Source organism: Vanellus vanellus (genome assembly GCF_965231255.1).
Source record: "Vanellus vanellus genome assembly, chromosome: 11".
Classification (NCBI taxonomy): domain Eukaryota; kingdom Metazoa; phylum Chordata; class Aves; order Charadriiformes; family Charadriidae; genus Vanellus; species Vanellus vanellus.
In genome coordinates, this window is record NC_138916.1 from 13225643 (window position 1) to 13332973 (window position 107331).

Consider the following 107331-nt stretch of genomic DNA (forward strand, 5'->3'; position numbering starts at 1 on the left):
ATACACAGATTAATCACTATTGTAATCTTACATAAGATTACAACAGCCATTAATATGTTCTTTTGCAGACAGTGTTATGGGTACTAGCTAAGGTGCACATTTGTCTTGTACCAACAGCAACAAAAGGTGTACAAAAACATCCAAAGAGTTGTGAAAAACATGGCTCTGACAGCTAATGACAATTGCAGAAATTTAACGATTGGAACCGAGACTGGAGAATGCAGTTAGGCTGCTTAGCACTTCTTGAACAACCTGCAGTGCAATAATGTTATTAGAAAAAAAAACCCAAAACCCAACATAAATTAATTCACTCTCTTCCTTCAACTTCTTGTTCACTTTTCCTGAGGAGGTAGAAATGACACCAGAGCCAGATCTACCAGGGACTAACTGGGCTATAGTAACTATTAGCAATTTCTGCTGCAGTTGTATGACAACACAGCTCCTCTGCATTTCCCCACAGACAATTCTCATCTTCCAGGTTAAGAACTATGAGAACTCAGAAAAGGGGTAGAATCCCTTAGGGATTATATAAATCTTCATTATGTGCCTAGAGCACAGATGCTAAGGCACTGTTGATGCATGAGTAAGAACTAATGTATGCCAAAACACACAAAGTTTGTTAGAGGTAGACTGACACTTGTTCGATCTAAAAACACATTGCTAGCCCTCACTATTCAAACTAACAGACTTTCACTAGTTGGATTAGTCCTACTATAATTAGTCCTTCCCAACAAAAAGCTAAAACAAGGGGACTAGCTGGATAGGACAAGATTTACTGCAGTATTCCCCTTTTCTTCTTAAAAAAAGTCCAAATATGCTTCCCCAACAGACATAGCTGGGATGGGAAGGTTACATCGATTCCAACAGACAAAGCCAAGATGACTTTTTTTTTTTTTTTAGCGATACTAAGTTTATGCACAGTTCTTTTTTCCCCTCCTTTAGAAGAGAGTAGTTGTTCCAGCAAAGGTAGCAGGAAATGGCAGAGAAGGAAACACGCTGAAATAGCTGTCACTGTCCCCATGGGAAGGAGAAACTTGCAAGACTGGCTATCCAAATTAAAGTCTCTGGATCTGTAGATAAGGGTCCCAATCATGGTGCAGTATTATTAAGTTAAATTTCACATCACCAGATCTTACTGGAATTTTCAAAGTAAAAACGATGTTATACATCACAGCACTACAAGGAAACAAAATATGAACAATGTTCTTTAGTAAATGTTATCTAAAGATTTTATGAAGGAAAATCTTTGCCTTTGCTTAAAAACTAAGTTCAATTTATATTCATATTTTATATTATTTTAAGTATGTGGATAAATTAAAAACACCTATTGGTAAAAATATGCATCAATGAAGGGGAAATGCTCACCCAAGATTCACCATCACACTACTCATGCAACACATTAACTTTTACTGTGTAAACACTAGGGGGGGGGGAAAAAATCACTTGCTTTGACAACTGCAGAGCAAAATAATTTTCTGAGGGGCATAACTATTCTTCAGGTGAAACTTAATTTTATCGTATTTAATTATACTGTTACCAATTTAAATCCTACCCTAGAACACTGAGTTCACCATGCTGTCTTGCACATATGTGATGGACGTGTCACTTATTAGGCTTTTTCAGTATTTTTGGGGTGGTGTTAATTGCTCTACATTCATATTGTTCCTTCTACTATAACAATGACTATGTGTGGCATGGCTTTGTACACCATTACACCATACCCTCAGCTTTAAAATGGAACACTTGCAGTTATGGAAGAAGCGACCCTACAATTTCTTCTACATTTCTGAGACCTGCAAGAGAAGTTTTCTATCAGCTCCAAACAAACTGCTACAGGGAGAAAAGTTGATGTGGTCAACACTGCAGCTCTGTATTTCAAATGGATCTGATGATCCCAAAATCTTAGGACATGAAAGGCATGTGCCTGCTATGTGGTAGGACCTCAGGACCTGAATAGCAGCTCTGAAGGGACTACAATACAATCAGACATTTGGGACAGAACAGATTCCATTATTACTGAGGTCACTGTACTTGGTCCCCACTCTGTACACACAGCGTCTTTTTATATACACTGAATTCGGTCAAAAAGACCAAAGATTAGGCAGAGAGATAACAAGTATGGTCCGCATTTCTATTTGCAGGGTACTGCCAGGCAAACGCGTATTCTTGAAATAGCAAAATAAAAACTGAGCATATTCCTGAGAAGTGCCAAATACCCACCAACTTCAACTAGAGAGGACTGATAACAGTTTGGTATCTTGCAAGATAAAAAGTCAGTTAGCAAGACTGCTAAATGTCAGCTTTTAAACTCTTTAGTATTTACGTTTAACAATTTCGGGGGGGGGGGGGGGGGAAATCAACAGCAAACATACCAAGGTTTAGACTTAAAATCTCCATATTGTCCTTCATAAGTGAGGTGAGGATGAAGTAACACCTACTTTCTTTTAAAAATAATAAAAGTAAAAATCAAGTATAATGAAAGCACGTCAAGAAACAAACTGTACAATTTCTGAACTGCACTGTTTATTTTGCTGCTTGAAACCTAAGTGACAGTATGCCACTATAATTATGGGGTTTCTTCTAAACCTTTACTACACTGCAGGTACAGAAATATACGGACACATTTTTGGAGAATTGACATTTTGCAAAATGCAGCAAACATTTCAATTTATACATGAGAAAAGGAAGTGTTCAAAAGGGTATGCATTTCAAGTTATTGCAGGTTATTTCTGTGAGAATTTCTGCAGGTAAAACATGTTTAAATTTAACCAACAGTAACGTGTCAGTGTATTTAAAATCATGACAAAAATCTTCTCTCTGGTCATTAATTGCCCTTTGACAAATTAGTAGGATGTTGTATGTTTAGGGCAAGATGTCAATACAGCATAAATCCCATAGTATTTTGGTTTTCTTCTGGAGATTAAAGCTGTTTTTTTTCTTGGGATAAATGCAGCAGCAAAACACAAACCAGCTGATCAAAAAAGCACTTCTGCCATAACTCCAATAATTTCAGGGCACACCAACCGACAGTAGTTTTGCCATTCCCAGTTCTTTTAAGGTTTACATCACTGCACTGTTGCCTTAAGTACGTTTGTAAAAGCTTGTTTTCTGTTAGGCCAGCTTGCTGACTACAGCCTGGTTGAGAGAATTTAGTTGGTTGGTCCATTTATCTAACGCAGTATACCGTGCACCACCTCTCTTCTGATGGTCCAGTTCTAGGAGCTGGTTGACTTGATCAATTCGGCCATGTATAGTGCTAGAAGTAAATAAATAAATAACTATAAATTGCTAATCCACATGGAAATAGGAGCTAACGATAAATCAGAGGTAAAATAAGAGGTTGCCTTACACAAGACACACAAAGTCCATTTCAGAATTCAGCACTTTTATAATATATTATCCTAGGTACTACTGCCTATTTAGTTGTCATCATGATTGGAAATCAAATGAAGTAATTCATTGGGCAATGCATATATTATCTCCCTAGCTATGACCCACATATAAAGTCTGAAGCAACATAAGGTAAACAGTTCCTGAAAGGCAAGGAATCATGAAATATGGAGATTTATGTAAAAGAAATTAAAATATAAACCCATGCATGGATTATATTTTCCTAGGAGATACAAGTTACCCTCCCAAAAAATTTTACGAATTGTAGTTAAGTTTTTCCAGTCAAGGAAAGCAGACTCCTAATTTGTCAACTTGAAAATGTACTCGAAAATATACATGGGTATAAGCAGCAATTACTAAGAATAATAATTTTCATAATTTCTTAATAATTCAAGTAATTTATTACATAATTAAAAATTAAAGTAAAAACATGCCACTCAATCTCTCTGTAATTTTCTTGGTTCACGTCTTACAAATATACTTTACTGCTCATAAGCTAAGCAAATCCAAAGTCAGCATCATTACCTTTCAGTTCTAGAATCAACCAGTATTGTCACAATACACAAAAATATTGTTTTGTTGCTTCTTCTACACTTTGATCATTTTAAAGTAAAGATCAGTAATCAAGAATAAAGTACATACTTATCCAATATGCACTGCACAAGCAAGCTTTCCACATCAGCTACATCTATGTTTAACTCCTAAAAGAAACAGAAAAGTCATTATGCTGCTACTGTTTTGCAACATTAAACCCTTCCAATCTTTATCTTCATATACAGAATTTGGTTTCACCTCTGTTTCTTACCGTACTCAAAATCATTTAGAGGGCAAATTGCATCTTCTGGCTCAAGCAAGTTCTACAAATGTTAAAGCTAGCTTAAAAAAAAAAAGCGTACAGAGTTCTGAAGAGAATTTAAGCATAAAAATAGGTATCTCTAATACTTCATCATATGTTTTGAAACGCTGTGAATTTTTGAAAGAAAAATCACAGACTTGCAGGAGATGGAAACAGTCATCTATTGTCACTGGGTTTTGATTTTGTTCTTTCCAGGTTAGGGAATGAAATCAGTGATTCTGGTTCTCTAGTCATTTTGTTCAATTACCACAGTTCCGTAACTCTTTACAACGCAGACATTTGAAGGTATCTTTTGAACACATGGAATTAAAATTTCAATTTTTATCTTCAAAAAAATTTACGTTTCTAATTACATTTTGAATTATACAAATTTCACTTTTTCTTTTTCTCTTCAGAAAAGTGCTTTTCTACATCAAGTAGAATACGCTAATTGAATATTTTAGAAGTATATCGTAGTATATATTATAAAAAGCATTTGGACGACACTTTGAAATTTACATTTTTGCACTGTAAAGCTGCCAGTAGTGCATCAGTACTGCTTTATGGTTTAGATTATATTTTAGATGTTCTATTTCTGGAAGCACTGTATTTATTTTACAGCTTTTATTCACAATTAATCATTAACTTAAGCAAATGCAAGGCTCCACTGACACTTACCTTAGAAATAAAAGGAATATGTATTCTTGTGTAAGGCTTAATTAATTTTATAAGCACTTGTGTTCTGATGTTTCGCAAAAGCTCTGTAAGAGAAGAAAAAATAAATACTGTAAAAACAACAGTACTGCAATAAAGATGCAATACAGCTCCATCTAGAAAGATATCCTAAATACCATTATCTTTTAAGGTAGTAATTCAGTGAGGTGGGGACGCACAGGAAAATAAAAGAATCCTCCTTTTCCAGGAACCCAAGCAATATGTAAGTCTGAAGATGGACAGATAGAGTTAAAAACTTTTTAGACATGAAGCACAACGTATTCCCTGATAAAAATTTAAATTATTCAAAATAACTGGATAAATCATACAGATTATTGCATGTTATGTCTGCCCCTCTAATTTATGGCTAGAATGCTTGCCTTGTACAAAAGTGAGAAGAGGTATTTTTAAGGCTCTGAAACTTAAGTCTGCGTGCATTTAACTTCATGGGAAATATTCACATTTTAAGTTAAAAGATCGGGCCTAATGATGTAATTATGATGAGGAACTGAAGAAGTATTAAACAGAGTCTGCATGAAATGACTGATTTTTATTAGATAAGAAGGTGCAACCATTGTTTTAGAAATTTTTACATTGCTAAAGAAAATTTTGATAAAATGAACGCATAAATTACAATTGTAAATTAACAGAAAAAGCGCTAGATCCATTTTTACTTAACTAGTTACTCAAGGACTGTTTATATAATGAAAAATAATACTGAAGACCAGGTTATGTATCTCAATAAAACTAAAGGAGAGTAAAACAATCGGGCAAGGTATGTAAACATTATAACGACAGACACGTTCTGTATTCCTACTGAGTGAAAAAGACGAGAAGGTCTTTTTTGAACCTGCATATCACCAGCAGACTATTATCATCTAGGGGGTGAAACTCAGATTCTCATCACTCCTTTGATTCAACTGTCCTCCTTCTCTTGCTTTCCAGTTCTGTCATACTTTCTTCCTTAAGCATCCATCTCTCTAATCTTAGAGTCTCCTTACAAGACTTTGAAGCTTACCAGTAGTCGACATGCAACAGCAGTAGAGGGGTTATATTTAGTTTCCCCTGCTGTTTGCCATGTTCTCTTTTACAAACAAGAAGCGTAAGAAAACCAGGTCTCTGGATTTAACTCTTTTCTGTCATGTAACTATCCACCTAAATGACCTTGCAATGCCACAGTAAGCCCTATTCTTGATGAAAACAGTAGTTACCTGAAAAACTGGACACTATATTCAAGCAAAGAGAGACTTTTAAATTCTCAGATACATGACAAATGTAGGGGGTAACTTTATTTTATCATGTTAATGGAATGGATAGGCATGTGTTAGTGTGTTCCCCTGTTTTATTAAGTATAGGTATGATAAACCTCAACATTGTTTTCAACATGCATTAGGTACATTATGTATCTTATTATATACTTTATTACTACACATTTATTAATGCAACCTTCATTACATTGTCTATATATTTTGTCGTTAATTTGAAGCAGAAAATTAACCTTATAAACTAGCAAACATCTAACTGCTGAGACTGACACAAACAACCTTTACAAGTAAGGGTTGCCATTATTTAATCTTTCCAATGGAAAAAATATTCAGTGCCTAACACCACTGCAGATATTGTCTTAGACTATCCACTCTTGCTAGAACTTTCTTCATCATACCTGCAATTCTTCACAGTCATTTTACATGCCTGGATGCATGTTGGCCTTGACCAATTTCTAAAGAACTTGGAAACAGTAAGGGAATCGTCCAAGAGTAATTACAAAAGAACTCTCATTCTGCCAAAAAGAAAAATAAGCCATGTGGGGGAAAAAAAGCAGTGAAAAAGAAAAACGGATTAAGATAGCCTGCAAAAATACCTTCAATGTGCTCCCTTATGAAGGGATCATCCATGATGTTGCTATGATTTGTTTTCAGAATCTTCTCAAATTCAGTGATGTCGTTATTCTGATAGGCACTTCAGAAAAAAAACAAGAGACTAAATTATTATTTTTTAGAAAACAGGCTTGTAAGACTTTGTTCTACAACTTCTAAAAAAACCCCTGTATTCAGTGTTGGTCACAAATAATTATATTCAGAACCTTTATAAGGAAAAATTATTTCAAGATGAGATGCAGCAGAAATGGCCTTTCTCCTATTTCAATTTTAGTAGCATTTACAGAAGTTTAGTATGAGTATTTAGTTATTCCACAAGTGCACTCTAGTTTCAAAACCTTTGTAATTTAAGAAGTTATTCTTTAAAAAAGCCTAGACCTTCAAAATAGCCAATTTTGAAAAGTATCATTACCTCAATTTTGGCTCCATGGAGCCATATTTTATGGAACAAATAAGAGCTAAAAAGAGTGTAGAAGGCTGTTACTGTTACTAGAATGTCCATCTTAAGCTGAATTCTAAAAATACTGGAAGATGGAAGAAATCCTGACTTCCAGGATTAATCATCAATAATTCTGGCATAATATTACTTTTTATATTTTTATTTATAGCTTATTTTTAGTATATATATTGTTTAACTACTCAATCTTGTTTATATATTGTTTAACTAGTCAATCTTGTGATGTGAGAAAGGATTACAGGAAGAAGGTGAATTTAGACACTTATTGTTCAGTAGTGGCACCACAGCATCATTTAAAGGTAAGTGCTGTAACCATTGAAACAAGACCTTTTACTTGAAATATAATGGTTTTACAATTCAAATATATCATCTTTTCTTACAGGAACAGTCAGCTGTAACAGGGACTCTCTACCAACCAAACTTACACAGTAATTTAGTTATATTAAGCTACAGGTTATCAATATTTAACCTGAAAAACATAGTGTTCAATACATGCTTTCAATTTCTGTTTAATACTAACCAAACATTTTTAAAATATCATCTATTTTTCTGTCATAGTCTCTGTACTCAAATTGTTTTAAAATGGTCAAAAAAAGCCATCCTTTATTATCAGTAAAATGGGCAAGAAAAAGGCCAGTTAAGTTTCAGGTGGAACTTGAGATGTTTATAAATGGAGTTATACGAGTAGAATGGACACATGAAACCAGTAAATTTTACTTCATAATTGAAAGGAATTTCAGTTAAGTATATTTTATTGTTTATTCCAGAAGTCTCTTTTTTACTGTATGTAAAACATTCGAGTTCCCAATGTAGAGTACAGGAAGAACGAAAAACATAATTGTAATCTTTGGTATTGAATGTATCTTCTGCATATTTCTTATCTACACTGCTTTAATTGCATTATTAATTTTAAAGAAGCACTTATACTCAAATGTCAAGATATAAAGATACAAATTAGAAAAATGAATAAAGTCAGATTCAGTAAGGCCATCTGGAGTTCCTTCTGCCTCGAATTCACATGAAACTGTGACAGTGAAGTAGAAATGTCTGAAGTAGAATTATTGGAAATAGTCCCTTAATAAACTGCCAAATCATTTATTCATCATTATGTCAATAATGGTTGAACATCCTCACTTTCAGAAACAATGTGTATGCATAGAATGGTGCAGCACCATAGCAGTATCAGGTTTGTTCCAACTTGAGATCAACTCTGTATTTCCAAACGTGAGCAGGCATTCCTTCCTATGTAATGAAAAGGTGGGACATTTTCCTACACGTTGTTCATTTTTTTTACTTGATAAAGCAAAGGCAGGAGAAAGTGGATGGCACAGGTTCGCTTCACAGCACAGTATATAAAAACTGCCTCACTTCAATTTATTTTGCCTGATGATTTTAATACCTAAAAGTTCTCACACCACAGTTGCCTCCAAGAAGTAATGGAGCATTCTTTTGATTTTCACATATTTGAAGGACAGGGGAGATCACTTGAGAGTTCAGTTTGGTAGTCCTAAATTATGAAATTCCTTTAGTAATCATGAGATATCCATGCATCCAATTATTCTATTGGCTTTGGTATTTGGTGTCAATCATCTCAGTTTCTCAAATATAATCAGCCAAACCCTAAAGTCCAGTTGCAATACAAGGTAGGACAACTTTATTTAAGGGAAGAAATGAGGTTTTTGCCACTCCATAAGAAATTCACCACAGTAGAAGACAACAGCATGCTTCTATACCTGTACCTGGTATAGTATGAGTACTTTGGTATGTCATAGTCAATAGAATTTTCTTCAGAATAACAGTCTACAAATATTTGCCCAATATTTATGAAATAACTGTGTTAGCTGTGCAGAGAAAAGCCACCTCTAAAAATATTTCACTTCTGGTTTATACACTCTATCTTTTTAATTTTTGTTCTCTTCTCCAGAAAAATTAAAATCTTACCTTACTAAATTTGTCATTGCTAGAATCTCTGGATCATTTTTGTATGGTTTAGCCTACACAGAACAGAGAACACAATATGCATGTTTAGATTTTAAATATTATTTTCCATTTGCATCTTTGGACAATTTCCCTATCAATTCAGAAAAGACGGGGAGGTGGGGGAGGAAAAAGAAAAAAAAAAATATACCTCCTGAGAGTCAAACGGATTTATTCCAGATTTCATAAGCATGTTTGCTAAGACCAAGTATTTTAAGCAAGTGGTTCTTCTGGGGCTCCCTGATTCATCATAATTCTTAAACGCTTCAAAAAAATCAGTATGTGCCTTTTCAAACTCTCCTTCTCTTAAGTGCATTTTGCCTCCACATTCTGAAAAGAAAACACAGATGAAGAGAAAAGGAACACTGAGTGCTTGTTGCTGACTACAATTATTGTACTCAGAAGTTCCACGCTATTTCTAAATAGATTATTGAAATATTTTCAGGAGTCTTTTCATTCTCTGAAATTGCTAGGGAAAAAAGAGCATTAGGCCCTTCACATACAGCATTGTCATTTGAAGAAACCCATTCCAAAGAAGAAAAAACAAAACCCAACCCACACCACAAACCTAAAAGAACACTAATCCTCACAGCCAATAATTATTTAACCTTATGTTAAATTACTGTAAAAACTATTATGGAATTTAGCTCCATTTCAAAGGCAACGAACTTCCTATATTTATGGAATTTTCCCAATCTGTTGAGCAAAACCACATAGAAAAATTGAGAAATACTCTATATCCCCTTTTGTTTCTGAAGTACCCACTGATGCCTGATTGACTGTGCAAGTGCCTACACCAGCGGAAGAGGGAATGCCCAGCAGTATTCTGGAGAAAGTATTTTTTCCAAGAGACGTGGCATGTTTCCACTATAATTCATCGTTAAAGATAACAAATAGTATTTTTTAAAGCTCTTCAGTTCCTGATGAATTTTAGTGAGGTGAGATATCAAGCACAAATTTACAAAAGGGGATTGCAGAAATACCAGTCCCTGCCGCTGGCAGTCCCGTCAAGGCTTTATTTTTATACTTTGCAAATGCCTTTGCATTTATCCTTTGTTGTCTGCCATGCTGTCAAACAGCTAAAGTCTTCCTCTTGTTATTGTATTGCTTCTCTCCTACAGTACATGTAGCCAACTGAATTGCCATTCTGACCAGTGCAGCTGGTGCTTAGGCACCAGAACAGCAGAGCTGAAGTCCTACAGGAGGCAAACATTAAATGATGAGACTGTAGCCACTGCATTTGTAGTCCTCTCTTCACATATGGTTTGTCTGCCTCTGAATCTGCAGGATCAGGACAAGAGGAAATGGGTTCAAGTTATGTCAGGGCAGGTTTAGATTGGATATTAGGAAGCATTTTTTCACTGAAAGGGTTATTAAACATTGGAATAAGCTGCCCAGAGAGGTGGTGGATTCACCATCCATGGAGGTGTTTAAGAAAAGGGTAGATGAGGTGCTTAGGGACATGGTTTAGGAGTGGTGGTGTTTTTATCAGGGTAGGTTAATGGTTGGACTTGATGATCTTAAAGGTCCCTTCCAACCTCACTGATTCTATGATTCTATGATTCTATCCTTTGTCTTTATAGTTGGAACTCAAAAAAACCCATTAGTTACCAGATTTTCTTAGAACTAATCTATGCAACAGAACTTAAATGAAAAATTCAAGATTAACTTGCCTCTGATAACTCCCATGATCAGTGGATGAGGAATGGCTGACTTGATGTGCAATGACTGTTCATATAGTGCTTTAAGTTTTTTGTTATTCTTCTGTGCTGTATACATTTGAATTTCCAAAGCATAGATTTCCAACAGTTGAGTACCTTTTTTTAGATCATCTTCCCCATCATCAGTCTAGGATAGATTAAGTAATAAATACTGTGAAATTTCAAGAGAACAGCAATTTCAGTTTTATACTAGTAAAAAAAAAGATTACCAAATATTCTCAGTAATTTCCTGTCAGAAATAAGGATATTCCTAACACTTAAAATTTTGATATAACTATTAACACAAAACATAATACTCAAAGAACTTACCACAGGCAAATTTTTGAAGCCCTTTTTAAATATAGTCAGTATTTTTAATTACATGTTTTCTTTATAACAGCTTTCAGAACTTTGCCCTTTATTCTTTTCCTCTTTCTTTAAACCACACTCTCAGTATATAAATGCAATGACTGACACACATACATATATACAGACAATACACACAACTCTTCTGCTGCCTATAACAAGCATTTCCCAGATATCTGCAACCCGTTTTCCATGCTGGAGGAAGAAAAGGGGACACAAACAAGCACAGCCGGCTGCATGGCTAATTTGGTTTCCTCCCCCTTCCAAATGGGAAAGTAGCAACTGTACTTTCAGTTTTGAGTAAAGCTCACTTGGAATCTTCACTATATTTTAAAATAAATGTCTATGTGTTAGAGATTATTTGTATGTGCTTCTCATCCTTGCACCTGAGCAAGTGCGAATAATTTTTTTTAAATCATCTTTAAGCAAGGAATAAAACACTTTTTAAAAACTTATTTTTTGTTTATGTTATCGAACAGATAGCAAATTAAAGCAGGCACAGTATTTCTTCCCTCTGTACTAAAGCTCAGCAACATGCCTCAAAGGCCAACAACAGATGTAAAAAAAAAAAAAAAAAAAAAAATCAATGTTGTTTACTAAGCTACAGTGATTTAGAACATAAAGGTACCTGGCATGACTGATGCAGCTGACGCAAAATCTTTTGTAACTTTCCATATTCTTCTCGTTCTAAATATAATTTGCCAAGCTGTAACGAAAAAAAAAAGTTGAAGTACTACGGTCTATTAAGATTTCACAATTATAATTTATAAGAGTTAGCTGAAGTTGTCACAAACAAAAGCAAAAACCAGTAAGTTATGTATTTTACCTTTGTGTTTGTCTTAAACCACAATCTATCATTCTTAGCATCTTTCAGAGCTTCAAGTGTTGTTTCATAGAATTCCTGAAGCAAATCCATCTGACATAAAAAATCAGAATTCTATAATTGTAAACAGCAAATTTGTACCTGTTAATAAAGTCAATCTGAACAAACTAAAAGTGCATGCTTGAACTTCAAAATAAGAAAGCTATCTGCATCTTATTGAATGTCTGCTTTTAAATTGTAAAGAGCTTCTAACGTACCAAAAGTACACTTGCTTTTCTTATATGAAATAGATATAATGAAAAAGTATTCACATTCTAAGGTTTGCAACCATCTATCATGCTAGTGAAAAATGAAATCCACCTTATACAAGCCCATCTTACATAACCAAGTAATAAAACTCTTCTGTTGTGTAACAAAAGACAGTAACAGGCAACATTGCTCCTACTTAAAAGGAGAAAAACAAAAATAATTTACATATCAAAAAGAAAATACGATTTACAAAAAGAGAGAAACGGTCAGAGGAAAAGACGCTTTCTCCTTTCTATGCTATCAATGCTGTGTGGAAGAAAGCACTTGAGCACATCAAACTGTTTCTTTGCATAAAACCCCAAAATACAACATCCAAAATGGAAATCAAAGTGCTGAGTAAGGCCTTTAACAAAGGTTCTACAGAGAATGCATTAGTATTGTTTATGGCCATTGTTCTTTTGGGGATAACAGATCTGTGGCTATACATCAAGATAAGAGTTCCAGATTGTCCCTCCAGGTCTGGCTCCAGCTGCATTTAGACCAAACACACTGACCTCTGCCAACAAGGTATAGTCTAAGACAATCCTTTAGACCTTAAGAGTAAACCATTATTCAACTATTAAACTTTCATTTCCTATGCGTGGCAGGATAGGTAGGATTGTGATAATGACAGAGGAGTCATCGCTATAGACCAGTAATCCTCCATATGCGGGCGCTACTTCCAGGTAGTCAATTAGGGGACCTTTCTGATCTCTGTAAAGCTTTACAACAACACAAAAGAAAAGGAGCTGGTCTGTGTATCTATGAACATCTACCTAGCTTGCACAGTACACTCAAAGACAGGCAGTATTTAACACCAACACTTCATTGCAAAGTTTTTCAAAGCTTCCTCTCTCCCCACAAAATAAAAAGTATTATTTAATTACAAATTATATTTGAGAAGACACTTATAGTGTGTAGCTACTATGCTAAAAAAAAGTATATACTTTACTTATTAGCATAGACATTCCAGGTAAACATTGCCAAAAAAAGACAAATTTATGAAAAGTTATGTGTTGATAGAATCCATTAAATGTGGGAAATCTATTTTAACAATATGACAACAAATTACTACTGCAAATGTTCCTATTAAGATCAAAAAACCCAAACCCAATGGACTACCATACACAAAAAAAGTCCACAGTTAAAAACGCAAAAAGGAAAACCATGAAGATGAAAGAACTGATGATCTAACCTGCTTGGAAGTAGAGATATAATCAAGAATAGAATTGATGGATTTTTCAGAATAATTCCTTGTAACTGCACTCCGTATGTAGGTCAATAGCTGTTTATATCTGTTCATCATTTCAGGAAAGTTAGTCTAAAAGAAAAACAAAATTATGTTATAATTTTTGTTTTAATTATTAAAACCTGAGTTACGTCTTGCAGATGCACATACAGAAAAGAAAGCATAACAGAAAGACTATGCAGTAGTGGTTGCTTTTAGAACTTTTACATCACCACTTTAGTCATAAGCAGCAGAATCAGGAATAGCTTCAGCAAGACTGCATGGAATAGACATTTAAAATACTTAGTGAAGAAAACAGAGCTGGCTATACAACTATTTGGAATGGTTCCATATGCAGCATATAAATTTTTCACTGGTTTGTTCTGGTGAAGTACGTATATATAGAAACATTACCAGTTTCAGTGGTATGACACCTAAGGATAGCAAGGACTGAGCCTCAAACTCTCAGTGAGTATCAGCTGACTACAGCAGCTATTTTGCATTCATTTTGCCTTTGACTTGCAACCACCACATAACTTCCCTGCAATGTCTGTAGTAGCCATTAAAGGCTGTAAAAGACAAGTTCTGGCAGATTTAGGTGTCATAGCCATAAATTAGAATAATAACTTAAAATCTCTGGATCAAATACATATTTATGCCATTACTCTGAAGTGATAGCTGTAATTCCTACCAATTTAAAGTTTATTTTAATCATCTGTTTCAGAGCTTTGAATCCCCATTCTCCTTTTTCACCTTCGAGCTCCAAAACCTGAAATAGAAAAAATTTTTAAACAATATTTACAAGAGTTTTATTCAAACTTAAATGGATTTGCCTCTTTTTTAAAACATACATATCCCATACATGGCTTTTCCCCCCACTTTGTTCCTTACGCAGTAATGGTTCACTCTGCCCTGTTCTTCAATTTTACTCTTCCCTAATATTATTGAGAAAGTCAGTGAGGGGTATGTATCTTATTAGTTTTCACAGCTTTGCTGATGTAGGGAGGGTGAATTGTTATTTACAGATTTTTGTTGGTGGTGCTATCTAACACCAAACAATAAACTTTAATGCCACTCCATAAATACATATACACAAAAAAGTTCTAGCACCCCCTGCAAAACTGACTCAACCCACCCCTTGACTAAATTAGTCAAAAATTTACACTTCTGAATTACTACAGTTTCTTCACATATGAGAAAGGCTTCTATGCTTTAATGTAACATAGTTAAGGGAATGTTTTGTAAGTAAAAATTTTAGAAAGTTTCTTTCAAGTCATGTATATAACACTGTTACACACTATAACTATGCCACGAGATGCAAAATCTATTTTTTCTTTTAAAAGTTACATCTAACATATTGCTTTCTGGTGGCAGTGTACAAACATTAAAAATTTAAAACTGAAGGAAAGAAACTCTATGTGACTTACATTACGTAAGACACTGGGGAAAATGCCATTTCATTTTAAAGAACAAATGGATCTGGCTTCTATAGTTGACACATGAAAACACACTCAGGACTGTTTAATTAACTTACTAAATCCTGAAGATTAAAACCCCAGTTCTGCGATAAAATAGGACTACTCTATGTTCTATTTATGCTCCCTAAGAATGATCCTGAAAGGCAGTCAGACAGGAGTCTAAATCACCCAATGATAAACTTAGCACATTAGTAAGTTAAAATATAAGCATTACTCTTAAAATTCCTGAAAATAACTCAAATGGTAAGCAAATATTTTAAAATGTGAATTAATATAAAAACAAGAGATAAAATACAAAGACAGAAAACCTTCTGAAAACTGCTTAATGCCGCTTTGGGATCATCTTCCTTCAAAGCTTTAGAATTGTAGTATTGATTTTCCAGATCCACATTTGGTTCAGAATTGCTGTCCTCAGAATATTCCTACATTTTAAGGAAAAAAGAAAAACCAAATACAAATCAGAGAAAAAAAGAAAGGTTCAGAACATCTAATATTCTGATGAAAATAGATAAAATATAGTAAGACATATAGCTCAAACTGACACAGAATACTTGTATACTAACAGAAAAATCTTCAGTTTTAGAGCATGTAACAGTAATCTCCCATTACTAGGCCAACCTCACCATCCACCAACACTTGCCTGTCAACAGATTTCTTTGTGGACTAATGAACTCATAGCTCTACCAACTTCGCCTTTATGACAAGTACAGACTGTATTATTAAAATTCTGCCAATTTTGGTGTTTAAGGACAGATGCCTAATAGCATATGTCATTTCTGTATGGGGAAGAGAACATACTGGCCACTAGTCTTCTAAAAGGCACTCTATTATATGACCTTTGCCATCCACAGAAAAGACTCTGTCTGAGTTGCCACACAAGTAATGATTCAGCAATAGAGGACATAAAATGCTTCCATGAATCTCTCTCTAATCTGCCTTTTTATGCCATAAAGATTCATACTTGTCTGAGGAAATTGAAAGAATAATGACGATAACACCAGCTGCTTCTGTGCTGAGAAGCAGGAGATGATTGAGAAAATGCTAAAGATACTGCCACAGAGGGTGGGGTGGGGCATAGGCATAATAATTTAATCAAATGTTACCTATCATGTACATTAGCACCAAGCAAATTAAAGAATTTACTTCAATTATTACTTCCATTTAAAAAAAAGTACTCTGATGCTTTTTATGATGGAAATAACCTAAGTATTTTATCTTCTTTTGATGAAGGACAATGTTGCACGTCTGAATTAAAAAAAAAAAACAACCAACAATAGTCAAATAATAATTTCATTTGATGTTTACACAAGTCAAAGATATTTCACACCTCTGCATTTTCAAGCCAACTTCTCTCAACAGAGTGCTGAGCTATTGGGAGATGAACTGGGAGAGAACAGAATCTGTTTAAAACTCAACGTTAATCTCATCAGAGTAACCCTCCCTTGCAACAATATAAATAATGCACACATGCCCTTCTTTAAGTTGGCGTTTCTTCTTTTACTGCACTTCTTCATCAGGCACATTTATTCTTTTGTCCGTTCATATATTGCTAATATTAGTGGGCTCCTTCAAAACCATGGGAAGGAATGAAAAAAAACACGAGGCAAAAGAGAAGTTTTAAATTAGCTCTCTCTTCCCTACAGCGCAAGCAAATCTTTCAAAGTTTGAGTTTTCTGAAGTTCTAATGGAAAAATTAATTATGGAAGCTCACAGTTGGCCCATTTTATTAAACACGGTCCTTGAGACATTTATCCTTCAACCTGCTAATGTTTCTAGTCGTTACATGTAGCCAAGTTGCTCACATTGGTATTTATTTATACTCACACCAAATATTAGTATTTAGTGAGAACCAATGGACTTAAAAGCCTAGTGAATTCCACAAACCTGTTTTCTGAATTTCCAGAGAACTATAAAACTTAATACTCAAAACTGCAAAGAAAACAGGAAGGAAGTGTCTCATTTCACTGGGCAGACTTTCAGTTTGGTTAGCTTGTTTTTGTAAATTCTTTACCCTATTGATCCAACATCAATCGAGCAGCTACAAGACCACGCACATAATGTCAACAGCTGTGACCTTACGAAGATGCCAGCTGCCAAAGCTTAAATAACATAGCATTTAAGATATGTGTAATCAGCTGATGTCCTGTTTATCCTAAACTTGAACAATAAGGAATATCTTTGGCAGAAGCATCTATTTGTAAAGATAAAAAGAGAGCAAACTAAATTAATTCCTTTTAGGAAGCAATGTGCTCTGTGCCTAGAGCCAGAAACATCTGAATTTCCATCTTAGCTCTGGCAGTGATTCTGGATGTGGACTCATGCAGGAAGCATTTTTTCAGATCATTTTTCTCAATGCTACCTAAATATCCCATAAAGCTATTTTCATGACAATAATAAAGAATAAGTGTTAAGTCTAGAGATCATTTTTTTCTAATGGAATCACTTTGAAATGCATCAAAGGTAGTGTTTTATGTTCTCACAGCTATATTTTTTTTAGATTCAGATTAGATATTAAGAAGAAATTTTTCACTATGAGGGTGGTGAGACACTGGCAGAGGTTGCCCAGAGAAGCTGTGGATGCCCCATCCCTGGAGGTGTTCAAGGCCAGGCTGGATGGGGCTTTGAGCAACCTGGTTTAGTTGAAGATGTCCCTTCCATTTAGAATGCTGATATGGACTTAAAAGCTCTAAGGGAGACAGGGCTTTCCTACTTCCAGAAAATTTAAAGTAAGCACCTTACATTACAAGACACATTTAGACTTAATGGCTGTGAAGAAAGCTTTAAAACCATGAACTAAGCATGAGACAATGCCGTGAATCTCTAGACAATCAAAAGAAAAAAAAAAAAAATCAGCCATGTAGATACTGCATCTTAATTTAAGCATCGATGCTAATTATGCCAGTGCTGATCAATTCAGAAGGACAAGCACTCTATCTTCTTTTGATGCAGAGATGGCTTAGTGCAGTATGGTATGAATGTGGGAACATTCAGCTTTTGCCAAAAGCAAAAGGAAAGAAAGTGGAAAGGAAAAGTGTCAAGCTGTCTTCCTCGAAGTTCAAGCTAAGAAAAAGATGCATTTCCTACCAAGTACTGAAAACAGAAAAGTTCTTTTAACAATAAATTCAGATACCAAATGCCTAACCTTTCCTCACCCTCATTTTTAACATATTTCCTTCCTGCCTGAACAATTTCCCCAACTCAACTGTTTTAGGTAGAAGGTTTGTTGCATCAAACAACCCAGTACCAATACAAAAGTGCACAAAACTTAGGCAGAATATCAGGTTTACAAAAAGGATTTCTACATTACTCAAAATCTCTACTATACCATCTTGACCTAATATTCTGCATGGTGAAGAACACCCTTAACTGTAACTTCAAGATATAAAAGCACCTGTGTGCTATACTTTAGCTCCAGCTGACATAAAAAAAGAAGTAACAGGCGTAAGAATTTTTTTCAAGATCTTGGTGATATTTTTTAAATGAAGATCAACGCTATCAGTACAAACAAAAACAACAGAAGCCTGAGTATTCAGAACTGATCTTTGAAACCCATTTATTTCTCCCTTCCTGAGAGGCTCAAATCAATTCAGTGGGGTTTTTTTATTATTACTCATGAAATTAGAAAGCCCTGATGCATCTTTAAAAAAAATTGTAGTTAAAAAAAAGTTAAGACATTATTTAAGCATTGCTCACTTGAAAATCTGCATGTTCTCAATGTAGTCAGTTATAAACAATCCAATCTCATCACGTCACTTTTGGGAGGAAGAAAATTTACCACACTATCTCAACTGTTATGAAGAGAAAACCTCAGATGGAGCTTATTCTGCCTGGGACATAGTTCTTTCAAATAATTTCAATAAGTTAAATTAGTACCAAGGAACCAATTTAATTTACAAGTCTTTATTACATTACGTATTAAGTTTTCACAAAATTCATTTTGTCTAGTAAACAGCTTTAAAACATTAAGCCTCAACTTCTAAAATGAACACACGCAGTCAAGCTTTAATCATCCTTTCTAGGACATGGATCCATTTGCAGCTTCTCCAGCAGCAAAGGCAGGTTAAGAGCATCCAGCGCTCCTCAACTACCCCTGTTCATTTCTGGTCCTAGCATCCCCTTCCTCCTTCATTGCAGCAATTCACCATTTTATGCTCTATGAGTCCTTGATGCTGGCTGGTCCTGCTTGGGTTGAGTGAACAGGCCAATGCTTATACAGAGGCAGTGCTGAGGCTGGTGAGCTATAGCAGAGGAGCAGGTGACCAGGGAGGGCAAGAAAACCAGCTGTAGTTTCAGAACACTGCAGTCAATGTGGTCTTGAGAGATTATACAAAATTCTTGAAGCATGGCACCTCTCCTCACAGACAGAATAAGGTACATGAACTTGGAGAGTGTAACACTGTATCAGTGACATTTACAGGTAGGTTTGTGGTATCCTAGAAGATTAAAGTGGCACATTAGAGAAGGCTCTGGGGAGATCTTATTGTGGCCTTCCAGTACCTTCCAGGGCAACTAAGATGATTAAGGGAGTGGAGCATCTCCCTTATGAGGAAAGACTGAGGGAGCTGGGTCTCTTTAGTTTGGAGAAGAGGAGACTGAGGGGTGATCTTATTAGCGTTTATAAATATATAAAGGGGGAATGTCATGAGAATGGAGCCAGGCTCTTCTCAGTACCAACCAATGATAGGACAAGGGGTAATGGATTCAAGCTGGAACACAAGAGGTTCCACTTAAATTTGAGAAGAAACTTCTTCTCAGTGAGGGTGACAGAGCACTGGAACAGGCTGCCCAGGGAGGTTGTGGAGTCTCCTTCTCTGGAGACATTCAAAACTTGCCTGGACGCCTTCCTGTGCAACCTCATCTAGGTGTTCCTGCTCCGACAGGGGGATTGGACTAGATGATCTTTTGAGGTCCCTTCCAATCCCTAGTATACTGTGATACCTAAAGGGGGCCTACAGGAGAGCTGGGGAAGGACTTTTTACTAGGGCACGTAGTGATAGGACGAGAAGGAATGGCTTTAAACTGGAAGAGGGCAGGTTTAGATTAAACATTAGGAAGAAATTTTTCACTTTGAGGGTTGTAAGGCACTGGAACAGGTTGCCCAGAGAGGTTGTTGAGGCCCCATCCCTGGAGCTGTTCCAAGGCCAGGTTCGACATGGCCTTTGGCAACCTGGTCTAGTGGGAAGTGTCCTTGTCTATGGCAGGAGGGCTGGAACTCGATCTTCAAGGTCCTTTCCAACTCTAAACCATTCTATGATTCTATGATTAACCTGGGAAAGTTAAACACATACAAAAACAAATATATAAATATTTTGTGTAAACTACCGTTGTTTAGCTACTAATTTTCTTGTCTCCTCTCTTTCCTAAAGCACTTCCCTAACCTCTACATAGGAAGTGGAGTGATAATCTCAACTTCTGCTTCTCTGTATATCATAGACTGGCTGTACAGGAACCAAACTCCTATTTGCAAACCTTTTTCAAATAAAAGGGAAAGTAGCTATACAGAGGATAACTTTCCAGACAAATGACACAATACAAACAGTTCTATTTCTGTAGAAATTTATCCTTCAAGGACATTGTTAACAATACTTATTACTGTCAATTTTCAATTGCTGGTAATTTTACCAAATTTCAACCATTGGGGTGACTGAAACCATTCTTGTTTTATGAAGTGCAATTGTTTCTGAGAATAAGTCTGGTACAAATTTGATTTTACTTAGCTAACTTTGTTTCGTAACCATGGCATTTAGGAGGTCTGCTAACACTAGGATTTGGAGCAAAGACCTGGTATTTTGCAAGAGCACTAATGATGTGGGTTTGGGGGAAGGGGGGCACAGCTCGTTTGTTGTGTTTTTTTTTTTTTTTCTAAAAAAAACAACAGAAATGCCCAAATGAGGCCAACTGAAGAAAAAAAAAGAAGAAAATAACTCCCCAATATATTAATATATTAGCTTGCCAGCTAAATTTATTGTACATTTAATCTACAATAAACATGCACTATTTTCACATAGCTTATATGCAGTGGCTGCAAAAGTGACCAACTGAACACCATCCCAGCACTAAGTACAACTTTCTTTGCATTTGCTCTTAGAATCATAGAAGTGTTTAGGTTGGAAAAGACTTTTAAGATCATTAAGTCCAACAGTTACCCCAGCACTGCCAAGTCCACCACTAAACCATGTCCTTGAGCACCACACCTATAGTCTTTTAAATACCTCCAGGGATGGCCACTCAACCACTTCCCTAAGCAGCCTGTTCCAATGCTTGATAACCCTTTTGTGAATAAATTTTTTCTAATAGCCAATCTAAACCTCCCCTGGCAACTTAAGGCTGTTTCCTCTTCTCCTATCTTGTTACTTGAAAGAAGAGACCCACCTCCCTACAACCTCCTTTCAAGACCACTGGCCCCCAGGCATCAGGACAAAAAGCAAGTAACAGTTTCTGTGTGCATTTGAAACTGGTATCCAGGGCACATGAATAAAAAGAAAGCAATCAGACTGGAATGCAAAAGAGTAAGTAGGAAAAGAACAGAGACAAACCGTGGGACCGAAAAAAAAAAAAAAAAAAAAAAAGTGTGATTTGTGCAAGAAGTCTGTAACCACTCAACCATACATTGGGAGTCCTGGTTTTCTTTTCCACGTTCCAGGTCTCTCTGCTCTTCTGCTCCTACTCACTAACTCTGCAAGTCATCTAGTGCTTGCTGGCTCACACCGGGGTGACACCAGGAATAAGAAGTCTGTGAAGCCAGCAATTTGCAACAGGGTCAGTACAGTTCCATGGAAAGACAGTGCTCTGCTTTTGCTTTATTTTTTTTTAGTAGAAGCTGGAAGATGCACAGAAAGCAAAAAATGGTATTATGACATGTAAAGAGTATCGAAAAGAAGCGCCTTTTCTTTCTACCTTAATCACACAACTCTCCTATAGTTATAGACATCCTTTTTCCAGAAGTCCAGTTTTTAGCATAACTTAGATCTAATTTACTTCTGTTTAACATCACCTTGCATATCAGATCCTGGGGAGCTCTGTTCTGAACAGAGTGCTAAATAACTCTCTCTCAAAAAAAAAACAACCCAAAACCCACAAACCCCAAGAACTTATTGACACTTGTCCACGTTCAGATGGAAAGAATTTACTGACTAATTATTCTCATGCTTTTTGCCTCAATACTTCCTTTTGAGACATTATGGTAATGAGTGAAATAAGCCCTAAATATATTAATTATGTGTTTAAAGATAAGTCTGAAGAGAATGAATAAAATAAAATATCAGGACACACAACGAATCCATACAAAATATAAAACAGTAATTAATTGAGGGAACAGTACATCCATGTCCTCTGAAGCTCACTTTTTTTTTTTTTTAAAATCACATACTAATGTAATTAAACACAACAAAGAAACAGAAGAGGGTAAAGTGCATCTGCTTGATTTGGTACTTCCTTAGTTCTAAATGCTTATTTTTGCAGCATCATCACTTTTTTGTTTGCAAAACATGTATGTATTTTTTTAAAATGAATACTGAAACATAAAAGAGTTGGGAAGAGGTGACAATATCTGCATGAAATTTCAACTGTATCTATTAAAAATGCATCAATATAAGGTAGGAAAATTTCCCTGTCTACTGATGAGATTGCTTATCAAGTTTGGTTACCTAGAGAAATTCCTTCTGAAATGGAGTATATTTCTTCTTGTTGGAAAGATAGAGCAAACCAATTCACATTTACTAAGCTGCCTTTCTGACAGCTTGAAATAAAAAGTAAGACTACCTATTTCCTAATGTCAATACAGCCTGAAAAGGGAAACCCTCAATAATCTGAAGGTACGCTCCCCATATTTGAGCCATGCCAATCCTAGTGAACCTGTAGCCATCTCATGGGGGTGCAAACTGCTGGCTGTTCATTGGAATTGTATACAACTCTTCTACTGAAGGCACTGAAACAATACAACTCCGTAACACAATAAGACAAGTTGCTCAGCAAACAGATTTGTCCATCCTTTCCCCAGATTAATTTTGAAGTTGAAATTCAGAACACATTAAGATGTGTCATTATGAACACTGCAGACAAATTTCTTATTTATTTAAAACAAAACAAAAAAAATCAAGTAGATGTATTGCAACAACTGTCAATGTTTGTCAGTTCCTTATTTATTTAAAACAAAACAAAAAAAAAATCAAGTAGATGTATTGCAACAACTGTCAATGTTTGTCATTGTGCCTGGAAGAATCAATTGCTGAAGAAAGGCTGAGCCTAGTCTCAAAGTCAATTCTAAACACAGCTTTTTGTCTGAGACTGAAAACAAAAATGGAATTTACAATGGTCCTTCCCTCTTTCTCCTTATCCACCCTCAAGCTGAAACTAGTAAAAAGAAACCTGGACTGAAATCATAAGGCATCTAACAGCACCAAACTAGAAATTAAAATTGAGTTGTTTTCATAAAGACCAGTAAACATTATTCTGTTCATTGAAGCATAAAGTGGAATAATCCATGTTATAATCAAGGCTGTCACTGTACATTACGAGCAAATTGTGAATCTAGGTCCATTCACCCACAAATATAAATGAAATTTTCTCCTGATGTCAAGACTCCCAACATATAACTTCTATAGCAGCAGCTGAAGTAATTTAAATGCAAAACATTGACTTTTAACCCAATGAAAAACTAAGCAGAAACAGTCAACTATGATCTGTAAAGTGGGCAGTCTTCAGTTGTTTCACAGTGTGGTAATTACTTTAATTATACAAAAATCCAAATTTGGGCCTTCAGAATATCTGTTCGCATTTCAGTTCAAGTGTGAAACATTTGCATACTTAAGGAAGTGTAACTGGTTCTACATAACCAGCAGGTCAAGAGCACATTTAAAGTGGAACAGCCATAATCACTTCTAATAAAAGCTGACAAAATGAAAACTTTTTTGGGAGTCTTCTTTTAACTACTATTTTTATGCTAGTAGCTACCCTCGGAGATCTGAATCTAGTTCCACAACACTGTATTTTGACAAAATAGCTATTTCTTCTTTCATTAACTGTTTATGTAATTTTTGCCTCTCCTCCTATTCCTTAAAAAAAATATTGACCAACACTCATATGTGCTCTTTTATTTTTAATTATGTACTTATCTGAGTATTTTGTCTTGTACCCATTTTTTTATTTCAAACCCTTCTGCAGCAGCCTTTACACTGAACTTGAGGACCACACATCTCCTTATAGTCTTCTCTTAATTTAACTAGATTTATATCAACATGAAAGGAAGAAATCAGGCCCTGTCTTCAGGGCCCTTAACTATTTTCCAAAATAATTTTGTGGAACATTGCAATTACAGTTTCAAGCACATTTGAAAACAACATCTAATCATGGTTTGTTAGTTCAAGAATGCTGAAACTAGAATGGCTGGAATACCTTGATTCTTAAATTCTGGGTTTGTTTTTTTTTTTTTTTTCATCAGTTATAAAACCAAATTAAATTTAACAAACTGTTTCATTTAAAGATGTAGCTTAAGTATTATTTGAGGCTTTACATGTGAGTTATATACTGAAAAGAAAAAAATAACATGCTCCTAATTATTACCAGCAGTATTTTTAAATTTTGGAAAGGTCTGGGCTAGTGGTAATTAACGATGATGGAAAATGTTCCAGGAAAAGTAACTACAGTCAGGGGCTGAAATTTGCTACAAGCAAGAAGTTTCAGGAAGGTTTTTCCAAGGAGAAAGAAAGTACTTCAGAAAAAAATAACACAGGAAAACCAAAAAGCATTAGACCAGCAATTATTCTTGGTGAAAACTGACATAACACATTGTGAGCTTAGAGCTGCACTCTTACTCAAATTTATATGTAGACAGCCACATTTAAAGATAGAAAAATGTAATTCCAATGGTTTCTTTATATGTCCGCTTCTCATGTTATGGATATTCAACATGAGTTCTGCTGTGTTTAGTATTGCTTTGACTGTATCACATGGAAACATAAACACAGTATTTTAAATCAGGACATGGATTTCAGTGTTAATGGAAATGAATGGAAACCGATTTTGGAACAAACTGGATTAACAAAATATTTGTAATATTCTCAGTGTATTTCCTTCAGAAAGCTTGTTTGTGAATTCCTTCATGGACTTGAATGGAAGACTAACAGTTTCTGGAATACTGATACAAGCAGCTCATAAGGTTAAGATGACAATGCATGTCAAACAAGAACTCTTACGTGAATTTAAAAAACTCAAAACAAAACCCAGATGGTTTTATTCTATATCCAATGTACTCTAGCCATTCTGAGCAGCTCATAACAAAAACTGCCCAGAAACTATTTCAGATAAAGTCAGAAAAGTCTTTTAAGTGAATTCCTAAGTAGCAACGATTATCAAATGATTTGTTAGAAAGCAAGTCTTCCAGAAGCAAGTGTTGGTGTTTTTTCAGTTAAATTGCAGTACTGTAAATAAAGGTTTACCTGAAATGAATGAAATACCGACTCTCAAGCCTCAACCATACACAGCTTTTTTTTTTTTTTTTTAAAGTGTCTCTGTTCTAAAAACCTATGCAAAGTTCAGAAAAGCAAAAGCACAATCAAACAAACCTCAGGCTCAAACATATGATAACGGCAAAAGAATTACAACTAATCACACAGCACAGAAAAGGTATTTTGTTTCAAATATGACAGCTATTTAGTTTACTAACCTCCCCCAAGATGGTTTCATTAAAAAAATATGGTTTTAATAATTTAAAGATTTGTTACATAAAAACAATCCAATATTACCAATTTCCCCTGATAAATTGGTCTGTTGCTAACTGCAAGCAGCATTTTTCTAATTGTAAAAGCTTAGAACAAGATGCGATGATAAAATGTAACTGGGTATAACACGAAAAATCCCAAACCCTGCAATTTAAAAAAAGCAAACACCACCAAAAAAACAAAAGCAAACACCACCACCACCCCAAAACCAACCAACCAACCAACCAAAAACAAAAGGAAAAAGGGCAAGAAGCTCGCTAAGACCAGAAAGGCAAAAAGTTAAAAATGGGTACACCCATGGCGGTTTCCTTCAGAAACCGGCTGTGTGGCCATTTCTCCTCACTCCCCTTTCTCTTCCCCCCACTTTTTCCTCAGTTTGACGCTCACGCAAGCCCACGAGTGACACCCACACCCCTCGGACCTCTGGCAGCCAGGGGCGGGGAGGAGGACAGCCAACTTTACGGCTTTCCCTTCGCGCCCGACGCTCCGGCCAGAGGCAAGAGGAGGGACAGAGGCATGGCGCCGGGGCCCTCCCCTCACCCTGACCCCTATGGAAGACAAACGGGGCCGCCGGCTGGCTGGGCCCGAGGGGGGCGGCCCGGGGCCTAGCTAACTTCCCGGGGCCGAAGTTGGCCTGTTTTTCCCGCGGAGAGGTGGCAGAGCGCCCGGCGGGGCCTGCTCCGACAGCAGCACCCGCCCCTCGCAGCCGCTGCCACCACCCCTCCTCCCCGGGAGGGAAACTCATCCTGTCAGTGCTCCCTCACGGGGCAGCACCCAGCGGGACTGCGGCGAGCGGGCGGACGCGCCGCACCGGCCGAGGCGGCGCCACTCCCGCCAGGCCCCCTGACCGCACCGCACCGCGCCGTGCCGCTAAACCCCCTTGCGCCTCCCCGCGCCCTACCAGATCGTAGTCCTCTTCATCATCGCACATAAAATCATCCTCCATGTCAGACATCTTGGCCGGAGGACGGGCGGGGGGAGGGGAAGGGGGCTGGCAAGGGGAGGAGGCAGCGGGGACGGCCCTTTCTCCCACAACCCCACGCGGCGCTGCCCAATGTGGCTCCGCTCCGCCCGGAACCCGCTGCTGCCCGCTCCCCTCCCGCCCCCGGCCCGTAGCACACGGAGCTCAATCCGCGCTGCACCACCGCCGGTTTCCTCTCCCTGCTAGCAACCGGTTCCTAGCAACGGCGACCCGCCTCCCTCCCGCCCGCCCGCCGCTGCGGTACCGCCTCGCCCCCTCACGCCGGAGGGGCCTCCCCGGCGAGGCGCCGGGCCAGGCCTCTGCCGCCCGCCCGCCCGGTTCGGAGCTCGCCGCGGTGGCGCCGGGGCCGGTGACCGCGTATCCGGGCGTGAGCGCGGTGGGCCCGGCGCCCGCTCTTGGGCTGTAAGTGCTGTGGCTGTGCGTCCCTGGATGGGAAGTTCAAACGGCCCCGGCCGCTCGCTGAGGCTGGCGGCGGTGCCCCGGCCTTCCCCCGGTGCGTTTGCCTCACGCCGTGCTGCTGCAGCGTTTACATGGGCTGCCTTTACCGCCAGCCAGTAATAACGTGGCAGCAGAGTTAAAAGGCTTACACAGTAAGAAACCCTGACTTTCTAAATATTTTTATCCACTAATACCTGCTGCTGCCTTCAACTTGAGCGAGGCAAAACTGCCGGGCAGACAAGCTTTGCCTTGCCACAGTCTCCACGGGGCCTGTGGTTCTTACAGCCTCTGAGAATTCACACTATTCCTGTTGTCTGTGTTGTTCCGGTTCCTGACAGTTTTTTTTTTCTTCTATGACTACTTCTAAGTCTTTTCAAAAAAGGGTTTCTATTCTGCCAACCTACTAATCAGGAGAAAAAAGTTTTACCTCAGAAAGATGTTAATCCACAATGAAATTACCACGTTACTAGGCTTTTCTCAGTCCAAGCACTTAAAAGCACGAGCTGCGTATTAGGGGCCTTAAGAGATACACGAAAACGGACAATAACAACGAGTGAGGGAACTTGTAAACACTGAAAACTGAGTTGAAAAACTCAGTTCCTCAAAGGAATTGCAGCCATTGATCTTGGGGGGTAAACAGGAGCTGTGAGACTGCGTGTCTGAGGGAAGCTGGCAGAACCACACACCAGAAAAGGGGGAAAAAAAAAAAAAGCCGTAGGGGATCGCACTGCCAATTTATTGTGCATTTTGCCGGAGAACGGGCACTGGCCCAATGCACAACGCCGGGGGTGACTCCAACCCCACAGGGCCGGGGGCAGTTTTTGAAGTTTCTCTGTTGCCAGCTAAATTCTGTCAGGAATGAAGGGGGAAAAAAAAAACAAGGCCGTTTCCCTCACGCGCCGCAGCGGCTTTCTTGTCACGCCGGGAGCGTGGCGGGCGAGGAGCCGAGGGCAGAGCGGCTCCACAGCCCGCCAGCTGGGGGGCCGCGCGCCGCCGCCTCAGCGCTGCCCCATCGGCGGGCTCAGGCCCGGGCCCGGGCCCGGGGCGGGGAGGAGGCCTGGCTGCCAGCCCCGCCGCCCGGAAGGAACAGACGGTGGCTGCCTGTCTCGTGACCGCGGTTCAGCCGGAGCCATCGCCACATCGCGCCGCTGCCCGCCTCAGCCAGGGGCTGGCGAGGGAAGCCGCTATGGCGGCAGACGCCCCCGGCACCCTGCCGGTACAACTGGTGGAGCAGCCCAGGTGGGTGGGTCGCTCCCCTCGGCTCCGTCCCCGCAGCGGGAAGCCATGTAGGGAGCCCGCCGCCGTTTATGCAGGGGCGGGCGGTCTGCAGGCGGGGACGGGAGGTGGGAGGACAGGTAGGACGGTCTGTCGCCGTGACCCCGGTGCCAGGGGTTGAGGGGGTTTTGGCTTGCGATACTTCGTCTCCACACAAATAGAGTGACGCTGGGATGCTGTGCGGCCCTGCAAACACCCATGCTCCCACATGGGTCTAGGCCTACTTCCATTTGCCCGCCGGTAAGCGGGCCTGGGCTGGCAGAGCGGCCCGGCGGCCGCCTCCTGGTCACCGGCCCCTCCTGCTCCTCCACCGAACCCCGCTCCCTGCGGCCCGGGCGCCCCCGCTGCCTCTCGCACAGTGCTGCTGTGGCCTGAGGGGGAATAGTCCATTCATCTTTCCTCCTAAAGTTTTTTCTTTTTCCAAAATTCTGGGGATACTGCTTATCCTCTCGTCCTTCTGGCTATAAAAGAAAAGCCCATGGGGCTCCCCGGAACAGCGCAGGCCTGGCCCTGCGTTGCTATGCCCATGGCACGTGCCAACACGTGCTATTTCCCCACGGGGCTGCACTCGGTGTGTGGAAGTAGAACGCACAAACAGTTCAAACGAACCTTTTTACCTGTGTTACCACTAGAGAAGGATAGCTTTTTAAAACTTTTGTTACTTGCGTAAGGCTGCGCTGTGCTTCAGTCTAAGTCATGCGGAAAGGACAAGTCCCCAGCATTTCCAGACTGGGATGTGTGAAGTTGTGAGGGATGCCTTTGCTTAACACTTATGACAATCATCTTTGATGTAGGTGCTTAAAATGCAGCATGCATGCTGCAACATCAAGGCCAAAGCCTGTAAATAGCCTTTCATCAGGGCTACTTGTAAAACCCACATTAAAAAAAGAGATCAATCAGCACTTAGATAAACATGCCCCTATGACTGCTCTGTTTGTTCTTAGTCTCTTGGTACCAACACCACTGTAAAAATATCTGTGAAACAAAGCAGCATTCTAAATACTGACACAAAAAGGAATAAAGTTAACAGCTAGAATTCTGCCAACAGATTCCCCCATGGATTATAACATTATTAATGTGATCTAGAAAAAGGATTGTACAATGCAATGGCATAAATTGCTTCTGCTAATTGGAAGAGTGATAAACTAGTCTATACTAGGGGAGATTATAAGAAGGGGAAATCATACAAGGACTTCATACAGCTTTGTTACTGGGCAGCAAGATGGAAAAGTACTGAAAGATCTGTTTAAAAAAATCACAACAAATAATATTTTGTAGCTTTCCATCTAAAGAAATCTTACAAAACATTTGAATGTATGTAGCTGGACAGTAACACAGCTTTTACAAAGAAGTACAAACTAAATAATTGACTGTGAAATTTTGTAACATCTGTTTCTCATTGCTGTCTCCTTACTTACGCTTTGCATTAACTAGGCTTCCAGTTATAGTTTTAGACTAAATGTAGAACCCCACTGGGTTCCTGTTACTGGATTTTTGTTAGTAGACTGAAAACCAAAAAAAAAATTGGCTACATGCTTTAAAGCCAACAGGGTATACCGGTGAAATATCATAAGTCCCATTTTAAAGATTATTTTCCATGTATTCTTACTGCTTTTTCATCATTTTAGTCTGTTGCTTACATTAATGAAAGTTAATGGGTTAGTGTGCAAGCTAAGTTGCTTTAAGGTAGTTTTGAAGCGAATCACTATCCAATTTCTTATGCCTCACTAAGACAATGGCTTAATCTCTTCTTGTTTGCCCGCTTTTCTTGCATGACACAGTAAAGCATCCCAACTTTGCAAACACAGGGTGGAAGCTAGGTACTTTTACAGTCTTAGGAAATAAAGCAATATGCCAAATTTTTCTTTGCGTTGGAACTTTCAGTGGCATATCTAGCACCTCCAAATGGAAAACCGGAGGAACATTCTGGGAACTGTTGTTGTAAACCTGTAGAGTAAATACTGTCTAAATAAGTTGCAGGGATAGTCTGAAGTTTGGAATTTTAGTTCTCTGTATACACATTTGTACAGAAATGGAGTAGCGTGAGATTAGAAGGCAGCAAAACTTAGAAGAAAATGCATTTGCTCAGGCCTGGTGCAGTCAGATCTGACTCTGAAGGGAGTGCCTCTGCGTGTATGTATGTGACAAATCCCAGTGTCGCAAACAAGCCATTGGTCCACACTGCCTAATTCTTCCTCAATGGGAAACAGTTTTACAGAGCTGTGACATAAGAGAGGTAGGTGGAGGCCAGGCAGCTACATTCCCTGCTTCTGTCTAGAACCAACCTAGACAGAGGACTTAAAATAAGGCTCCTTCTATCATTTTCAAATGAACATACATACGCATTTCTTAGAATATTGTAAATGGAGTCTTCTCTCACAATCGATGCTATGTGAAGAGCAAAAATAAGCAGCTTAATGTCGCTCCTGATGTAACAGAGAAGACTCCACGTAACTCAAAAAGTTAAATCAAATTTCACCAAGAAACATTTCAGATGACAGAATTCCTGCCTTTTATGCAAATGTAGTCCTTCTGAATGTTTCTATCCTGCCTTTCAGATTGCAGAAGCTGAAGGAGATGTTTATATCAAAATTTGGATCAGCTCCCAAGTTTTATGTTCGTGCACCAGGGCGAGTCAACTTAATAGGTAAAAGAGAAAAACTAATCTGTTATTTTCTCTGCCATCGTGGAAGCCTAGTAGTTTAAAACATAGACTTGAAATAATGTTGGTCTTTATTTTTTTCAGAGAAGTTGTTTGTGATAAATGGAAAAGAGAATATAATATTTTACTAGCTTTTACTACACCTCATTATAAACAACTGCACACTCAAATATCAGTTTTCGAAAAAAACATTTATAGACAGTAGTGATGGTTTTGAAAATTGGAGTAAACTGCCAGCTTATGGTTGGATAACCATAAGCCATTCTTTTGAAAGGCTTTGGAAATCTAATCTAAAGTAGTTGATGAACAGTTAACATGCACAAATGTTTATGCACAAATTAAATTAATATTTTTTTTTCTCTTTCATTATAATTTAAGTTACCAGATATAACCAGCCACACAGCAACGCATATGATAAAGCATGAAATGTTTCTACCATCATCTCTTCTTCTTTACTCTTCCATAGAGATGTGTCCACAGAACTTAGAACAGTTGGTTGTGATTCACTGGCAGACCTGAGAGACACAATTATTTTGTATTTAGGATTTACTCATATTTCTGTGGCAGCCTTATTTTCGAGATTTCTCTATCCATGTTAGGATTGTGCTCTTCCTAGAGCTCAATTTCTTGTCATAAAGTAACCTTACGCATTTGAAGACGTTTTAAGTAAAAGGATCCTGCAAAACAGGGGTTTAAAAATTACTTAGTCCATTGTGCAATTAATGATAATTTTGATCTTGGTATTGTGTGAACATATCATGTAGGTTAAATAGACAGCATATGCTAACTGGGAATTATTCCCAAGAGAAGGTATTTACTACATAGATTTTCTATTTGAATGTTACTTTATGTGTTGTATATAACTGTACTAATGATGATTTAAATATCATTATTATCTTCCTGGGAAAAAGTCCAGAAATTTTATGAAAAAAAAAATTCCACCGCAAGCCTTATGTAGTGGCTAATGAATCACCCACATGAGCAGAGGAAATCACATAATGAGGAGTCATGTGCTGCCTTTATCTCTTACAGCCATCAGTTAAATGTGATTAATTTAACTTATTTTTTTGTATTGTCACAACAGGGTACAAATAATGTGGCTGTTCTCATTGTTGGACAATAATCTATGTAGTGTTTCTTTAATTTTTATAAACCAATGTTAAAACATGGAGATTTATAAACAGATGCAATAGAAGAAGAGAAAAGAAGAAAGAACAAAATTTTTATGCAGTAATATGAAATGCAGGAAGTGCACCCCAAATAAGAGTTAAGATGATACAGATTGTCTTGTACAGTAAACACAACCCCTGTAGAATTCCTGTTACTGTTATTCTAGAAAGAATAATTCCAAAATATTTGAATTTTCTGTTTATTTGGTAGGAGAACATATAGACTACTGTGGTTATGCGGTGCTCCCTATGGCTATAGAACAAGATATACTGATTGCAGTAGAACCTGTAAAAACTCAAGTTGTGCAACTGGCAAATACCAATTCTTTGTACTTGTAAGTAATTACTTTGTTTATTCACTAATTTTTATAAACCTCTTTATGCAATTGCAGTACAGGTTAACTTTTCAGAGATCTGACAAACTTCCATTGTAATATAGAATTTAATTCTGTAAAATGAATAATATAAGCAGATGGAATCCCATTGACTATATGCTGTGCATATGAGTTTAGAGCAATAGGTTCACTGCTTCTGTCTCCTACCCGTTTCTTCAGATTTCTTTTGTGAGGCCTCTGATTTTTCAATTTTTCTAAAAGTGCAATCCCGTCTTCCATTCTTTTAGCTCATCTTTCTTGATGTAATCCCCACAATTGGCAGCAGTTCAGTTTCTCCTGAAGAAGGGAGTGAAATGTTTTGTAACCAATTACTGCATATGTAAGCTAACACTCCCCTGCTCTGGAGAACCTGGGGCTGTATTTTCACAACACAACAGCTTTAGCAACAATCCTGGCTCAATCTGTAGTCCCTCTCTTCAACTTCCTCCACAGCTGCTTGTTCACAGAATCATAGACTAATTTAGGTTGGAAGGGACCTCTGGAGATCCCTTGTAACCATCTTGATGGCCTTCTGCAGGACTCCCTGCAGTTTGCCAGTGTCTTTTTTGTATGGGGAAACCCCAAAACTGGACGCAGTATTCCAGCTATGGTCTCACAAGTGCTGAACATAGGGAAATAATTCTGCCATTCTTTTCAACTTCAGCCTCATTTTTCTGCCTCTTTCCTTGTAAAAGACTGATATTCGTGTGGTTGCACAGCAGTTCAGATCAGGTCACTCATCCACATGAACTTTTGTGGGCATTTCGCAAAAATCAGAATCAGCACAAGCCTAGTTTAAGCCATTTTTATTAAGTCATTGATTTAAGCACAGAATATGGCAGGACAAGGACAGGAACATATTGCCAAAAGTGGGAACTATTTAAGCATATATTCCTGCTTAAAGCTCAGTTTGTTATAAAAACACGTTCTGAGCTGCTGCCTGTGACTAAAGCAGTTGAAAGGAATTTTTACTTCCATCGTAAGTATAAATACTCAAATATTTTTCACACACTTTGTGGAGTATGTTTTCACATTGTAGATGGGCTGAATTAAGAGTTTACTCCTTTTACCCCTAGTCTCCCTGTCTGTGCTTCTAGCATTGATCCACCCTCTGCCTTTTACCAGGTGTAGTACTTGTCTGATATTAAAGTGCAGTATTCAGCCATTTTTTGCCTGTTTAATTTTCTCTCATTTTAGTGAATTGAATTTCCATGTACTCAGCACTAAAGCTGACCTGGGGTAAACAGTGGGAACATGCAGTGGTGAGCAGGGGGAAAGGAAATGGAAGACAGGAGTGGGACCTCTCCCTTTCTTTAATAGCAGCCTCTGACAGGGCTTAAGCTGTATTGTAAAACCATTCTGCAAGAAGCGATGGTTCCAGAATTATAATAGCTTTGATTAGGAAAAGTTGTTATAATGGATGCTAAATAAAGCAGTAACCAAAAGGTAAACATTTTTAATTGGTCTTTAAACTTTGGCACATTACATTGCAATTGAAATGGCCTTTTCCTATGGTACATACAGTTCCTACCAAATCTAGAATTACAGCCTTTGAATTCAAATTGCATACACAGTCACTATAATTTTATATCTGCCCTGGTTTCAGTTTGAAATCATATGTTTTAAACCATAAACCAAGAAGAGGTCTCAGAATATGGCATTAAGCATCTCTGTTTTGTTGAGACACTGTTGCTTAAAAACAAAGCTAAAACATGCCCATAATTTCATAACAAAGAAATACTTTTCAACACTTTGAATGTTACACCACATAACAAAACTGTTGACAGTATATCCTTTTTTCCCAGCCTGCTACACTAGTAGATTTATGCCTGTGGTGAATGCCTATATATATATATATAGGCCTTTGGCAAACAAGGACTAACCATAAGCCTCTGTAGAATCGCTATTTCCTATTTCATTCTTGTTTTGTGAACTGGTAAAATGTGTAACAGTTCTGTAGCCCTCTTCCACCCTGATAGTTCATATTAACTTTTAGGAAAAACAGGACAGAGAACAGATTGCAAGAAAAAACACCTTTGTGTTTTTCATCATAAATCATCCCAACTGATCAGATGCCTTTTATATTATTTGAGCTAAAACAGTATTCAAAAGTTATAGTCTTTTGAAGTTCCCGATACCTCCCTTTCACATAAAATCTTTGTAATTGAGAAGTATGTGCACAGAGAATACCTGACATGATGCTTCTCAGAATGCCTTCAGAAATACCAGAGGATGATAAGTATCAATCGGTTTCCATCTCATGGCAAAACCTGAAAATATTTTTTTAAAAAAATCAGATTATTACTTTTTTTTTTTTTTTACAGAGGACTCAGATAAACTAACAGATTGACAAGACAACGAAGTTCTGTGAGAAAGATCCAAATTTGTCTCCCCAAAATAAGGATTAATTACTATTCAAGCAGTAAAAAACACCTCAGTTGTCTTTTTTTTCACACTACTCAAAAAACTCACCTATTTTATTTATAGAGAAGAATTGGAATGCTTATATCTAGCCTTGGAGGAAGGGCATGCATTCTCAAGAATCCTTTAAAACAGGCTGGAACAGATAATATCTATAATATATAATATAGTATTTTTACTTTATGGGTGTTTTTCCCAATTTTTTATTTTAATTTATTATAAAGTTCTTATCTTAAACTGCCTACCTTCCAGTGGGGGGATCAAAGGCAAGACTGAAGATTTACTGGTTTAAGATAAAGCTTGGGCATTTAGGAATTGGTTTTTATAACAAATTGAATGTGATAACACAAAAATAAGACTTCAGGATTCTGGGGATCTTGACAATCCCACATTCTGTGTTTGTATGAATTATGTCCATATGAAACCTGCCAAATACAAAGCCTATTTTTCTTTCATTTTCTATGCTAGAAGATTGCATAAATGAGCAAAATACATTTTAAGAAGTCATTATTTTAATTTATCTTGAGAACCAGTAAATATAATCATAGTATATGTCTTCTTGTTCATTGAAGTTTTACTTTGTCTGCTTGTATAAAAAGAATTACGAAGATAAAATATTTTAGAACTCTTTTTTGAGGTAAAGAGGACTTCAAATTTGCTTTCTAGTAATCACTTTTACATATTGATTTCTATCAACCTTGCTTTTTTACAATAATAATTTAGGACTATTATATAAAACAAGCATAAGCAAACACAGGATTTTTTTAATCTTTATCACTTTTGACAAGTATTTTCTATTTGCTAAGTACTTTTTTGTTTTTATATTATATTCAAAAGCCATAAGCAAAGTGATGTTATTGTATTCTCTGGAAGATTGTTCTAAATACACATGAATCTCAAACTGGATTAATTTCCAGCTATTCTCAGACTTTACTTGTATTGTAATCTCAATACTCCCTTTCCGATCTTTTGTGTTGCTCTACAAATCCCAGTAATTTCTGACACTAACTTTGTACAATTCTTTGATGCTGCATTGTTGATAAAGTCCTGTAAGTGGCACTATTTTGAAAGTTCAGATTGAAAGACAGTAACTTATATGTTAAACTATACACTCTGATATTTTTGCACTGTATTGAATGTTGAAATTGAATGTATAACTGACAAAATGGTAATTCTAAGTTGATACTTAAAGTGTGAAATCTGTCATGTAACATTGAGCTAGGAATCAGTTGTAGACTGGTAATACAAGTGGAGTAGCTCGCTGCAGCATAGCTAGCATTAGACCATATGAAGAGCAGTCAGGATCGTGGGTCCATTTTTACATTGATTGTCAGGTTTGAGGGTTGCGTAACACAAAAATTGCAGCCTTTCATTGCACCAGATAAAGTGAAATTTTCAGCCTTCATTTGAAGACAATTATATTACTGTAAAGATGCTTTATGTATATTAGTGTAACTGTTTCTCCATAGGTAACAGGAATACTTTACCATTAAAAACACCTCCACTCTGGTATTCATTACAGTTATTAACTAGTGATATTATTTTGGATAAAAATAAAACCAGCACATCACTAACCTAGTTTACAGGTTAGTGATCACTAACATAGTTTACAGATATGGACTGGGACTAGTGTGAGAACAAAAAATTCCGTCCACTTAGTTGCAGACTGTCTACTGCTGTATAGTTTCTTGAAAGTTCTTTTATTCCCATTAAACCTAAATATTTCCAGGGAGTTCAGCTGCCTCTGTTCATATTGTTTGGCAGACCTTGCCTTGTAAAAACACAGCTTTGCCTGCAACTTTTGAACAATTTTTGTTAGCTTTTCTTGACATTCTTTTCTCTTTCTGTGTTGGGCATCTGCTGTAATGACATCAGGTAGATGTGATTAATGGGCATTCAATAGTATAGACTTCTAAACAATCTGCACTTGGGTCTTTTTAGTCTAGAGAAAAGAAGATTGAGGGGGGATCTTATTAATGCTTACAAATCATTAAAGGGAGGGTGCCAGGGGGATGGGAACAGTCTTTTTTCAGTGGTGCCCAGTGACAGGACAAGAGGTAACGGGCACAAACTTGAACGTAGGAAGTTCCATCTTAACATGAGGAAGAACTTCTTTACTTTGAGAGTGGCAGAGCACTGGAACAGGCTGCCCAGAGAGGTTGTGGAGTCTCCCACTCTGGCAACATTCAAAACCTGCCTGGATGCTGTCCCATGCAACTTGCTGTAGGTGACCCTGCTCTGGCAGGGTGGATTGGACTAGATGATCTCCAGAGGTCCCTTCCAACTCTGACCATTCTGTGATTCTGTGCACTTCTTGGTGATGAACACATGCTCCTCTGAGGCGTCTGCACATCACTCCATGCCCATTTTGACAACACCTATCTGTAGCATGAATTTCTTTAGGAACATTCAGGCTTACCATTTTTATTATTGAAATGAAGATGAAGGAGGAGAACCATTATCTGAATTATCCTGGAAGAAATCGATAAACTATTTTAAACTAAATTATTTTCATAATATTTTGTAAAAGACATAATATAATTTTGCAGCAGTAGGCCTAGTTTAGTGAAGTGCCATTCAGAGCAAAGGTAATGAAGAGGAATTCCTGAGCTGGGATTACCAGAGTCTGAAGCGTATTTAGCTCTATTCTAGGTTTGGTAGATACAATTATTTAGATTTTCACTTCTCTAAGAGATCAAGAGAACATACACATGTGATGGAAGGCATGCTGCCTTAATTACAAATGCCAAAGGCAGTTTAATTTCTGAATTTATTTAATGACTTCTATAACTTAAGCAAAAATTCTTATGCTTCCATCTAAAATATCCCTATAGAATTGATTAATAAAGAAGATCTGTGCAAAACCCCTTGAAAAACATTGCACTGAAAAAAATTAACTTCGAAATGTTTTTGTTCATCAGCAGGTGGCACTAATAAGCCATGGTTTTTCAAACTAAGTTTACTGACAAGTTAAAGCCTCAAAGTTTTTCTGTTTTTGCAGGGATTTCAGTACTAGTGTTAATAACATTCAGATTAACAAAACCAAACCTCAGTGGCATAACTACTTCCTGTGTGGACTGAAGGGTATTCAGGTAAGCCAAATCCATTTAACTTATGAAATTAATGTAGAAGTAAAATATGACAAGCATAATCTATTCACCCTCAAAATACCTTCCTGCATTCTATCGCTTTTCTTGACATACAATTAAGTATTTTGATGTTAAAATTTGAAAAGGAGACACAAGTGGGTTTGTTTTAAAATATTGCAGAGCACTATTTTAATTTTTATTACATAAATTACAATAGCAAATTATTACTTAGTAAAGTCATGATCAAACTCATTATCAAGATCGCATTTCAGTATTTTTAAGTTAAAAAGAATGCATTACATTGAAACAATCTAATTAAAATTTGCTTTTAAAAAGGTTTGGAGGCTTGTCTTGTCAGGACACAAAGATCATATTTTTGTCCCCTTCCTTTGGAAACACTTTAAAAAACATTAATTTCCATTAATGCTGGAAACCTACAACTTGTGCACAAGATCCAAGTGAAGCTGACTTACGCAGGGGGCAAAAGAAAACGTAAAAAGTGAACAGCGTACAGAAGAAATATTCCAGTAAGAACCATTACTTATCCAGATTTTCAATGCGTAGAATTTGAATGGTAGTTTCAAAATTTCCCAAGTTAAGAGCGCAGCTATGCAGGAAACAGCACACTTACGGTAAAGGCAGGAACACTGAACAGACAGACATTTTCCTGTCTGCTCATGTGAGCTTTATCTTCTATTTTGTGAGCTAGCCTGTCTCCAGACTGACTTGAAGGCTGAATTGCTTGTGAAACCAAGTGCTGCTGATCGTCAGTATTGTCCTGGGAGGCAGCCTGAACTTACAATTGAGGCTTCTTATAAATCTCACCTGCTGTTTGCAGGTGATTCATGGCCCTTTGAGGAAGAAACATGGTGACTTCTCAGCTCTGTGTCAATCCAGTGATATTTCTGGAAGAGCAGATGGGATAAACAGTGACGGCTGGGTCAGAAACAGGTCACCGCAGCCAGCCAAATTTAAGGGTAAATGTACTTTTTAAAGCCCGTGAAGCTTGCCGCAGGATAGGCCATTTAGGTCGCCCCAGAGGATGATCCAGTAGATAAGGACTGCAGACAGCCAACAAAGCCTGCTTCAAACCTGCCACCAGAGTCATCAGAATACAGTATTTGGAATAATCAGTGCCACAAATCACTTTATTACAAGCCACAGTTCTTAAACAGACCCCTCCCCCTATGTTTAGACCCCAATAAATTACTTATGTTTGCAGTAACATGAGTATTTTCAATTTTGTATTGCTCAGTAACACAGGCATTTAAATTGCATTGACTGTAGAGATATAGATTAGGTTTCTTTACAATATATCCTTTCTTATATTAAGGCTAGCATGACCAATTGACTTTATTTATTTTGCAGTCTGCTACTGAGATTTGTTTCCTAAGGACAAGCTTTTATACTTGAAGGTTAATTTGCAAAGCAGGTTTGCAGCCTCTAGCCCTGGCAGAAAATAAGCATAAATGTTACAGACTTAAGAAATGCTGAAATACAAGTACTCAGAGGGTCCAGTGGGATAATCTGTTTATATTAAGTTGAACATGCTATCCTTTTGGGACAGAACTGTTGCAGAACTTGGCAAAGTCCATTTTCATTTTTGAAACTGAAGTACATTTTCTATTTAAACATCGCGTGATAAGTTTGCAAGTCTGATTCACATTCAAGACAATCCAGAAACTGTGGATCAGTTTCTGGTTACTCAAGCATTTTCTGTTTTTGAACAAGCCTGTCTAGTGTTCTTCATGAAGGGGCATGGGCAGCAATAGTATTTCAGGTATGAATTGCCTTATATTTGTAGAACGGGGAATTTAAAATAATTTGAAGTGATGGTAGAAGTCATTAAAGGAGGCTCTTTGTGTCTGCTGATCTCTACCATTGGTATTTATAGTTGAAGTTGTTTCAGGAAAAATAGAAATCTTTTGAAGGTGGGCGTTTCTTTATGGAAACTGCCATTTTTTCTGATTATTGACTTGGTAACATCGTTTATTGACATATAACGCTGTATCAGAATGTAGCTATTCATATACTCCCCATATACATTCAATGATATTTTAATAAGTACTGCATGTTTATTTCAAACTAACAACAGAAGGAAATTTATATTAAAGTGATTATAAATAAAAAGACAAAGCAACTAAAGAGTATAATTAAAACAGTATGTACAAGAAGATTTATGACTTCTGGATGAAATATATTATCTGTGATATCTATCATGTAGGTAAAAATATTTTAAACCTTATTCTAAAATTAGCATGACAGAGACTATCCCCGCTGGTAGGTATGTCTTTGTGCCTCCTGAAGCATAATGTCCTTCAAGTACCACCGTGGGTGCTTCAGGAGGTAGGAGTGTCTGGCTTTGAATACAGCTGTGTGGCTACTAGGTCCTCATCAGCATGATGTGGCTCCCTAATACCACATGCCAGCACTAGAAGTGAAGCATAAAGTGGACCTTATGCTCTTCAGGATGCCTTAAGTGAGGAGCTATGGAGAAAAAGCCAAAAGTAGCCAAAAGGTGGTACTGTCACCACAGCAGCTCAGAGCAGAGCTAGTTGCTGCAAAACCCACCCACGAAGCTTGGTAAATTCTTGGGCGTTTAGCCCATATTGAATTCTGCTTGGGGTACAGTTCTGTCAGCTCATATATGTTTGTGTACAGGAATTGCAGACATACCTTTGGCTGAAGCCCTACCATTGGCTTTGTTCTTAAGGAACAGAATGAAAATTTTGCTTTATTTTGGAGATACCAGAAGCAGGTCTTTGGTTCCAGCAACTCAGCAGAAAGATTCTCTTTCTAAGTATCAGATAATTGCAAGCCTGAGCCTGTCTGTACTTGAAACTGAGATTGTTTATTTTTTCATTGTTAGGAACATTTTGGTCTTAATAACCCAACTGGAATGAATTGTCTGCTAGATGGAACCATTCCTCCAAGTTCTGGTCTCTCTAGCTCCAGTGCTTTGGTGTGCTGTGCAGGACTCGTGACACTAAGAGCTAATGGAAAAACCCTCTCTAAGGTAATTTACTGTAAAACACGAGAGTGTCAGCAGTAAAATTCTACTTAAAATTAAATATTGTTAATGCCTGTAAACATTAAAAACACGATACAATTGTTTTTGCAAAGAGTTGTTGGATATAAACTTAAGATATTGCACAATTGAGCAAACATCTTTGGCCAAATTTTGGCAGGATTTGAATTTGGCAAGAAAACAGGCTTACATTAAAGCTGAAAAAAGGAGCATTATTGTAAGCCTGTATTTTGGCCAAGCATCAGGTCCATGCCTGGACCAGATGTGCTATCTTCAGGCCAGGACTGAGGATATATGTGCTGAAGCATGTGGACCACACCCCCGAGGCCTTTACCCTCTCCCTGAATGACTTTTCATGGCTTTAACAGCAGAGCATCTGTTGGAGGCCTGTGGAACAATTTCTTGATAAATTATATAATCAGCACAAAGTAGAGGTAAAATTCTTCCATCTGACTCTCCTTATTCTCTTCACAGTTATTTTGGAATGAATGTATTTACAATCCAAAATGTATTCCTCACTTTTTTAAACAAACATTAGTCTAAAGACAAACCCCAAGTATGTGACCTGTTAGCAGTACAACTGTTAGTAGAATTTGGCTCATGTAGTACAAATTTCTGGAGGAATCATGGTCCTTGAAGGTGCCATATGGGAATGAAGTTCTCTCCAGTAAAAATGTCTGGTTAAATGAAACTAGGGTCTTAAATTAGAACATTGTCAGGAAGAGAAAAGAACAGATCTAAATGTGACTGTGATGCATATTTGTGCCTATTGTCTAAAGCAGGCATTCCCAAATTGTGGTACAAAGCCAACTTAAAGTGGTACATGATGATGGCAGCTGTTAACTGTGCTTGTATACAAGCACTTATCTGAGCCGTGAGGTAAACAGATCCACACAGAAGGTTTTTGCTGATCAGTTGTGACTTCCTTCTGTAGTAGCTGGAGCAATCCACTCAGCAGTAAGTGCTCCATCCTGCATCGCACAGCTGACATTGCTTGCTTCAGGAAGGTATCAAGGAGGGTTAAGGGAGGAAAAAGCAGGATTGGTGAGGCAGGGTGGGTTTTTTATGTAGGAGGATGTGGCTACAGTCACCGTCACCCTGCTTTGTGTTGGTGCGATGCGTGGTCAAAAGGTAAGTAAGGGATTGGACACTTAACAGAGGCTCTAGTTTGAGAGGTGAGATATGTAGTGCAATGGTGGGTGAAAACATGGAATTGAGGATCCCACTTTGATGAATGAGACTTTGCAGGAAGAGGGTTGGAGGCAACGGGCATGCTTTTTTATACACGTACCTGGCCTGGCAAGAAGCTTCCGGTTTTGCATAGATGGTCTTATCACAGGTCAGCACCATCTCTGATGGTGGTAACCAAATGAGCTAAGCTCAGGAACTACTGATCAAAATCACTGCAATACATATGTTCAGAAATTGGGTATCTACAAAATCCATAAAACTGACAGAGGTCAGAAAATCCAGATTTTACTAGGTAGCAGAAATCTGTATCTGGAAAACCAGAAGCCAGGCTTTCATTATTGCAAGAAATACTGAACAGTTTTCTTCAGAGACTAAATGATACAGTGTGTTTCTTGAGCTGAATTTGCACGTGGCTTGGGAGTATCGGCCGGCATTATGCCAGACCTGTTTTAAAGAAAGGTGCAAAACTCCTTTTGGCATTTTCATAGAAACTTGTGGAGGAACAAAAGGAAGACAGAGACTCTGCTTGGTGTCTTTCCTACTCCTCATATGTCCTGTTCAGTCAACCCAAAATCTCTTCTGCTTGCTGCTTGGAAAATGTGCTGAAAGTTAATCTTGTGTCTCAAATATAGTTGGGCAAATACAAGAGACACAATTGCACATTTTTGTCAGGAAATCCTGTTGCTGCAGCCAAATGTTTTACACTTGTGATGAAAAACGAGCAATTAATGTACAGAGAAGAATTCCCAATAGCCAACATAGGAGCACAGTTAAGAACGTATCCAAGGTTTTGTGTGCTTGCATAGACCAAGGCACCTGATTGTGGTGGTTAAGACAGAGGATGACAGCTCTGAACACCAGTTACTTTTGTCCAGGCTCCGAGTTTCCCCAAATCTTACAGGACAGTAAAAAAAAGTTCAGTGTTCTTGACTGATTTATGATTTAGCATTAGAGACCTCATATCTAGCTAAATCCAGATTATCTGTTGCACTGAATTTATGCTTAGCCTCGCAGAACTGCCTTGTCTAAGGCAGAGCTAGTCTGAGTATAAATTAGAGCAATCTAGGCATGTGAGCCCTCAGAAGTACAAAACGTGCTCTGGCCACTTCTTTCCAGCTCCTAATGCATCCTGTGCTGGTGTCAAATGGTATCTGTGCAGGATACAGTAATGCTGGCTGTGTATCAGCTGGGAGCTCCCCCATGGCAGGGGAATTCTTAGCTGATCAGAAATAGGGGCTTTCCAGATCCTTTCTACTAGAAAGCAAACCAGGACCTTGCATTTTTAGGGCTCTGGATACTTATGCATTTGTTTATTTTTAAGGAAGAAATATCACTTTACCTCTCCCCTCCATCCTTTTTGTTGTTGGTTTTTTTTTTTTTCAAATGCTTAAGAGTTGCGAAAGTTGTAAATGGTAGTATTCATAAGTAACACTATTTGGTCATGTTGGTAATTTTATGAGAAAAGATTGACTTTTTGCCCCTCATTAGTCTGATGGACTTTGCAAAGTCTTAATACGATGGTCTGTAGCAGCAGGACATAGAAACTTTTGGCTTTGGAATCAACTTTGGCTGAATTGTAGGGCTTCTGTAGCCAAAGTTATGAAAAATTGACCTTTTACTGAATGGAACATTTATCTGTTTTGTTTCTGTGAAACTATTTTTATGAGAATATTTGAGTTATATGCTCTTTTTCCTGATAAATGCAAGTTTAAAATAGTAGCTGTAGAGTAAAAGTTGCTGAAATTTAGAGCTTTTATGAGATAACACTTCCAGTGTGAAGTTTGGGCCTATGAGATTAAGAGCCAAAAAAAACCAAAATGAAAAATATTGTAAAAGCATGGCTAGAATTTCATGGTGGCTTAATTTAAAAATAGCACTTTTTTGACGTTGAAAACAAAATCAGGAAAAAAATATGCTCTCACTAATTATTGTGTGTAGCACTCTGCAATAGGGCATTGTTTCAGTGTTTTTTAAAAAACCCATCACACACATACACAATAGTTTAGGGAAAATACCAGTCCAAGACAATTCAGCCAGATGTGCAGTGCTAACCAGTTGCAGCAGTGCAATAGCATTCAAATAACAAGACGGAAAATTTAGAATGCAATCTTAAAAAGAATCCATTTTTCTCCTCCAAAGAGGGTACCAGTCTAGGACTGTGTTGGCATCACTCAAAGAGCAGCAATACTCAGTACTAGCTTTTGATTTTAAAGTGATTTTTATTTTACTGTTACAAAATCAATCTTTTGTACAACTTTTCATCAGGAGAAGATACTTTTTGTAAAGGAAATAGAATAATGCTCTAAATTGTCCCAGCTTTGTGTTTCATGGTAGGAATTAATGAGTACAGAAAATCACTTAGTACTTTTGAACAACTAGATTTACTTGAAGGATGTGATGATAGTGTTGCTGTCCAAGTGTTAAATCTTGTGGTACCAAGTTCTGTTCAGCCACCCTAACATTTTTTCTGTTGCTCAAGACTGGGCAGCTCTGCACGTACTTATTGGGAAAAATAGATCAAAGGCAAATAGGGTTTATTTAATTTAATGCAAAATGTTGAGCATAGGAAGTTGAATTATATTTGGCTCTATCTAGACTGAGAAAAGTCTAAGTTAGACAGAATGATAAATAAAGGACCTAAATCTATCTGTAATAGCACAGTGTCTATTTGCTTCAGTTTTCTCAATCTGTGGCTCAGATCAATTTGAGTGTGGGATTTTCAAAACTTTCAACATCGTCCTGTATTTAAACAGTTACAATACGTGGTAATATCATTGATTTCAGTGGGAGGATAGGCCAACTGGAATCCTTTCTACTTTGTTTCTGAAGCCTAAATAGTAAGGAAAGAGCGTTAATTGAATACTTTGTAACTTGCTAATAATTTTTCTGATGTGCAACAGGGCTTTAATATCTAGCTATCTGGAAAAAAAATCTGAGTGTTAACATTGATAGTGTGACTTTGAGTTGCCTTATGTGTAGTTACCCTATGTGGAGAGATTTCTTGTAATAAGAAAATTAATAACGTGCTGATAGTATTGGTTAGGATTATTTTATAATATTGCTGCATCAAAAATGTTTGATAGGTGCATGCTCAGGTTATTTGTATGAAAAACTCAAATTCCTTATACAAAAACCGGTACATGAATATTGTATTTTAAAGTACTGTTAATATTTAGAAATGTTAATTAAAGTTCCTTTCTCCCTGTGGAATTAAAAAACAGGGTTCTTTAATTTGTTAAGTTTAACTATGTGTGTTTGTAATCAAGGGGAAACAGAGTACTTTGGAGCAGTGGTAATCAAAGGCCATAATCTTTCATCAACCAAATTGATAACCTTCTATTTGAGCATGTTAGAGGGCAGACAAAGTCAAGCTAAGATTGCTGTGCTTATGAGGACATCCAGATACTATCTGACAAATATTTTCCCATTTTGGAAAAAAGTAAGCATAATTACCTTGAAAAACATATATGAAGTTTAGCTAATTGGGATTTTGTGTGCAAACTCGAAGCAGATGTTAACTTTCAGAAATCTATTCCCAGTCAAGAGCAGATCCTAAAAATGAGGACATTGCTGGTGGTAAAAATAACCTCAAAATTTGGGTGTCATTTTATACCTTAATAAATGAAACATAGTGCCTTATATTTCAGAAGTTATTTTCATACATATATACATAGGTATAAAACATACACAAATTGAAAAAAAAATCACCATCTAACTAGACTCTGAATATGCCTTAAGTGATGGGGAATGTTTTCTTCTTACTGTAAAATACTCATCTTTATCTATAAGTGTTTCTTCTCTGTTTTCAGTCCTGTGTGCTGTGAACCAAACCCTCTAGAATTCACAGAAAATCCAAACTAAATTTCCCATAAAATGACCAACATTATTTGTTTTAAAGGGAAGCAGCAGACCGAGTCTGACTTTTCAGATTAAACTGGCTAAAATGTTAATGAATGTGCACTGGGGAACCATTATGTTATTGCCATAGAGAGTAAATGTACGCGCAGGACTTTTGGTTCAATAGGTATTTGAATACTCCAGTTACTTAAATTTCCATGCTGAAGAGACTTTTGGAGCACTGAAAATGACAGTTTAAAAATAACTCATATTAATAAATATCTATTCTTCATGGAGCTTCCCTTCATGAACAATACAATTTAAAACAGGAAGAAAATTGTTGTTTGATTTCAAAGATTAGCTATCACTACTCCTGCATGTATAGAAAATCTGGCATGTTTAACTTTGGCTGAAATGAATTTACATAAAACCACTGAGGCAGCTGTAATTTAATACTATCATTTTATAGAGAAGGGTGCTTTCTTTTGGCTGCTGTCATTCTGGATTTGTATATATCAAATTTCTGGGTAATGTAGGGTGAGCTGTTCCAAAAAAATACTAAGCAACACTAATTCTGTTTTACTAACAAATATTTGCCTGTCTCATACTCACTAATTGTCTTACTCTTTCAAGGAGTTTAATCTTACACAAGTTAACTTCTTTAAAGGTCTATGTGAGATTGAAAGGGATTGATCACTGGTATGGAACATATTGGCAGTGACAGTTATATAGGGACAAATTCTGTCACAGTTTACATACTGTCCAGACCCGTTGCATGAAGGAAAATCAGAGCAGTTGGCCCTTGGCCTCTCTGTGAGCAAGGGGACTATTAAAGGTGAAACTTCCTTATCTGTTCTCACTCAGATAATTCTTTAGGTTTCTATTTTTAGGAATTTTTTATGAATAAGTGTTCATCTGTTCACTGTCATTATTCCTCAGATACCTAAATACCTTTGTACATTAGGCCTTCATGTTCATTATCAATAACATCAAACTGAGAGAAACTAAAATAAATGATGAGGCCACAGAGAAGCAAATGAGCTCTATTGGGTGGTTCATAATTTAGCATGCTGTTGAAGTATCAGGGTATATGCGGCCAAATCTAATAGAATGTCGGATTGTGCCTGGAAACAGTCAGAAAAATATTCTTATATCAGTTCTTCAACATTTTTGAAAGACCAAAAATACTCAGCTGAAAATCAAAACCTGAATTTTAGGTGTTTCATATTGAAAAGTAAACAAGCAGAGAAAAATACATGCTAGTGAAAAGTATCATTTTACTGAAAACCCACTTTTTCCATTAAAAATCCAAAACAAGGTAACATGATGCAGAGCTATTGATTGAGTTCTTATTACAAGAAATCTCCTCATCTAGAGTAACTACACATCAGGCAACTAATAATAAAAAATCACAACCCTTCTTTGTCAGACTAAATTATATCTCCACTAATACGATTTCCCAGATTAGACTTTCTTTCTGCATGCTGGATAGGAAATCTTGCAGCTCAAAGATAAAACAGTTTTAAGTGGTAGTAATTTCTTTCTTTGTAACCCAAGATTGACTTGCTCCTTATCAGGGAGAACCTTAAATTGTTTCAAACAAAAAGCAGAAGTAGTTAGTAGAGCTCTTAGATCAAAGGCTAGCCTAGGTCTGCACATGGGGGCCAGTTGCCTGGTAGACAAACTGGTAAGCGCTGCCTCCTGGAGCAGAATACATTCTGAGCAGACTTTAGAATTAAGCTTCTGAAAAGCATGGAAAAAATACGCTTTGTACATTGTTAGTTTTATATTTTTCCAAATGCTCCAACTGAAGTTGTCTAAAACCTAAAAGTTCAGTTTTGAAATCCTTGAGAGACAGCAGCTTCCTTAAATAGATTATTACTCCACATAAATTGCTTATTAGGCAAGTGCGTGAATTGTATGCACTGAGATTCTACTCCTAATGATGTTGCTTTGTATTGTTTTAATTATGGATGTTCTCATTTAATATATTGTATCAGTTTTTGTTGCATAAACAACAAAAATGTTAAACAATATATCACGTAACTCACTGATACTAAACATCTCCCATGGGAGCACAGCCAACCTGGCATGTGTATTTGCCAACAGATATTAAAGCAGTGTTTGCATTTATATGTATCATATTGGGTCTGGCATTCAAAAGCTGCAATATTTAGTGTTTCTTGACAGATCACCGGGGAGACTTCAAGGTTTAACTCACCTACCAGCTCCTTCTGCTGTCATGTCATGCTCATCCATCTCCCATGTTCAGAGGCTGAACAGACCAATCGTACAAAATAGCTCAGGGTATTGCTACGCTAACTTTAGTTTCCATCCCAGCTTCCCTGATAACTATTGCTGATCTTTACAGACCTCACTACAGTCAGCAAAAGGGAAGTTTGCTTCAGCCATGCCACTGCAAAGCAGGTTTAAACAAAGGTACTTGCACAGGAGTGACTGATCTGGTCACATAATCTCTCCTGTTGACTACGGTGTCAGGACGGTAACCTCAGTGAAAAAGGTGGAAGAGCAATGCTGAACTGGTTGAGGCTGCATTACCATATGGCTATGTCAACACTAATTAACACACATGTTGCTCATTTGCCACATGAAAATAGCAAAAGATACAGTGAAATTTTCTCTAAGGTGGTCTAAGGAAAGCTGTAAGTCTGCCTCTCTCCTTTCTTACCAACCAAGATAGTTAAACTGAAAAAGATTCGGGGAAAAGCCATGTGGATGATCAAAGGTACAGAATGACCTCTGTAGATAGAAGCTAGGACTCTCTGGGAAAAGGCTAAGTGATAGAGGTCCATAAAGTGATGAATGTAATTGATGGTGTGGATAGGAATCAATTGTTCATTGCCCCTCGCCTTATAAGAGCCAGAAGGTATTAAATGAAGCTAGACAGGTGCATGTTAATAATCAAGAAAAGAAGATGGTTTCTCACCTGACAAGTTGCAGAAGTCTTTGTTACTTGATGTTCTACATGTTCAAATTTTGAATGAGTTAAAAGGGAGTGTGAACAAGTTCATATATAAGAAATCCATTGTTGGTTACTAAGTGTGCAGAGTTCACATTCAGGTCAGGAAGCTCTTTATCAAAAAATAATGTTCTGGGGAAATAACATCTATACTTGGCCTTTGGTCCATACTAAGACCCCACTTTCAGGTATGAGATACAGAACTAGAAGTGGCATTGGTTTGACCCACAGAGGCTGCTTTTATGTTAATATAGTCTATATTTTTATTCCAACCCGTCTTTTAATGAATTTTAGCTAGCTGACAACCCCTTACTTACTCATGGACATTATATGCACTTTCCTTCTTGGCTGGGGTTTTGTTTTTTTTCGGGGGTGTGCATGTGGGGCGAGATCAAAGGAAACATCTCCTGATGTTTGAGCTTTACTTTTTTAATCACTACATTAAATATATCCCTTTGCTTGTTCAATAATGTAGATGACAGCTTAGGATTTGGTCCGCATGATAGTTATTATTCCCAAATGATGACCTGGTCTAGCAAGTCCTGTTGGAACAACTTCCTGGAACAATAATGCAGAAATTCAGAGGGCAGTAGCATATGTGTGTGGACCACAGAACAGTTGGGAGAAGGAAATTTTTGATTCATTTAAGTCATTTTTTTCTAGAGTCATAATGCTACTGTTGAGACCCATTTTTACTTTGATTTGAGTATCTTTTTGTTCCAATTTTCATCTTAAAAAGATCTTAAAGCCCACCCTGCAAAGGTTTCCCTGAGATCACATTATTTAGAGAAATAAGCCACAATACTGGAAACAGGGAGGTTTATTAATTCTCATTTCAGCTTTGTGACTGATTCACATGACTTTGAACAAGTCATGTAAATATCTGTGCTGTCTCTAAATTGAAGATAACAGCAGCCTTATAGGAATGCTTTTAAAGTGAAGTATGTAAAATTCTATGAAGACTTAAATTATGATTTATTAGTGTTTTTGAAATACTGCTTTAGGGATGGAAAAACCATGCTAATGAGTCTTGGGTGCGTAGAACTAGTTATGTTTTGTGGTTGGCTCTAAGTGATCTCTCGTACAGATCAAAATACATGGGATGCAAGTGTAATCTAACGTGCAGATGGGATTTATTCTTTCTGCATATTTCTCATGGTGCTTCATGAAGAACAAATGTCTGCTTTCACCTAGCTGTACAGGAATGCCTGTTTAAGACTCCTGCAAAACTCAGTAAGAGTGACATTGTTTATTGTATATGCATAACAGTTGTACTTTGAGCCCTACCGAAGAGTGGCTGGTCCCCTCTGACCTGCCTGCCTGGCAGATGATGCTGTGGTGTAGCCTGGGTGTGGTTCCCTAAATGCAGCTATGAGACTACTCTGAGTAACTTCTGTGCAGGAACTGCAGTGCAGCCAGGAGGAAGAAGGTATTGTACAGACATACATTTGAGACGTGACCAAATTGTGTAGTGGAATCTGGTATCTGAGAAGCTCTGTATTTTTACAGGTGAGACATACACTACAGAGAGATATAAATAACAGATGATTCAAACAGTCCCTGCCCTAAGAGCTTCTGAGTGTTGCAGGTTGAATGGAAACATGGCATTGTTCTGAGATAGGCAAAAGTTATTTCCTTTTATTACATGATTCTAGCAGTATTTTTCCTTAGAGATATTGTCTGTGGAAGCCTAAAGTCAGAGAACTTGTGTAGCAAAATGTGGTTTTTTGTTTCTAGTAATGAAGTCATGCATATTTATAGCATTATCATCTAAGAATCCCAAGTAGCAATTACTAATTACAAAGAGGGGGAAGATACTCCTCATTTTATTGAGGAAATGGAGCCATGATGATTTAAAGGGACTTTCCCTGAATCGCAAGAAACTTAATGTGGAGCTAGAAATTGAGCCCAGACCTCACAACGATTGGTTCGCTGTTTCAGTCATATGACCATCCTTTTCCAAGTATCAAATATGCTCTCCAGTTTCGTCTTCACATTAGTCTCCAGTGCTACAATTCAGTTCCTCTGAACTTTGCCCGTTCACTCGTTTTAGCAAAAAGGCAAACGTTTGCCCATTTGTCTCAATAGTAAGTAGAAACTGCTTGCTATACAGATGACGATTTCCTCTCCATTCACATGCTTCTCATCCTAGTATTAGAAGGCCAGCTTGTGTCAGCAAGGGCCTGTTTAAATTAGAAACCAAATAATGTTTCAGGGATGCCTTGGGCTGTCTTGTGGAGAGGGTTCTTCTCAACCCTTGCCAGTTACTACTTGGTGGTCCTGCCAATCCTTGGTGAGTTTCAAAACAAAAGTTGCTCAAGCTCAAACAGCGCTGTTAGCCCAGCGTACGCAGCTGGACAGCTGGTGAGCTGGGACGAAGCAAGGCCCAATGCTTAACCAGGCACAATTCACCAGACCATGTAAAGGGACAGGGGAGTGGCACTGTCCTAATTGTTAACATTCCTCCTCTGCAAGACTTCTCCTGATATTTATTTAATAAGCCCAGGCTCATAAAGTCTAAACGATTTCAGCAATCAAGTGGTAGCTGATGTGTATATGGAGATGACATGCAGCCAGACCAAGTGAAGGGTGAAATACTTAATTTCTGACTTTGCAAAGCTTTTTCTGGCAATTGCAGATGAAATAATCCCTCAGGCAGTTGTGCCCAAGGGTGGAATATACATCGCGAGTACCTCAGGAGCTGTACTTTGGGCCAGGTTTGCACAGCCACCGCTCCTATTTAAGTGTGTGTGGCCAGTGTGCTGGCGTGGTCTTTTCAGCCAGTGTAGAGAAGTTTCTGTTGCTGCTGTGAGTAATATTCATGAACTCTGGTCTGGTGTTTCCTGCCAGTGGCTACAAAAATCAGGGATGTGGTGTTGCTCTGTTGTCAGAGGGGGGAAAGGCAGGTTCAGCAGAACTGGCTGAAACATGCTGGCATTTCCACATCCCAGCAACAGATGTTTGTAAACAGGCGTGCCTTCACACGTAGAAAGGAGTGTGACCATCTAGAGACTGCCGTGTGTGGAGGTTTGTTCTTTCTTTTCTGTGGAGGTGTTGCTGAGTATTTTAGCATTAAATGGGGGGGGAAAAAGCATCATTACATTAATTAGCATTTCATTCAGAATTATTTCCAACTTGCAGTGGAGCAGGGACACATGGTGACTGGACGTTAAACTTTCATTCATGGGATGAAGTGCTCTAAGGTTCAAACTGGAAATGGGCCTGCTTGGAGTGGTCCTGGGACAAGGGAGGAGAAATGCATTTTGATTAACCTGATCTTCAGCAAAAGTCAGGCACTCGGAGAGGGCTTTTGTTAAAAAGAAAGAACACCAAACGTGTGATATTCCTATACTTTCTCAAGAAAAATAAAAGAAGCATTATCTCTATTTCAGCTCATGTTTGAACTACACAAAGGAAAGGCAGTGCAAAAAAGGAGGGTATTTTTGCTGATTGTACTTTCTATGTTCTCTCATTAATGTTTTTTTTCGTGTGAGTGGTCATTTATCGTGTTTGATTCAAAGAGATCCAGTCTGCATAGTTTTAGAGTAACTTTGTTAATGTTCTTTTGATAACTTCTGCTTATCAGCCTAAGGCTTATTGGCTGAGTAAATTGGTTGTTAGTGCATTTACAAACAGTTCAGCCTGATTACATTGATCTAAGCACCAATTTTACAACTTTGTCTGTGGTGCCATTACAGAAATTGAGCGAGCAAGCAGGCAGGCACCCTGCACATACCTCTTTTTGGGATGGTGATTTACTGCCTCTATCTGCTGCCTTTTACATCTGTGTGCTGGCTAATGTCCCTGCCTTGCTGGTGAGCTTGTTTCAGTCCTGTGATGCTACATCCTTAGTGTGTAATCTGAGTCTGACTTTGCCACCAGACTGAAAAATGGACTGCGGCTTTTCTAAAGTTCTTTTCCCATCTTTCCTGTGCTTAGAAAAGCAAACTGGTATGGGCCATAGTAGCACAGATGCTTTCCTTTTGACCTACTTCTTTTTGACTAGTCTATATTCTTTGACCATTCTCCAGGGCTTCTCTTGTGCTTTGTTTTGACTTGGCCTGATGGCTGAAAGCTTTACTGTAAATTATTATTTTTGACAGTTATGACAGTGATATTCCACCCTCCCATAATATCCTCTGACCTGCAGGTATCAGAATGCACAAAGATATGCCTAAAATGTCACAAAAGAATGCAAATCACATGTAGTTACAAATTTGTTCAGATAAACAGTGTAAGCAGAGTACAGTATCTCAAGGAGAAATGACAAGCACCACTGATTAGAGTATTTACAGTGAGAAGGGATTTCTGAGTTTGGTTCAATACATAATTTCTGATTATGGAGTCAGTGTATTAAAATAGTATAAAGTAACAACTTGCCATTTTTCCATAAGCTACCAAGATGCATATAGAGATGGATTCAACTAATAAAACAGCAAAATACTGGCTATTGGGATGGAGGGGTGTGAGGTGAATGAGTACGGTGGGAGGAGGACAGCTACAAGACTTAAGCATCTAAACAAGGATACTCTGAAAAGCATCTGGCTATAGTGGGTCCAGTAGAGGCTGAATAGTTGGTTCTTTTTTGCTTCAGAACAAAAAGAAGAAGGGGTCATGTGGCATCCTGGTTGATACCAGCGTACTCTACTTGGTGTATGAGAGACAATGCGTTCAGAGCTCTATCATTCTCTCCTTTGTTTTCTCACTAGTTTATGTGCAAGCAGTATAAAAGTATCATCTTTAACCCTGACTGAAGGTTCACATGTTAATGTTTTTTTCAGGTGGAACTTGCAGAAATTTGCACAAAGAGCGAACGTTACATTGGCACAGAAGGTGGAGGAATGGACCAGTCAATCTCTTTTCTGGCAGAAGAAGGAACTGTATGTGGTTCTTTGTAATCTAAACTAACAATGTAACATTAATTTATGAAAACAAAAATATCTTCCTACATATCTAGCAGAAAGACAAGAAACTGGAATACCTTAGTAAGCAGTATAAGCGCTGTTGGTATGCGAATGAAACAGGAATTACATGTGTAAAGTTGTCTATAATTGAGTATGACAAGTTTGAAGGAATAAGATGATGAAAATGAGAAATGCCAAGATGGAGAAAAAAAGATGTGGGGAAAGATGTACTCCAGAAGAGCACCAGGTTCCACACTATTTGGCTAATTCTTCGCTGAACTTAGAATGTTTCCCATATAATGAAATCTGAATGGTCGGTATGCCTTGTATTCAGTGCAAATGGGATAATTATTACAAAAATGCTTTCTTGAAACTTCTTATAACCAAACAGTTCTAGGAAGTTTTGCCAGGTCCAGTTACAAAGACAATGGAGATACTTTTTTTTTCCCAGTTTTGCTAATTCCAGACAATTCTGTGGCTGGATTCTGATGTAGAAGGCATTTAGCTGTCCTAAACGTGGTGACAGAAGGTGGACCAGCAATGATAAACAGAACCTGCCAAGTTATGCATGAGTGCTTGCAGTGGAATTTACAGTGGAGTTTGCCCACTGTCCCAGAAGGTGCACAGGGCTGTGAATGTTCAAACCTAAAACCTGTCAAAATACTTACACTGAAATTAATGTAGCATATCATGACAACCTTTACTTTGCTTTTAAGTGTGATGTTACATCTTGGATGAGCTTATACAAAGAATAAGCTATTTCCTAGAGTTACACCAAACGTTTAATTCCATCACGAGGCACATGTATTTTCAGTTTCACATTACCTGTACCTACTCTACACCTTTTCTTCGCACTTCATACTGTTATTAGTAAACAAACAGCTACATGAATGCTGAAGGAAGCATCATGTTTTCCTGGCATGCTCACAGATGATCATATAAGTGGAGGCTTTTCTGACATGTAGAGGTGGCGATCAAAAAGACAAAGAAAATGTTGGAAAAGATGTAGAGGTGGTGATCAAAAAGGCAAAGAAAATGTTGGAAAAGATCAGAAAAGGAATTCTGAACAAACCAGAAAATATCCTTGCTTCAGTGTACTTGCAGCTGAATGCAATATCTGGCCTCCCCTCTCAAAAAAAATACACTAGAACAAGAAAAGTACAGTAAAGGACACTGAGGTTGATCAAAGCTATTTTTTTATATGAGCATTGACTGAATAATTTAAAACTTTTCAGCTTAGAGAACAAGTATCTTTGAGGGTGATATTTTGAAGCTCTGTAAAACCCCTGAACGTGTAAAAGAAGGTAAATTGAGAATTCAATGTTTTTCATAACTGAAGAACTAATAGAAACACAATGACATTAGCAAGCAGCTTGTTAAAAACAAACAAGGAAGTTTGGTTTGTTTTTTTTCCAAAACATTCATTGTTAAATTGAGAAATACCGTACATTGTGGAAGGCAAAAGTTTAAAAAGGGTTCAAAAAAGACCTTCTTGGATACACTGATAGAGTATTAGCCTATTTGTAGCTATTAAACATAATAGTCTGAAGTGTCTTCCAGTGTAAGTATAACCACCGTAATCTTTGCTTATGGGAAGCTGGAAAAATACACCCAAGAAAAAGGTTGCTTTGTATATGTCCTATTTTTATATTCCCTCTAAATATCCATTTATGGCTGCTCTCAGAAACAGGACACTGGACCAGCTTAGTGATACATTCTGATCTAATGTAGCAGTTCTTAAAGGGTATATTTAAATGTAAGCAAGCTTGTCTGCCTTGATAGTAATTTTGTGACGTGGTCCAGAATCTCAATGGCAGGGAGTAACACACATGCTGTACATAATGTACAAGCAGATTTGTCATTGTTTATTTAGCACTCTAGCTGCTCAAGGAACTCTCTGGGGGTGAACAATGCCAAAACCAGTAAGACGTCCCTGCTTGCAGAGTTACAGTCTATTCTAAGAAGCCAAAGCAGGGCACATGATTTACATCTTATCCCAATGAAAAACCAGATGTGAATTTAATCTCTTGATTACATTACATCCTGAATTATTTAATTAATGGATGCCTAGCTTATTCCATGAAAAGGTCACAAAACGTTGGGAACATCTTATGCAGCCTGTGTAAGGCATCTGTGAGGCAAGGCAGCCTCCTATGTCAGAAGGAAGGAGACTGACTATATTTTTATATTTAGTTTTATTTAATTTCTCTGTTTGATGGTTCATATGAAACCTCATCACTGTCTCCTCAGTCCTAAGATTTTGGTACTATTCTGTACCTCAGGGAACTAATCTTGATTTAGTGGAAAATCAGAAAACGAAAGGGGAGATGGACATTGGTGGAGTGGAAGGGAATGCAAAGCCCCTTGTCTCTAGTGGCATGCACATCAGCTTCAGCCAGGCCTGGTACTTTTCTGTAGATCAAAGAAAAACTGTTGTCTTAAACAGGCAAGAAAAATAGGTTGGGTGGGGTTCTGTGAAATGCTGAAAAAAACCAAAGACTTAATGGAAACATTTTAAAATCCAGCTACATGGGAAAGGTTTGAAATGTGTGTGTAACTTGGCCAATGAGGTTAAACCTCTTTTCTTGCTGTTTCATGTCAGTTTTCTTTCCTTAACTGTCCCTGGATTTTCAAGAGAAAAAACATGCAAATTTACATTTGATTTATAGAACTAAGTGCACTGTTAGCTAGTAGTAAATTAAAACTAACCATTCATTTTTCTTTCAATAGGCCAAGTTGATAGAGTTCAGTCCTCTGAGGGCAACTGATGTTAGACTTCCAAGTGGAGCAGCGTTTGTTATTGCTAACAGTTGTGTTGAAATGAATAAAGCAGCAACTTCTCATTACAATATTAGGGTAATGGAGTGTCGTCTGGCTACAAAGGTAACGTATGGCTTATGTCAAACTCTAATCAAACCTTCATCTAAATATGTGCTTTTTTCCACTTCTGACCGATCGTGTCTTTAACACCTGGCTAGGTGCTACTTTAAGTAGCATTTTTCTTTCCAAAACCAGACATCTCCATCTCTGCAGAAAAAGAACTCCTGCCGAGTTTAATGGAAATGCAAGGACTGTGCCCTTATATAGAAGATCATGTGATTTATTTCCATTCAATTTATTTTGTACTCTCTTACAATGGAGGAAATAAGTCTATTTTTCCGCAAAAAAAATATTCTCTAGTTAATAAGATAGACTGTTTCTAATTAAAGCTGAATAATGACAAATAATGGAAAGCAACCAGTGTGGTCACATGTTTATATGTATATATGGCAATAGATGTGTATTTTCTAGGATTTAGAGGACATCAAAGCTACTAGTCGGAGGCCTGGAAGTAATATTGGAAATGTTGAATAGCAGCATGTATGTCAGTGTAAAGTTTAAAAACAGGCTTGAATCAAACCCCAACATTTAGGTTGTGCTGCCAGTTTACAGCTTACACTTATCTCTAAAATGTATGGAATTTGAACATGAAAAATCTAAGTTCCACTTTAATTCTGGATTTTGTAGACTATACATTTAGGAATATGTAGATGTAGGGTTTGATTTGGGTTTTTTATAGGAATACAGTGGATTTTTCTTTGATTAGATTAAGTGAGGAGTAAGCATAAAGATTCACTGCAGTTATACCCAACATAGTGTGCTGTGTGAAAGAACAGAACTTGGGTTAAAGTCTAGATAAAGGTTTTGAAAACTGCAGTGTGGAACTCCTTGCTGCAAAACATTTGGCCAAAATCTAAGCAATACTCAGAAGTACTTTGAGCATCTGTTGCCCTCATAATTCTATGCAAAATTACCATAGTTAATGCTTAAAAAAAAAAGAATGAGATGATCAGATGATCAGATACTGACAAAATGTAATATAAAATACTGTGTTGAGATATTTTTTGAGGAGGGAAGCTAAACTTCAGATGACTTTTTAAATAGGCTTTAAACTCAAGTATAAAGCATATAGCTGCATTTTAGGTGTATATACCTGGACTTTCGAAAAGCATTCGATACTGTCCCCCATACAATTCTCGTGGAAAAACTGGCTTCGCATGGCCTGGATAAGCATACGATCTGCTGGATCAAGCACTGGCTGACTGGAAGGTCCCAAAGAGTGGGATTTAAATCAATGGATTTAAATCCAGCTGGCAGCCGGTCACAAGTGGTGTGCCTCAGGGCTCAGTGTTGGGAACATTTCTGTTTAATGTCTTTATTGATGATCTCGCTAAGGACATAGGGTGTATCATCAGCAAGTTTGCAGATGACACCAAGTTAAGCAGGAGTGTTGATTCCCAGGAGGATAGGGAAGCTCTGCAGAGAGACTTAGATAGATTGGATCATTGGGCCAACATCAATGGTATGAGTTTCAACAAGGGCAAGTGCCAGGTTCTGCACTTGGGCCACAATAACCCCATGCAGCGCTACAGGCTTGGGGAAGTGTGGCTGGAAAGCTGCCTGGCAGAAAGAGACCTGGGGGTTCTAATTGACAAGCGACTGAATATGAGCCGGCAGTGTGCCCAGGTGGCCAAGAAAGCCAATGGCATCCTGGCTTGTATTAGAAATAGCGTGGCCAGCAGAAGTAGTGCTGTACCTGTACTGAATACAGTGCCCCTGTACTCAGCACTGGTGAGGCCACACCTCGAGTATTGTGTTCAGTTTTGGGCACCTCAATACAAGAGAGATATCGATGTGCTGGAGCGAGTGCAGAGGAGGGCAACGAAGCTGGTGAAGGGCCTAGCAAACAAATCCTACGAAGAGCGTTTGAAGGAGCTGGGACTGTTTAGTTTGAGGAGGAGGAGGCTGAGAGGAGACCTCACCACTCTCTACAACTATTTGAAAGGACACTGTAGAGAGGTTGGTGCTGGTCTCTTCTCACAAGTAATTAATGACAGAACAAGAGGGAATGGCTTCAAGCTCCAACAGGGTAGATTTAGACTGAACATTAGGAAAGAATGGTCGGGCATTGGAATAGACTGCCTAGGGAGGTGGTTGAGTCACCATCCCTGGATGTGTTTAAGAGACGTTTAGATGTGGTTTGGGGGATATGGTGTAGGGGAGAACTTTGTAGAGTAGGGTAGATGGTTGGACTCGATGATCCCAAGGGTCTCTTCCAACCTAGACAATTCTATGATTCTATATAAGATATGGTAAAAATAATAGCACCAATGACCATGGCTAAAGCTGTTGTCATTGAAGTTAATAAAAAGATTCCTATGCCATTAAGAAAACCAAGATAAGGACCTGTGCGTTAGTTCTGGTATAACTGATAAACCTCTAATTTTGGATAGTTAATTGACTAAGTATGTATTTTAGGAAGAGCTTTTTTTTTTTACCCCCACAAGAAATGGAGAGCCTTCACAGGTGAACTATTCTAAAAGGCAAACTACAAGTGCACTAAAGTTGTAAGACGTTTTGAAGTATTGTTCCATATGCCAGATTTTGTAAATTAAATCAGTTTTCTGAATTGCTTTAAATTATTGGTCCTGTGTAGTAAACTGGAAAGGTGGTAAGGAAAGATTTTTTTTTTTACGTTCCTGTTAGCTGTGATGCAATCTCTAAAAAAGTACCTTTAGCAGATGCTTGATTTTAAGGAGACTAACAACACACACCTGTCTATTTTTAAACATACGCTACCCAGATGGAAAGTTGCACACACTATAAAAAATACGTTGAGCCAGGAAAAGACTGTCTTTAGGAACAGGTTACAGTGGGGTGAAGGAGGGCAGGTATGTAAGTGGAAGCAGGGTAGTCTGTTAAGCACCATTAAGCTAATGGAACTATGAAATAACATGCTTGGCCTCACAATAATGCTTTAAAAGAAATTCTCATTGGTAAGTCCCTTGGGATGGGCTTGTCTTTCCTTTTCTGCTTTAGGTCATTCTAGAATTTCATACTGTTCGCAGAAAGCTCCATGTAAGTAAAGATACCAACACAACATATGCCTGCTGGCATTAGTGTAAAACAGTTTGATGTCAGTCAAAGCAAGTAAGCTCTTGATCATCCTCACAAAATTATCTTTCTTGGGTTCTGCTCCTTTCCCTTCCCTTCTGGACAGTCATTCTTGTGCTTTTTTTTTATTTATTTCTCTTTTCTTGTTCTAGCCTCTGAGTGCTTTTGTGTGCTCCATTAAACACTATGTTTAAAGATGCTTACGTTCTGCAGAACACTTGCAATTCCAAAGGAAATTCACTTGTACTTTATGCTTCAGAAAACTCACACAGTAGGCGCTGCAGGATGAATGTGAGCATTAGTGAATGCCGTGCCCTCCCCTGGTTCACGTCACTGTCAGCTATAAAGTGGTACCAAGAATGTCTGCAACTGGAACGCCATATAGTTAATCAACTAGTGTTTGTTAAATGTGGAAAGATGCTCAGATGACATTATAGAAATGTAAAGTGTAAGAAAGTGGTATTGCCATATAAGGACTAAGTATTCCTATATTTACTCCTAGTCAGACTTTCTTTTATTTATATTTGTCCCATCATTTACTAAGTAGGTTTTCCTCTTAGTGACTTACAGTTCTCCAGTGTGCCTGTGTTGAACAATAAAGGACAATAATGCCTACAGATGCTATATCCTGGCAGTTAAGAGCCAGCTGGATGACGCCCACATCTTTAATCCATCTAGTGAGAGATCATCAAGAAAATATCCAACTGCGGGATCAGTACTTTTGTACATTAAATAGATGAGATTTGTCCCCATTTCTGTTCTGTGTCCATTACAATTTAAGCTGCTGCAGTTAGACTATTTTCAATAACTATTTTTCTGTTTGCCCATAACATTTTTCCCAGTGTTGTCAAAACTGAAACTTCGCTGGAAGCAGTATAGACCTTTACAACAAAGCCCTGCCCACTGGCCGGATGGGGACAGTTTCCATTTGGAACATTTGACCTGTAAAACCCCAGTGTAGTTAGCTCATCTGAAATACACCATCTCCCTTGAAGTATAGAAATAAGAACAGATGTGACAATACACAAGGCATATTTCGACAGGGGATTATTTATTTAAAAAGGGAAGTAGAAAAATTTTTGTTGCCTTATAGAACATTATTTTTTGTAAATTCTTAGTTCTGTTTAACTTCTGGTAATAAATTCTAGGGGATGCTAAACATTAGGATTAAAGTATGAGCAAAAAATTTCCATTCATTTAGTACCTTGAAGCAGATTTAAGAACACATCACAAACGTGCACCAACATAAGAGATATTGAGTTTTTAAGTAAAACAAATGAAGCAATAATTGTTATTCTAATTTATAAGTAAGCTAAAATACAATAACATAAAGGCTGTGGAGTTCTAGGTACTCAGAGCCTTTGAAAAGCAGGCCAGAAGTTAATTACTCTTTAACAAGAAGATTTTCTCACCCTGATTTCTGCATTAGCCACTAGACAGTGCTGCTTTCTCTACCACTGAATGTACAAAACTGTGGTTTAGATGGCGACAGTGTCATATGATTAGGATTTTGATTGGATTTTGTTTGTTCTGCTCTACTAAGCCTCACATAAATCTTAGCAAGTCACTAGATGGCACCAAAAGTAGTTAATTTTTATATACTTTGGTAAAGCAAAACTGGAAAAGCTCCTGCAAAGGTACTGTTGGAGGAGAGGAGAAGGGTGAGAATCTATAGCAGATAGTTGGGCAACAGATCTTCTGCTTAAACAACCAGTTTCATGCTGTAACTTTGCACAAAGCAAAGCAAATACTTTGCAGACTTATATGTAAATCCCGTTAATTTTTTAACCCAGGAAGTTAAATGGCTTTGCTGAATCGAGATGTAAATGATTTCAAACCAATCTCACTCAAAAACAGCGTTTATTGAAAAGAATAACATAACACACTGAGTGAAATCTTGGCCCTGTCGATGAGAGGGTTTAACGCTGATTTGAACAGGGAAAGGATTTCATTCCCTGGTCTTGCTGCACTGGTTTAAACTCTCTGGAAACGTACAGCCTGTTCTGGCATACTGGAAGCTTTAATCTCTATTTACATGGTGCAGAATTGGAGGTGTGTCAGGTATTTATGAATACAGTAAAATGGCGTTGGTATGTACCTGAAAATCTGTGTCTTAGTCTGTAGTAATCTGTTGAAATGAAAGGTTGTATGTCAGTAGGATCCCACAGTGACCACTTAATGTTCTATAATTCATAACATTAAAAATATTCCACCTTATGAAAACATGAGGAAAGCTGCTTTACTCAACCATTTTCATTAGGCACATAAGAGCATCAGCACATGTAGCAACCTTCTCGCGAACAGCCTCTTTGACATATTTCCCTTTTGGATTCTCGTGTGTTGAAGTAACTACTGTCAATTGCCAAAACATCACAAAGATACACAAAGGGTGACATCATTGTCTGAAGTGGGAAAACCAGATGCATCTACAACTAATCAGCATCATAGCAATCATGTAGGAACAGAGCAGATTTTGACTAACACATCGTAACCTTCCTGTAAGGCTCAAAACTTCCTTTAAATTGGATGTTAAAAGAATGTACTTAAAATCTGCTTTAAACTCTAGAGATTGAGAAAGGTTACAGTTAATTCTCCCACACAAATCTTATGACCACTTGCATATTTTTAAGGCTATTATGAGAAACGGTTTTAATGACAACCTCAAACCTTCATCAGAAAACTCCAGGAGCATATTGGAAAGGTCAAAAAGTTTCAAATGTTAGAGCAAATTCCAACAGTACAGAAACAGACTTCTTAGGGACTTTTAGTGTTACAGTATCATAGCATTTGTATAGGCAATTGTCTGAATGCGATTGGAAAAGGTTAATAAGCACTTGAAGTAAAAACATCCATGGAAAAGGATAAATCACTGATTTGATATCGCAAAAATAATGCCAGGAGGGCGTTTACAGATAATACCTGGTTTGAGGGAATAATATCTGTCATTCATAGACCTTTTATAAATAAATACAATTATTATCTGCTGTGTACTGATAGAAAGTCACTTCTGATGGTTCCCAATTATGAAGTTAAAAGAGCAAATGGGTCTTAAAGGTGCTTATGGTCAATTAAATAGTTTTAAACAATATTTTCTGTTTCGTTTTTTGAATTTTAGCTTCTCTCAAAGTCAAAAGGCTTGGACTGGAAAAAAACATTGAGACTCCATGATGTGCAAACCAAGCTAGGAGTTAGCCTAGAGGAAATGCTGACCATTGTCGAGGAGGTATTACATCCTGAGCCTTACAGCACAGAGGAAATTTGTAAATGCCTGGGAATTAGCCTGGAGGAGCTCCGCTCTCAGATCCTCAGTCAAAACACACAAGATGGTAAGCATATATGAAATGGTGGGGTTTAGTGTACAATGTTTGTATTATATAAAAAGTTTATGTATTAATAAGTAGTGCCAGTGTAAGTCTTGCCAGAATACTTCCCCAGAATCTTGGGTGGTGAGAGAATTGATACCACAATTTTCATTCTAACTTTTAGCTTAAAATAGAGCAAAATCTTGATTTTAATTGAACTGTTTCTAAAATGGTAGAAGGAGCAAACCACTTATTATTTTAGATTAGTCTGTGCCATTTGGGAGTCACATCTAAATAACCAAGATTTTAATTTAGGGAACAGTCTAAACTAGGCTTCCTTTTTAGGCAATAGCTCTAACAAACCCAAACATTTTGGATGGTTACAGCATCATTAAAATGAATCCTGTTTGCTCTCCTTAACTGGTATTAAAGACCAGCATAGATGGAGCTTGTGTTTCTGTTTTTGAATTCATAAATACAGGATCACTTCATAAAACATGCACTGGGCAGCAAGTCGTCTAGGTCTCTCCTGAGAAAGAAGTTTCTGCCACTATCAATATATTTTTTTTCTGTTAGAAAAATGTTGGTGGAGGTGACTAATTTAGTATTTAAAGTATTTCCCATGTACTATTGCTTATGATTATTACCATGCAGTCATGAGTATTGGCACACATGGAATGCATCCTGGATGCATATACTAGGGTTGCTTAATAACACTGAATAATAGAGCATTTATGAAATAATTAATTTGCATTCATAAAAGGTTTCCAACTGAGATCAGAATCTTTCTTTAAGAACTTAAAATAATCCTTACTTCCTTGTTTCCATTCTGTAGCCTTAGTACCTCTAATGTTTTCTGGCCGAATTACATCCTTACCAGTCCCTTCCAAGACTGCTTTCAGGGACATATATAATTGATGTATATAACTCAGTAACATATCTATGTATACTGACGCTTATATTTAAACAATCTGTATATCCGGAATGATTGTAAACTTTATATATTGACCAAGAACCAGGTCCTGAATCTATAACCCGTTTTGCACCCCAGTGGATCAGAGTCTTACTGTCTAATTACACTGCCAGAGGGTACCAGGATGGACTATGATATCTTAATCCAGCTCTTTTTCCCCATAGAAAGAGTTATGATAACTCTGTGCTGTATGTACACGAGGAATATACTGAACCATGTACCGGCACTTTGCAACACTTTGAGGGGAAACTGCAAGGTTGTAAATCTTCTACGCTGTCCCCTTACTGTCCCCTTCATGAAGCAATACAAGACTATTAATTTACAGATATTTATACTCCTTATACCTGGTTTATAAACCAAAATTCTACAGTTCTGTAGAATTGGATTGTTTATACAGTGTATTTTCATTTTTTTCAAAAACGGAAGTCTGGATAAAAAATTTAAATATAAAAACTATAGAAGAAACTCAAAGGAAATTTTATACTGTGGTTCTGAAGAGCATTTGCAGATGTTTGCTGAACAGAATCTCTTAAACTCACATGACCATGATTTCATTTGATAAGGCCAATTAAAATGGGTTATGCTGAAAGCCTCTTTGCATGTACAATATAAAATTAAATAACAGATTTCTGTAAAACTATATGCAAAGAAGAAACAAGACAGACACAGAAAGAAGGAATCTAAATCCACTGTTTGTTTTTGTTACACACTAAACAAATTACATTTTATGTTGGCTTTGGAAAACCAGCGGCTTTTGCACAAAAATATTTTTCTTATTTCCCCTCTACTTTCCCACTGTATTTTAATGACAATGCATGGCTTCTTCACGTGAGAGAAAACATACCAACAAATAAGTAATCTCTGCAGAGAATTTCAGAATGTTGATGAACTTCTTTGTTCAACAGGAAGAAAGAACCATACCATGTAGGGTATCTTTCTTCCTTTGTACACATTTTATCAACTTTTCTGATAAAATATTATAATGTTAAGGGTAAACTATTTGCATAAGAATCACTATTTAGATAATTTACTGGATTCTGAGTTTTCTCTGTGACTGAATACAAATTGTCGGTAGTTTTATTTTTTTGTATTATTCAAAGCCCAGTGATAGTTATAAATAATGTTTTGTATGGGCATTGTATCTCATGTTCAAGGATCTGAAAGCGTTATGTAAATATTATTTTAGCTTTAAGTCTAGTTTCCTCTCCTCTACTCCTCCAGCAGTGATACTGTATACTTACGTAGAGTTTTATCAGTGTGTAAGGCTGACCAGATAAAAACTCCACATCCCAAAGAAATATGGTATGGACAGGCTTTGAGCAAGTCCCAGGCCAGGTCTGGACGCACACAGCAACTTTGCATGCATTTTATGAGCTGGTAATCAATGATTTCTGCAGTCCCCCACTGTACAGCCCACTTGTTCCCCAGGTTTGGAGAAGTACAGATGGTGCATAAAGCCTCTCTAAACTTCTTGCAGTTGTTCCTTGGCCAACTCAAAATCCTGAGTTTAAATCTCCCTTGCAAATGTTTACACATGGATTGCACTTGTGGCTTCTGAACATCTCTAGAAAAAATAATATTTATTACTTTCTAAGGTGCACTATGCCATAATTTTGGCTTGGACTTGAGTGGTTCACAGAACATTTAGTGTGCGGTGATTGTGGGACATTAAGTATTTATAAACCTCACCACAAAAGGATGTTCTCCTGTAAAACAGTATATGCCTTTAACCATGAAAGTTTTTTTTCCTTCTTAAATGATGTATTTTTAAACCCATTTTTCCTTTTCATGTATAATATTGTAATCTAATTTGGACATTTAAACCTGGGAATGAAATCGCCATGGGAGGAGCAGGCATCCATTTGCTGTGGGGATTTGGCTGTTTAACTGCCCTCCTATTTGTCCCCTGGAAAGAGAATTCTAAATCTGTGCTGTAGCGTCAGTGAGTGGTGCTTGAATAGCCTTTCATTCCCACTGCCAAGTAATTTGTATTAATGGTGACCTCAGTGCAAGAACAGCTTCAACTTCACTTGCAGAGACAGGCGTACGTGAAGGTGGACTCTCAGATGTTCTGTCAGTTTGCTCTGGGATACACAGAGCTTTGTCATGTGCATTAGTAGAGCTCCCTTGTCTTACAAGAGCAGAAGTTACCCCCAAACTGGTAGACCTATGAGCACTTCCCAGCTTGAGGGGCCAGGTGCCTACTCCAGCCTCAGCCTGATCTATGTCATGGAGAAATTTGGGAATGTGCCATCCCCTTCCACAAAAACATCATTTACTTGGGATGAGCCACAGAGCAGTGGCCTTTCCAGGCAGATCCCATACAGCTGCCTGGAGGATGCAGGTCTTTGGGGTGTGCCACAGGTTAGGCGCAGGCACTGAAGGGTCTAGGTTAGTTGCAAAAGCCTTGTTAAAGCTAGCTTTCCTCTGGAGCAAAAAATCACTTTAAACTAGTAGTTAGCATAGTCATGAAGCAGGTGTCTGCTGAATGGGTCACTGAATCCAGCAATGACTCGTCCCCTGGTTTATTTTCAGAAAGCCAGATTGCAAACAGTTACTTGAGCAGTCCCGGTAGAGTAACTGTTCCCCACTTTGAGTAGGGGGTTCACAATCTGGCTCAAATTAAAGCCATCTGGCAGCATTTTCTTATATACATTGTGAGCCAGAAACCTTCACCCTCATCATGTTCAATCAGCAGGATGCCTAACAGAGAAGGGTACTATTCCACATGAGTAATGGTGGTAGAAACTGTCCCCTACATGATTTCGCGTCGGTGAGTTTTTCCTGTTGTAAATTTCTAACAGTCCCATCAGCCATGTGTAGCTCATTAATCTACAGTGAAACATATCTTAAGAAGCTGCCAAAGCAACTAGAAAAAAATACATAGCCTGAAGAGATTGGTCTTTAGCTAAAGGTCAGACAGAATTGTACAGGAAGCCTCTAAAGAAAGGAATCTGCTGAAGTTGAAGTTGTAACAAATACGAGTTGCTGAGAAGCCACAACATTTAATTATAGAGAAAAAAAAAATCCCTGTAATTGGAGTGGACAGGTTTGCACACTTTTTGTAAAGCTAAAATTAAAAATATGACCATACAGTTGAAAAGTCACAGTAAACTTCTCTGTTATATTTAATTTATTTAATTAACCCACAGTTGTTTGGGACTAATAGCCCAGGATTTTTGTTGGTTTTTAAGAGCTTTTATATGAATTTTCAACAAACTTTCATTAATGTTAGTCTGCTGTGTCTTAACAACTTGGAAGGTTCTTGCTGCAGAGCTATTAGTACACTGAAAAAAGTCCCCATTTCTTTCAAGGGCATTTGGTGGTTTGTAAGGGAATTGCATCTACCTGTTCATGGATGACATCACAGAAATCTGCTGCAGAGGAGCAAAGCTAGGGAGCAGGGAGTCCACAAAGGGTCAGCAAGAGCTGACATTCCCTGAAAAATAGATAAGGATTGATAATACAAAGCAGTTAACAGATGAGCAGATCCCTTGTAGAAGATTCGCTGTGGCCTTTTTGAAACTTCAGACACACAGTTAGTGAGGCTATGACTTGGAAGGTGGATTAGCTGCTCCAGTAGCAGGTTGAATACAGGTGAAATGTGTTAGAAACATAGTGACAAAATGTCACTAAGAGCAGACCCGGGTATAGGATTCCTCGTCCTCCTTAAGGTTTTCTCTGGTCTCATTTTGACTTTTCTGTTTTACTTTAATTTAATCTGATCTGTATCTATTTCAGTCATAAAAGGTATCACCCCCCCCCCCCCCCCCGAGTCCACAAGAAACAACTTCTGTGTGCAGCTGATACTGTACAAAATAAATCACAATCTCCATACTGTCTTTTCAGAAAGGGACAAAAAAGACTACGAGATTCTCAATGTGCGAGTCTGTCTAGGTCTAAAAGTCAAACAGTTAATTCCTGCATGGCAGTGAGCTATGCAGAACATGGCAGAGAGGATAACGTGTAGCGATTTTCAAAGAACAGTTTTTGAGAACGTGATTCTGGTCAGAGACTAGATTTGCAGCCAATACAAATCTCCATCAGCCTGAGTGGCACTACGGTATTTCAGACGAGCAGAGCACCTGAACTGGATATTGCACAGATCCCCTGATGGAAGAAACATTACTTTAGATGTGCCCTAAGCGATTGCTCTTACGTCAGCGTGGCAGCCAGCTAGTTCCATTGCACCAGAGGTTTTAGGTTCCTCTCTAGTCACCAGAGAAATGGATACCCCAGGGCAATCTGGGTCTCAGGTGGGACAAATGGTTCCCTAGCCTGCCCTTTTCACTGACAGAAGATGGAGTTGAGGGTACCCATACCCCTAATTTGGAAATAAATTTAAGTGGGAGAAATCAGGCCTTTATAGTTTACTGGATTAGGGAAGTATATTTACATTTTCAGTCAGATTAAGTACCTAATTTCCATACACTATACTAGATTTAAGGATCCACATGCTTTTAAGAATCTGGCGTTAGTTCCCTAACCCTGCTTCTTTGCTCTTCTTTGAGCACCACAGAGGGTGAGAGCATATAACCCAGTGCTATGCAACACTGGAAGGTTTACTTTGAAGGCTTCAGTTTTTCCTCTTTCAGAGCACTCCAGCCCCAGCTCAGATATAAACTAATCAGTCATGCGCACTTTGGTTTTGTCTCTTTTAACTGTGACAGAGTATGGCTTAGGAAATCAGTCCTTTTTAATTGTAAAAAATGTGGCTGCATGAAGCACGCAGATGCTGATCAGTTCCTGCACTCTTCTAAAATCACAGAATCCATAGTTCTTTGGCATGTCCTATTAATTCAATGATCCAAGGGCTGGAGCACCTCTCCCATAAGGAGAGGCTGAAAGAGTTGGGGCTGTTCAGCCTGGAGAAGAAAAGGCTCTGGGGAGATCTTATTGCGGCCTTCCAGTACCTAAAGGGGGTCTACAGGAGAGATGGGGAAGGACTTTTTACTAGGGCATGTAGCGATAGGACAAGGGGGAATGGCTTTAAACTGGAAGAAGGCAGGTTCAGATTGAACATTAGGAAGAAGTTTTTCACTTTGAGGGTGGTAAGGCACCAGAGAGGTTGTTGAGGCCCCATCCCTGGAGGTGTTCAAGGCCAGGCTGGACATGACCTTGGGCAACCTGGTCTGGTGGGAGGTGTCCCTGCCTATGGCAGTGGGGTTGGAACTCGATGATCTTCAAGGTCCCTTCCAACCTAAACCATTCTATGATTCGATGATTCTATGATAATTCAGATTTTATTTACATGGAGCTAATATACAGGCTACGATATAGCAAGGAGATTCCAATGTAGATGTAATTTCTGGAAATTTCATGTGTGCTCTGCTATCTTTTATCATATAGATATCATATAGAGATGGTTAGTTGGACTACCCAGCCAAACAGAAGAGATACAAGAAGGTTTCTCTATTACCAGAAGCATTTGGTGTTGAAAGCTGAAAATATGTGAGTCATTTCATTATTTTAGAATAGGACTTACACAGTACAGAGGTGTTTTGCTGTCCTGAAGATAATTTTACCTGAGCAGTACACTGCCAGAGAGGAAAAGCAAACCATAGAAACAAATTTTAAACGCAAACGGTATCTTCTCAAATAAAATGCTACCCATAACCAACCAATAGCTAGTGTAACGGTACCAGCCTTTAACTGATACTCATTTGGTAAATGTCCACAAAGGAGTCTGGAAATAACATACAGCCACTCTTTCTCGCTTGAGAACTACCCGAAAGGATTGCTTTCCCATGGAGAGAAAGCCAGGGTCAAGGTAGCAAGTTCTCCCCTCCGCAGTGACTCTCCTGGAAGTGAACGCTGTCAAGGACACAGCTTGGACCTTTTGGCGGGCAGCCAGTAGCCAGAGCGCCCACTCTGGTTGGCAATTCATAACATGATGAGCACAACACAACCCCAGGGATTTTTAAGGTAATCTGGCCAGTAGAGCATTGCTTTACCAAAGGGTGGTCTCCGAATCAATCACAGCCTTTGGCAAGTCTGTTGCCTTACAATTGAAACCAGACATGTTTTCAGTTCATTCTTTGGGTTACTACTGTTCAATGGTGATTTACAAGAGAGTGTGAGCTATGGCAATCTCTCACGCAACTTTAGATATTCCCTAAACGAATGCACATTTAGAAATCTCCTTGCTTTAAAACAATGGCTTATAAGAAAAGAATATTTAAAGAGAAACCATCCTTAAAAATAGGCCAAGCTGCCTTTCTTCAACATTCAAAAATACTGAGGCATAGCTCTGCAAAACACAGTGCAAGTAACTCCAACAGCAACAAAATCCAGTGGGGTAAAACACATCTCTAAACGGGAAAACAAAATATGCTCTTCCCATGTGATACTCGCAAGAAGATGTTTTGGTGGGACACTCCATATTCTCATTTCTGTCCTAGTTTGAAACACATTCAGGAGGCCTGTTCAAAGACAGCAGTGCAGGGTTTCTCAGTGGCAGGCTGTATTGAATTAGAAAATAAATATCACCAGAAGCAATATCACCGGTAGCAGAACACTGCTGTGGTTAGTGTTTCTCTATCATTTTAGACTACTTGTGTCTCTCTCAGCGCTGTATTTTCAGCATTTACAGTTGTGATTTACACTTACTCTGGAGAAATAAAAAGGGATTATACAGGTGCTGATGAAGTTTTACTCTGTAAGGGCTGCAATCTGGAGTATACATACGAGAGACTTAATACTGGACACAATTGTATTTCCAGTCTTTCAAGGAAGATTTCTACGTACACTTGCAAATGTAGATTGCTGAAATCATCAGAAGTGGTTCTAGAACTTGACTGTCTCCATGGAACAGCCAGGTGGGAACTCCATGTGTCTGGGTCAGATAGCGAGTTCTGTTTTGAACACAGGGCTTGTCTCTCTTCCCTTTTTACCTCTATTTGCATGTTTCATCAGCCATTTTAGAAAGCAAGAGAGACCAGAAGCTGAAATGAGGAGAGAGACCTTGATCTAAAGGAGAACTCACATGTAGAAAGAAAATGAGGGATGCTCTGAGGTGCTCAAGTTGGGATGAAATAAGGAAACATACTGCAGTAGGTGCTCCACATAGAGAATAAAGTCCATTTATCTAATATTTACTATCCAAACAGCTCACATAAACCAATTTAATCATAAATTAAATTATGTCATGCATGCTTTTGGTGAGCAATACTTCCTCAGTAGCAGCCATGATATTAAAGCAAACAGAATTATGTTGGGAGAGAAAAACAATTAACTACAACATGAGCTTGGGAAAGGCAGAGAAATTCTCAGATATTAGTTGCAAACCAAACCCTCCTCTTAATGAGTAGCTTGAGGAGCCTTTAACCACAGCCATCCCTTTCCTTTCTGTATCCCCCTGGTCAGGCTTGGTAGAGGTCTGTACCCCAACAGCCATCTAAGGTTTGGGCATGCTCCCCCACCTTCCCTGAGGAACAGCTTTTTCATAGCACAATAGAAAAATTTGAGCCAAAATGCTTGCAGTAGCCTTTTATCTTAGTAGGCCAACACTAAGCGGTACCTGCCCGGGCTCGACACCTCTTCACATCCACACAGGCAGCACTGACACTCTGGCTGGTAACACACACCAAAAATAAACCCTCAAAACCAAACTGAAAGCACCTGTGCTCTTCACTGTACCTTTAATCTGGTATTATATACAGTCAGGGTGAGCCTGCATCATTGTGAAAATATTTGAGAGGGCTTCCTTACCTATGCACCAGGAAATGTGGATAATAGTGTTGTTTGTTTTTTTTTAAAAAAGTGGTTGGTGTTTTTTTGTGGTTTGGTTGCGTTTTTTTTTTTTCAAGAAACAGTCCGTCTGCACAGTTGGGTGGTGGATGCAGATTTGGCTGGGAGACCTCACACACAGTGCCCAGGGCCAGCAGGTGCTGGCTGACGGCTGCCTGCAGGGCACTGGGTACATTTCTGATGTGCTCGTGACTCCGTTTTGCTGGTATTTGAAAACCTGAAAGCTTTAGATTAATGCCCTAATGCACATCGCTGCTAACTCTTGAACTTGTGGCTCGCCTCTGCAAAGTAAAAGGAGAGACTGGGTCTGTTCAGTGACACAGCAAAGAACCAGAGCATGAAGTTATCAACATGAAAAAAATGTGTACGTTGTATTTTGATGAACTCTAAGTACTATTTAAAGAAGATGTAGGTGAGCTTTTGCAGAAGGCTTTTAGCCTCGGGAGTTCTAATGTAAAATATAAATTACTAAAAATATATAATTCTGCTATGTTTTTGTATGTTCCTTTTGTAGTGAATATTAATGGATAACTGTAGTACTTGATATTTTCATTTTGTTTAGTTTCCACCTTTAAGTTATACCAGCGTGCAAAGCATGTGTATAGTGAAGCTGCCAGAGTGCTGGAATTTAAGAAGATAAGCAACGAAGCACCTGCCAATGCAATCCAGCTGCTGGGAGAATTAATGAACCAGAGCTATATCAGCTGCAGGGAAATGTATGAATGCAGCTGTCCTGAACTGGATCGGCTGGTAGACATCTGCCTGTAAGTTTTGACCACAAGGAAGAGTAATCGCCTGTTGAGAATATTGTTTGAATTGATGAGAAAATATGACATCGTTGGCTATTGCAATTTTAAAATGAAAGTATTCTTGTCTCTTATTACAAAATTAATCTCCTGCAGGGACATTACATGGTCAATTGTTTCCCTACTGACATCTGTGTAATACTTTCAGATGAAAGCTGCAGTTTATGGCTTTATTACAGACTTTGCTTTTGGACTGACTCATCGTCACAAGTGTTACGTTAGACTGTTGGCTATTCTTTTTTTAACTAGAAGAAGTCATAACTGGTTTTCTTAAAACATCATCTGTGTTGTTCTCTTTGAATTCTGTAACTTTTGTGTATTTCTTAACCATTTCAGAACTGCCACCATAGGAATTTCAGGGCATAAGCAAGCTCTTCTACATTCTTAGGTTGCATTGGAATCATAATGGTATATTGTGAAATGCTACTGCATTTTTTTCCAATTCAAAAAATCTGTTGTCTAGGGTATCACATAGGTTGGACAGCATTTCACAGTTTAAAAGATGAGTGTGTTAACTGTTAAAATGGCTAATGCTCCGCTTCTTCTCTCTGCATTGTGTGTCTGAGCTTTCCCCACATTATGCACTCTCCATTGCTGCCCCAGCCTTGTTCTTTTAGCTGGGTTCCCTAACACAGTTTGGCAGCGATAAAACAAGCCCGCTCAACTCCAAAACAGATTCCCTGAGTGTCGTTTTGTCCTTTCTGTTCTCCCTTTATTCCTCCCCAGTTTCATATCCTCTAGCCAGAATAAACCGAGTTTGAGAAATGGCACAAAGTGAGCTGGCAATCACAGGTTGTTGCATGTAACAGGCTGTTATGATCATAACTGCTACAGTGGATGATGAGATCTGGTATAACCATGTGTTAATACAGAAAGGGAAAACAAATACTTAGTACTCACATTCTACGTAGTATTTCATCCATACCACAGGACCAGCATGAAAGGATGTACACATTTCAGTCTCTCTTAATTTCCTTTTTTCTGGTACATTTAGTCATGGAACAGATATGTTATGCTAACTTTGATGTAAATTCAAGGCCTACAGAAGGAATTCAGTGGCTTGGGGGAATAAACAGCTGCCCACCTGAGCTTTCCCACCACTACTCCATCCCTGCCTCTGCCCCATCCACCTTCTCCCAGCTGCTTCCCTCATTCACTTCATCACAGCTCCTGGTGATGACACCTTCATACTTCTGCACGTCTGTTATGGTTCCTACTTCTCCTTGGAGAAGGGCACGCTTAGTTTGGGAAACTCTGGCCTAAGCCAGAGCGTTACTGCCCTGCCAGAAGGGAAATGTCAGGTGCCATAAGGCATGAGTTTGCAGGCCTGAGATCTAGAAACGTTGTTTCACTTTCTTTTAGAAGCAAATGCTTTATAATAAAGTATGTCATCCTCTCTATATGTCTTTAAGGTGCCTTACCACCTAAAAATGAAAGCTACACAAATATTTCTTTACCAGCAACTGGCTTTTTTTTTTTTTTTAACTGAGAAATCGGTCTGGCTTATAATGAAAATAGGAATTTCACAAACATGCAATTTGCCATATGCTTTCTTACTGCTATACTTGTGTGGATTTTGTAAGTTGTAATACCCATTTACCAGGTTTGTAAATTGATAGAGTATGATACAGATGATTATTTAGGTTAGTCTGATTTCTTTTGCAGACAAGATGGAATGGCCTCTGAGCCATAAAACTACAAACTTAAAAACTGAACAGAAGACTTTTGGACATTCACAGCTTATTTTGCATATGGGATACACATGCTGTTTTGTGATAAAACACAGAGAAGCCCTGGTTGCCATTGGACAAGTCTGATAGTAATTTAGCAATACAATTTTTGTTCCTTCTCTTGGGAGCCAATCCAGTATGTAACTCACAGGCTGTGTTCGGTTTATTGTATCACGTAATGATCACAGAATAGAATAAGCTACAAGAGTTACTCAGCGGGGCAATTCCACCGTGGTTATCTCAGCTATTCAAAGGGAACCGTTGATCTGTGTGGCAGAAGGGAGAGCTGTCTTCAGAGTCAGATGAAGGCAGAAAGTATGCTCTACCGAATTATCACAAAGATCTTGGGCTACAAAGTCTTGATCTAGCGCAAGGTACCAGCACTGCCTGTTCTGTTACACCACTGACAGAGGAAAAGCCTTAGAACTTAACATCTGCATTATTTTTAGGTACGGTAACTACCCAGCATTGATGCCTCAGTCAGTAGCATCTGGTGACTGAGCTTCGCAAAAGGGACGAGCCATTTTAAGTCTCTTGAATCATACTAATAGGGCCTGTTCTCAGAAGTGCTGGGAGAAAACTATCAAGGTGTAAACTGATAAGATCTGCACTACGGTGTGGAGTTACCTGCGCTGCATTTAAATAAGCTAGCACGGATGCTAGCAACAGTCTATTGCAGCGTGAAGCTCAGCATGGGGATGGAAATTCTCTGTTTCTCATTTATGCTGAGCTCTGGGCTTTCACAGCTAGACAGCTGCCGCTCTCTGAGCTAGCTGGGGTATCGTGACACTACTTGCAGGCAGTAGCATAGACACAGCCACAGAACCCAAAGGAAAGGAGTATGCAGTTAGGGTTTTACTAAATTAAATTAAATTAAAATTAATCAGGGCATTTCAGTTCCAAGGACCAAAATATAAATAGTGGAGGAAAAGTGTGATGTGTGTGCCCATGTTACATCAGATTTCTAATTTACCAGCAGAAGAGCCCACAGCTAGTATGATGAGCACAGCTAAGCACCACAGCGGAGCGTCATTTGTGTGAAATGATTTCTAATTGGCATATTAAAATTATTTAATCTGGTTTTTTTTTTATGATGTTCATTGCACAGAAAGAAGCAAATTATTTGTTCATTATTCTTTACAGTCTTGTCCCATCAAGAGTATTTCCTAAGAAATGTATCTTTCTTTAGAAGTTTGATATTCTTTAATGTTTTTCTGATTCTGTGATTAGATTTCTGAAAGCATATAGCTATTCTAGATGAACGCAGCTGAAGCCAGCATCTGATTTTTGGAAACTATTGGGAAAAAAATTCTTAACTTTTCTCAAGTTGTACGTTAAAAATCTAAGGGACATAAAATCACTAGTCACTCTAGGAAAACTTAGCTGATGTGATTACAGAAATGGCCAGGAACTACATAAATTACATTCTTTACTTACAATGATATACAGCTGCCCTGTAACTTTAAAAAGCCTTTCCAAAAATACATTCCACAGAATTGCCCGAGTCTAGTGCTGCTCTCTCCTTACAAGGTTTAAACTGTGAAGAATAATCTGCATATCCAGATGTTTTCTGTTTTGCCTAGATCTTTATGTTTTACTGTACAACCTCTGCCAAGAAAGAAAGGGATCCATACTTGCTGTGGTTTGTAGTGCTGAAAACTGTAACCACTAGTCGGTCAGTTGTTTTTTCTTTTCTTTTTGCTAAGACAGAAGACTTGTACTTCCTCTAACCTATCTCCTGCTGTTAATAGCTGTTTTACCTGTTAGTCTTTGAAAGTAAGTAGCACAGAAGAGTTACTAAACAATTAAGGAGCAAAAAATCAGATCTGAGCTCTTGAATTCATCAGGTACTTTTGAAAATGTCTCAGTATACTTGAGTGTGGCAAGTAACTTTCTTTCATTCCCTTACTCCCCATCTTTTAGTCGTATAAATCCTGGTAATTTGTGTTACCAGCCATGCCCCGTACAGTTGAAGATAGCTGAATCCCCTCTGATCACTTTTAAAGATTTTTACGTTACACCCAGGTGCATTGTGGTAGCTGAGACAACTCTGCGTTTTATCAAGACTGTTATCACTGATGATTTTCTTAAAGCTGCAGAGCCTGGAGTCCACGGCACAATTTGAAAATTCAACAAAACAAACAAAACCCAACCTTATCAAAAGAAGTTTGCAGCTATTTCAGAGCCAAAACTGCTTAAAGATGTTATTCAAATGGACACTAAGCTACAAAACAGAATAAGTATAACTTCCCCCCCCCCCCCCGATTTAGGTATTTAAATCTTACCATGTTTACGCCATGCTTTCTGAATAGCTGGTTGATAATTTTGAGTATTTGGAATTAAAAATATTGCGCTGCTTTTTTAACCTCTTAGAGCACAATTATTTTTAAAATGAGGTACTGCAACGTCTTACCTATCGCTTCCATATACCAAACTATGGGACTTCCATTTTTATTCTTCTTTCCTTTGCTGCAGTACTTATGTTTTTACTCTCATTTACACACACCCCTTTTCTCATAAGATAATACTGGAACAAGATAGGTAAACTCTTCAAGAAGCAAAAGCCAGAACCCAGGACTGGGAGCTGTGGGCCCCCGACACTGGACTGCAGCTGCCTTATCTTTCTGGTGTGCTCCGCCTCCCCCTCTGTTCCTTGTCCTCACAGCCGCGGCGCAGCCCAGGCAGTGCATAGGGTATTTTCCCACACGTTAAATCCCCGTTGCCCACTGTGCGCATGAGCGCTCCATCCACAAGATGATTATCTGCTCATACTTCTCTTCATAAACGCATGATTTAGATGCCGGTGCACAAGAAGAGAGCGTCTGGCTCCGAATCCCACTTTACCAGGGGATGGGTAAAGTTTCAGCTTAGGACTGAACTGATCAAGACTCGAAAAAGACAGTTTCAGACTTGTTCCAAAGTTAACTTTCTCATGTTTGACTTCGCTCCCTCCCCTGCACCGCATCTCCAGCAGATGCAGAATTAGGTGCTCACTTCTGAATTCTTGTAATGTCAGGTACCTAGTTTCCAGGTGTTGCAGCACTGCCCATCAAAACGCTGAGTTCCTCAGTATTGAGCCCAAAGCGTCTAATCATATCACCACGTTGGAAACTGTTAGCCGCAGTATTTTGAAACACAGTGACTTCAGCTCTGAAACAGGCATATTTTCTGTCTACATTATGCTTTATTTCAACTAAGTATTTTAAAATGACTCAGTAAAAATGAGGCATGAGCATGACCACAGAGAATTATGAAATCAGTAAAAGGTTCAGAACAATTCTGAAGGGATTTCAGTTGCCTACCAAAATAAAAGCCAGACACCATCTGAAATCCAAAGTTCTGACTGAGGTAACAGTCCAAACGAGTACAGACAGTTGATTTAACAAACTTTGAAAAGTGGATTGGGCCTTATGAAGTCGATGGGAATTTCCCTATTGATGGCAACTGAGACTGGATTGGATCCTCCTCATTTTAGGAAGTTGCTCCATGGACCAGAAACGAGAAAAATTGCATCAGAGGATGAGTGGCTTACAGGAATAGTAATCATAAGTAAAATAAAACACCGACAGGAAATAAAGAATGAACATAAAATCGAGTCAATATGAAGGGTGGCACCACACAGACACACTGAAGAAAGTGTTTCTGTTCAAGAAGATATGTAAGCATGTTTAGAATCAAACACATATGTAAGTACTTGCTTGAAATATGACCTAAACCTCTACTAACCCAGCGGTATACCAGACTCATTTAACATAAAATGCACGTATGAAAAATTACTACAGCCTACTCAGAACGAGCTGTCATTTTCCAATATGTTACTCACATGATGCCATCTCTCCCTCACACACATTCTAGGACTGGCAGATCTGTCCGTGCGTGGTTATTGGAAACATATCCAAAGCATTTGTTTGCAAATGAGATTAGCTCTCTCACGAGAATAAGATTTCAAATGAGTTTTCTAAATCATCCTGTTCTGACCAGGTTAGAAAAAGAAATTTATTGCATGGTATTTTCTTACTTTTTCTGAATCCAAGTAAAGATCAGGAACACAGGTGAGCAGACTAATGAAAATAATTGGACTAAATTCTAATGAGACGGCATCTGAATCTTGCAGAGTAGTGGCATGAGATTTGCTGTAGGACGTTTCTAGCAGGCCAGTATCTTCAGGCTGGGAATGTTTTCTATTTTGGATGTCATTTATTTGTCATTGTTCTTTCTATTCACCCTCCTTAAGAGCATTTTTTTTTCTTTTGGGACTAAATTCTTGTTTTACCTCTACTGCTGTAAATCTGTTAAGTTCATGAGGTTCCTCTAAAGAGAGATGCCCAGCTCTGTCCATTCAGCATAAACAGATGTTTGAGTGCAGTGACTCTGTAGGACTTTTTAAGGGCTTCTGAACTCTCCTTTTCTTGACTGGCACACTCAGCAGTCCTGCAGAAGCCTGTGAATCTTCAGCATGTTTTAGATCTGTCCTGGAAGAATAGAGCTATTTGTCTTTGCCACATTAGAAAATGGCTTGCATGCCTACATCCTGTGCAATTAGTTTATGAACCCTCTTTTGTTATTTTTGTCATGTATTTCTGTTTTCACTTCTGATGTCTTATGAATGTTGCTAACACAATTCCTTTCTTCTCCCGCTTTCTTCATCTCAGCTGTGCTGTGATCCTTAAAACAGCTGATGCTGAAGCATTATAAAAGAGGGTGACTTTTGGAATTGACAGAAGTGACTATATTACAGTTTAAAGTGTCAGCATTTTTTGGGGCCCAAAATGGTAACTTCAAATTGCTGTAACGTCGCATACAACCAAGTGAACTTCAGAAAAATCAGATGACGTAGATGTGTTTTGAGTAAAGTATTGACTAGTTTCCTATAGGAATTATATATATGACAGATTACCCCCTTTTGGTTTATTTTACGGGATTTTTTTTCTGTTATTTTGTTTTAGGCAATTTGGGGCCATCGGGTCACGACTGACTGGAGCTGGATGGGGTGGCTGCACTGTGTCAATGGTGCCTACTGACAAGCTGAATACTTTCCTAAAAAATGTAAAAAAAGCTTATTACCAAACCGATGTCCAAAGGTTACCATTGGAGAATAATAGTCTGTTTGCTACCAAACCTGGAAGAGGAGCTTTGGTTTTTGTTGAGGCCTAAAGAACGTACAAATTTTAAAGAAACTATGTAGGGCATTTAGAACTGGCAGTACTTCCCATGCCACAGTAAATGAATGCCTTTTCTGGTTTTTTTTTTTTTTATTGTCATGAGCAGTTGCTATTATCAAAATATATTTCTGAAGAAGTGATTAAAAGAAAACTCTTTGATTATAGTCTTTTTCATACTAAAAATATCTTTCAGTGTACACTTTGATTTACAAAACCTATTGACAAGGAAAACTGAAATTGAAATAAAGATGATACTTTGTTACTGGGGTTCTCTCTTTTCTGTTTACTGTCACACAAGGAAGATGCGGTGGAGCAATGAGCTATTTTGTTGTAGGGCAGGAGCCTCGCAGTGTTTGCAGGGCTGTTCAGTGCTTATTCTCTTTGGGGCCTGGATAGTCTTTTGTTTAGAGTGCCCTGTAAAAATGGAAGATTAAACTGAAGCATTCAAAAAATTGGAAGGAACTTGCTAAACATTAGAAGTTTTATACTCTCCTCAAATAGGATTATTACTGTTGTAGTTAATGTTCTATGGGAGGAGCACCTGCAGGCCAAGTAAAACATTAGGAATACATTACATTAAGCAGGAAAACTTTCCTTCTAGCTATATTTCTTATGTGTCCTTGTGCAAGGGTGACTTGTTATGAAACTTTCAACAAAGATTAATGCTATCTGTGAGCTGTACAATATGACAACATAGTCCCCAAAGTGAATGAACAAATAATGAAGCAAAATTTGATTTTGAGTTATCCAAACTCCATATTACAGAATCACAGAATCACGGATTTTTCAGAGTTGGAAGGGACCTCTAGAGATCATCTAGTCCAACTCCCCTGCTAAAGCAGGATTGCCCAGAGCACATCACTCAGGACTGCATCCAGGCGGGTCTTGAAAATCTCCAGAGAAGGGGACTCCACCACCTCCCTGGGCAGTCTGTGCCAGTGCTCCGTCACCCTCACCGTAAAGAAGTTTTTCCGTGTATTTGAATGGAACTTCCTGTGTTCTAACTTGTGCCCATTGCCCCTCGTCCTGTCACTGGGAACCATTGAAAAGAGCCTGGCTCCATCCTCCTTCAACCCACCCTTGAGATACTTGTACGCCATAATAAGGTCTCCCCTCAGCCTTCTCTTCTCCAGGCTAAAGAGTCCCAGCTCTCTCAGCCTTTCCTCATAAGGCAGATGCTCCAAGCCCTTAATCGATTATCTTAGTTGCCCTATTCTTAGTTGCCCATATTCTAACTGTTGAATCCCAGCTGTGCTTCCACAAGGTACAGCATTTGCATTTTTATGCAAAACTATTACAAATAATTAAATATAATCCATTGACCATGTAGAAAAAGCAATTAAAATGTATAAGGAATGATTAAGGAGATCATTCACTCAGTTGTACTAAACAAAAGTAAATAGGTATGACCAAGAGTAAATGTCATTGACGTACTATTGACAAACTCCTCTCTCGCTCCCACTTTACACTTCGGACAATCCCAAGGAGGTAACTGCAATGCCGGGGCCGTACAGCATCCGCAATTTGTAACCCATCTCCTCAGCAGGAGAAATGATTGTAGTGTACATCAAGATACCCCAAAGATGTCCTAACCCTGCTTCCAAGTGAAAAATCAGGTTCCTGTGCCCTCTCTCTCCCAGCACACAAACTTCCACTTCTCTGGTATCTGCAGTGAAAACTCAAGAGAAGCTTTACCAGTGCCATAACCTTTGCAGCCATAAAAGACATTGCAAGATTTGTCCCTGTGCACAGTTTTGTGATGCTAAGCACATGTTAACGTCCAGAAGCCTGTGTCAAATTAGAGAGATCCTCTGTACGTTACCCATGCTAATTCAGGCCAAAAACAAGTTCTTAGAGGCTACTAATTCTGTGAGAGGACTCTGCCAAATTTGAACACAGCAGATGAACAACAGCCAACATAAATTGCCAGATCTTTTCAGGAACCTCAGAGGGGACATGTAATGGTAATATTATCACTAGAGAAGGTTTCTGTTTTCTGACAACCAGGAAAAGTGGAACAGAGAGTGTTGGTGGTGAAGCAAACCAAGTACTTGAGAGGAAAAGGATAGGATCTGGGTATGACGGGGAGAGATGGAGAGACAGGATTTGGAGGGAGGACAGTTAAAGGGTGCATTTGAGAAGGAGAAAGCCAGGGATAAGGGAGACAGTTAAGAGCAAGAGGCAGACTTACAGAAAGGTTTAATCTCAAAACATTCCCTATTACTATATGGAAATTGAATAGCTTGTCACCCATTTGTACTGTACAGCAGATAGGCTGTACATTCAACTAAACTTGTAAACGTAGGACTCCCAAAATCAAACAGTAGGTAAATATCTTCAAGAATCTCCAAGATAACCTTAGAGATTTTAAAGAAAATAATACCATGGCTTTGTTACTATCTGCCTTATTAAATATAATCCTCAGTTTAGTTCAGCGAGTTCCTGTTTATTATCCTGTCATAAAAATGGAGTGCAACACAGCACAAACCGATCCTTTCATTAATATATTTGCATTGAACTTCAGTTCAGTTGGATTCATGGAAGCACTAATCAGGGTATGAACAGAATAAAGAGATATTACGTGTTTTTTTTTTTTTTGTTATTATTCTTTTGAAGTTGAGCATGACACACAAAGTCATGGAATCTTCCCAAAAACATGCAGGCAAGTTTTTGGGCTGCAGTACATTTCAAATTTTTTCTGTCAATGAATCTTATAAATGATATTCTCATAAACAAAGAAAAGGAAAACAGAAAACTGGCACAGCATAAAAGAATAAAACTGAACATTCTAAACTTCTGATTAATTTCTTTCCTTTCCTTTTTTATTGCTTCAATGTCTTTCCCATATTTCTGCTGAAATCTGCAAATAAAATTGGGGCATAACTTTCATTGAAAGACCCCCAGTATTCAAACTATACACAGAAAAATGGCACTCAGGCATTTTTATTTACTGACTACCGATGGGATATAAATGTTTCTCTTTAAAGAAAAAAAAAAAGAATGAATCTGTGTTTTGGGTTTTTTTTGTTTGCTTTTTAAACCTTTGAAGACATTTTTCTACGTTGCAATAAAGAAATACCAATAATCAGAGCATAATAATGATATACCAACAATGTATAAGGTAAGGAGCAAGGGTATTAGTAGTATTTCTAACAATAAAGCAAGAAGATGTTGGGTCGGATGAAAATTTCTGTGTATAAAGCAGCAACTCCTAAGCATATTCCCTAAGTGAGTCTTTCCAGATCTGTATTTTTAATAGCTTTTTCTTACTATGTTTTCAAAATCTTGTCTATAGCTAAAATAATGCTAATCAGTATATACACCTACACTCACATATATATATTTGGAAAACTAACAAAATGTTCAGAATATGTGCAGAGGTGATGCATCCTGCTAGCACAAGCTACGATTATCAGTGGAGCATGATTTTATCTTATGACTATGTCTGACTGTAATTCATTCAATCATGAGTTTAATCTTACTGTGCAGTAAATGGGTTCGAAACCTTTCCAAAAAGGATTTGGAATGGAGACACTGTTAGATATCCAAGTGCAGCAATATTCCCTGGTGCCATATTATACTCTGTGTTATCTTAATCCCATTGACATGTACGTCTTCATCACTGTATTTGCTGACTGTGTATCTTCTATGTAGGAACATGCTCATGCTCAGAAATAGAATGAGAGTTTTACCATTCACGTGATGGGAGGGGATCGTGACTGTATATTTGACATTCGCTCTCTTGGACACAGCACACATACACACAGAGACACGTACACGCGGCAACCTAATATATAGCAATTACTTATGTAACATCTTCGGGAATATTGGTTTCTCGTTAATATGATCTGAATGCCAACTTTTATTTTAGTAACCGCTGTGTAGTTACTCAGTATAATCCTTCTGAAATTCCTCTCTGAGTCCCTGTGTCTCTCTAATAACATCTTGATGAGTTGGAGCAACTGCTGTGCTACAGTTTCAGTCCAGTGAAAGATTTGTATTTTCAGCCTCCGATGAAGGTTATTTGTGTGCTAAATCCCAATCAGATATAGTTAAACAAAGATATACCCTGACCAACATTCACAAGAGCTATCTTGTTCTAAAAAAAGATACTTTGCAAATCAGAGCTGTTACGGGCAGGATTGAAGCGGTGCTTTCCGATTCCTGTCATTATACGCTTCATCAAGGAAAATGAACTCTATAAAAGGACTTATAACTGCAAAGTAACGACAGCATGAAAACCAGACTGGCAAGGCTTAACGTCACAAAACCTGTGAATCGTGCAGCACATTAAACTGTATTTTAAATGCTGATTTTGAGATGGAAGGCTGGGTGTTCATAAGAGACTAGTTCACAATACAGAAAGGAGCACAATGGGGAGCGCAGAACTGTAACTGAAAATGGCTCCCTGTGATACCACCTCGTTTGACGGATTTTCCCAGCGCACGCGGGGCTGGCAGAGAAAGCGCTGCCACGCAATACTGCTGTCACACCTGTCCTCTCTCAGCTCTTCTAGTTTCGCCAGCTTTTTCATTGAATGCTCTTCTTCTGAGATTCCATATCACATAAAATAGAGACAAAAGATTAATTCTGTTCTCGATCTTCTTTCTTATACTCTGCCCTCTGCTTTTGGACTCCTGTCGCAAGTAATTAACTACAGGATTCTGCAAAATACCATGTCAGCCTCTGACAACAGCACTGTGTTTACTAGGAGACAGACTCTGCCCTGGTGCTGAAGGTGGGCAGAAGCGAACCTCCTCCACAGTCTCCCACACCTCCCTGGGACTGCGCTATCATCTAACTAAGGCAGTAAGACCAAGCTTTAATTGATATATTGGCAACTGCTGTTTTCTGGGCAGAGGTTTTTGTTGTTTTTTGGTTGTTTTTTTTTTTGTCCTCTGGTGAGCTACAATTGTTTTACCAGTAAAACCTGTGGATGAACATTTTCTGGAGCCCCTAAAGTCTCTGCTGATTTGGCCACCGAGTTCAGTGGAACCTGGATTTACCCCAGCCCACACTGCCTGGCAAACAGTCACTCGGTAGGAAAACGTGGAACGAGAGTTTGCACATCAAACCTACGTGCCCAAAATCTCACACGTAATTAAGGTACTCATGCCAAATTCATCATATCTGTAAGACTTTGTAACGGAAAATCTGCAGAAGAGTAAAAAGTGTTGAAGCTAATCAGATGAGAAGACACTAAGGAGCTTTCAAAATTGATTGACCAATAAAACGTTTGAGATTCATTTCCAATGGCAGTGGTTCCTGCAGAAGCAACAAACTGGATGAGGACTTATACAAGAGCATTTGGTATATTTATTGGATTTTAAGCCTAATGCATTTTGAGAATTGCTGTTGTTTCCTAATCACTACTTTGTTGGCCAAAATTACACATTAATATTAAAAGGGAAGGAAAAAAAAGTCCTCTCCCCACAAAAGCATGCCTTTCTGCACTTGGCACACGAGGCTCAAATAACTCAATAAAGATTAGATGTACTTCAGACTGAAACACACTAGTGCCCAAGCAGCTGTCTTCTTTCCAGGCAAGCTGTGTGTGATTTGGGGTGGGAATAAAAATACATTCTGTTAGCCAATGATCAAGCCAGATGTGTGGGTTTTTTTTAAATCCAAATTAATTTTTCAAGGGACACTGAAGCAGGTTTGTATGAAACTCTTACAGCAGATCCTGAGGTTTATTACTATTAACATTTTTTTTGCCAAATTTCATATAATGGAGGGGTTTATTCATGTTCTACATTTTCTGGTTTCTTATCTGTCCCTCATTTGACAAATCTCTGTATTTATATTTGTTGGCTAAGCTGTTCTGACTTCAAGTGGGATTTTTTGGTTGTGTTTCTATTGATCAATTATCAACAGAATTAAATTGTGCTGATTAAATGCTGAAGAGTTTTCTACTGGCTTTCTCCCAGTGAACATCCTTTCTTGTAGTGGTCTTCTTCCTGCCCAGGCTTCTGTCTGGAGAAGAATTAAGACTAGACGACCCTGTCCTTGAGGAAGAATCCAGTGAGCCACTTTTAAGCAACAATAGCAGCTACATGAATAATAATTTTTTTATGAAGGTCTGAACCTAATTTTACATTAGAAACGTAAAGCTCTAACTTTCATAGCTGAATTATAAAGTCTAACAGAAAACAGGAGCTAAACATCTGAACCGAAAGAGTCTAGCAAGGATTTACAGAACTTCTGTCAAGTTAAGTTAAAGCTCCACAGTTGAATCATCAGAGCCAAATACGAACTATGAATGGAAAGATTTGGGGACAAAGGGTTAAAGAGCCAGGAAAAAATACCTATTGTGCTGGTTTTAAAGTTAGTTATGGCCAGGCCTTGACCCTAAGAATACATCCAGTTAAATTCCTGTGCAATTCTTTCCACAGCCAGTCCAACTATACCAGCAGCAGAACCGATGATGAGCTTTCAAAAGCCTTGATTATTCTTTTTTTCCTTTTTTTTTTTCCTTTTTGAGAAGACCATTTGAGAGAGTGAGAGGAGGACTGGGTAGCTTTTGTTTCTGAAGATCTATAACCTGATGATGGCCAATGGGGAGAGAGGGGGGCACTGTTGCAACTGATTTTCAATACTTCCTCTGGAGGGAATAGGATGGCTAGTGCAAGCTGCTTCAAGAGACGGACTTACAGGCCTCTCGCTATTGTTGTTGAAAAACTCCAAAATTTATTGTCTCGTCTGAAATTCATAAAATATTTAACTTTCCTGAGTATGAGGTTTCAGGGTTTTGCCTTCACAAAGCTGAGTTTTGGTAAAACATCTGAAATAGTTAAATGAATAAAATTCTATCGACAGAAAAAAATTAATGATTTGTGGGATTTCTTAGTATTGTACTAAACTAGCAGCCTCTCGCACACAACCTGCTCTTGGCCGCCTTCTTTCTGCCTGTCTTGGCTGTGCTCATTCAGCAAGAAATCTGGTCGGCTCCTCTGAAAGCGAGGGCACAACCGTGCCAAGAAATGCCCATCAACTGCTGCAGCTCTCTTGAGTGTGGGGCGACGAGATGCTGGTGCACGTTTCATACTTCTGTTCCATCACTGAGAAAATGGCAGTGACTTTGTAAGCACTTTCAAGCAAGCCTAAGGGGCTGCGTTAACAGAGTCTGAATTTCAACTATCTGCTTTAGCTCCACTAATGAGGTTTATTTTATTTCTATGTAGGTGGCCTCTTGTTTCTTAAATGCAATTAGCATAGAGTTGTTGCCTGATGGTTTTATTTATTTTTGAAAGTGCCGACTACTGGGCTTGCTTTCATAGTTCTAGAGTTTCCAGAATTGACTTTTGTGCTCCACAAGCCTATTTTCAGGAAATATTTTGTAAGAGGGATGATATTTTGAACTCTACTTTTATGGCTGCAAAAGCTTTTCCTTTGTCTGTTCATTAGGGGCCATCTTTAATTCCTAGATGTGTTTTTTGGAGGTAAGTTCCTTTCCTTTGAAATACATGCCATTAAAACAAAACATTAAAAAATACTTTATATCTTTAGACAAAGTCATGTGTTTATTTTATGAGATTCTATGCTGGGTAATGTTCTGAGTGGTCCACTGAAATGTACATATTTGTCCATTTTTAGCTTTTCTCTAGACATTTCCTGAAGTGTTCATTAGCTGCCTTTTTGCTCATTACATAAATGCATGAAAAAACATCCATCTTGCTCTGTTTTAGCTGTAAAATGAATAGAAGGTTTTAGGCTTTTAATCAAACTATGAAAAATTTCAACATCCCCTTTTTTTGAGGATGACATAGATGAGTGCTATGTAGTGTTTCCAACTTCTAAGTTTTATTACAGCCTTGCTTTCTGTGATTCATGAATTTATAATTCATACTCTCAAAAAAGAAAATGGAACATTTTTGAAAATCAACATCATGCATATTGCAAATTACAATAAACATGTCAGCAAAAGTGGATATACTAACAGTTTATGGTGGCTAATTTGCTAATTTATTCTTTTTATATAAACGGACAAATTACGACTGCCCATTGTGGTCACATTAAAGGGAGAATGGTGTGGAAATTTCTGTTCTCAATAAACCCATAAAGAAGTGGACACGACTTATTTTTAGACAGAATTCTGCTCATAATGTGAACAATCACCTAAAATCTGCTGAGAAAAACATAATCGGTTTCACAAGAAGTCTAAAATTTTCTTTTTATCCCATTAGTCAGCCTAATAACAAGTTTTACAATTTTTCCTTTTAAAGTTCATAAAAACAGTATGACAAATATAAAAATACCACACTGAAAGTTGGGTGGGGGGAGGAGTTTTCCACTCTTCTATATGATGTTGCGAAATTTGTTGAAGTCAGTGAAGTTAAACTACTGTAACACCTAAATACCCTGAATAAGAGTTGCTCTGTTGTAACAAAAGCTGCTGAGATTTGACAGTATTCTTGATAAGCAAGCTGTGACTGCCCGATGCTGTAATACTCTACACTGAAAAGCAGCGGCAAACCAGTTTTTCTTTAATGCGTTGTGTGCAAACACTTCAATATACGGAAGATCAAAATTCTAAGAATTGCCATCAGAAAATGTTCCAGGGGAACTCAAGTAAGTCTTCATTAAATCCTCCAAAACCAGTCTAGTTAGAACGATTTTCTATACATCGGGAAAAGAAGAGAATTAATTAGGCAATCTTTGCTTCTGAAATCCCTTTAAGATAAAAACGCAAAGGGCTCTGAATATCTGTACTACACAACAGGTAAATCCTCTCTATGTTCAGAAAGATACATGCCAGACAGAAATATGTCCAAATTCAGAAAATACTTTCAACTTCCTCAAGATTTATAGATGTTTGGATCCAAAGAGTATAGTTCAGGGCCATAACAGAACCAACTCTATATATAAAGCTAGAATCCAGATATGATGGGAGTTTCATTACATTTTGTGAGGTTTGATTTACGTTTCTCATTCAGCCTTATTCCCCAAAAAATCTAACAGAAATAAAATTAAGTAACCAAGCTGAAGTGCACTCTTACTTAAGACATTTTCAATCATATGGTAGGTGAAAGGATAACGAGATGAAGGACCAATCAAATCTTTTTTCTGTATTTCTAAGTTTCTCTCTTTTAGGCAAACCACTTGCTGAGATTGTCTGCATTACTGTGGTCTGTCTCAGTCTAGAAAAGAGAAAAGTGTCCCAGCTATTGTGGATCATAGCAGAAAAAGGAAACAAAATAAATGGGTGAGACTTTAGTAATGCATTCTTCTCCTCCCTGCCCCAGCTGGTTTAAACCATCTTGGCAAAAAGTTTTGAAGAAAGGTTTTTAAACACAATACAGGTTGGGAGTAAAAAAGGATATAGTTGTTTGTAAACTTCAGTAACAATTAGTCCTGCTAGTCAAGGAATATGCCACAGCATTATCTATTTCATGTGTCTCACGATAGTAGGAGACCAGAGGACTTTGGCCACCAAAGTCTGGAGAGCACACACTTTCATTCTGGATCTGAACCCATACAACAGGACTGCAAAAATGGGAGAAGTGTCAATAAAGGCTATTATCAAACTAACTGGCTGAAAATAATGACCGAACAGATGAGGGACTTCTACATATATATTCAAAATATTTATGCTGAGAATTTGTTTTTATTAAGATTTTTTTCACTAAAACAAAGTACTGTACTACATAAAGGTGATATCAGTATAAGAAGGGATCAGCATTTCTGACAAAGACTGATGGCAATGATCTAATGTTATGGGAGACCATTCTCCATTTCAAGTGGGAAAACTGCAGACTACAATAGACATAAGACTAAGTCCTTGGCATGGAATATAAACAACTGCAAGTAAGCTTGGGTTATTTTAAAATCAATGCAGTATTTTATGCACAGTAATTTAAAAAAAAAAAAAAAAAAAAAAAATCAAGGTGTGTGATAAATTCAAGTTTTATCAAGAGAGAACCTAGTGAATCCCATTTTAAACTGCAGTTTGCTACAATCACACTCTTACCTTAATATGACTAATTAATTCTTATCTAAGGCTAAAGCATTTTCCTTTTGTGAACACTGAAAGCATTAAATATCCAGTGTCACAGGACTGACGTCTTTCTGCCCGCCTGTCTCTACCCCGCCTGCTGAACAGTGAAAAATAAGCTGTAAAACACAGGCATGTGAGTGTCCAACTTTGTGCAGACTGAGCAGGAAGCAGGCGGTGGGATTTTGCCTGTGCGCCATATAGAAACATTACACTTCACGCAGTGCACGCTTATGCGCACATGTTGTCCAAGTGCAAGCCTTATGTTCTGCAAAGCTACCCCTGTAATTTTTTGTTACAGTAACAAATGAGTAAAATGATTGCTGGACAAATGGAGTACGTAGGTATGACATGCTGAATTTTTTAGCTAGATCTTTGGTACCCTCATGTCCATTCAGAAAAGCTATTAAAGAAAAAGAAAGTTTTTCACTTCTTGAAGGTGTTGAAACAAACAAGCAAGGGTTCTAACTTGCAGTTTTACAGTAAGTTGTCAGGCATCCATGAAGACAACTGGGCAAGTACATCTTAGCCACAGGTTATAAAGTAGACACAGATGTACAAAACTATCAAGACAGGAAAACAAAAGTTTGGAAGAACAGTGAGGAAAAACTTTACATTTTTGCATAACAGGAAATCCACTGAACAAAAAAGAATTACAAATAACCACTAGCATGCCTCATTTGCCTTAAAGAAATACAAAAGCTCCTAAAATGAGAAATAACATCATCGAATAAGAACCGCAAAGTGAAGAATTTTATTTCAAAAAAATGTCTTTGAACACAGCGGCTCAGTGCACAGAGAAGATGGAGCCGAAGACAAAGAACTGCTAAAATAGAACTGCAATGAAAGCCAAGATGAAATAACCTCTTCGAGTTCTGATGCTGGCAGACAAACACCATTCAAAAAGAGTTCTCCAGAAATGATAATTATCCCATAGGGCTTCAAAACAATTTATACACTCACAAGAAAAATACACGTAGGAATAATGTTCCGGACTGCTGAAAATTAGCAAAAGGGGGAAGAAGGTACCAAGCACTTCCAGATCAGTTAATTTGAATTCTTAGAAAGATGTTGAAATACAAATGGGAAGAAAGGTTAATTAATACTGAGATATGCTGTTTCACGAGCAAACATCTACTCCAGGAGCCTGCGTCTCACAACTTTTCTTTCTGCCTTAGCAGTACACACAGATTATGCAGTCATCCACCTTTTTCAAGCCCTGCTGTGCGCACAGTACCGGGATACTCAGTTCTTCACAGTTTCAGAAGCATTTAGAAGAGAGTTGTAGAAAAAGAGAGAAAGATACGTGACAGTGAACATATATTTGGGCAACATACATAAAATCTGTAGTTACCGGAAAGTACTCTTCCCTTTATTTACTTGTCCTTTTTTTTTTTTTTTTTTTTTTTTTTACACGGTAAGTGAGGAGGCAGTACTCCCCTCCAGAAGCTCAACAATAATTTTAAAGTTTGTCTGTGAGTCCCCTTAGCAAAGCAATGATTCAAGGAGCGCAAATGAGAAATTGCATTTAAGCACAGAGTTTCAGAAAAGCACAAATGGAGCTCCAGGTAGCTGCACTGCAGAGATGTGAGGTGGAACAATTTTTGGCCATGTTCTTGTTGCGTTAAACCTTCCCTGGAGCAGGTCTAATCATCAATGAAGAAAATACTTTTGATTGCCTCATAGTAATTCTTTCCATGACCCAATATTTAAGTGGTCATTTCCTCTGCAGAGCTGTGTGCAGTGGCATATCTCAGCAATAAAACCAAATGACAACACCATTGAAAAGGCTTAGTTTTTCAGACATAGCTTAGGACTTTCCGAAACCAATGAGCATAGAAACACTTTAGCCCCAAGATACGAATTTAGGAAAGAAAATGAATAAAGTAATGTCCTGACTCAAACTGAATGACAAACTAAAAACCTTATTCACCACACGGTGTTCAGAGACATGCTATCTGGGAATAACATCTGTGTTGTACAAAAATCTCCTTCTGCACACAGAAGTGACATGCATGAAAAAAATGCTTCCATGGAAAGGTGCAGCAGCAAGCAGGCGGCCGAGGACCCGAAAGGCTGAGCAACGGAAGTAACAAGTTTAGATGTCACTGGTGCAGGGTACCTCTGAGGAGGAAATGCCCTCGCACCAGGAGTAGAGAAGATGGAGAGCTCCTCTAGTGGGGTACTGAGGGCAGAAGTTATATTACTTATTAAAAGCAGGAGCGATCTCAAATCCTTGTGGTGCTCTCCTGCTGTGCAGCAGTGTTGTCCCTGGAAAGAATGAAGTGGACAAAGTGGAACAGGATTGGTAACTAAAAAGATGAGGCTAAAGAAAAGCTACTCTCATCAAAGACAGCGCCAGATGATCAGAGAGGAAGAAAAGGGGAAAAGGATGCCAAAGAACATGAACGCTTTCTCCTCCTGTCTGCATGCCCAAAGGATCCCAACGTCACAGGCTGAGCGAGACAGGGAGAGGCCGTATCCTGCCCAGTTTGCCAGCCTAGTGAGAACTGCAGCGGAAAAGTCACGTCTCCAAACATGGCTGAGCCCTGCAGCCTGACAAGTCAGTAACGAGGGCTTTGTTGACAAGATTTGAGTACCATTTGAATCACTGAATATCTGTCAGAAAGAGGAAGGAGTGCAAGATTACCACTGATACCCCTTTTCCCTTTACTGTAACCACCAAGCTCAGTGGCACCGCCATAAAAGCACCGTCAGAGGCCACACATAAATGCATCTCAACATTTCCTGAACTGCTGGCTTTGTCTCTGATAACATTATGATTACAATTTTATCTAAAGAAGGACCTGCATGTCTCAAAGCTGACGTTTTCCGAATTACATCATTTGGTTTAATTAAAATACTGCTTCTTCCCACAAACTTTTCTCATTTGTGTTACACGTGAACACTAAATACTCAAATCCTTGAGAACTTTAAACTTAACAAGATGGTCAGTATGTCAACAGGACTTTTTATAACTTCTATGACCTCACCCATCAATCCTTATGAGCAATGCAAAAATAATAGCTCTGAGGTTTATCCCTCTTCCTTTTACATTCCTCCACAGTAGGTAAGTCCAGAAACCATTTAAACAGACGTAAGTATTTAAAAGCACTTAAAAGACTTAATTAAGGAAGACTTAATCAAGAATAACCAGGACTAGACAAAACCTGAGTTTGACAAGCTTCTCATCAACAGTATTAACATTCATTTCCAGTCCACCGATGAACAGTTTAACTAAAGGCACAATATACCCCAAAGAACCTTTTTATTGCTGACAGTAATACTTGGATTAAAATTAGCACAGCATGATTTTTAAATCCCAAACTGAGTCTGCAGAGAAGGCAGTTAAAATAGGGTTGGTTCTTTTCACTTGCAAACTGAGCAAACTTGATCTGGAAGTCATTAACAGATAATAAACATAACCTTCCCCCACTCACTCCCAAGATGCCATCTCCACAGTCACTTTTCAGAATACAGTTGTATTTTTACAACATGTCATCCTACAGAGAAGAGCCTCACAGGCTTTCATTTTATCTGATTTCTCCCCTTACTGCTAAGGAATTAGTGCCTTCTCTTCAACAGGACTCAGTTCCTTACACAAAGGGAAAGTAGTGGAGTGAAAGGAGAAGGAAAAGTTGGTTCGCTTAGTGAAATATGCTACTAAATTCTCTCTAGGATGACAAAAGTCATTCTGAAAAGAAAGCAAAAAATTACAGCAGGTAAACTTTAAAGTGCACTGCAACGATCTGCCTCGAACAGATACCGAATACACCGAGCCCGTTATCTAATAGGCTCAATCATAAGCAAAGAGACGAGCCACTACTTCTCACGAGATCATTTCTTAAACAAACCTTTAAAAGTAGCTTTGGAGATTTTAAACTATTCTTGTCACATGAAGTATCTGCACCCTTTTGGTGTTCAAAAGCAATTGGCTTATTTTGCATTACAGCCTTGTAAACTAAATTGTAATCTGGTTTTCTGCATCATGACTGGCCACGACTGGCCATAGTCTACTATTCTCAGACTAGGATTGAAGATGCACCTTTTTCTACTACTGCTTTCCAAATATAAAAATCAATAACCTGAAAACAGTAGCATTAGTGGGCTAAATAAACATATTACATAAAACCAATTAAAATAAAAAAATATATAATTAAAAATAAATATTCTGTTAACTGCTGCAAGAAATCTAATTTATTGCCTCAAATTTGTGTGAGTTCTTTACAGCCATGGCAACATGGGGAAAACTAGACCAACCTTTGTCATTAAAATGAGAAACACTGCCTCCGATTACCTGAACAGCGAACAACATTGCTGTATAAAGTGCTGTAACTTTTGAAGTTTTCCAGATATTCAAGAATTATGAAAATGCTTCTCAAAATATGACCCCAATTTAAAAAGAAAGAAACAGGAGACCTTTAAGGGAATAGCGCTATTGCCACACGATATAAAGTTTCTATGGAGGAGAATCTGTTTTACCACATGAAGATCTGCAAGCTTTTATTTTGTCATTGACGAGAGACGAACGGCTTATCCTCTTTCCTCACTGTGCAAGTGACTCAAAATTAGACATGGTGCAAATATCACGTCATCTGCTTCTCCAATTTGAAATTATCTACATTACTGGTGCTATGAGCCTTGGAGAAAAAGGGATTTGCTAAAAGAAGTAAGGATTGGTGACCTGAGGAAGATTAAAGGGAAAGACATTCCGTACTGAAGGATAAGTAAACCACAAAACAAAATGCCAGACAGAGGCCGGTCATTCAAAATTGTATGTTCAAGGAGAGGTCAACGGTAGAAGGATATTCCTCTGAATCTTCTCAAAATCTTGAGGAAAAAAATGAGAAAAAGATGGCTTTCTAAGCAAGCCTGTGGAGCTAAGGTGTGCAGGCTCTGAGTAAGAATGGAATTAGATACTTTAAAAATCAAGATTTGCTATCAGTTCCTTCATATTTAAATATAGAACCTACAGATTAGGGTTTCTGCTCATCACTGGATGAGAAAACTTTAAAAATCAAAATGGACATATTGAGAGCTTGTATGACTAAAAGTCACCAAAGATCTAAATGCTGCCTCTGCTTTACCATACTTGAAAATCTGACTTCTCTCAGTAGAAAAAAAAAAAAAAAACAAAACAAACCAAACAACCCAAAAAACCCTATCTGGATTGTTTCCTGTTATAACAGAAGAATACAAGAATAGCTGTACTCGGTCAAACCAAAGGTACATAGAGCGCAGCATCCAATTTCCGTCTCTGACCAACATCAGATGCCTAACGGAGAATAAGAACGTGGCAAGCACATAGTGCTATTTCCACAGAAATCTCTCTTGGCCACAAGCATTTTGTGGCTCCAGAACCAGAGGTAGTCACTCTATTTTACAGCTCTGTATAAGTTTTTTTCCTAACTAGTTCAGTAATCTTTGAAACTTTTTAAAATTTAGTACCTACAGTGTCTTTTGGTACTTGTATGAAGAGCCATTTCTATTTTACTTTAGTTTAATCTGATATTCTGCTAGTCTTGTTTGCTATAAAATCAGGAAATAATCAGAGAACTACTCATAACATATAAAATCTTGCAATAGACAGCTGAAGAATTTTGTATATTAAGACATCTTGCATACAAAAAGATCTTCTCCCAAAATCTCCTGTGGCAGAAGGAACTGAGGTTCCTTTTCCTGATTCTGCTCATTTCATATTCCCAGACTAACAGATAAGAATTTTTATTTTCTGGATTCAATATTTTCAAGTTCTTATACTATAACCAAATTTTTTACTAGCAGTTTTGTCAAATATTTTAATGTTAGATTATATTTTTCTGAGTTACAGTAGGACAAGGGGCAATGGTTTTAAACTAAAAAAGGGTAGATTTAGACTAGATATAAGGAAGAAATTTTTTACAATTGAGGGTCATTAAGCACTGGCCCAGGTTGCCCAGAGAGGTGGTAGATGCCCCATCCTTGGAAGCATTCAAGGTCAGGTTGGACAAGGCTCTGAGCAACCTGATCTGGTTGAAGATGTCCCTGCTTGTTGCAGGGGCGTTGGACTAGATGGAGTTTAAATGTCCGTTCCAACCCAAACTACTCTATGATTCTTTGATTTTACAACACTGTTTAGCCAGATGAAGATCAGCTGCTCTCCCTACCTTTTTATAAATCACTGTAAAAATGAGCTTGTCTGCAGAACAAGATACCAAGATGCACAATTGTTAAAGTGCACCTCACTTATCTCAGTCCTTAAGCAACCAAATAGCTTAGAGGTTAAACTAAACAGCTTTTCTCAGTAGCAATTCACTCTGAGGCACCGTCAGTATATAGCAATTTAAATTCTACTCTTCTCAGTAGCCCTGCTGGGAGGAAAAGAGGCAGAAAGAGCAAATAAAATGTATCAGAAGAGCAGGGCAGCTCTGATCCACAACCATTTTGCGGGATGCACCTAGACTTGTTCCTAACATCCCATTCCTTTAATGGGATTGTTAGCTTTATGCAGACATTCTTTCAAAAAAACATTAGGATTCACAATTCTGTCTAGGAAAACTAGAGACTAAATTACACAGAAATGCATCATCCTGAAAACAAAGGCTACTTAATGGAGTGACAGACTAGTCTGATGCCCAGGGTGTACAGACATCATCAATGTATTACCTGGCATGCAGGAAGGATCAATAAACTAGTAATCAAATAACATTAAAACATTCTGGTGCAAGCCAACTACGACAATACAGTATCTTCTTGCTGCTAGCTCTGCTGTCCTGACTTCTGCTTCCACAGAACCGATATTCTTGCTATCAGAAGAAGGGTTTATTCCCTTTTTCCTTTCTTTTTTCTTTGATTACTTTGTTTCTTAGAAGCCAAATTTTACTGTACAAGCCATAATGAATTCATAAAAAAACATTTGGAGTTAAGTAATCACCTTGATCCTGGAAAAAAAAGATTCTGCTTCCCAGCAAGTATGGGAAATCTTGCACACTAGGTTGGTTTGGATATGTCACTTCATAGTGGCACAGCTACTGCACTGCTCCCACGTGGAGACTGGTTTCAGGAACAGGGTTCTATAAGTCTAAATTCTTCAGAGATCACTGCAAATTATATGCTGCATATAACAAATTATATCACATGAGCAATATATACTCCTTACCTCGTGGATGAATGTCTAAGTAGCCACATATTAGTGCCTGTCGATCCCTTCATCACACCAGAAATATCAGCACTAATTAGAAGTGCATATGAAGTTTGCAGTTAGCATCCAGTACTTTGAATCGGCTGCTTCTGGTGAACAAGCGATTGGGAGTTCATGTGCTTTCAATATTATTATATCACCTTTAGTGTTATCTCCCATACACAATTAGGAAATAGTATGGAAACTTCCCAAACAGCTATATTATGCCCTAACAAAATACGGCAGTAACAGTAACAACCTAAAGCAAATCTGATTGTATTAGCCCAGATACTGTCTTTCTCGATATCTTACCCACATCTTATCTCACCAATATCTTAATGTGTGGTGGGAAGGAATGAAATGTTGTGTTGCTAGCTGAATGACCTGAAAGCGTCTTGAGTAATATTCAGAATAGATCAGCTGAAGAGAAGACAAGCAGGCCACCCAGAAAGACCAAACACCATGACTGGCCTCCAGAATATTTCTCCTCTTTTGCTGTGCAAGGCAATAATTGGATCAGAGTTTGGCTTTAACATCTGCTGCTGGTTGAGATCTCTGGCTTTTCCAGCTTCAATCTGAGATACATTTTGAACATTATTAATTCCCATGACCTAGTGTCAAAGTCTGATAGAGAAAGTGATATTGTTGTGTTATCTTCCAGTATTTAATAGCAGTTCTGGGTAGAAACAGCTGGAAACAATATCACATTTGCTACAATAAATTTTCAGAGGAATTTGTTGAATATATCTCATATCTACAGAGTTGATTTAGAAAATAGACTTATAAATTGAAGGTGTGTAGAGGAAAGGCCACATGAGCAAACTGCTCAAGATGAGTACCTAATCAGGTTATACAGGACATATTCAGAAGTAAATTGATACCTTATAAACTCATATGGAAGTCTAGGTACAATTTTATCCTTAACTCTGAATCCAAATTTTCTCAATTAAAATGAAGTAGAGTCAGATTATCTCATATTTACTATTTAGCAATCATTAAGCTGTGAATAGGTTCTGCAATACCTCTTCATGTGCAGCTGCCATTGATTTCAGTAGACACTTAGCATGCAGAAACTTCAAATGAACTCCGAGCCTGCTCTGGTATCATGCACAAATTGTACTCTATAAGCTTTTACTCTGCTGGGTTTTTTCCAGCTTAAATGAAAGCATTTAACTCTTAAAAAATGGTTTTGATTATTTTGATTTAAAAAACAGAATATCTAGACTGTCATTAGTTATTGTAGCATGTCATGAAATACCCACAAATGAAAGTAAGAAATGAAGAATTATTACCAACCGAAAGTGAGGCTTTATTTATAATTACCTAGTCAAAAAAGTATGACACAGTTTTGATGGGTCCCACTCCCCCCCCCCCCCCCCGGCTCTTTTATGAGATGAGGCAAATGACCGTTGCACGCATATCTAGGAAATTCCACTAGTAGTGTGCGCCCTGTCAGAGAGATTACATGGTGGATGAATGTTTCCAGAACCTTTCTGAGCAGTCTTTGCATGCTGGAAGAGAAAATTCTCTCTTATTTTCAGCTAGGGAAAGACTAGCAAAATATTTCAACAGTTTAGAGCAGCAGATTTTAGGGCGTAGAAGTGCACTCGGTCCACAAAGAAAATAAATTTGCTCTCTTTTTTATGTTGGCCACTAAACAGTCTATATAGAAGTGGTTTGCATATTTTTGCATGATAGAAGACTAAGAGGAGTAGAAAATATGTATATTCTTTCTTTGTGACTGAACAGCGCATGTAACCCCGTGACTAATAGCTGGAACAGTATTGGCAAGAAAAAGCAGACGCGTTTTTAACATGGTGGCAAACTTTTTTATACACGAGTCTTGAAAAACGGTTAGCAATATCTTGGTCATTCAAATACGCATGCATGCAAAATACCACACCCCACAAACAGGTACAGAAAGTCTGTTCCCCATTACTGTCATTCAGATTTCAAGATAATTTTGATTGAAAGAGCAACTTCCAAGAGGCTTTAGGAATTCAGCTTGCTTCCATTTTTCAATAAATGATGAAACACTCCAAGGCCTTTCCTTTCTCCGAGGCTATTTGAGGCTTAGAAAGAGGAAGGAGCTAAGATTCTGGTTCTAATTATTATGGTAATTTTGAATGAACAGCTATCAGGTGATGAGGACCTGGTAGCACTTTAATATGATCCCCGATTTTCAAAGATGGAAGAAGAAAAGAACTGGTGCTGTAGGTGCAACTCAGATCTTTCTAAGGTCTATTTTTCCTAGTCAGTGTAAATACCTAAAACTGTTTCTTTCCTGAAAGTGTTTACATAAGTCTGGAAAGTTTGGTCTTATATATAATTTTCTCTTTCACTGTAATGGAAAGCCTGATATTTTTTTGTCCCTGTGTGCTTGACTATCAGAAGTTAGCTTATAATTCCTAATCCTTCATTAATTAACTATTGCCACTTATACAGCAATCTGCGCACTTCTACATGATCACCATCAGAGGAAGAGTTTATTAAAAATATGTACTCTTAGTATGCATCTGAATTGAACGCTACAAGTTTATGCATATTATTTTGAGGGTCTTACACTTAAGCTCCTATGTAATTAATTTCTTAATACAGACATCAACATTCGAGAAAAGATAATGTACTTCTGTATCTATATTACTGGGTCTCATGCTTGAAAACAGCATTAGGTGTGAAATAAAATATCGATTGTACTTGTCTTCAGTGTCAAAGTAAAGGAAAAGCATAGTGATAAAGTTAATCAGGAAAGACTTACATTCATGCAAATGATAGTATCTCTGGCTGTGATAATTAGCAGCTTCATTAGTGCAGTTATGCAATTATTGCTGCTTCTAAGTTGAGTGGAAAGTTAGAACTGCAACCCTTCCAAAGATGGGCAATACACCACAGATCACCCTTTTTTCATGTACGACTGCATCTTGCTTTTAATCACCTAAAACAGAGAAAGCTGGTTTTGGTTAATAAAAATTAATGTCTAAAATGAGGGTTATGAACGAGAAATCCTTTGAGCTTTGCTCCTTATCTCTAGTACTACTCACTAAACTGTACCATCAATGTATAGATTAGAACATGTGAATTCACAAAACCTTTTAGTCTAAAATCGCAGTACCAGCAGCGAAGGAAAGAATGATTGACTTTTTTTTTTTTTTTTTTTTAAATTAATCATGACTAGTAAAGCACCGTGATGCTGAGTCTCTGAATGTACTGGTCACTCTTGCCCAGAAGGCACTAGAAATGCATCTCCATTTAAAAAGCCAACTAGTTGCCAGACACAAATGTATTCTCAGAATAGCAAAAAGCTTGAACAGGTGCAGAGGGGCAGGGAATTGCACGCGTACGCAGGCATGCGGCAGAGGATCTAGCAGGAGTCCAGCTCTATGACACCAGGCACTCTCCTACAATTTGAAACTTTATCTCCAAATATTTAATTTACACGATTATCTGTTTGCAATTAAAATAAAATAAAATAAAAAAAAAAGATTAGGTCAAACTCCTGAACTGACTCAACTCTTCAAGAAGTGCCAGAATGATTTACCCTGGCAAGCAATCCATACCAGCCCTAATTCATTTGTCACTCTTGTGAGTAGATTAAAACAACCAGAAAAAAAAAAAAATAGAAAAGCTGCATTACATAGTCTTTAAACTGTGAGCAAAGGCAAAAGTAACACTTAAACTTGGGTTACAAAAGTTTTCCCATATTATGAAATACGGGATGAAGTATACACTGAATTCCGAATTAACTTTCATTTCCTTGGACTAAGGATGAAAACAATACATTGATTTTAGAAACTCATTCTGTGATAGTGTTTAATTTTAAAACAAATCTGGCCTACTCTAAGAGTAGTTAATCAAAAGGGATTGATTTCTGACAGCTGTTATTGGTTGAAAAGTTAATATCTAGGAATTTCATATTGGTTTGAAAAGGCATCTGTTTCTAGAATGTGTAAAGCTTTGATAAAGCAGAGATCATTTATCTGCTTTCATTTTGTACAATAAACCTGCTCTTAATATTCTTATCTTATAATATTGGATGTTAAATAGAGTGACTTTATCATGCCATCAGTTTTTAAGCAAAATCATTAAAGTCAGGTGGGTTTTCTGTTCCAGAGCAGAGGAATGGATACAGGATCGTATCACCTTACTCATAGTGAGAAAGTGAAAGAAAACTAATGATGTATAACTGTATAAAATGAAACAGAAAAGGTTGTATTATGCCACTGATTTATAACTAGTTTGCCCATTGAGAATATAGTTTATAAATTAAAATTTATCATATCTAAATTTATATTTCATGCTATCATGGATTTAACAAAATCTATTAACTTGCTTGACTAACTACTTGGAGAAAGTGAGTTCACGCTAAAGATTTCTTTCAGCCTCTCTCCCACCCACCCTGCATTTATTTACTCATTTGTTCAGCAAAATACCAAATTGGCACTATGCATACAGAAAGAACAATTTTCACAAACCAGCTGTTTCTTGAGCCAAATTAAAAACTGAACTGGCTTCCGTTAACAAGACAGTAGCATCTTCCAAAATAGAAGGCGGAGCTAATGATTTTTAGTGGGGAGAGAGGGACAAGAAGCGTTCTGATAAAATTTGGCAAAAAGAGCATCTGTAATGAAGTCAAGGAGAGAGTTGTGAAAAACTGCATGTTTGAGCTGCAAGTAGCTGAGCAATATGATGGGACGGAGGGAGGAGGCAGAAAAGTAGTTTGCAAAACTCACAGAAGTTCCACGACTTCTCATCATTTACTGAGCCTTTATCCCATTCTGGGAATGTGTTTTATATGACAACACATATACTGTTCCTAAATACATGTACATAGAAAACTGTGAACACGTATGTTCTTTGGTAAATAGTAAAAACAACAACGACAAAAAAATGATGACAAGAGGGGAAAACTGGAAAGTGAAACACACACTGTGACATACAGCCTAAGTGGTTGCTCTCATTTTGAAAGTTCCTGCAGTGAGGCCAACTGAACTTATCTCCAAGATCTACGGCTACATCTTTTCATAGCCTTGGAAAACGTACACCTCTTCTTTTTACCTCACTTTCCCCAGTTATGATCCCAACTTAGAAGGATTTTCTCTGTTATTTCTTCAGAATGACTGGTGCATGCCTATGCCTCTTGGTATGGATTTCGTAAACTTTTTTCTGAAGAAAACTGCCAGGTTTCAGAAACCATACATTTACACATTGGCAAGCTTTTTTCCTTTCTATTATTTACACAGTTATGCCCAAGTATCCTGAAAGCACTTACGCAACTCATGCAGAAGTTAAATTGTGATACATATGAGCAAAATACTAGAGGAAAGCACTTGAAGTTAGACCACAAAGATACAGAAATTAAACCAAGGATCTGGAAAGACAAATTTGGTTTGTATTCAGGGTATAAGTTCACCACCAGAAACATTAGGTAATGCATGCCATCTATGACTTGAGAAGCATCCCAGGTTGGAAACTTGCTTCAGTACCCACAGCTTGAAATTGGCTAATAGGGAAATCTAAAAGTGCCAAACGGACAGTAGAGCAATTCTCCACCCTCTTCTTCAGTAGAAACAAAAATATTTTTTGACACATGAAAGTCCTTTCAAAATGGAACATTCTAAAGATGAGAACGGTTTATAAAATACAGCTGAAATTCTGAAATTATATAGTGTCAAAATAGGAATAAAAGTCAAACAAATAATAAAATCCAGTTCAAAAGTAACGTTTAAGAGAATCTTCCATCTTTCCATTCTTTTCAATCCTACAATTCCCCTCTAAGTAAAGTATTTCTCAAAGTTTTTTATAATATTTGGCAGAGAAATACAATAGCTCCACAATATGAGGGTTCCAAAGTACTTTTGCACGTATTAGGCAGTAATATTTCCATTTATCTATCACTGAAATGCATCCATGTCTACTAGGAACATAGTATCAGTTCAAATGAGAGCAATGAATAGCACTTGACAATCCTACGTAGGTTTCCTCTTGCAAGTGGGTAGCTGAAAATACAACATTTCACCAGTTTAACCAACTCCAAGTTTCAAGATGATGGAACAAAGCCATATAAGACATTTCCTCTGCCAGCATAGGGCTGCGATACTATATATGCCCTGCACTTGTTCCTGGTTAATTTAAAAATGCAAACCAAAAACTTTAGTGATGAGAGATATTGTATCTCCCCTGCTTTAATGTGTAGTCATTGGATATCCCTGACCTCAAGCACGGATTATTTACAGAAGTTCAGACACAGCATTTCAAAAGCTTAGCTCCTCCAAAATTTGCATCACTTAGCTCTGCCATTTTATAGAATTCACTCTTTCAGAGCTGCAAAAAAAATGGTTTCTTTTGCTCCAAAGAATGAAATAATTGAAGTGTTAAGATATTAATCCACTAATCAGTTGTCTCAAGATAGGAAAGAGAGCTGAAAAAACAAATTAAGAGCAGTGCTTCTTAGAGAACTAGAGAAACCTACTGCTGAGTTTAATTCCTGTACCTCCTTCGTGCTCTCCGAGAACACAGACCTTTAGGAGAATTCTACTAAAGATGACTGCAGTTACAACGCTTTAAAACATAACCATTCCTGTCTAAAAACTGAATTTGCAAGATTTTAATTTTTTTTTTTTCCAGGCTTTAGATTTTTCTAAAACCAGGTTAGAGCAGAAAGAAGTAGAGGTCATGAACTCCAACTTTCACTTGGAAGTTTCATCTCTAAAATAATTAATGTCTAACATTTATTATCCTGCCAAGAACATCACTCCTGATTTGATCATACTAGTATTAAATTTGACTTTCCATTTTAAAATATGCTACATCTTGCTACAGTGAGAAACTGAACCAGAGTCAAGGGAGAAGTAGATATATATTAAAGTGACAGTTCCAAGAAATAATTTGAAAGCTAAATGAGAGCTTTAGATAGAGTACTCTTATCAGAGCTTTCTCAATAAACGAAAGTATGTTCTCCCCACCTCTCAAATTTATTTCTAAAGGATAGCTTCTTCAGATCATTCTGCAATATTGTGGCAGCCTGGTCTGGAGATGCTATCAGAATGGGTATACTTTATAGTAAGTGACAACGCAAACATGAGTGTAACTGAGACAGGTCCACACTTCGACGAAGCCTCACCTTGTCACATAAGGTATAGGAGTCTGCTGCTTTCCTGGACTATTGCAAACTCAGGTGAAAAATGCAAAGAGATCATGTTTCAGTTTTACATAATTGCTAAAGTACGCATGTATGCATTAGAGAGACGATAGCAGTCTCTCCTCTTTGCTGCTGGCTCAAACCAAGACAAGAAACATAGAAAACAAGTCCTACAACTTGAAGGTTGTTTGGCAACCTATTTGAAACAGCAGGTCTCAGTTTAGCTGCTAGCACACAGTTTTGTAATAAAATAACCACTGTTGCTTTCTGGCAGTCTTGCCATATAGGCCAAGTACTGAATCAACTAACAAAGTAAAGAAAAACAAGACAAAGACCTCCAACCCTGTCACCTCTAGATGCAGAACTGCGTAAAATAAAAGGCAGAAGTTGTTTACATGTAAACTAGCACTGGGGCTGCTTTACCCAGTCTCTTTGTCAACCTACTGCTTTAGTTTCCACAACTGTTGGTTTGGCACTTTCCATAAGTACTAAAATTCTCAGACACTTCAGGGGAAAAAAAAAAAGGAATTCCTGACAGTTCGAAGGGTTCGTCTACATGGATGTCAGATATTTCTCTGTTATTAGGACCCAGGGTGAGTTTAATCTACAAAGTGATCAGTTGGCCTACATCATTAGCGCACTTCTACAAACAGTGGATAGAACAGTTTTAAATTACCAGAAGTTGCATCATTATGGATTATTATTTTAGCATTGTTAGCCTTCTATAATATGATGTTGCTCCCACTGGAATACTGATTAAAATAGGAACCAGATGTGCTTTTCATGACCAGAGTGAAAAAGATAAACAACCAGAAAATCAATTCAAATAAAAAGGATGCCCTGGGGTTGTTTCTCAAAACTGAAGAGGGAGAGCATATGTATCTTTTAGAAGGGTGGGGCAGGAACTAAAAAACACTCAAACCCAGAACTCTCCTCCTTCACAAAAAAAATCCTTAAGAAACATGAAACAATCTGGTTCTTCAGATACCTATTTTGATTACACTCCAATGCAACGTTATCTTAAAATTGGGTGCACTGGCCAACAATAAAACAAAGAAAAATCAGTATTTTAAGTTTTTTCTCATAAAGTCACAAGAAGTAAAGCTCATAGGAAAAAAAAAACCCCAAACTAATTTACATTTAGACCTCAGCGTTTTACAGGAGTACCACTTTGGTTTACTAGCCTGCAAGTAGGATACAAAGGTTCCAAAAAAGTTATCTATCTTCAGTTCCAGAGAGCCACTAAATGGAAGCCTTATCTTCATGCCAATCCTGATGAGAGCTCTTTTTGCGCTAAATGCAGGCCACTATCTGCAATCTTGAAGATTGAGTATGACTTAATGGTACTGTTTTGCACAGCAGACCAGCTGTTTCTTCACACGCATTAGAAAAGAGCAACATATCCATTCACAAAGGAACAGGGATCACAAATCACAAAGGAAATTACAGGACCAATTCTCAATGCCACAGCTTCTACTGCAGATACCAGTATGGCCCTACTGAAGCCCTATTTTTTTTTTCCCCTGCTCCTTTACATCTAGGCCAGGAACCTGAGACTCCTGAAGAGGGTATCAGTCTCCTTTAACAACCATGGAGGAGAATTAATTTCTTCACTTGGTTAGAAAAAATGGTAATAATTTAAAAAAGGATGTCTTTCTCACTTATCTACCTTAATTTCAGAAGAGCTAGAAGCGAGACCAGGTTGGTCCTGCTCAGCACCAGCTCTAATGACTACCATCCCAGTGGCACCAGGTCACCTTGCTGCAGCTGAGAGTCACTTCCAGCAGGAATAGCATAGGCCCCACAATCAGGCTTGCAAAACGGCTTGAAATAGCACACCATATAAAGGCAGAAGAGAACTAATTTCCAGTTTTCATGAAAAACACTTTTGGGTATCGGTATCTTATTTTTTGTGTGAACAAAACTTTGTCACTGTGTGGTACAGCAATTACTCAGTCCCTAGAAGTCCTTCACTGCAGATTACCAAAGCCAAAATACATTAAATATATTTACACAAAACTTAGAAATTAAAGATTCCATGCAGTACAGCCTAATACACATTTGATTTGCCAAATGATGTTATTTCTCTTAGACATGTTTTGAGAAAGCATCAGACAGAAAAAGAGGGGATTTTTATGAGAAATTCCTTGATCCCTCCCTGCACCTTTGTAAAATGACCTCAGGATACTACACTTTACCTCCAGGGGCCTGCTATTTCTAGCTCCTATTTCTTCAGAGATACGGCATATATTAGGACCTCATTACTTTCCTCTTCTCCCCCCCCAGGCCTCGCATCTCTCTCCCTCTTTCTGGGAGTTCCCCAAATCTTTTCCATTATTTCTTCTCTTCCACTGTTTTTAATGCTCCTAATTTTCCTCTTCCTATAGCTGGTTCTCCATCCTCTTCCACGTGCCAGCAGCTGCTTGTACATTAACAGGCCCCTTGGGATACTTGAGGACACCCATCACCACCCTCATGCAAAAGTTTACCAAGCTTGTGTACTCAGACAATAACCTGCATGAGAAGCAGTATTTGTAGACGTTTAAAGACCGGTATTGGAGCAAAGTTCCATTCTTTGAGATATCTTCAGCTATGTTTGAGACATTGGTGCCAATAACTATTACAGAGATGCTTAGAAGAGTAGTAATAAAATTCTCTGCCCCTTGCGTTGAAGAAAGAGGCAGAAGTACCTTGACTTGACATTGCAACCACCCCTCTGGAGGCATAAGAAACAATATTTCCACAGAGCGAAATATTTGTAATGGAATAAAGGACAGCTTTGGGGTTTTTGTAGAAGTTTTGTGATCCTACGCTTCCTCCTCCTCACACTACAAACTGTGTAAATCAACAATTATAACTATCAACTACTCCAATATCAGAAGGAAATTAAGATTGCAAAGTCAAGCACCCCGAATTTGTGAAAATCCAAAATTAACACTGTTCATGTAACTTCAACTTTTGTGTGTGCAGAGGTGATCTTTCTTTGCATCATCATACACTGTTTTCTGCAGCTGTACAACTACAGACTCTTCTAAGAGATACCTTCTTATTGCTGTTGAATTAATGGCTCTCAAAATCATGTTGGTATTGGGGATTACTGGTAAAACCTCACAATCCTTATAGAGTAGTCTAAGAAATGTAACAAGCCCCCAGAATTTAGAATATTTTGAGAGAGCTGTCTTT

The 107331-nt window shown here is 38.1% G+C and overlaps 2 protein-coding genes across 4 annotated transcripts; one reads left to right on the forward strand and one right to left on the reverse strand.

Moving 5' to 3' along the window:
• Positions 1-2501: 2501 nt before the first annotated feature.
• COPS2 (COP9 signalosome subunit 2) lies at positions 2502-26833 on the reverse strand. Of its 3 annotated transcripts, none has more exons than XM_082488842.1 (13): positions 26753-26833; positions 15442-15555; positions 14347-14424; positions 13623-13748; positions 12143-12232; positions 11945-12022; positions 10924-11098; positions 9402-9580; positions 9215-9267; positions 6801-6898; positions 4904-4986; positions 4033-4091; positions 2502-3256 (listed from the first exon to the last, which is right to left on the reverse strand). In XM_082488842.1, the coding sequence occupies exons 1-13, from the start codon at positions 26804-26806 to the stop codon at positions 3112-3114; spliced, it is 1332 nt and encodes a 443-aa protein (XP_082344968.1). In that variant the 5' UTR covers positions 26807-26833; the 3' UTR covers positions 2502-3111. The 3 variants fall into 3 exon arrangements, with proteins under 3 accessions (XP_082344968.1, XP_082344967.1, XP_082344969.1); XM_082488841.1 differs by having other exon boundaries at positions 12143-12253; XM_082488843.1 differs by lacking the exon at positions 12143-12232.
• Positions 26834-28407: 1574 nt separating this feature from the next.
• Positions 28408-80113, forward strand: GALK2 (galactokinase 2). The gene is made up of 10 exons (XM_082489001.1): positions 28408-28510; positions 31105-31193; positions 32589-32712; positions 38174-38264; positions 41131-41277; positions 54079-54177; positions 56932-57084; positions 63251-63461; positions 72722-72923; positions 79642-80113. Exons 1-10 carry the CDS (start codon positions 28458-28460, stop codon positions 79847-79849), a joined length of 1377 nt encoding a protein of 458 aa, XP_082345127.1. The 5' UTR covers positions 28408-28457; the 3' UTR covers positions 79850-80113.
• The last annotated feature ends 27218 nt before the right edge of the window (positions 80114-107331 follow it).

Excerpts from the sequence above, each read along its gene's own strand:
- COPS2 (XM_082488841.1), bottom strand. The coding sequence starts at position 26,806 with ATGTCTGACATGGAGGATGATTTTATGTGCGATGATGAAGAGGACTAC. Across the intron at positions 13,749-14,346 it reads TTAAAATAAACTTTAAATTG|ACTAACTTTCCTGAAATGAT; the intron begins GTAGGAATTACA and ends TTTTTCTTTTAG. Across the intron at positions 9,268-9,401 it reads ATCCGTTTGACTCTCAGGAG|GCTAAACCATACAAAAATGA; the intron begins GTATATTTTTTT and ends TGTTCTGTGTAG.
- GALK2 (XM_082489001.1), top strand. The coding sequence starts at position 28,458 with ATGGCGGCAGACGCCCCCGGCACCCTGCCGGTACAACTGGTGGAGCAG. Across the intron at positions 31,194-32,588 it reads AGGGCGAGTCAACTTAATAG|GAGAACATATAGACTACTGT; the intron begins GTAAAAGAGAAA and ends TTTATTTGGTAG. Across the intron at positions 54,178-56,931 it reads TTCTGGCAGAAGAAGGAACT|GCCAAGTTGATAGAGTTCAG; the intron begins GTATGTGGTTCT and ends TTCTTTCAATAG.